We start from the raw sequence: 120,762 nt of genomic DNA on the forward strand, positions 1-120,762 counted from the left end.
TTAATGTGGAACCAAGTACTAGTTCAGGTGACGACTAGCCCATTGTTTTTTATATAACTGTAGTTGCATATGAAAATATTTTACTTGCAAAACGAAAGCTTGGCCATAGGTGGGAGTACCAAATCAACAATTATAATTTATTAGAAAAAAAAATTTAACTTCTTGCCAACCCCCCAGTTTTCTTCAATTATCTCTCTCTTACACACATACACAACACAATATTGACACCAACCATATATATTAACATAACATTTAAATTTAAAGTTGACTACTCTTTCATGTAGATTAAATCATTTTCAATTGTAAAGTAGAAATTCCACTCTAAAAATTAAATTTAAATTAATATTGTAAGTACTTCTTGCACACCCAGCTGATAGTTAAAGAACTTAGGTCTAAAAAAAGAAAGGTTTTTGAAACAATGTACAATAAGGCCTGGAACAATAACATTTTGTGTAAAAAATCTCTGTAGTAATAGCTTTCATCCTTACCTATCATCACCCTGATGTTACCACTTCATTTTTAAAAGATTAGAAGACCTTATAAACAAAGAGATCTAATGAAAATACAGATATTTACTGAAAAAAAAGGGAAAGGCTTTCCCTACTTGCACCACACATTACATTACAATAATTTGCTAAATTCATTTACTATAGCATTTTCCAAAATTAAGTTGATGCCCAGCAATGCATCCATACAATCCATAGTCTAATTTTGAATGAACTAGACTAAAGTAGATTTGACAAATATCTACTGAAAAAACTTATAATATTTTTAATGCATGTAAAAAATCTCTTCAAAACTGTACAGGTATATGCAAATTCCTTGATAATATACAATCTACCTTCAACCTTAAGTATTTAATAGAATTCATCCAAGATATGTTTGAAAAGTGGCATTGTAGTTTAATATGAGTACAATCAACACTAGGGTATATAAATGGAGCTAACAACCTGGAGGCAGATAATAAGGAAAAAAATAGATAATTTGATTTTTAAAGCAGTCCAGATCAGCCTGCTACCTATTGATATTCTTAGATGAATGTACTAGAGCAACTTCTACCATAGTAGCTTCCTCTTGCCATAAAATTTATGTGAAATAAGTCGTTAATAAAAATTGTAAATAGAATTGGTCCTAACTAACCGGCCCCTGGGGATTAAACAATTCACCTGAAGGTTATTGCTCACTCAGTCGCCCATAATTATGCACTTATGATATGCCTTCCAGATAATACGCAAACCATTTTAAAGCTAGACCTCTAATTTCAGTATGTACATTTTAAATTAAAGGGAATTTTGCTGATTAACTATATCAAACATTTAATATTTAATCAAGAAATAATACAGAAAGGTGCATTGAAAATTCAGTATTCACCCTCCTGAAAACCAAATTGACATGAGTAAAAAAATTATTTTTGGATAGAAAACTAACCAACTTTTTTTAATTGCTTTTTCTAGCAATTTAAAAACGAAAGTAATGAAATGTAGTAGAAATAATGAAGATGGACCACTGAATGTTGAAATAGGGTGAGAAAAGTTTACAGAGGTAGAAGAATTTTATTATTTTGGAATAGAACTACTAAAGATGAACGAAGCAGGAGCGATATAAAATGCCGAATAGCACAGGTGAAACTAGCTCTCAGTCAGAAATATAATCTGTTTACATCAATAATTAATTTAAATGTCAAGAAACTATTTTTGAGTATCTGTTTGGAGCATCGCTTTATATGGAAGTAAAGCTTGGACGATCGGAGTACCTGAGAAGAAAAGATTAGAAGCTTTTAAAATGTGGTGCTGTAGGATAATGTTAAAAATCAGATGGGTGGATAAAGTGACCAATGAAGAGGTGTTGCTACAAATCAATGAAGAAAGAAGCATTTCAAAAATATAGTTAAAAGAAGAGACAGACTTATAGGCCACATATTAAGGCATCACAGAATAGTCCCTTTAATATTAGATGGTCAGGTAGAAGGAAAAAATTGTGCAGGCAGGCCACGTTTGGAATATGTAAAACAAATTTTAGGGATCTAGGATGTAGGGGGTATACCGAAATGAAACTACTAGCACTAGATGGGGAATCTTGGAGAGCTGCGTCAAACCAGTCAAATAACTGAAAAAAAAAAAAAAAAATTACATATCAGATCAGAACACATGTAATGGTTTATAATTCTCCACTGTCATTTGGCAGGTAATTCCCTCATTTTTAGAATATTGTTTTTTAACTGCCATAATCCACACATTTATTTTTTCTTAGGCCAATCCCCAGCAGTGCAATCTATAATTGAATTTTGAATGAACTAAAAACAAAGTAGATCTGGCAAAGAACATCTAGTTGAAAAAACTTCCTTATATGATAAAATTGTTTTAATTCATATAAATAAATATTTCTTTAAACTCTGTATATGCAAATCCCATAAATTTGTCATTACCATCAAGCCAAGTATTTAATAAAATTCATCTGGTATATGACTTAACATTTGCCCTGTATACAACCACAGTCACCATTCTAATATATTAATGAAACTAATACGCTGGAAGCAGATGCTAAAATAAAAATTATATATTTGATTTTTAAAGCATTATGAGCTAATTTATTGACAAAACTATAAGCCAAAATTATCCAAATCACTGTGCATTATGGTTTGCAAACTATCAAGATAGGTTAAGTAGAGCAGTATCATCTGAAAAAGATGTAGCTTTACTATAAAATTTATGCAAAAGTAGGACATTAATAGAAATTATAGAGTAGATCCAAGAACCATATTCATTAAAAATATTAGCAATTTTACCATATCAGAAACAACATTTATGTATATTTTATATTTAATAGTAGGCATAGAAGTACAATGGTACAGTGATTCTTTGCAGGTAATTCCCTCGTATTTTTAAAATGTTGTTTTTTAGCTTCCATAATCCATACATCTATCTTGTTCTTAAACTTAATGATTCAGTCTTAATTTTGTGGTTGTGAGAATTTTTATGCCATATTTTATACTATCCATCTCTCTCTCTGAGAAATTGTAGTGCACAGCCTGATTTTATCCATGGCTTAAAATAAATAAACAGGTTTATTTTAAAATAACAGATTTTGATTGATTAATATACCCTAATATAATATGTAAAAAGTTATTAAACTGAAATTAGCATCGTCATCAAGAATTTCCCTCCAGTCATGTTCATATAAATATGATCTTAATTTACCTTAATCCTAACCTCTTTAAAATCCTTTATGAATTACTTTGAGCTCCATCCTTAGAAATAACTATAGCAAAAGCCCTATTATCCTTAAAATGTACCAGAATGACAGCACTAGAAACGTTGTGTTTATATAAAATTGATTTATAGAAAACGTGATCAATACAGGATGGCCTATCATCATCAGTACCTCTATTACCAATATTAACTAAGGAGTTGTACTCATTCATACCAAATATTTTTAGATAATGCTTACAAATACTGTTTATTCTTTAATTAATATTTATGTCTCCTACTAAAAAAAAAAGATATTTTGGAATCATAGGAAGGTATTCAAGGCCTTTCAAATCGTTTGCTTATTCCAGCTACAGACATCCAAGAACATAAAATGCTGTTTTAACCAATTTTTTTTTCTTTCAGAATGTATCCCAGCCAGTTAGCTTTCTTATTTTTTTTCTGATTAAGCTTCTATTCTTGTAAAATCTTATTATTATCTCTTCATTTTTCAGTACAATTATAATTTTCAGTAATTGAGATAAAAAGTTGGATGTAGTGGGTGAGAAAGTCAAAGTTGGCTGATGTGAGATTTAGAATAGGCTTTATGAATGTGAAGGTAGAAGGAAAATCTTGGTTAAATATTTAATTTAAGAAAATTTTAATATCTGGAAAACCATGAAAAATATAATTTACCAACAAACATAATAAACATTGCTAAAGAGAAATATAAATCTCAAGTCATTCACCCAGGAAATTTGACCAATAGGTTAAGAGTAAATAAAGGTGTCAGATTGCACTGAGTACTATCATTTTAAATATTTCTGATGGTAATTGATAATTTGTCGAGGTAGGGAATTGAAGATAAAAAAAGTGGTAGGATTCATTCAAGAAAATTTAGGATCCTGACTTTGCTCATGAGATATGTACACTGCCACCTCATAATTTTGTTAATATGACACAGACAAAATAAATCAATTTAGAATAGGATTCCAGCTAGTACAGCTACCATATCATTAATTGAAGATAAATCAAAATCTTTGTGTATAAATTATGCACCAAGAGATTCTGTCATAGTTACCTGATTGAAAATAATACATCACAGTAAATTATTACTCCATTGTTTTTATTAATTGCAAATAATTGTCATCAGTTATCAAAAATTAAGGTTTTTAATGTTTGTGAATGATATACACATTTTTGAACTGAATGACTACATTATGTTTTGAGAACATGCAGATTGTGTATTTAATTGGTGAATTTAAAGTGATCTAGATATGAATAAGGGAAAATGTAATAATTATATTTTTTTTTTTGAAGAAGAGAATTATTCTCTTCTTCAATCATTAAAAGGAATCCTCCTTACCATAGCTGTACGACTAATAACAATGATCTAACCCATGTTGATAATGCAAGAGATTTTGGATTTATTTTGAAATTTATTTCATTATTCATTTACAGATGTCTAGGCTTCAATAGAAGGAGGGGTCAATTTTTAAAAGGGAATATACATTTAGTATCCTTTTATAACAGCCCCTCTGTATATAAATTGTGATTGTATATAGCTCTGAGATTTAGAATCCATGTCATGATCAAGGCACTGCCTTACAATGTGTCCAACATTGGTCTCAAATTTGCTTCAAACATTGACTCCAATGTTTATCATTGTACACTCTGCTCACCATGTGTGAAAAATTCAGAAAAAAAAATTTTGGTATGAACTAATGTGATAAAACGTAAAAACAGTAGATTTATCAAAGTTGTACAAACGTTTTGCTTTTTCTCAAATAAGAAGTAAACTGAGAGATTCTGTTTTTTATGTTTGAATCTTTGATCCATAAATTCAAAGCTTTTTTTGTTTTTTCAATGTTTGTGTCATGACATACAAAAACAATCGTAGCCAATTGAGAAAACCTACCGTTAAACTTGTCCTTACTTTTTCTTTGTGTAGTGAACAATTGATTCATTAATGTTACATAGTTTTGCTACTGAAGCTATGCTTTCACTAGTTTTTAGTTTATCAAGAAAGTCAACCTCCCTAATTACAGGCTTAATATTTTTTGCCTTCTTTTCGTTGATAAAATGAAAAGAAAAGACCAGACTTATTAAAAAAAAAAAAAAAAACCCATGATGTGTGTCTCAAATCTTACTAAAACCACACACAAACTGAATGTATCTGCTCAATACACAACTGCAACTTGCCGGTTGGTTCTATTAATATACATACTGAGCTGGAGAAAATGACAAAATGAGATAAGTAGCCTGCATACCAACTGCTGCGATTTGCAAATGTCAGCATTGACACCAAGTTTGTTGATAGCGACAAAGCAGTTGCTGGCAATGCTTGTATTTTCTTTATCATCATAATTAGGTTCAGTTAAAATAAACATTTTCACAAAAATATACATATCATGTAGGCTTTGTGTAAATTTATTATCTTGTACTATTATTAAATAAATATTATGTTTATTATTTAATATATTATCCTGTAATGCTGATAACCTCTTCCCAAATACGGGTGAGAATATTGTTTTCAAATGGTAAAAGATAGTACAGTAATAACAAAGCATTTGTTAACTGCTGTACTAAATGTTAATTTATTAATTTATTTGCAGTTATACTAGTAAAATTCACCCAAAAAAATTGGATGAGGCAACTGCCAATAAGTAAAACTGCAAACAGTTAGGGATTATTTTACAGCAAATTTATTTAAACAATTAAAATATTTTGAAAATGTTGTATTACTTAGTTTAAAAAAAATTGTGTTACCTGTTTAAAAATTATTTTGACTGAAGAAAATTGTATTGTACTTCATAATGTTCCTTCCTGCGGCATTATTAAGATATCTTTTGTTTAACATCTCTTTTGAAGATATAAAGTAGTTTTTTGTAGGTAAAAAGCAGCAAGCAAGACTTTCTTAGTACAAAAATATAATATTGATTTTATTATTAATTGTAAGTAAATTTTAAAATTATCTAGTTTAATAATAACTACTTTAAATATATTTTGTTTAGCTGCAAGAGATGAAGAGATCACTTTGAAGTCGTGATCAGCGTGCTGCTGAATTGCAAGTGGAAACTGAACAGCTTAAAGAACAAGCTGTTTGACAAAATGCAATTATTGCTTCATTAAGCAAGAGAATAAAGGTGGGCTTACAGTGTAGATTATTTTTAATTCATATAGAGATTGGTTAGGTAGAGTATTAGTTAAGAAATATTGATGGCTGAACAGAGTGGAGTTCTTTTATCTGTTTGGTAATTAATTGGTTGGGGTGTATAAGTTGGCCAGTTTTATTTCCACAGTTTCATAGCTGTTATTAATGAATGATAATGTAAAAAATATAGTTTTTTATGTTTATCATTTGGATTATTTTTTTAGTTTATTGTTTGTAAAAATGGATGTGCTCAGTCACCAAAAATAAAAGGCATAATGTTTTAGGGTGTATTGGAAAATCAGGATAATCGATAACATTGGATAATCTTAAATTATTATTGTTATTTTTATGTCTCTAGTTGGAAAATATTTACTCTAAAACCGGGAAAATTGGACACAATATTTGCATCACAGCTGATATTAGATTGGAAACTTTGTTAATTGGATTTTTATTTTCTGTTGTATTATGAATGTAAGGAGGTAAAAATGTATACCCTGAAAGAGAAAGTGTTGTGTAAGATTCATTCATACTTTTGAAAGAAATATAGTTATTAGTGAATTCAGAATGAGCAAAGTTTGTTGAAATAAACAGTGGTACTGCTTTATAGAAAGTAATCTATATAAAATCAATTTGTGCCTCTTGTAAGGTTAATGTAAATATATTTATCTTATAATAGGAAAAAGTTCTGATAGAGTCCTATCTTGAACGGTTAAAAAGAGTTATTTACTTACACTCACATAAATCAGGATTATATTTTAGGTGTTGATTTTACTATCAGAGAATCATAGAGAATTAGAAGTAAGCAGAGGAAGTGAGGAGTTGGTTAATGTGTGGAGAAGAGTGAGATCAAACAAGAGATAATATAAAAATTTTAAAAACACGATTGCCAAGAAAAAAACATTGCTCTTTAATAAAGGATAATTAAAGAGAATGTCGGTGACAATTTTTTATATAATATAATTTATGTAAATATATATGTAATATATACATATTATTATACCCTATGACACTTTGCTGGGAAGCATGGAGCTTCATAAATCTTGGTTTATTATATGAAGGTCCATGTTAATTTTAGTTCCAGATAATTAATTTTAATTTTATTGTACTTACTACTTTTTTAAATTTTAGATATGACTAATTAATTAATTTTGGTAAGGTGTTGAACGAATATTGCATTACATGTTGTAAATGGTATGTTGATTTGCATTAAGTACTACAACATCATTTTTGGTTAAGTATAATGATGGATTGATTTGTTATTTTCTAATGGGAAAGAAACTGATGGGAGGATTTACCTATGGTGTGAAAAGAGATTGACTGTCAAAGAATTTTGAGGTTCAGTGTGATGCTGAACATTTTTTTGCCTTTTTTTCAGAGTGTGCTTATTACAGTATGACATGATTAGGGGCAAAGAAATTTTTAATATGAATAATTCAAGGAAAATAATAAAAAAAATCTTTTTGCTATTTAAAAAAATATTTTTTATTTTGTTACTTAACTCTATTTCTTATGTTTAGAATCGGATTTCACATTCATCACTACAGCATTTATTTTCCTCCTGACATTATAATAATTCAATATTAAAGTTTTACGTTTATAAAATAAATTATTTTCAAATTTTTATAAAAACAATAAACTGCCACAATTTTAACAAAAAATATATGAAAATGACTTAAGACACTTTTTTACAATAGCTATCTGTAAAAATAACTAATAATACAGTGCTAGCAGCAGTACATTCCAATATATGTTATAATAGTAATGTATTGTAAGGAGCCAATAAAAACTACTCTGATCAGCGTGAATTATTCTGTTCCCATTATATGTTTAACCTTGTGAATTGTATGTACTGTACTGACAATAGGTGACATTTGATTTGGGAGTTCTCTCCAGAATCAAAATTTTTCAGTCCTAATTTTTGTTCAGGTAACAAATAGGTGACAGAAAGTGACAAAGGTCGCTTTGGAATGACCTTTTGCGACTTAATTTATGTTATTCAACTTTAAAGAACTTGTTCAGGTATATGCATTTTGTAATTACTTATTGTAATTTGTTTTCATTTTCCTTTGACAAATATACTTTTCAAGGCAAATTATATCTTTTTCTAATACAACATCATGTAGCTAAATGTTTACATTTATTTATCAGTCGTGCTTATTGTTCGTTAGATACTTAACCAGAAGTAGGTTATTATACAGCTTTCTTAGCTCTCGTACTTCTTAAGGTTGATATTATCCTTAACATGCTTCTATCAGAAATTGATGGATAGGTAGTTATTATTTTTCATGGTATACACAAATTGAAAATGATTGAAAATTTTAGATAGAACTAGGTACTTACGTATTAACACCACCGCAGCTACAGCTTTATTTAAAAACAAAGTAGTCAATTTGATTTCAGTGGAAAATGGGCCGATATAGAGTTTAACATAAATTAATAAATATTTATTTTACAAATATAATTTAACCAAACTTAACCTACGCTCGCTAACCTTGACTAATTAACACTGTAATTTTTTGAGTATTTATTTAATAATTTCAGTAATTATTGCAATTTGATTATTTAAATAATAAATTAAATAAATACTCAAAAAATTACAGTGTTAATTAGTCAAGGTTAGCGAGCGTAGGTTAAGTTTGGTTAAATTATATTTATAAAATAAATAAATATAAATGACCATTTATATTCTGTTTTGAATCTGTTTCGGCCCATTTTCCACCGAAATCCAATTGACTACTTTGTTTTTAAATAAAGCTGTAGCTGCGGTGCCTTTAATACGTAAGTACCCAGAACTAATATTGTTCATTATCTTATAATCATCAGTTTGAAACTGAAATGAAGTTTACTTATTTAACACATTGAAGCCCAGCAATTGTATCCATGTTCAGACCTGGTGGCCTGGGGGTTTTTAGGTAGATTTTTAAAATTTGTTTTAAAATAAATACGGATTGAATATAAGTACATTATATACCATTTTACAGAGCAAATCATGAAGTTTATTTTAGTGTATAAATTAAAAAAATTATACCACTCACCGTTTGTGTGAAAAAATAAAAATAAAAAAGTGAAAAAATTAAATTGTGACTGTGATAAGTTCGCTTTGCTGCTTGCTTTTTCACTAATTTTACAAGATTGAAAACTAAAATAAAGTCACTACCCTGTCTCTAATTTATTTCAAATTAAAAAACCTATAGTATTCACTTAATTATAACAGTAAATATGTACAAAAAGCAAATGTGAAATTACTTTATATGTACTTGGGGTTGGTACGGCATAGTTTGAAACAGTCTGGAAGACACAGCACTATATCACATTCGGAACACCACCGACCAATTTCTTGTCTTCCTGCTTTCCCAGTAGATGTTTTACTCTTTTCCGAACACACTTTACAAACCTGTGTTGGCTGAGCATTTTTTTCTGTGGGAGAAATCCTGTCTGGAAAGTGACGTCCAGTGAGTATTTGAAGCAACAGACATAGGAATTGTTTTTTGAACAAGAGGTCCACCTTTATTGCCCAATTCTACTCCAAGTGACTCAATAAACTTTACTAAATGTATTTTTTTCTCAAGCTTGGAGGTCGGGATTCACAAAAAGGAGAAATGAATTTGAAGCAGCCATCTTAAAAAAAAAAAGAAAGAACAGTTTTTTCCACCATTTCATTTGTTTCCTCTTGAAAGGATAATTGGCAATGATTTGGTCATTTCTATCACTGGATTTATTTTTTTTACAGTCAATGATGACATCGGGTTTGGATTTTGTATCTTACCTTCTTTTGAACGAACTTGAACATCTGTTCGAGTCATTTTATGAGCTGATAACAACACTAAAACATCGCTTGTATCTTTCCACTTTAAGACATAGAAGCTAAAAATCCAAATAAAGCTGGTGAAGTGTAAAATCTGTCCAGGAATACAGTATGATCCTTGTCAAGATACTGAGACAATGGTCTCTGGAATAGTGATGTAACTGAATTATCATCCCTTTTGACAGTATAAACTTCAAGCTGAAGAGCATATCTGGTTGAAGAGTCGCACACAATCTACAGGCTTTATCCCATACTTGTCTGGTTTATTTTTATTATAAACCTGGAACCAAATTCTTCCTTGAAAACCACACGTTCCTTCATCTACTGTCAAATTTTCATAAGGGGAAAGGCAACTCCTTTCCCCTTATGAAACTGTGAAAGCAATTGATCTAAGAATGGCCTTTGTTTGTACATCGGATCATTTTGTATCGTTAAATACTGGCAGTGACAGCAGATTATCAATTATCAATAAATGACCACCCTAAGTCTGTTTCACTTTGTTTATTGACAACTTTCTTTCTTTTAGATGGCCAAACATTTTTCACACTACTGACTAATGGCATCGGCTATCAAGATTTTCATTATTTAGGGTATCATTAGCTTGATAATAATCATTATCATCATCATCATCAGAGGAACTAATAGGCCTACCAGTTGGGAGTAGATTCATTATAATCCGGATCACAATCAGAATCATCTAACTCCTCTTCAGGCGCAGAATCAAAAATAGGTTCATCTAATTTTTAAAAACCAATTTGAATATTTGAATTGTTTTCCTGGCCATAACTAAAAGAATTTTCTACATCATAATCAAATTATTCTGAATCAGATTCTATGAGGACTCTTCATTTATTAAGCTGACAGTTTTTTTATCATTCTTTATAATAATATGAAACTAACAAAATTATATGACATCTGTCAATTTACACTAAAACAAAATAATAACAGAAAAATTGGGTTTGTACAACAATAAAGTGTAAATGGAGTAGCAGGTACTAAACAAAAACATTTATAAAGTCAGTTGTCAGTAATAAAACACAAAAGAAAATAAATAAAATATCCATAATTACAAAACATATGTAATTACAAGTGTCTTTGTTATTACAAAACAAGAATTATTAATTTTACAACCTTACTAAAAAACACAGTAAACACTGACGCTAAATAAATAACACCAATATAAAGAAAAACCTTACTGTAGTAAACTGCCTGTAGTAAACACGCCTCACAAATTAAACTTGATCGTAAACAACACTTACAACCTCAGTGTGCAAATAGTTCGTTTTTCTTCTATAATTTCAAAAATCCTCGCCAGAGCACAGTGATGACAGAGTGACTTGAATTAAACTATTCAGTGAATCGTTTACAAAACCTTAAGCACGAAAATAAGCTGCGGAAGCTTTTATATAGAACTAAATTTGACGGCTCAAAAGTTTTTGGCCATCATCTGTTAGGGTATTTCAGTCATCCCAAATGTTTTCAGGTTTCAGCTTCAATGTGTTAATATGACAAAATATAAATAATAAAAACTAAAAGAATGTTTATTTTTATTTTTTTTAAATTTAAGTCAATGAAATTAGTATAAAAAAAAAAGTTTCACTCATATTCTTGACTTAGCAGGAATATTATTCATATAGGCGTAAAACCAGTATTTGATTGTGATCATATGTAGTGCTCAATAAGTTACTTTGTATTGTAAATTTGAATGCGATTGCAATTTGTATTGTATGAAATTAAAAAAAAAATTAATGTATGCACTTGAATTTACATTTTTCTTTGTGAATTAAAACTATCAGTCTATGAAGTGCTTTTACGGTAAAAGTGTATAATTATCTGTTTAGCCCGAGTTTTTTTTTTAAATTTGTGTTCTTTTTTCATTTTACTAACTGAAGTAAAATGATGGAAGTTACTCGTTGTATCATTCTAATTTATTTCATTTAGGAAACACCATTGCTACGAACAAGATCTACTACTATGTCTGATACATTAGCTACAGTTAAAGTTGAGTTACGTAGTTGTAGAGACGCATTAGAAAGAGTATTAGCTGATCGTGATAAACTTCAGAGGCAAGCTGCAGATCATATTTTAAAGATTGATCGACTGAGACAGGTTTGTGACTGTTTTCATCCGATTCAGAAATTTTATTTTTGTTTGAAAATGTGTGAATTTTTTATTTCTTAAAAAAATTAAAAAATTGTTTATGTCAAATCTTAATCATCATAATTTAAATTTTCATTTGTGGTTTTTAGAGAGGTTTTAGATTTATAAGAAGAAAAATGCATATTGTTTTTTTTTTTTTATATTGATGCATGCATACATTGATAATATTTTATGTTAAAATTAAAAACTTTTGATCGCTTAGGTTTTTTTTATTGTAGCTGTTGGTTGTACAGTTTCCCATCTAAAGGGAAGCGAATATTATTCAGTTTTTATTATTTAAAAGAACCTGTTATTTATCAGATTATTAACGTAGATCCATCGGGGTAGTCTTGTCATCGTAAATCAGCTGATTCCGAAGTCAAGAGTTCTAATGTTCAAATCCCAGGTCGTGAATACTGGGTCGTATTCTTTGATGGTTGGGTTTCAGTTAACCATACATCCTAGGAATGGTCGACCTGAGACTGTACAAGACTACACTTCATTCATACATATCATCTTCATTCATCCTCTGAAATAATACCTTACAATGATTCTGGAGGCTAAACAGAAAAAAGAGAGAGACAGATTATTAATGTAGGCATTTTCTATGTAATTCCTCGTTGAGATGTTTTTGATGTTTGAAACTCTAAAGCGATGCATGTTTTATCTTGGACTCATAAATTAATTATTAAATGATTACAAAAATGTACAAATGTTAAAAATGTACATATAATTACTTTTTAAGTCATTTTTGTCCAGTTTTTAAATGTTTGTAAGAACTGTCTGGAATATTTTGATTCTATGTTTATTTATATTCTTAATTTAATTATCCAAATTATGAATATCTTGGATTGAAATTTCTGTAACGGTTTAGGTTAAGATTCACAGAATATGTAACATTAATCTTTATTAATGTTACAAAAAAGTATACCTTGTAAATATTTCTAAAATCTATATTGTTATAATTTAGAAATATTAGTATTCTTTATTCAGGTGAAACAGTATATTTTCTAATTATTGAGTTGGTTTGTCGTATAGGAAAAGGAGACATTAGAAATACAGCAGCGTGCTGCAGAAAGAGAGTTACAGGAATTAAGGGATAAATTAACAGCATTAAATCGTAGTTTGGTTCAGCAACTGGAAATATTGCTGCTCAAGAAGCTACAATATCCACACTGAGAGGTATGCTTTACATTATTTAACTGTTTTTTTTTTTTTTTAATAATATATATTTAAAGATTAAATCAGATTAATTTTTGAATTGCTGATTTATTAAATAGGTTTACAGTACAGGTCTGTGCTGCCAAAGCAGGTGTGTTTTATTCACATGCTAATATCTGATAAGTTGTATAAAATTACATTTTGCTTTTGTTTTTTTAATTAGATGATTTGAAGCAGAGAGAGGAAAGAGGGAACAGGTTACAAAATGAATTGTGTCATATTCTTGAATCGTTAGCAATAATGCTCAGTACACCAATAAGATTTGTTGAATCACAGGAAGCAAGTGTTAAAGATAGAATAAGGGAAATCTTTAATGAAAACAAGGATATGTATAATTTATGTATGGAATTTATCAAGTGCCAAGAAAAAAATGTTGCTTCTCACAAAATATAAATATAAAGTGTGATATTAATCAAAAGTAAAGTAGAATAAAAATTTAATGATTACTGTAGGTTTAGGAGACTGTTCATTGTGTGATGGTTGTAGTAGTTAGTCTAGTTTCCCCTGTTATTATTACGTGATTGTAGTAAGCTGTAAATATATTTATATACAATCTTTGCAATAACCAAAATTTGATGTATGCAGTTGATCTCTCATTAATCATTCAAAAGCCCCCGTCAAAACTTCCAAGTTACAATGGTCATTTGGAAAGTTCTAGGCCTGTCATGGAGGTGGCTCATGTGTGACCAAATGACTAAATTTTTAACTTAACTTATCAATATTATTTTTATTTTACCTACATGAGGCAGAAATTAAAGTAGCTTTTAACAATCCATGTTCTTTTTTATTATATTTTTTAATTTTTCATTCACTATTATAAACAGTTTTGATGTTTTTATTTCTATTGGTGATTTATATATATACTTATACCCGCTGTTTGATCTTCCTGTACCACAAAACTGCAAAATACACTTTCTTGTTTCATAATCTTCTCTACCTGTTCACTACCCTAGTCACATTATCTTTATGTTTATTAGTTTCCTTATGCATTTGCATTAAAAGCAAATCTTTTCAGTTCATTCTTAGCCTGACAGCAGTTGATCCTGTGGATAAAAATGATCTTTTCTGTAACTTCAGCGATAATTTTTTATTTAGAATGATTGAATACTCAGTTACCCAGTCTTCCCGTCTTCCTTTTGTTTATTAATCGGTATAAATTAAAATAATCACTTGTTAATCTTAGATTTTTGTTTTCATTTCACTTCACTTGATCCAATTATGTGCATTCTGTTAATTTTATGAATTAGATCATTGCATGTTTACAAAGAGAATTCAATTTAGATTTAGTATAAATTGTTAAAGAATAAAATTCAGATGTTAATAAATAATTTATTTTTGAAAATTTTTGTTTAAGATAATCGGTGACTGATGTTTCTTAGCGTATAGAGTCATTGAAAGATAAAATAGCTGCACTAAACTCACAGTTAAATAGACAGTTGGAATTAACAGATTCAGCCAATAGTAGAATAAGTACTCTGGAAGATAATAAGGCTGTATTGAATCAAAGTTACATAAATTGGAGGTTGATTTGAGTTCATGTGAAATTACAAAAGAAAATTTGAGACGAGATTAATCAATTGTGAGTAAATAATAATTAATTTTTTGTTTAACTCTGTTAAAAAAAATAAATAAAAAATATTTTGTGGATTTGTTGTATGTATTTGATTTATGGCTAAAAGAATTTTAGTAATTTTTCTTTTGGTGAAAACATTTGTGTTTAAACAATTTTGTTCAGCTTTTATATATAAATATATATACATATATATATATTATATATATATATATATATATATATATATATATATACACACTAGCATTTCTCCGCCGTGGCTTTGCCCGTGATATCAGTGTGCTTTTTTTGATAGCAAACCTATTTATCTCACATATGAGTGCTAGCATCTGTCATGGCTTTGCCTAGGCTGTATGATTACTTGTGTTTCCTGTCACATTCAGGGGATATTTAGCCATCATGGCTTTCTTCACTTGCCCTTCCTATCTAGCTAGAGGGCTCTAACCATTGGACCCCGCTTTGTTCATTAAACTCATGCTTATGAGAATAATAATGATAAATAAAAATTAAAGCCTATTCAAATTATCAAATTATCATTGTATTGTAATTTCTTCAGAACAACAGTTTGGTCAGTATGGACCTGAAATTTTGAGTAATCTAAGATTGTGGGTTTCAAAACAGTTGGCCTCCATCTTAAAAATATTACTTATTGCTGGTTACCTGTAATTCATACAGGTAATACAGGTATAGGTATTTTGCTTGCTCAGTTCTTAGCATTACCTGACAAACACACTAGGAAATGACTATACTTTGTTTTTCAATTTAATCTTTTAATTACTTTTTAATGTTTTAATTATTTTTATTTTATGTTTTTTATTCAAGTAACTGAAGGCAGGTACAACTAGTCGCTATGCATGTACAGAAACAGCGGATGTGTTGGTTGAGCCACCATGCTGTACACTATCACACCCCTTAAAAAATTGAAAATAAAAAACCCAAAAATGGTATTTAAATATTTATCTGAAGAGTATTCACAAGCCCATTATTTTCACAAGATGTCATGAAAATAATGTAAGTAATTCATATAGAAACATATGTAAGAAACAGAATTTTTAGGCCGTAAATTAATAGAGCAGAATTAGCGGTTCATTTTGGTTTTTGATCTGAAAAATCTAATAAAATAGGTCCCAGAACCATATGTGCAGTAGTTTTTGAGAAATATAGGGTGAAAACCAATAAATTGGGGGTAAAAAAACCTGGTTTTTTATGTTTGTTGTGTAATAATTTTGTTAGTGTTAGTTAAGGGGTAATTGAAATTCATGCAAAATCTTTCTCTAGCTGTAATTTCCCAGCAAAAGATTTTAAGACATAGGTTTTTATAAATTATTTTATTGAGTAAATAGGTTGTGAAAGTCCTGGGAAAACTATGTGATACACTTGCATATATAACATATGTTAATTACTGTGTCTTTGTGTGTTATATATCATATAATATTAAATATATATATGTATACATCTTAACAGTAGAAAATTTTTCAGTAAATTAATTATTAATTATTGCAACTATAAAAATAAACATGTTAGTGTCCTGGCATGGTTCATAAAATTAATTGTTCAAGTTTACTATTTTACTCTTCCATAACTGTAGATACCATATACCCTTCTACTGCAGAGCTTACTTATTTATTTATTTTTTTTAATTTTACAGTAACGGATGATTTACAATTTTAAATTTACAAACTACATGAAGTACCGGTGAAGAATGAGCTTCAGTTAAAATTCTCCAGTAAACTGTCCAGTAAATTATAAAGAAAGAACTTAACCCTAGATAGTTCAAGGTGTTTCTGTAATGTGTAGGTCAAAGGGGAAGTCAAAAAATATTTACACTTATTCATATACTTTTTACCACATGTTTATTTTAATTAAGAAGTTTAATATTTACAGATCTGTTATAAAGTATGATTTTTTTTTTTGTAAAACAAAACAGTTTTCTAGATTACATCTTGAATACTAAATTTTCTTAAAAAATAAATGTTCTTTTATCATCAGTAGATTTCAAAATTTTTTACTAAACTACTCGCACTCTTCTGGTTCATTTTTACATTCAAAACAAGTGTTTGATTTTTCAGAATGTTTTTATGTATATGTATATACTGCACTTTCCACAAGTAATAGTTATTTTACTCGTTTTTCTTTCTTTGAAGAAGCTTCACTGCAGCAGGTATAGCATTGATCTTTCCATGACTCGGTTATTTGCTTTCTTGAAGAGTTTGTTGTTATCTTATAACTTAAAATGTTTTCTACTGCTGTGATTATTGGTTTTTGTACTTTATAAGCTAAAGTACTTATTAGGTTATTAGGTTTTATAAGCTGTAATCCATGTTTCTGTTAAAAGATTCTTCTTTTATTTTTGTTACTTTTATTCCATTCTGGATAGTTTTGAATGTATATTGAAAAAACATTTATACATATAATGTTAATTAGAGTATAAAAACATAAAGTGGCCACCTTCTAGTACTCCTTTTTTTCATGTACTCCATTACCATTTGATCGATTGAATCCATAGCGCCTTTTGTAGATTGTAAAATATCAGACGATTGTTTATATCAGACGTAATTTTTCCTTTGCAGATTAATATCATTATTTTAGTAGACAAGAAGATTAGGCTTTTTTTAGGCTTTTCGTTGGTTATGTACGATAGTGAGATCACAGGAGCCTATTAGATTCTAGATCTGTGAATGCAGAAATATTTAATTGCAGCGGTTGGTTTCCGGTTTCTTTTAATTCCTTTGGATTGAACTTGCCGTTTGACTACATGGTTCCTACCATCGCTTGATCATGTTCTTTGTAAAGCTGTTAACTTAAAAGAACAGATGTATAAAACCAATCAGTAGTTGCTTTCCTCCTTGACTTTGTGATACAAGTAACCAGATGTTTTACTACTGATATTGAATCTGCAGGTATACTCAGCCTCTTTCCACAAGTTATATCCATGTTCAGTACAAAGCTGTTCATAATCTGTTAATAGTCTATTTGATTAAAATACTGTTATTTCTATGTTTTTCTTTTAAAAATACTTTAAACAGACATCGACCTCCGAACAGGGACAAGATTTCATTGATAGCTGTATTTACTGATTGATGGTGTATAATGTTTGGGAAGCTTATTATTGATTAGTTCAAAGAGTTTCCTTATTGGAGCAAATTTGTCACTCTGTCGTTTTCATTTGTTTATCGTCAAATTGTATGATTGCGAGCAAACTATGAAATCTACAACGACTAATAGGAGCAATATATTATGCTGTTCAAAATCATTTGACCACAAGTAATGATAGTCTAAATTATTTTTATTATTATTTGCATCGACTAATATAAGTATTCCTAAAAATAATTGAATTTTTATCTTGAATGCTAGGTTCTCCTAAACCATCACCGTGAACGTTGTTGTAAGCAAAGTCTTCTGTTTCACTTGAATTGCACAACTCATCTTCATCAATATGCCATCTTAATGTAATATAATTTCTATATCCCGGGTAGAAATATATTCATTCAATTTCAAAAAGATAAAACAACCATTTCACAAAAACTCAAATAAAACTAGCCTAGTGTAGAAAGTATTATCAACTACAAACACACTGACCTACTACTGATTGAATATAAGCAGGCATGCCAACTTACCGTAACAAAATAATCTCATTTAAAAAACTGAAACATTTCAAGGAAAATACTTTCTGTTTAAAAAAATATTTTTTTTAATAATATAAGAAGGGTCATTTTTGTTGGTCCAGGAGGGGTTAAAAAGTAATCCGTTATCTAATTTCTGTTATGAAAATAAAAAGCTGTTACAAATCTGAACGTGAGTTTTCAGAAAAAAATGTTACCTTTAATGACACAAATTAATTTTTTCAGATTTTTTTACTGTATGGCATTTCTTAGCACAATATTTTTCTAAACTGTGACCATTTTTGACCTCCCTTGGTCCATCTAGGGTTAATGTACTTGAAATTCATGTTTTGTGCGGGATCACAAAAAGAGTGTTAGAAACTTTATTTGTTCAATGGAAATATAAAAGGGGATTCATCTCTTCAGATGTTATGAGATTTTGTTATTGCCGAGCTATTGAACAACTCCGTGTTAAGTATTACCTATTCGTATGTTAGGCAGCAAAATCAGGCATGTACTTAGAGACTATTGCAGTTAAAATTTTCCCAAACTAATAAGATGTTGATGAAAATTGAATGATCATGTCATTAATGCGGTGGTTTGATGCCTTATGATTTTTTTGTTATGGAGAATAATCAGAGATATGGTACTTTCCTTAAATGCAAATGTCCTGAATTACCTGAAGCTTTTTTAGTTAAAAATTTAGTAGATTTTATAAATTGAGATAAAACTTTGTTGTAAAAATATATAATTTACCAGTTAAAAATGCTGACACGAATAATAGCGCATTAGCATAGAAGGAGATTTTGAACAGTTCCTCTGATATGTATTAAAATTTACTGCAAAGTGTATTTTATTACTAATAATAGGAGAAACCAATTTTTAGTCCACCCACTACTTAGTAACAAGTATTAAAAATGTATAAATTTTATTTTACAGTAATTGTTTTTAAATGGATTTTATAATATTTTGTGTCTATCAAAATACAGACCTGTAATATTTAACTGTAGGTTTCTTCTTATAGTTTGTAACATTTTTGGAACGCTTAGCAAATGTGATGAGTGTGGATGAAATTACAAAAGATATTGGGGATGATCTTCATACAGAATCACTTTTATTAAGAGTTAAACTACCAAGACTAGAATGTGATAAACTTGCTGATAAGGTATTTAAAAATTTTATTTTTTTTACACTAAGTATTATATGTCATAATTTTTTTGCCATAAAGGAAATTGTCAAATTGATTCAGTTTCATAAATAATGTTTCTTAAAATATTTTGGTTCATAAAGTGTTTAATGTATTTAAAATTCTTTAAATTACATTAAACATTGTTTGTTTACAGAAAAGAAAGATTATGTAATTAAAGGGGTAAAATGTTTTTTATTGTACTCTTTTATCTTTACTTTCACTTGCTTTGTATATTGGCTATCTCCAAAAGAAATTTTTTAAATGCGCAAAAATGGTAAAAACCCACTTTTTATTTAGATTTTTAACATATTTATCCAATAATGTTTCTGAAGACATTGAATCTTTTTGTTTCTTCCTACAGACTTGAATATTTTATTTTTGATGTCATGTTTGCAACCATATTCTGTTGCTACAATTAATTTAAATAGTAAATTTTTCAGTATTATTAATGTTTGTTTTTGAAGGTCGTTAAGAAAGAAATGATGTAAAGGATTTTTTTTTAAACCAAGAATTAGGAACTGCTTTCAATCGGCTTATTTTAAAGTTGGTCATTGAATGTGTAGCATTAAAAAAAAATAAAAAACATTGTAGACATTGTATCAAATAATACACTACTCTCTTTTCTCTGTATGTGTTTGGTTTTGTTAAAATTTGGGTATATTTAAGCAGTATTGAATATTCCATGTATATTGGAAGAGTACTGAAAAAGGATGTGTTATTTGATTATAATTTGTTTATTTGCCCTTTTTAGGAAGATAATAATTATACATGATCCATCATACTATGACTATACAAATACTATACTTCCACAGTTGTAAATCTTTCGCTGCTGCACATGGTGTCACTCACTGACAGCTGCTAACCTGCACTATCAGTTAATATGTAGTATACTCGCCTAGTACTTAGTGTGAATTGCCATCGTGATCCTTGTTCTTCTGTGCGTGATTTACTTATTGTTTTAATTCTCATTTTAGTGAGTGTATTGTTTGTACGCATGTAAAATCTGTGAATGTGTGTATCTAAAAACTGTGTATGTCTGTTTTGGGCTTGAAAATGGGTGGATAATTTTACAAATTCAAAATGGTGTGTGCTGTTTTGGGTGGAATAACAATAATAATATTAATTATAAAAAACTCAAATATAATATTATAAACTTGATAAGAAGGATATGTTTCACTCATTCCCAAAAGATAGCGCACAAAGTAAAATCTAGGTAAACAAATGTAGCTGACAAGACAGTTTTAATATTGTCAACACAACAATTTGAATCCTACATTTTAGACCTGATCGCTATGAGCCAGCCTTATTAAGTCAACTTTTAAGTTATAAACCGTATAGAAAAAAAAATTAAAAAAGATGCTTCTCCTACTGAGCACTTACCTAAAACAGGAACTGACAGTAGTAACTGGTTCAAAGAACATACATAGTGAAATTAGAGAAAGAAACAAGTAAATGAGGTGCTATCAAGTAAAAAAGTAATCCTTCATCACCAGAAAATTCATCAGTGAATGGTGAAGAGGAAAATCTCTCCGTGACAGGATCTCAGAGAGCCTGAAAACATTGTAGTAAGTACATTTACAGAAGGTGAAAAACTCAAGCTGCTTAGTGAACTGTATTATATCAAGTTAGAAAGCAAACATTTACAGGAGGAATTGTCAAAATTAAAATCAAAAAATTATTCACTGAAGCGGCAAGATAAATACGTGAAAAAAATATTCACTCCAGGCCAAATTCAAAAAATAAGAAAGAGCGTTGAATTCAATCAAACTAAACGCATAAAGTGGCCTTTAAAGGTATTTCTAAAGCATTTTCTTTACACTTGGCTGAGCCACATGCTTATAGATACCATTTGAAACAGAAATATTCACTACCGGCAGTTTTGACTTTAAAAAAATGAGTGAGCAAAGTTACAATCATTCCGGGTGTGGTAAGTGTTGTCATAAATATTTTGAAGAACTGCTATTTGTATCTATTTGAAAAGGTTTGTGCCTCATGGCTTATGAAATGAAGGCGAAAGAACAATACGAATTCGATGAAAAAACCATACGCTTCTACAACTTGGTAAATATGTCCAAGTGCTCAAAATTCATGGTTATTAAAAAAATTGGAAGCAGCCTGTTTTTTATGATTATGACTGCAAACTTACAAAACCCACATAATTTTTAACATAATAACTCAGAGACTATTCGATTCAACTTTGTGGTCATGACTTATGACTCAGGAGGTGGGAATGTAAATTAGCGTTTTATTTATATATTTTTTAACATTTCAGTTATGCTGCTGAACTCTTGAAAGAAATTGTGATTAGTGACAATGAAAACATAATCGCAGCAGATAATGGAAAGATATTACTTAGAAAATAGCAGACGTATTATAGGCCTAATCATAACTTGAACATGAGGTGGCATTTTATTTGTTTTCCCATGGATATTTTTGATAATAGTCATTCATCATCATTTTTGTAAGTAGTCAACTTCATATAATATAAATAATCCAACGCTACTAAACGTCATTTATATGTGTGCATCCCCCTTAGCTTAGCACTAGAATGTACTGATCACTAGTGGAAAATCCTGGTGTATACTAGTTACACATCGGTGTATACTTGTAATATTAAATATTGATATACCATATACATATATATATATATATATATATATATCAAATATAAACAGGATTTTATTTTTAAAAAAATTTGTTTATTGAAAAATAAAAGGAAAATTAATTTATTTTTCTACATAGTTTCCTGATTAAGAAATACATTTTTCCCAGCAAGAAGGAAGGTTTTTTATCGCAGCATTGTAGAATGAAGCTGGTTGCGTCAGGAGCCAATTGCGCACGGATCCCTCCTTGCCCTCATTGTCTTCAAATTGTTGCCCTCTTAGAGCTTCTTTAAGTGGCCCAAACAAATGAAAATCACAGGGTGGTAGGATTAGGCTGTAGAGGAGGATAATCAAGTTGAGTCCAGTGCATTTCTTCTAGTTTTGAGACTGTTAGAGCTGCCTTGAGCAGCTTGAGCCAGTCGAGTCTTGGCTTTCACTGGGGCTGTCTTCCCTTTCCTCGGCCACTCCATACTGGCTTGTTTCAACTAGGGAATGTAGCAGTGGACTCACGTTTTGTAGCAGTTGACAATCCGACTCACAAAAAATGTTGACAAAAAATGCATCACCTTCTTTCACAAACCTTGCTGTAAGACTCTGAGAGACCTCCAAACTTTTCAACTTCTGATCTGCAGTCAAACGGTGAAGGACCTATCCGGCACACACTTTACGAAACTGTAGGTCATTTGTGATGATCGCTTTACAGCTTCCATAAATTGTTCCCACTTCTTCTGCAATTCGGATACTCTCACCTGTCGATCGTCTTCAAGATTGTCTCGAACCGTGCAAATGTTTTCCTTTGTAATGCTGGTTTGAGGATGGCGATCGTGTTCCTGATTTTCCACTCATTATCGCCTTATTTGAACTTTTTATGCCAGGCTATCACACAAGTCCTCGACAATGTTTGGTCCCTGAACTGTGGAGTCAATCTCCGGAAAATTTCCATCGCTTGAACTCCTTCAAGAGTAAGAAATTTATAATTATGTTTTGCGCAGTGGAGGGTGCACCTGTTGCTCCAACATCATGAGTATTATTGATGAATTGGTTGGGAGTGTGGAACGGCTGACTCTCCACACTCCTAAGCATACTAGAAGCGCGGGCCCAGTCCTACCAACCGTAGATGCTTGTGAACAGAAATCCTGTTTATATTTGATTTACCTTCGTATTACAGTTGTTGCTGTTATTATTAAACAGATTTTTTCATAACTAAAAAAACAATTTATCTACGTGGCCTTCAAAAGGACTAATCTGCATGAGAGTTAACAATATCGTACTAAATTTGTAATTTTGATTACATAATAATTACAAAGTACATGCGGTAGGTAATCTTGAAAAGCGCTAATAATATTGTGTATATAGTTTAAGTGCTCTGTAAATAATGTAATCATCAGCGCTTGTGTGATTTACCTTAAGATAAATTAATTATTTTTTAAATAGTTCTCTTATTTTGTCTGTGCATTTACATTAACAATTTGCTTAAATTAGTGATGGCAACGGGGAAATTTTCAGAAAATTAATAAAAATTAGTTTAACTGTTTTTTTTTTATCATTTTACGGTATTGAAAATGCAGTAATAAGTTCAGCTGTTTTGCTTAGTAATATCAGAGAAGATGTTAAAAAAGAATCTAGTGGATTTAAGATAATGGGAAATATAAATTCAAGGGAAAAGATAAATTCAAGTAGACACAAGACTTTTATAAAGTTTGTAAATAAACTTTTGAGAAAATTAGGAGCCTTAGAGAAGTAATTAGTTAAAAATTTACTAGTTTAGTTTTTAAATAAATTAAGGCCTCTCCAACTTTGTTACTGTTGAGATCAAATTGGTGGAAAATTTGATGTAAAAAATAAAAATATTTATTAAAAATAATTTCAGTTAAAATAATTATCAAAATGTAGCTTGGGTGAATTAGGATGTTTTTTATACTTTCTTTTACTTTTTTTATATTTTTTAGTGAACTTAAAACATAATACAGATTCATAAATTTAACTTGTATGTATTACTGTTTTAAATTTTACTCCCCCGTATGTTATCAGAGAGTGTTGTAATCTATGTGACCTAATTCAGTAGTATGAAAAAAAGAAAATTCTATGTAGAACAGTTATAGTATATATAAATTTGATAATGTAAATTCACAGTTAACCTCTTCCTAAAAATGATCGATCAGATTTTACCAGTGAAAATCTTAATGTAATTTCCACTTGATTTCATTAAGCTTGTTTAATGATCTTTTGCTAAATAGTATTCTTTTTCTCTTCTGTTTTGAGGTTCCGTTTTGTTTAGCCATTCTGTGGTCAGAGCTAATTCTGTGGTCATTCAGCTAAGAGTTTATTGTTTTCAGCAACATTAGAAGTAACATAACTTTAATTTCACTTGTTTTTATAGCGCTATAACCAAAAGCATATTTTCATGCGATGTAATTAATTTAACTTAACCCGTTTCTTATTTTGCATGTATGAAACTCTGAGTATGTTTAACACTAATAAAATTTGGTCTGGTGAATGTACTCTTGTTTTGTGATGTCATAACATCACAAAACAAGAGAGCAATGAGTAGAAGGCATGTTGTAGTAAACCCCGGGTTGCCAGTCTGCAAGTTATGTCCAAGAATCAATGGACAAAAAATCATGCCAGTGTAGTTAAGTTCAAGATCATATCTGTGCAAGTCTCCTCCTCTGTACTTAATATTAGTTCAAGAGTTAAGGATATTTTTTGTTTGTATCAGATCTTCACTTCAACTGGTATTCTATGAGGTTTATTTATATTATTGTGGATAGTGTTAAAGAAATAATAAAATTCACTTTTAGCAAAAGCAAAAGCAAATGTAGATTTTTATTTTTTTTCCATGTTTTTAATTTTGTTTTTCGTAAATGACATTTTGCTTCCTTTAGTTGTTTTATTTTACATTAATTTACTTTTCTTGTTAAGATGTAGTTAAAAATGCAATACCTAAGTAAAAATTTATTATTTTATAATAAATTGATAACCGTGCAATTTTTGTTAAATAAACACATTAATTGTCGCAAAGCCACAGACAGAGTTTCTGTTTTACAGTGATTCTTGAGTACCTGAGATAATGATAACTATTGAGGCTCGCATTCTGTATGTTTGAAAAAAATGATTAAAACCTGATTAGGTTTGGGATCAAGATGAGATATGAATCATAACATAAACAAATAACCATAAAATAAATATTGAATACATTAAAAGTATTAAACCATAGTGTATCAAAAACTGGACAAAAGATTATGAGACCTTGACAATAGAGACAAACATTCATAGAACAGTGATTGTGCTTTAAGAATGACCGTAACAATTACACTGGTAAACATGATTTTTGACTCATGATTATCAATATGTGTAGTTAATGCAGTTTTCAAATATTATTTGAAATTTCTCCATCACCCACAGTTTTTTATTTTAATTTTTTTAAATATTTTAAAACGTGTTTTTCGTCAATTTGTCGATTGCCAAGTAAAAGCTCATAGAGCATTGTAAATATGATGGATCCAATTGAGCTAACTCAACGGTAGTACTGCTATTGTTGTGCAGGTTCAGATGTGTATAGGCATGTACAAACACGATCTAGTGTACCATATATTCATAAAAACGATGCCAGTTGTGAGATAATAGTGAACCAGTAAACACATCATTGTGAATGCTTTGTGTGTCTGAGTTATTGTGTATTGCATATTTACAACTTTATTTCTTTTAATTACTTGTTAATTACAAAATTCCTAGAGTCTGTTTAAATCATCCTACAAATTTTTGTTATGTATCTGGTGAAGTGATGCTAAAGTCCCAAAGGCAAAACCTTACTCCATTAGTAAAAAGTGTAATGAACTTCATTTTGGGTGTAGAGTCAGGGACCAAACAAGGGCTTGGGCCCCACGTATCTGTTATTTTTCGTGTTCTAGGTTCCTCACTGCATGAAAAAATGGCATACGTCACATGCCATTTGCTGTCCTTATGATTTGGAGGGAACCCAAAATCATTTTTGTGACTGTTATTTCTGCTTAACAAACATTAAAGGGATTACATCAAAATCAAAACATACAGTGCTGTACCCTAACTTGCAATCTGCAGTAAGAGTGGTTCCACACTGCAAAGAATTGCCCGTACCAAAGCTTCCAGAACATGTGACATTAGAGGAAGAGAGCTTAAAGTCTGATGGAAGTAAGGAAGAAAAAGAAACAGATTCCCGGCTAAAAGGATGGAATCTTTTTTAAAAGAATACAAAGATATGTACGTATTGTAATCGTCATTCTGAATTTAAAGACTATTTTTCTGAAGAAAATGGCTTAGTGTTTTGTAATGACATTTCTTCTCTTATGGAGACACTTTGTAATGAACATAATCCAACAGAATAGCACTTGTTCATTGATTCCTCTAAAGTTAGTTTAAAAGCTGTGCTTCTGCATAATGGCAATAAATTCCCATCTGTACCTGTAGCTCACCCTACTAATATGAAAGAAACATATGGAAACTCAATTTATATTGAAAAAGCTTCAATATGCAGTGTATGAATGGAATATCTGTGGTGATTTGAAGGTAATTGCACTTGGTCTGCAGCTTGATTACACAAAGTAATGTTTTCTGTGTGAATAGGATAGTAGGGACAGAAACAACCATTTCATTAGAAAAGAATGGTCTAAACAAACGCTAATCACTCATTCCTGAATAGAAAAATGAAAAATCTACTTCTGTTATATATCAAATAAGGATTAAAAAAGAATCTTGTCAAGGCCATGGAAAATACTTCTGGTTTCATGTATTTAAAACAGAGTTTCCTAAAATTAGTGATGCAAAAATTTATAGAAGGAATATTTGTGTGTGCATAAATACGATTACTAATGCATGATGAAAATTTGAGGAACTATTGAATCCACTGGAGAAAGCAGTTTGGCAAGCATTTAAAAATGTTACTCAGAGTTTTTTGGAAAATCGAAAGGTGGAAAATTACTGTGATATTGTCAGTGATCTTATAAATCTTATATATCTTTGGGTTGTAGTATGTATCTAAAAGTACACTTTCTGCACCACACTTAAAGTTCTTCCCAGAAAATCTTTGTGCAGTGAGTGATGAGCACAGGGAACACTTTTATCAGGAATTTCAGCTATGGAAAAGAGGTACCAAGGCAAATGGAATCCTGATATACTGACTGATTATTGTTGGTTGGACCATCATAGGGATGCTCCACAGGCGAAGTATAGCAGAAAATCATAATTTCTTACTTTGTAGGTGAGTCTCATGTCTGAATAGAGAAAGTATTAAAATATTTGAAATTATAAATGCCTATTTCTCAGAAACCTTGCTTGATGGGGAAAACTGATATCATATTTGAATTCAGGTGAAAAAATATTATCAGAATCATATATTTTTCTTACAGAGACAAAAAAAATTATTTTTTGTTCTCCAGTGTTATAAGCAGTTGGAAATAAGCCAAGATGTTGATTTCATTAAAATTTTAGAATAATTCTTTGATACAGATATTATAATTATCTTACTGTGTTTGTTATTTAGTTTGCACTTATTGTTGTAATCTTCAAATCATACTTAAGAGCTGTATTCTCCCCTGTTTGGCTCATTTCTTAAAATTTGCTTATTGCTTTGTCACTTCTTCACTTTTTGTGGAGGAAGTTTAATGCGAGTTTTTTGTACTTAATTATTATAATTGATTTTAATGTTTTTGACTATTAGTTAATGTAACGTGATGAAATTTATTCAAGATGAATTACTTTTTATAAATTGGAGGTTCTTGGATCTTTGTATGTTTTAAAGGCTGAAAATATACTAACATAGACAGCTATAGACGAAATGATTCCGGAACCGATTTAAACTTTCTCCATACTTAAAATCTCAATTAAAAAAATCGGTTTGCGCCTACACGTTGGTTCGTCTGGATAACCAGTTAGAAACGTGGAGATTTCTACTGGTGAACTAAATCGGAATCACCTCTCTGGATCACATCCAGAGTTGTAACTCGGGAATTTATTCCCACCCAAGGCTGACTTGCCTTTGAAAGTCAAATATGGAAGGTCTTTTAAGAAAAAATCCACCGTCTGGTAAATACCAGAGAAGGCTGCACTCGGATCCGGTGGGCAGCTGCTTAAAAGATAACAATGAATCGGAGCGTTTGGAAACACCCAAAAACAACACAACTTCAAAATTGAGGATAAGACACAAGCAAATAAACTACATTGCCACTCACAACATTAATTCTCTAACTCAACCCGGCAAACTAAAAACTCTAACAGACATAATGGACAAACAAAATAACCTAATCGCAGGACTTCAAGAAATGAGAAACACCGATCGAGAGCCGTTTGAATCTCAGGGTTACAGAATTTACAAAGGAATCCCCGGGAAACGTGTGATGAAGAATTGCCCACAGTTCGGAACAGGATTTGCAATCAATCTTAAAATAATTGACTCAGTCGTAGAATTTAAGTCTTACTCCCCCAGGATTTCAACCTTAACCCTAAAATCAGCCAATAAATTCTACACCATAATAAATGTCCATGCTCCCACCAATGACAAAAACAATCTTAAAAAAGATAGAGAAGAGATGGACAAATTCTGGGAACTTCTTGACCAAACTGCAAACAACATAAATAAGACCCACACGAAGATTTTAATAGGGGACTTTAATGCCCAACTTGGTAAAGAACGAAGATATCGTGATATTATCGGAAAATGGCCTGCCCAAAAGAAAACTAACAAGAACGGCCAAAGACTTGTCGAATTTTGCAGAAACCATAATATGATCTCAAAATCCACCTATTTTATGAGAAAACCAAACAAATTGAAGACTTGGAAACACCCGGATTGGAAAAAAGGAGAATGGCAACTGGATCATGTTTGCATGGACCGGAATTATCACAAGGAGATTTATAATGTAAAAGTCTTGAGAGGAACAGATACTGGATCGGACCATTACTTAATTAAAGTTAAAATAAAATTCACCCCGCATAAAAAGAAAAAATCCCAACCTAAAAACAAAAGAGCTTATGATCCACATAAATTAATAAACAATGCCATCTTTGAAGAAACAACAAAAAAAATCAAATTAACTAATAATTTAAAAGAACTGACATCCCAACTGAAAGAAATAGCTGAAGAACTAGCCCCTATAAACCCAAGAAAAAAACACCAATGGTGGAATGAAGAATGTGACAAAGCAGTCAAAGACCGACACCGGGCTTGGATCAACCACCAAACCCAGAAAACTGAAGAATCTAACCATGAATTCACCAAACAAAGGAAAATAACTCAGAAAATTATAAGAGGAACCAAACGACAAGCCCAAAAAAACTTGATTCAGCAAATAGAAGAAAGTTCCAAGAAAACTAATTTCCGAGACTATTATAAAATTTTTGGTCAGGCTCTTCAAAGATATGAACCACCCACCCTTATGCTGAGAGGAAAAAAAGGAAATATGGCCCACACCAATAAAGAAAATGCTGAAATTTTGGCAGAAACCTTCAATAGACTCCTCAACTGTGACGACCCCCCAGAGGTTTTTGAGATTGACACTGAAACTCCAGTTAAAACTTCACCAGTAAATATCAACCCGCCAACAATTCAAGAAGTTCTCGCAGCCTTAAATTAAATAAAAAACTACAAAGCAAGCGGAGAAGACCAGCTTTTCGCAGAACTCTGGAAACACTCATCAGTTTATTCAGTCAAAACTTCCCTACATCTATGCCTCGTGAAAATATGGAATGAAGAAAAACTTCCAGAACACTGGACCACAGCCCTCATCCATCCATTACATAAAAAAGGGGATAAAACTAATCCTGAAAACTACAGAGGCATATCTCTCCTGGATTGCACATACAAAATCCTGTCGAGAATCGTATACAACCGATGCAAAGACCAACTTGAACTGGAACTTGGGGAATACCAAGGGAGATTTAGGCCATGGAGAGGTTGCCCGGAGCAAATAATATCCCTAAAACTTATGATGGACTTATATAAAAGACGGAAAAAACAACTAATAATCACCTTCGTCAACTTTAAAAGGGCCTATGATTGTATACACCAACCATCCATGCTGAATATTCTGAGAAACCTGGGCCTTCACCCTAAACTCGTAAACATGATAAAATTAACTTTAACCAATACCCAGTCCAGAGTGAAATTCAGAGGTGAACTCTCTCAACCCTTCTACATAAAAACTGGATTGAGGCAAGGAGACGGCCTCTCACCACTCCTTTTTAACTGCGCCCTTGAATTTGTCATGAGAAAATGGTATGAAATAAATCCCAAAAATATAAAAATGGGTACTAAGAAAAACTCCATCACACTAAATTGCCTAGGATTTGCAGATGACCTCGCTCTTTTAGCAAATAATATTCAAGAAGCCAAAACACAAATCATGAGCCTTCAAAACCTAGCACAAAAGATAGGGCTTCATATCTCTTTCGAAAAAACTGAACTAATGGCCATAGATCCTCTGGTAATAGAGCACATTACGGTAAACAATCAGAAAATTAAAATAGTAAAACAATTTAAATATCTAGGGGAAATAATAACTTATAATTTAAATGAAAAAGTGACATGGCAAAACAGGACAAATAAAATGATTAAATCCCAAAAATTAACTTGGTCAACATATAACAAAAATGCCTTTCTGCTAAAACAAAACTTAAACATTATAAAACTGTAGTACAGCCAGAAGTCACCTACGGAAGCGAGACCCTTTTCAAAATCACTCAGAAAAACCGAATTGAAAAAATTCTGAAAATAGAGAGGAGAATTGTCAGAACGTGTATCAATAAAAAACACCAAAAAGAAGGCCAATGGTGGATTGTGCCAAATGAGGTGGTGTATCGAGAAATAGAGCCTGTTACTGATACTATGCGGAAAAAAATAATCTCTTTCTTCGGTCATCTCATAAGGACACCGCAAACAAGACTGTCAAGAAATATCATTGAAAAGCTCTGGTTCCAAAAACTAGAAGTAGGATGGATCAAAGAAATTAGAGAAGATATGAAAGAATTGGGAATTTCCCTGACTGACCTACAGAATAAAACTGGAAAAATTACAAAGCTAAAAGATAAAAGCATTAGATTTAAACAAAAGACAGACAAACGACAAAATACAACGAAGAGGGTGTTTACGGATGAAGAAAAGAAAGCAAGATCTGAACGGATGAAGAAATACTGGGCAGCTCGAAAGAGTAAAATAACACGCTTTTCTCAGAAAAGATCCAACTAAAATTGACTTAAGTGGTCCCATGTTGGCCGTAAAAGCATAATAAAATAATAATAATAATAATAATAATAGACAGCTATGCTGTAATTTAGATTTATTTGTAATTTTTATTTAGTCTTTAATTTTATTTTATTAGATGCTTGTGCTTTAGTTTATTTTCCATCTTATAATTTCTGTATGTTATATTCTTTATTTTCCAAGTTTATTTCATTACTAACTTTTACTTGCATAGTTAATATTCTCTTCTTTTATTATAATGGGTTAAATAAGTAATTTTTTGTGAATTTATAGTCTACTGTGGTTTACAATCTTCAAAGACGTGTTAGAAATCTAAGAGATCAATTACAGAGAAGAGATCTTCATTTAGATTTGCTAAGAAGAAAAGTTGCATTACATGAGGATTGCACTCGTATGTGATCACTTTTAGAAGCTGAATGTGATGATGCAAACCTCAGGTAATTTTAGTTATTTATTGAGAATAACGAGTTCTTTGGTTTCTGTTTTATAAAACAAGATAATATTCTAAAACATAATAATCTTAACAAAATAACTTAAATTCTCTTATGCTGTCTTTATATTTTATGATTGCAAGAGTTTTGCGGTTAAAAAAAAAGAAAAAAAATCCTTACAATAAACGTAAATAAATAAATAAAGAATAGTATTTAAGTTAAATAAACAATTTAATTGATCGCTTCATAATTTTAAAAATATTGAAAAAATCTTCATCTCATTTGAATAGTGTAAACTTTTTTTTAAAAGATTCAAAAAGTTGTAGAAAATAACAGCCTGGGTGTTGGGTACCACCTTGGACTAGTGCTTTGGACAATAGCATGTTTTTGCAACTCGTTGTCGGGGATGGCCAGCTGCAATGTCTAGGGATGTTGGTTACCCCTTAGAACATTTATTGACAACTCCAGCACTTTAAAAATCAAATATCCCTATTACAGAGGCCTGGTAGTCAGAAATGTTTGCCCCATTATATACCTCACATAGTTCTGCTTCCTGAGAAGGTAGCAGATTCTGCTTGCTGGGAATTGAAAACCAGCATGGTTTTTTTAAATTTCATGATTTAATAATCTGTACTGCAGTCAGAGTTGATCTGTCTTGAATGTGTTGTAAGGAGACCTCACAATACATTCAGCCCTTTAGTCAGTGGAATAAGAATTATCAGAACCTACTGAATCGAGGGTATAGCATGCAGAAAGGATATAACAAAGGATCATCTTGTTTATCGGTATTGTAGCAAACATGTTAACACATTTTTATGATGTACTTGTTTTTAGGATTAAATAACAAGAAATGACTTAACATTTTTTCCAGCCAACTTTTTATTAATGTTCTGATGATGTCTAAAAGTAGTCACTGAAAGTGCTATAAGTACCTTTATTTTATATAATAATAAAGCTTTTACATTTTTTTATCTGTTAATAATTATTTTGTTTAATTTTATAGTTGTATATTCAGACCTACAGATGCGGTTTGTTCAACCATTCCTTTATTAAATCTGATTATGATAATTTACTGGTGTGGTGGCTTCATTTGCTTAATTTGACAGTAATTATTTTTTAATGATTATAATTAACTTGGTTTACCTTTTTCCTTTATATTTAAAAAGAAACATTTTTTTAGACATAGGTTGGCTTAGAATATTGATGCACCACAAAACTGCTGGTTTATAATGATTCTAACCTCAACACCATTGGTGGATATAAGATTCCCTTGTGTTTTGATGTACTGCATTTTGAAATTTTCTAGAAATAGTGAAATCATTGTGTTTGGGGAAGGTACAGTAAGTTTAATTCATTTTTTGGTACTTTTTAGGAATTTGACAGCAAAAAAAATAAAATAAATATTTGTTTTTAATTAATGTAAAATAACAATAATTAAGATTATTGAATTTAGTTTACAAATTACTTTTGTTATTAATAAGCTATATGTAATTCGTGTATTTAGCTTAAATTAGATGAGGTTAGCGAGTGAAGCAAGCATAGGTTATGTTTTGTTAGCTTATGTTGATATTTGTTCATTAGATGTACCATTAGTCACTACACAAAATTATAACCAACATAACCTATGCTTACTTTTTCTTACTAGCCTCATCTAATTAATATTAAATATACAAATTATATACAACAGTTGTAAATAAAAAGGTGGCTGTAAATTCCAAAAATGTACCTACTTTTTCTGCAATTATTATTATTTTTTAAATAATTGTAAATGGCACTAATGATAATTTTCATCTCAAATTCTTTAATGTGAGATATGTGGGACACAGATTACCGAGTGTCTTAAGCCGGTCAATTTTATTGTATTCTTATATATTTATACCAATTCAAAAAGGGACTTCACAACTTTAAAAGCTTATAAAAATTTATTGAGAAACTTACAGAATCATTTGAGCTCTCATTTCAAAGAAAAACAAATCACATTTGTCACCCGACATTCAGTTTGGTTCGATATCGCTGCTATTTGTAATATGATATATATCCCACCTGATTTCATTCCTATTCGATTTCATTCCAGACTGTTACCAGCAAATTAGAAGTTAATTCGAAGTTCTAGCTTAACAAGATCACAGGCAAAGGTGTTACACAAATTCACTCTTTTATGAAAAGCCTGTCCAGATAAACTATACTATTTATGATTACCTTCTGGAAGAAGAACGGACTGTTGTCTTTGGAAGAGCTTTTCAACAAAGGTCTGGTGCCATGAGTAAATTATATGCCTACTAGCAGGCTCTACTGTTCTCTATGAAAATTATGCTGAACTGCAGTTGCTGAATGCAAATCATGAAACCAAAGCACACAGCGAGTACGTTCTGCACCAGTAAATGTATCCATTTTTAACAACACTTAACAGCACTGGTGGGTGAATTTAGTACTAATAAACTACGTGAGTCAAAACTTGATGTGTTTTGCTCTGAAATGAGACTTCAACCAAATCTGTAAATTCTCAGTAAATTTTTATACGCTTTTAAAGTTGTCAATTCCTTTTTGATCCTGGTATTTTTTCGGTACGGTAACTTGTAAGGCCATAAGACTTATCTTATTGCTTAGGCCCATAGGAAAGAAGAAAAGCTTGTTATTTAAAGCTATTACTTAGGTTATTAATTATATTATAATGTAATAGCTAACGGTAATTAACTTTATGACAATAGATTTTTAATTTCATTTCTTGTATTATTTATCATTTTTCTTTCTTTATTGAATAGAGTAAAAAAGTTGAATAAACAGCTCGATAAACTTCAATTGCAACTTGCAGAATCCAGGTCATTAAGTAGAGATTTAAAAGTTCAACTTACTGAAGCCTGTGATTACAAGATAATAATAAAAAGTAAATACCTCATTGAATTTAATTAATAAGTATTAAAATTTTCAGCAATTGATTTATGTTATTAATACCGTAAAATGCATACAAGATGATATACAAGATAATGCATACAAGAACTTTTTTTTGGTTTGTTGAGATTAATTTTGGTAAATTACAACTGATAAATAAAAATGTAATAAATAAAAAAAGCAAAACTTGTTCAAAACTCTATTCTGAGGAATTTTACATAAAATGAAAAGAAAACATTTGATAATGGAAAAATTGAAACCTTGAAAAACGGTAGGATTATTCTTCAAGTGTTATCATGCCCTTCGACTTTATTGTTAAAATTAATAAATTAATTATGCTTGGAAAGTGAAGGTTTGAGTTCACTTTTTATTTATTTTCTTAATTCTGAATTTTTATGTATGAAGAAATTTATTCAAGGGTAGTAGTTGATTTGGGATGTTAATATATGGGAAATATTTCTGTAAACATAAGTTAGGAATTGCTTTGTTTTAGGAATGCAACTAGTGAAATATTTCACTCTGATCATTGCACCAAGAATAATATTAAGCTATACTAAACAGTTGGGATTCAAAATTAAGGGACAAATTAGATGGTTTTCATTTTTTTGACCTGAAAAATTGAATAAAACGGATTCCAGAACTACATCTCGTCATTTTCAAGAAAACTTTCACAGTCTAAAAAGTTTTATTTGAAAATAACTTTTTTTTGGTTTGTTGAGATTAATTTTGGTAAATTACAACTGATAAATAAAAATGTAATAAATAAAAAAAGCAAAACTTGTTCAAAACTCTATTCTGAGGAATTTTACATAAAATGAAAAGAAAACATTTGATAATGGAAAAATTGAAACCTTGAAAAACGGTAGGATTATTCTTCAAGTGTTATCATGCCCTTCGACTTTATTGTTAAAATTAATAAATTAATTATGCTTGGAAAGTGAAGGTTTGAGTTCACTTTTTATTTATTTTCTTAATTCTGAATTTTTATGTATGAAGAAATTTATTCAAGGGTAGTAGTTGATTTGGGATGTTAATATATGGGAAATATTTCTGTAAACATAAGTTAGGAATTGCTTTGTTTTAGGAATGCAACTAGTGAAATATTTCACTCTGATCATTGCACCAAGAATAATATTAAGCTATACTAAACAGTTGGGATTCAAAATTAAGGGACAAATTAGATGGTTTTCATTTTTTTGACCTGAAAAATTGAATAAAACGGATTCCAGAACTACATCTCGTCATTTTCAAGAAAACTTTCACAGTCTAAAAAGTTTTATTTGAAAATAACTTTTTTTTGGTTTGTTGAGATTAATTTTGGTAAATTACAACTGATAAATAAAAATGTAATAAATAAAAAAAGCAAAACTTGTTCAAAACTCTATTCTGAGGAATTTTACATAAAATGAAAAGAAAACATTTGATAATGGAAAAATTGAAACCTTGAAAAACGGTAGGATTATTCTTCTTTTGGAGAAATCTACTGATAAGAAGGTGGTTTTTTTTTGCTCACTCCTACACAAGTGAAATGAGGAGCAAACCTATTTTTATTATTTTTTTTTATACGAATATGTTCATTTGAGTCGAAAACAACACTAAAGTTTATTAGGAATACTTTTCCAAGAAGGTTAACAGAGTATTGAATTTACTGTCTCATCTTTTAAATCACTTATGATAGAAGATGTAAATTCAGCAAAAATGATAATTCGAACATTTTATACATAAAATATATGTTGGATTGTTTTTAACCATCTCTAAAAGGGGGAAACTGGAATTAGAGTATATTTGATATTTCCATTGATGTTGTGGTCTGATTGTCACCAAAGCTCGAATTCAGTTGTGAAAGTAATTTAGACTTTGGAAAGTAAATATTGAAATCTTGTAATAGGCAAAATAGGAAGGCACACTCTAATTTCCATGGTTTCAAGAATTCCCTTTTATATTTTCACTCAAGTGAGATAAATTAGTTAAAGGGGCATTATCAATTAATATTCTATAAGTGCTGGGAACATTTAAATTGATATTTTCCTACTAATTGTTGAGGTACTAATTCTATGTACATATGAAGAATAAGCCAACTAAAGTGCCCATTACAATTTTTTAGTTTCAGCCATTTGTTGAATAGCTTGATTGTAAGAGTTAAGTGAAATTATTTATGAAGAGTTATTTAGGAAAGGAAAGAAAAATTAGTTTGGTTAACCATTTCCAAAGGATTATAAAAGAGATTTAAATTAAGCATAACATTTGTTTATCCAAAGAAACAAATAATTCAGCTAGTTGTAAGTGCAACATATTGTTAATTTACACTTATAAAATTTTTGATGTAAAATGGTGCATCCTTATATTGTTCTGATGGATCGGTTTGAAAATTCCAAGTTTTCAAAATAAATGGTAAATAACCATTTATTTTGAATTTTAGAAAAGTAGTTCCTTAGAAATGCTTACTTCAATTGATGGTTGAAGTTTTTTGATAGAAATATTTAGTGTACTCTATAAACATTTATTTTAGTTCGGCTGTATTATAACGTTTGGATTTTGCAGCTGAACCTGTATCATAGTGAGGGTTATTACAAAACAGATTTTCATTACAATATAGATGATCAACCGATCAGAAGCTACTCTTTTCAATCAGTGACCTATTTATTAGAAGTGGGTATTATTTAATTTATCATCTGTTTTCTTACTTTGTTTTTAATCCAGTTTAGTAGTTAGCAAGCAGAGATTAATTTGAAATTACATCAGTAGGTAACTATGTTTCTGTGTTATACTGTTTGTACTTTTGTTAATTATCTTGGTTCTGAACAAAAACGTCTTTAATACTAATCGATATTAAAGAAAAGGCAGAAATTATGACAAATAACTTATTACCACAGAAATGTATATTTAATGTATTTTTTGAAAAATTAAAAATAAAATTCTGTAAACAATGTAATTGATTTAAAACAATAATCCTACCTATTCTACCAGCCTGTTATACTATGCTACCTATCCTACTACTCTACCTACTCAACTATTATGTGTACGTATGTATCAAAATAAATTTTGATGTGGTATGAAATATTTTTATTTTTTTTATATTGCACTGATAGACAAAATAATTTTTTTAATGTTTCTCTAAGTGTGATACCATTTCTTGAATTGCTTTTTTGAGTACATTACGATCTGTAAATACAATTTTTATATCACCCTTAGTTTTAAATAAATTATGCTTTGAAAAAAATTAAGGGAAAATGTAGTTAAAAATCTGTAAAATTTATAATTTTGCATGGCCAGACCTGTATTGGAATGATTTCACTGATTCTTTTCTATTAAACAGTTTTTCTAATTAATAGCCTCAGGCACATCCTGAATTAATGTTCTACAGTAATTAGCTAGCATGTTAGTATTCCATTTCTCTTTATAACGGCTTTCAATCACTGAAACATCTTGGTGGAAACGTTCACCGTGTTCGTCACATATGTCTTCGAGGTTGTCTGGGAAAAAATCCAGATGCAAGTGGAGGAAATGTGTTTTCGAAGACATTACATCCGATAGCTCTGTATGAAGTAAGAAGTTGATTAACATATCGTGGAAATTGTCGGATTTTTGTTTGCCATGAAAATTTTTTCAAACATCCTAAAATGAAGCCCAACTTGCACTTTCTACATTAATTAACATTGATTGAAATACATCACTTTGACCAAATCTTCTCTTAATTGAGGAAAAAAATATATTCCTTCTTTAATTTTTCCTTTACTTACATTCGGAAATTTATGCCTGAAGTACAAAAATCCGGGACTAGTCTTCTTCATTGCTTTTACAAAATTTTTCATTAGTCGTAGCTTGATATGGAAAGGGGGTAAAAATATTTTTTTGGGTTCAACTAAGGGATCGTGAATAATATTTTTTCTATTTGGAGTTAATTTCTTCCACTCTTTGGTAACATAATGTTTATCCCTAGCAGCTCGGCTGTCCCATTCACAAAGAAAACAAATGCACTTAGTATAGCCTAACTGCATGCATAACAAAGTAGCTATAACTTTCAAATCACCAGATATGTTCCAGCTATGTTTTTTATAATTTATTTTTTCATGAACGTCTTTCATCACATCGTATTATGTCTCTTCCAAATTAATGGAAGAGACATAAGCGATTGATATCGAAGGATATTTGTTACCATTGTGTAGTGGAACCACTTTTAAACTATACTTGGATGAATCTATGAAAAGGCGCCAGTCCTAAGGTTTATGAACTTGTCCTAAATACAACATAACCTTATCAATATTTGTGCAATAAACTAAATTATTTTCATCAATAAAGTACTGAGAACGTTCTTTTTGTCGGCTTTGAAAGCTCAAGATTTTTGTATTTTTTTGAAGTAAATTCCAACCTTGCAGTCTTGATCCTAACAGTTCAGCTTGATTTTTTGATAAATTTAAATCCCTAACCAAGTCATTTAATTCACCTTGTGATATAAGATGTGGCTTATTGGAAAATAATTCAAAATTGTAATCATTGTTGTCTTCTTCAGTATTACCTGATTCTTCATTTCTGCTTTCGAAACATACAATCACAGGTGGCTCAGGGATTGGAATAATTTCACTGTGAGGTACAGGCCTGATTGCAGATAGCAATGAAGGATATTTTAAAATATGTTTTAATTTTTTAGAAATTCCAGACACATGTTAAACAAAAGTAACAATCGGTTACATGACACTTCGGTTCACGGCAAACCATAGGTATTCCAAATGGTAAAGCCTTCCTTGTATCTTTCAGCCATCCTCTTAAATATACAGAACAATTAATGCATACTATATGAGGAGCCCACATCTTATTCTGATCACCAATTTTACACTGAAAGTACAAATGATGTGCTCTTTTAATTGAAAGTGTAACGTTTTTTCTGTTGGATTTTATGGTAAACTCCCGTAACAAAAGCATACAAAAGGCATCCACATCATTTCCACAATTTCAAGACATTATGACACTGCGCTGTTAACAAACTTAAGTCAGCAATAAGACGGAACAAAATTAATTCATTCCTAAATTCAGTGCTTAATACAAACAACACAGTTGTGTTTTCAGCTACATGTTTTGATCTGCACAGACATGATTATGAATCTTGTCCATGAAGGCTCACTCTTCAGTATTAGATATGATGTCATAATATGTGACTATGATATGATTTAATTCTTTGTCTGCACAAAGTTTACAAATTGTGTTAACAATGTTAAACAATAAAAAATGAGATAACAAAATACAGTATAGAAGCATAAAATGCTAACTATAATGCTAAGTTCATATTCATTTTCAGCATAAAAAACAGATTAAAATCATGTATCACTTTTTTTAGAAACAAAAATTATGTTTATCAGTGTGTTATTTAAAAATAAAAATAATTTTTTTCTTTTATTTCTCTAATAAAACATTATTTAACCTACTTAATACACTTGCTATCTCACATTTGGTTTGCTGTTTGGTTGCATAATTAAACTGTACTGCAGCTCAAAAAAAACAACTTTTCACATAATTTAATTGGAAATGAATGGATCACCTCATTACATTTGATTTTGTGGCAAGTAACTTTTATTTGTTATTACTCTTTTAAATTGTTCCAGCCACCATCTCAGGTTCGCAGGTTGCTATATGCTATGAAAACAAAAAAATTAATAATCTGTTGTAGTAAATACCTCTCAGTGCTGGAACTATACAGAAAAACTAATTATAAAATTTTTTGTTATATTTTTGTAGTTTGGTATATTTACTTGTCAAATATGTTTTGTAATATTGTACTTGGTAATTTTGTAATTCTATTTAATCCATATTTGTAGCTTAACATTTGAACAAAATTAGTTAACATTGTTAAGTTAGTATTATTAATTTATTTATTTTTAACAGGTTCGAACAACTAGTGAAACAGTTGAACATGAAAGATCAATGCGTGAAAATTCAATTCAGTTGCTTAGAGATGATTTAACTAATACCAAAGCAAGTTTAGCTGATTGCCGTCGTAAAGAAAACCAGTTATTCCTTTAGTTAGTAAATGATTTATGTGAAGAGTTATAGGACCACCGATGATTATAAAAGTAAAATAAAATATACAGAATATGATGTACCAATTATTTTTTAATATGTAATTACAGCAAATGTAATGGTATTTATTGGCGTAACTCCATTTTTTTGAATAACATATCAGACAAATGTTCTCTACTATATTCAATACACTGTTGTATGATATGTGGTTTGATTTCTTGTGGTGGATTTGAGTTTTCTTAATATTGTTAGGTCTACGACTGAACACTCTAGACTTTAGATACCTCCCTCCTAGAAAATAGTCACATAGTCGTAGGTCTGGAGAATGTGTTTACTTCTGTACAGATTTGGATATGGATACTAGATCGTGGATACCACTCTTTGTTGGTTGGGTATCAATTAACCACACATTTCAGGAATGGTTCACCTGAGACTTCACTTCATTATATATATATATATATATATATATATATACATTATGTATTACATATTTATTATATACTATATATATTGTGCATTATATTATTTATTTTATATATTCATACATATCATCCTTACACATTCTCTGAAATAATACCTTATGGTGGTTTCAGAGGCTAAACAGAAAAAGAAAGGTCTGGAGAACGTGCAAACTGGTAGCATCTCCTCCTTTAGAAACCATGCAGCCTGAAAATATTTCTTGAACCAACACTATGGATGCTCTGATAGTCTAGACTGTTGCTCCATCCTGATGAAACCACACCATATTCAAATCGATCCTACAATGAACCAGTTCAGGAGCAAGAAAATCTTGTAACATTGTTATGTACCGGTCAGAATTGGCTGTCACAAAGTGTCCTTCTTTTCAAAGAAATAGGGCCTATGATTCCAAAACTTGCCAGACAGTTACTGTTGGGGAAAGTTACAAAAATAAAATTACAAATACCTCGATTTTGCCAAAAGAATATTGGACTTTATTTTCAACAGAGTGAAAAACAGAATTATATAACCATGTTCATAAAAACAAAAAAAAAATGCATAAAAACACTAATATATATTATCATTTTGTTAAGACAAATGCCTTGCACAAAATCTCCTTGTGCGATATTTATATACAACAATCCTTGAGTAAAGTATAGGTAAACTTATTACATTAAATATTTCTTTTACATAAACACAGTGTGTAATAACAATACAGAGTATAATAATAGTATCTTATTGTTTAACAGAGGATTACCTTAATATTTGGTAGACGATTACTGTTTTCTGTTAATGAAAAACAAATATCTTGACACTCACCGGCACAGGATGCAATCTGGATTATAACGACAAAGAGTTCAACGGACGAAAAACACCAATATGTTGATATTCAGTCGCACAAAATATAATCTCATAATCGTGGACCTTATATACGTCTACATAAGTTCCTTCAAGTTAATATTTTATAATGCAGTTATAGAGAAGAAAAAGCACAAACACAACGTTTAAAGGATCCTTAACACACAATAAAAAGATTCATTGTTGCAGAACATGTGCAGTCCACTTGTCAACCGCACAAAGTGTGAAGCTTGACCAAACAATGCCAGAGTTGCAAGACGCACCAATGATCACTCGAATGATGGTCGGAGACCGTGATCAGAGAGAGACGATGGTCGGAGAGACGACACACAAGAAGAGAAGAGAGTGACCACAACGAGAGACTGCAGAAGTGATGTGACGAAGCAGAAGTGATGTGAAACAAGTGACCTGACTCTAGTGGTGAGCCGGCTTATATAGGGTAGGTGGAGCCGAGTGCATCCGAAAGGAGTTGTGTGAACCGTGAAGAGCCGCTAAATCGTCAGGCGCCGAGTGCATCCGAAAGGAGCCGATGAATTGTATCATGTTTAGGTTTAGTTCTTTTTTTTATTTATTTATTTTTTTAAACATTATACACATGAAATAGTATAGAATTAAATCTTAATAAATAATAATCAATACAAAAGTCATAAATAAAAATCAACTGAGCATGTATTTATATGTATGTTGAATGGAATGCATTAATTTCGGTGTATGAAAAAATTGTTTATTTATAATTAAAATATTTATCGAAATACTGTTAAATTTTAGATGAAAATAAGTCAAATACCAAACCAGTTGAATTAACTTAAAAACTTACTAAGGATTATGAAGAGTATATATATAATGCTGCTTAGGATTTGTATTAAACCGTAACAGAAAGTTTTTTTTTATTGACAGTGCCTGATAAATGAAAATATGCTTTGTAACTCATCAGCAGGACCATTTCATCTGCAAACAAATAGAATTTGCACAAAATGTCACCCGATTTGCTTTGTCATACTTACATAGATTTTGTGCCATCATTATATTGATGAAAGTTGAAATCCTTGTGAAGAATTCTTCTGACACTACTGTGGGATAAACAAAGAGTGCAGCATGCTTTTTGGTTGAGAGCTGAGGACTTCTCATTATTGTCTGCCTAACTCTTTCAATGTTTGGAGAACTCATATAGTGCACGGCTGGTTTGATTTTTTGTTGTAAAAACATTAATTCAGAAATCTTATCCACAACTTCATTGTATTGCGAATAAGATTGGTACGGTGATATGAAGTTTTAAATTGCTAATGGAATAATTTCTGTGTAATTACGACCAAATTATTATTTTAAAATTCATTTCCAATATGAATGAGCGGTGTACAGCAGTCCACTGCTCCATTAATATTACAATGATGTCTGGTATGGAAGTTCACGACCAATTCAATTTCTATCTACATATCATAATTACCAACTTATTTTGCTTTAAAAATCGTTTAGTTTCTGTGACTCACTTTTATTTTAATGTTCTTTATTTTTTCTTTAAGAATCATTTCTTTAACCTTAATTGAAACATGGAGATCTAATGTCGGCTTGATATTTTTGGGTTGGCATTAGATCTCTCTGTTAATTGGTGAAACCAGACTGAACGGGTCATAGTGAAGAACTTCATAGATTACTTGGCAAAAGAAAGGATTGCTGGGAGGGTCTAGAGTGCCACTTGGGCTATCTGTTTCTGTTTTTGTTGTATTACGTTTTTTCTGTTGTTTTGTATTCATGTTTTTTTTTTGTTCTTTTGTTATTGCGTGTTGAACTTAACTCTACCTTTTGGGTAGGTAGTAGATTTCAGTTCCTTATTATTGTTATTCAGTCTTTTTTGTTACATAGATTAGACGTGTTTTGTTTTCTTCTCTTGAGATTTCTTAATGTTAGTAGTATACTGATGGGAATGTCACATATGGCATTCGCATCAGTGGCATCCTGACTGAGGCTGGGAGATGCCTTTGCCGAGGTTTTGAAGATGATCAAGCCCATAAGGGCTAGGTACGGAGAGGATGGCATGCTGATTGAAACTGCCACATGGAGGTTGTCTTCCCCTATGGGGTCAGGATGTGCCAACATTAGTCGACATTTCTCAGCAATTTGTTGAACTGTAAGTCGCTGGTCTTACAATACTGAATCTAATACTGAGGGTAACACTGTTAACAGATGTCCAGGGCGGTGCTAGTCACTCATGCTTTTGCAGCTACTTTTAAACTTTTCCACCCATGTGTAAAAACTCATGTGGTTCTTACAATTGACTGCCGTATTGTTTTTCATTCGAGAGAATACCTGACGTTTGTACACTTTTTGAAAGTAAAAATCGGATCACAGAACACTGTTCTTCAAAAGTACTCCCTTTGAGCGGACATGCCATTGTAAGTATATCTTTAGAGGTTATATTTACGTTAATATCAATAGAATAACTGACTAACACTCTTTACAAGGTTGCCGACTAACAGTTACAAAAGTTTCAGTTGCCTGCATTAAGCGTTTCCTTCACTAAAAATGTTTGTTTAATTATTGAATTAAAACGGCAGCAACAATCAGTAGTAACATATACATCCACTAGTCGCGCTAGTTGTATGAGTCTTTCATAAATAGTGTTGGGTAGTGGTTTCAATATGGGTTCGGTTTTATGTTCCTCACCCTGTAGAATAGAATATTCTAATGATACAGAATACTGTATTCTAGATTCTAGAATACAGAATATTTTAATGTAATTTAAGTATATTTAATAGTACAGAGGAATAATATAAATCTTAAAAACATTAATTTCAGTAATATACGAAGGTATATTACCCCTAAGATGAAAATAATTATAAGTTGTACCTCATATAATATAATATACGAGGGTAAGTCTATTATCCGCAATGTAGTTATAAATTTTATTGCAATGCAAATAGGAAACTTACATTTACACCATTTTTTAACATAATCCCCTTGCATTTCAACGCACTTGGTCCATCTTAGCACAGATTTCCTGATGCCCTCATAAAATAAGTTTTTCGATTGAGCTGCGAGCTAGAAATGCACCGCTTCTTTCACTGTTTCGTCCGAGAGACAGTACTACCATCATAAAGAAAAATATAACTAAATTGTGGATAATAATTCACTTAACCTCGTATATATATAGTCAGTATACATACACATAGACATTTTTATAATTATTTTTAAAAGAATACAAAACAATTTTTTACAAAAAATTTGATTAAAAAAAAATATATACAATAATTTTTATGATGAAATTATATTACTATTTTTATCACTTGAAGAAATATGCATACGTTGAATTTTGATGTTGTAGATAGATTTTCATTATACTTGTAAATTTAGTAATTTTGATATCTTGTAGATTTTAATTAAACTTGTAAATTTAGTAATTTTGATAACCATAAATTTAGATAACGTTTAAAATTATTTTAATTAATTATTCTTGGCGTCATTAAAACTAATGTCTTTAAGATAAGTGCACAGATTACATACTTCAAAAATGGAGCATTAAAAATGATGTATAGTCCAGTAGAGATTGCGAATGAGATCAAATTTACAATAAATAGTAGCAGTAAATAAAGAAGATAGCTGATCATATCTAATATCTTATTACTTTATCGACGTCTATTAATATCTCTTATTTCTTCTCTGTTCTTACTATTTTGGTTGTCTTAAGAAGAATGATTTTCTGATTTTGAAGTAAAAGGATTAGTCTATTTTTTCCTTAACGATTATCTTTAATTCATAACTTCACCCACCTTGGGGGCGAAGTTAAGTTATCTTAACTTACAACGGAGTTAGGGCCTCGGGTGATGGTTTAAAAGCTTCTCTGGGATAAGATGAATGTATCCTGCAAATTTGAAAGTAATTGGTCAGTTGGTTCTTGCATGATACATTAACAACAGACAAACAACATGTGTGTATGTATGTGTATATATATATATATATATATATATAAAAACTTAGAAAAATCAGTTTTTTTTTTTGTTATTGTATTTGTCTATATTTCCCCTCTGTACTGATTATGTCAAAGACAAAAGTATAAAAAGTTTACCACCAAGAGTACAGAATTCAATAATGCCTCACTTAAGCATGTTGTTATTATATAAAAGCGCTTTCGAGGGTTTCCCTCATCATCAGTTAATAAAACATATTCTTTTTAAAAATTGCTCATTAAAATTTAAAAGTTATAGTTGTAAATATATAAAAACATGTAGTCATAATAATTAAAATGAATAAAAATTTTTATTACATGTGACTAGTCACACATACAACTCTGTACTAAAATATGTTAAATTTTTATTTAAATGATATAAATGTGCGGTTATCCAAGGCAGTTTTGATAAGAAACTTATTATCAAATTCTGTCTGTACATTAATCAAACCATTTATTAATTAAGATTAATATTGATTAGCAAGATTGGAGAAACCTAACTTGTTTTTTTTTATAAGAACTAAAATGTTCTGCAAACCTTTCCCTAAAGGATCTACTAGTTTTTCCAATATAAATTTTGTTACAATCATTGCATGTTATTTTATAGATACCACACAAGCTATTGAGATCATTATCATGGATTTTTAAATCATTTATTATGCGATTGTACGGTCTATAAGCTATTTTATTTTTTTATCATTTTAGACATTAACCAAATTTTGAATATTGTTGTTAGTGTAGCAATATTTTATACAAATATTTTCATCAACACTTTTATTATTTTTATAGGTGTCAACATTGTTTTATTAGATTTTAAATTTTTCTTTTTATAACTATTATCAATTAATGACATGTTATATCCATTTTTTATTGTAATAACTTTAATCTAGTTTTTTTTAAATTATTATGTGGGTAATGTATTGCTCTATTTATCATGTTTGTAAATTTATTATTAATTTTGTGCGCCCAAGGATGATTTGAATTTGTGTTAATAGTTATTTTATTAGTTGTTGGTTTCCTATATACATGTGTTATAATTTTATTACTTTTACTAATTTCTATGTCAACATCTAAAAAAAAATATTTCTCTATATTTGTCAGTTTCGAATGTAAATTTTAAATTATTATGATAAGAATAAAGTTTTTAAAAATTATTAATTGTTTATTATTTATAATAGGTTCATAGAGTACCAAAATATAAATACCATCTACATATCAAACACGTGATCAAATTTTATAAATGTGGGTAATACCATATACTATTTTACTCTCAAATTCTGTAAATAAATTTTGGCCATAACGGCCAACGATGGAAATCCCATGGGTAAAGTATTATTGTGTATGTAAAAATTTGTTGTTAAACCCAAAATAATTTTGTTTACATATATTTCTAATGTTGTTTATAATATCATCTATAAATTTCAGGGTCTTTATTAATTTTCAGTATATTTCTTATTATACATATATTTTGATCTATACGGATACTAGGGTACATGTTAGTTATGTCTTGTACTTTCATTTACTATTAAAACTATTTAATTTGTATAATATACATTTTTTATAATATACTTATTAGGTAAATTGATTTTTCATCCGAATATTTTATCTATTATTTTAGTAATAAAATAACAAGGAGCGGATTTGAAATTAATTAATGGACACATAGGATTATCTACATACATTTCATGAAATGTATATTCTTTAAATTTCTTTGATATATACGTGGCAGTACAAAAAATAAATAAATACTATTTACAATCAAACTCTCATTTAGTAAATGCTGAATGTTACAAAATTAATATTTTTATATCTGGTAAGAATTTATGAGTTATAAGATTAGAATTCAAAATTGTAGGTAACGTTATCTCTAAGGTAAATGATGTTTATTATGATAAATAATTTCACCATAAGCAATGTTAACGCCAATGTCTGTAAGATTAGAAAAAACAAAATCATGAGAATTACCGCAAGAGTTTTAATAAATTATTTGATTGTTAATTTGTAGAAATATGTGAAAGGTGAATAGCAGCATTTTTTGATAACATTTAGCAAAACCTGGCATATTAAAGTCGCCTAATAATATTAGTAATAGTTTAACTGTGACTGCACTATTCATGTGTGTTAAGCGAATTAAGAGATACAATTGTTTTTATTTTATAAATTATACAAAAAAATCACATTTACTTTGTAGCATTCATATTTGCTTTTTATTACAGCAAGCAGATTTACTGCAACTGGAAGAGGAACTGCTTGATATGGTGATATAGAAAAAGAGCTCTTAGCGATTGAAGATACCGACTTAGTTAAATCAGAAAATTTAAAAGTTGAAAATGAAATGGTAAGAGTGTTAGATTTTGCGTGCAGTGGTACACCAATTATCCAAATGGACCTTTGCAAGACCAAATCTGGATAATTGAAAAGGACAATTTAAAAAAGTTTTATCATAGATACACTGCACATATCATTCTGTTTAATAGGTAAGATACTAAGTAAATAAAAAATACATAAAATAAAAATTAAATGTATTTTAGTAAAATTAAAAAGAAATTTGGAATATATGATAAGAAATTTGAAAACAACACAAAACATTAAAGGCACTCACATATATTAAAGACACTAAGAACACTTTCAGGGTGTAAAGATTGCTGATATTAAAATGCAAAAGTAAATAAAATACAAAATAAAAATGAAAAAATATGTCTTCACCATACCAATCTAAATTCTTTTTTCTTTATAAGCACTCCTGGGCTAACTGGAACTGCCATTAAGCATTACATGAGTTGCTGCAGGATGCCGTGGGGGTTGATTGTCCCCCTATAAATTGTCCCCCGTGCCATCTTTGGATATGTCCTGACTCCCGACTCCTCCACTAATGCATGCAGGCGAGCCTGAGTGTCCTAGGCAAGAGGACCCTATACATGCCACACTTCAGAACACCCTTTTTTTATCTATAGAATAAAACTACTTCACTTAGAGATTCCTCAACACAGCTTAAATCTACTTATTTGACTTGTTAATAGTCCACTGGCGTGCAGATACGCAACTATTTTTTCTTCTCTTCATTTCATCTTTCAAATCAGCAGCAAAATTATTTCTTAAACTGAACCCTTTACTGAGGTCCTCATATATGGTATACATTTAGATGCTTGACTATAAGTGCTTTATTACAAACACTGCACATTGGTCTTTCTTCGCCCGTTAACAAATATAAATTTCTTATTCGTGTTTGACCAATTGTAAGTCTGGTCACCACCTCTTGTTCTCGGCGAGTTTTACTTCACGTCACTCTTCCATTTATATGAAAAGGTTTTAACTGCATTTAGTTTTGTATTTAATCTTCTCCATTTATTATTCTACCTGTTTCTTATAGTATTAGACAATTTTTAACATCGGCCACTTGTACAGGAAATATATCAAAGTTATCACAGACTGTTGCTGTTCTGGCACTGCTCTTTCATTTCCTGCAATGCCAACATTTCCTGACGTCCATACAAATACACATCGCTGTCCTCATCGATTTAAAATATGTAAAATGGACAGGATGTTTGCAATAGGGATATCCTTAATGTTGTTGTTCCTGCTTAGCCTCCAGTAATTACCATTCAGATAATACTTCAGAGGATGAATGAGGATGATATGTACGAGTGTAAATGAAGAGTAGTCTTGTACAGTCTCAGTTCGGCCATTCTTGAGGTCTGTGGTTAATTGAAATCCAACCACCAAAGAACACTGGTATTCACGTACTAATATACAAGTCTGTGTAAAAATAACAGTTGACAACAGTAGATTAGATTAATAACATACACGACAGATAATGTATGCAAATATATAAATATATATATATATATATATCTATGTTTACATATTAGCACTTTTGCAGTGCATGCCATTTCATCAGATGTATTATAAACCTTTTAAAAAGAAATAAAATTTAATAAAGGAAAGATGTTCTGATTCTTAAAAATCTGAGTTTCATAATCTTTAACGATCTGGCTAAGGAGGAACACAGCCTTCTTTTTTCAACATGTCTTTTTTAAAAGGTTTTTAATACATCGATGAAGAAGTGCCCGTGACAAAAGTGCTAATTTTAAGAATTTAAAAAAAAACAAGCAGTAAGTGGTAGTTTTATTTTATTTATTATAAATATATATTATTATTCTCTAATACAGTGATTCCCAAACTGTGGCCCCTGGGGAGCTTGTATCCTGCAGGAATCTGAGGAACAGCAAAGTTTTCAGACATGTCGAGGTACGTGTGCCTTGTAACAGCGAGCTCCATGAAAAAACATGTTGATGATTCCATTATTGTTCCATCATAATCAGACATTGACTTTTGGTTTGACCCTTTGATTTGCGATTGTAATTATTAATTATTTTTAATTTTACAGGTTACTATCAAGGGAAGTACCAAGCGTTGCAAGAGATCCATAAATAATTCTATGCATGATGGAATTATAAAAAAAAAATTTCAGTGAATGTAAGTGTGCATATGGTGATGTAACAACAGAAGTCGAAAATATAAGTAGTAAAAACAAGTTACCTATTCAGAAAGGAAAGAAATCGGTTTGTGAATGTTGCGATGAAAGATTCAGATGTAAATTTTATTTAAAGAAACACATTAACTTCACGGTAAAAAGAGAAAATAAAGAACTTTTCTCAAAAGTCTCATTCATGATAACGATTTAAAAACCCACCTTATTACTCATAATGAAGAAAAAAATTATATTTGTAAATTTTGTCAGAAAAGTTTTAATCAAAGTTCTATTTTAAAATTACATTTAAATATTCATATAAAAATACAGATATTCTTGTAACTTTTGTCAAAAGTTATTTAATCTCATAGAAAAAATATGTTTGTAATTCTGCCAAAAGGGTTTCATTCATCTTTGTAATTTAAAGAGGCATATTAATTTACACAACAAGAGAAATAACATTTGTCAAAAATGTTTAACTAGAGTTACACTTTAAAAGAAATTTGATTAAGGAGAAAACAAAATTTTTATAATTTAAAATTACATTTTTCTAGTTTTTGTACTACCATTCTCATTGATGTAATACACCATTAGATACTGCATCAGAGGATGAGATTAAATAGCAATTTTTACACTGTGAAAAATACCATACCTCACCTGAATTTGAACCCAAGACATCGGGATTAAAGAACGAGACACTCCCTCTCACCACAGAGGCCAGCCTCTGGTTTATAATATTACTCTGGTTTATAATATGTGAATAACATTTATGAACATCTTAAGCCCAGAACCATGCCGATCAGATATTTTGGTAGATGCTTAGGAATTCCACCGATTCAGCAAAAGCGGTGTAGATATCTAAAGTTCACAAATGAGAGTGGTTTTTCTCAAATGCTTTTTCACAAAACACTGATCTTGAATGAATCTAAAGCTTTGCTCTGATTTTTATTAAAGTTTACTTCACATCACTTATCTTAGATTTTAGTATTGTTTTCAGATATTAAAACCAAACAAGAAGCATATCAATATTGATCTCAAAATCTTTAAACGATTGCTTCTTTCACATATATCACCTTCTTTAAAAGCGTCTTCTTTTATTGTTATCTCCTGTTTATGAATTATTTTCCCTTTTTCTTTCGCACTAACAAACGTGATTAAAAATAAATTTTATCAGACATGGCACATTGGTGTAAATAATTAATAATTAAAGAACCCGCTTACCAACAATTACTTCATATCCTGTCATTATGAATGTCTCCATCGTTATGTTTTATAGTATATTAATGACAGGTAACGTTACATAAACAAATTTACATAAAGAAGAAGTTTTCGTTTTATTAAGATTATAACTTAAATTTTTAAGTTTCTGATGATGGAATTTTATTCTGAATGTGCTTGAACATGTATGTAAAAGAATTGTTGGTAAGAGGGTTCTTTAATTATTAATTATGATTAAAAATATTTAATAATCTTGAAAATAAAAAAAAATTAACATTTTCAAATATATGTCCCAAATCAAATCATGATAGTCTTATTACATTCTCAAATATATTCTGTTCACAGTATAAAAAGTGTTTAGAACGGATAAGAACTGCAAACCTAAACAATAGAGGGTAGAGATTTGATGTCAGGTCACTTGCTGTGCTCTGAAATTCTATCTGCATTTCTACTAATTTAAGTTATAACTTTGCAAATATGAATTGATGCTTGAAAATAGAAATATTTTTGAAAGTATATACTGTCAGAAAATGTAAAAAAATATGTTTTATTTTTTTTACTCGACAAGGTAAAAACCTCCCAAAAAAAATTAGAAATTTAAAAAAAAATTCTTTGTTACATTTCTTTAAGAAATTTTTTATTGTATATTTATGAGATTTATATTTCAGAATTTTCTTTTTTTTGACTGATGAATTAATTCATTTAATTCTATTATGATAGTTTTTAGAGATTTTGGTTTATTTTTAATACTTGTGAAACATTTGTTTTTCATAGGAAATATACAATCCTGTTTTTTCTGCGATAAGTTTTAACATTTCTATTTGAATTTTTGCTACTTCAAAATTGTTTTCAATTACCGCCTGATTTTCCATAAAAACAATACAATCTATTCCTAGATTGTCCTCTTTGTAACCTAAACTTTTTGTTTCTACTGCATTAAGTTTCAATGTTTTCCTCCATTCTTTTACGACTACCTTGAACACAATTAAAAGCGATCAGAGTCAACAGTCTTGTTATCTTGTTACCCCCTTTTATGATTTTAATTGTTCCGACAATTCCGAATAAATTTAACTTTAGAAAAGGCATTGGAAATTGTTTATTTTTCCCAGCAGAATAATATACCTTTTTAAAATGTAAAAAAGTAATTGTATAATTATTATACACCATCATTCTAACTAAGATTGATAATTTTACACAAGCTACAAATAAACAATTCTCCAAATTGTTTATTGATGTCTTCTTCTCTTCTATTCTATTTTCTACCGCTTTTATAAGATTTAAAAGGTTACTGAAAGCAGAGAACTTCCTCTACAATTATTAACTTCTATTTTGTCTTCGTTTTTATGTAAAGTATGAATTTTTTTTTTTTGTCTTCAGTCATTTGACTGGTTTGATGCAGCTCTCCAAGATTCCCTATCTAGTGCTAGTCGTTTCATTTCAGTATACCCTCTACATCCTACATCCCTAACAATTTGTTTTACATATTCCAAACGTGGCCTGCCTACACAATTTTTCCCTTCTACCTTTCCTTCCAATATTAAAGCGACTATTCCAGGATGCCTTAGTATGTGGCCTATAAGTCTGTCTCTTCTTTTAACTATATTTTTCCAAACGCTTCTTTCTTCATCTATTTGCCACAATACCTCTTCATTTGTCGCTTTATCCACCCGTCTGATTTTTAACATTCTCCTATAGCACCGAATTTCAAAAGCTTCTAATCTTTTCTTCTCAGATACTCCGATCGTCCAAGCAAGTTTCACTTCCATATAAAGCGACTCTCCAACCATACACTTGCAAAAATCTTTTCCAGACATTTAAATTAATTTTTGATGTAAACAAATTATATTTCTTACTGAAGGCTCGTTTCGCTTGTGCTATTCGGCATTTTATATCGCTCCTCCTTCATCCATCTTTAGTAATTCTACTTCCCAAATAACAAAATTCTTCTACCTCCATAATCTTTTCTCCTCCTATTTTCACATTCAGTGGTCCATCTTTGTTATTTCTACTACATTTCATTATTACTTTTGTTTTGTTCTTGTGTTTATTTTCACGCGATAGTTCTTGCATAGGACTTCATCTATGCCGTTCATTGTTTCTTCTAAATCCTTTTTACTCTCTGCTAGAATTACTATATCATCAGCAAATCGTAGCATCTTTATCTTTTCACCTTGTACTGTTACTCCAAATCTAAATTGTTCTTTAACATCGTTAACTGCTAGTTCCATGTAAAGATTAAAAAGTAATGAAGATAGGGAACATCCTTGTCGGACTCCCTTTCTTTACTGCTTATTTCTTATGTTCTTCAAAACAATTTAATTTATGTTCACTAAATTATACCTCATGCAAAACTCTATAAGTCGGTCCCCTCTTTCATTCCTTTTGCCCAGCCCGTATTCACCCATTATATTTCCTTCCTTGCCTTTTCCAATGCTTGCATTCCAATCTCCAACTATTATTAAATTTTCATCTCCTTTTATGTGTTTAATTGCTTCATCAATCTCTTTGTATACACATTCTACCTCATCATCATCATGGGCGCTTGTAGGCATATAGACGTTAACAATCGTTGTCGGTTTAGGTTTTGATTTTATCCTTATTACAATGACTCTATCGCTATGCGTTTTGAAATACTCCACTCTCCTCCCTATCTTCTTGTTCATCACGAAACCTACTCCTGCCTGCCCATTATTTGACGCTGAGTTAATTACTCTAAAGTCACCCGACCAAAAGTCACCTTCCTCTTCCCACCGAACCGTATGAATAGCCACAGGAATGGCAAGTAGACTGCCATTCCTGTGGGATTCTTTCGAAAAGAACAAACAAGAAAGGTTCTAACAGTACAGCTTTTCTTTGGGTGTTTGCAATTTTAATAGTTCTCAAAAAATAATTTGCTAAAACTTTACTATCGCAAGTTTATATAATTGTTATATTTAAAAATATTTTTTCTTAATTTTTTAGAAAATAATTTTCTTGGTGAAATAGAATATGTTCTTGTAATAATAAAAAGTGCAAACGATTCAGTTTTAGAAATATGTTTATAATATTTCAGAATGATGTAGTTTAATTTTATAATGTGTTTGTTAAAATTCATTTATTTTCTTTATCCTCTTACTTAATGTAAGCAAACTACTGTTATGTTCTTATTATATACTGATCCAGCTGATATTAAATATTGTTAAGACTTTATTTGTAATTTAACGTATTATAATTCAGTGTAGCGATTAAATTATTGTAAATTAAAGGTGAATAAAAGAAGTGTTCAATAAATATTTGTGTATTGGCAATTACTTAATGTATACAGTTACATAACCAAGGTATTACACAGAGGCTGGAATTGTTGTATGGTGTCTGTGAAGTCAAAACTTTAATATCCACTTAAAAATTAATATTGTCAATTAATTTTCAGGTATACATTGTAAATTATTTATTTTGTAATCTAATAAACAATGTTCCACGGAAAATGGGTTGATTTTTATTTAAAACATCCACTATTCTTTTGTGTAAAAACTAATGCGATCAGATGCAAGTACCCTACATTGTGACTAGTGGTAGGTGTGTACATTCAGTTTTTAGGTTTGAATCTTTTAACGCGTAACATAAATAAAAGATAAAATGTGATTTATCTCTTGTATTTTAAAATGATGTGTAATCTTACCCTTTCAGTTTAACATTTTTAGTGTCCCAACCAATGGGGGTTTGAGTGTGGTGGCCTTATTACTGTTTGTGTCTATACACTGCCTATACTACTTATTCTTTTATGTCATTATGTAATCTTACTTTATTTTTTTGTTTATGGACAATGTTAAATATAATTTGTTGGCAGCATTTTTTTTATGCTTTGACTAATTTTCTTTGTCTTTTCTTCAGTCCATTTATTTCCACAACCATCTTGTTTTTCTATTTCCCTCAAGTCATAATTGAAAATTAATTTTCTAAATACAACGTGAAGTCAAAGAATCTTTTCCTAAGGAAAAGTCAAGAATATTTAGAAAAAATCAGGAAGACTTGCAAAAAACTTCAGACTTGCATTTTTGTTACCAAATAAGATATTATTTTTTAGTATTTTTTAAGTAGTGGTGACCCATTGCTCACCGCATTGCAAACTACATGTGCTTTAAGCAGCCTTTAATATGTCCTTTTCTTATTTATATTTCCCAATTACTTTTTTGTATTAAAGGAAGAATATTCCAAATTGGAGTTAATTTTTCCACTGGAGAATTTTTAACAAAAAGTTTCCATTGAAAAATGTAAACGTTAACTGTTATTGGAATTTATTTCAAACCACCACAACTTTTTTTTTTTTGGTTTATTTTTAGGTAATTAATTGCTTTTAAATGGCATCTAAAAAGACTGTTTACTGGTGAGTGGTTAGATTAATCCCAGAATTCAGTCGGTTGAGAACAGGTAGAGATGTTTTCTGTGATGTGTGTAAGAAACATTTGGATGAACCATACTTTTTTAACATTTATTTTGAATAATAAATTATGGATTTTTACTTACTACATATTACTCAGAAATTTACAAACTAGTACCATACTAATAATTGTTATACTTAATATAATTAATTATTATGTTTGTTTGTAATGATAATTTTTTAAAACTCAAGAAATTCTGAGTCACTCTAAATGATTTCTTTGTCACTGTTGAGTGAACTTTGAGAAATGTTTTAGGTGTAAATTAACAGTAACTCCATTAGCGGGTGAGCAATAAGACTTAATTGATAGCATGTAATTTTTCATGCAATAATGTTTTGAATTTCTTATCGAGTCATGTTCTGTAAGAGATAGATGTGTGGTAAATGCAGAAGGAATATACAAGACATATTTTTAAACTAAGTACTGTTTTGAAATTAAAAAAAAAAAACAAGTACACTATTCTTAACAATTTTACAATTTTTACATGAAGCATGTACTTTAATCTGCTTTTCTACATAATTGCCACCAATATTAAGGCACTTGTCATATCGTGCAACCAGCTTTTGAACACCGTCATTGTAGAAGTCTGCCGCCTGACTTAATAACCACTACAACACGTCGCTTTGACACCATCATCATCGATAATTTAAGCATTCTGTCACAATTTCATAGACAACAATACTTCTTGAAACTTGAGGAAACTCTTCAGATAGCGAAGAAATCGTATATTGTCTGTTCTCTCTCACTTTTTCGTCAACTTTTTGCACCAAATCTTCATAATGACAGGTCATCCATTCTGTTCCTCATCATGAATATTCTGGCAGCCATCTTTAAAAGCTCTAACCCATTTTCATACCATGCCATCGCTCATATTGTTCTGTCCATACATTTCACTGATCTGATGATGAATTTCAGCCGCTTTCATATTTTTAACACTAAGAAAATGAATCTCACCATGTATTTCACAGTCGGCGGGATTCTCGATCATCGGAGGCATTTTAAATACTCGCAAACAAATGTAAACACAGTTGAATATTTCCATAATGGCATCTGTGGCTTGCCAACAGATGCAGCTATACAGTGCGCATATGTGGAATGCCGACCGCAGCATAGCAGCGACGGAATTTCAAAACGGTACTTACTTTAAAAACATGTCTCATATAATTGTGAATTTCCTTCTTGTTTTTCATTGTTTCAACTTCTTATAGATAGACAAGTGAAATAATTTCTGTAGTCACTGCTGCCTCCATATTGGAGTAAAGTTTGTCTGTATATTGCTAAGAATTAATTTGGGTAAGTCAGTGAATTATATCGGTTAATCCAATCAGAAATAGTCCCTCTATGGGTTTTCTTCCTTCTCCTTATCTTATCCTTCTTAGTGAACCCTTTCCTATTCCTAGGACAAGCGCCAGAGTTGGTAGTTGGCTCAGTCAACCCGGTTCTATTTCTGACATAGTGCTAGCAACTGGCAGGGAAGTTCTTTACTGGGCTTTAGTAGGTATCGACACATTTTCCTGTGAAATTATCCAGGGCTGGAAAAAACTTACTTGTGACAGGTTTAGCCAGGTTTCTCATTCATATCCCTAATTATCTATTTAAATTGCTAATAATTCATTTAATACAAAACTGATGCAAAAGCCCATTATTCCAATTTATATCTATTGTTATTTCAGCTAATATCTCAAATTGTGTCTGCATGGGATTATGTATGAATGAAACTTAATGAATTAGTATATTTCACTAAAACGCAATTTATAATTTTGAATTATAAAATTTTATCTAAATCTGCTGTGTTCACTTGAAATCTTATTACAGGGCAATCTCCTATTAATGAAAATTATATCTTTCGCTTTTGCTTATTGAAAGATAGTTTTTATTTATTTGTTATCAAACACCTCCTAGCACTACATTGCTTTAGCGTAATGTCATCTCACTTAGCTCACACTTTGTAACAGTCTCTAGATTGGACTTAGTGCTGACTGTAGTGTTCCTTTTTACTTCCTTGTACAAAGTATTGGTTTTCAGGTTTCAACAGAAGTATCCATTTTGACCATCCCTGAATCCATTTTGACTAGTTTCAGCATGATCTCTGTACATACATACATGTGTATGTATCTCACATAACTCAAAAATGATTAGTCATAGGATGTTAAAATTGGATATTGAAAATTAAGAACTGTTGTAACATCTAATTATGCACTTCCCCTTTTGATTGCAATTGACTGGACCAAAAGTGTTCAAGAAAGCCCAAAATCCAAAAAATTTGTATTTTGGACTTTTCTTAACTGCAGTAGTGCTCTATGAGAGCTTTTCAACGATTATCATAAGTGTTACTTATTTTTGATTGGTTCCAGAGTTATAGCCAAATAAAACTTTAATAAATGAAATATTTGAATCTTACAAGGGGGGAAGGCATATCGGTTCAAATCAACTTCATCATCTTCTTTTTAACTTTTTTTTTTAATTTAAATGTATTGATTTATTAATAATTGTTAATCTCTGATTGTAAAAAAACATATTTTATAATAAATAATTCAATAATAACAATAAAAATTAAAAAAAATATCTGAAGTTTTTAATGAAATAAAATTTTATATACTTTTCATTTAAAGAAAATGTGTATATGTAATTTAATAGGCGTACAAGTAAATCATATGCCGTCCACATCAGATTTTTTTTACTTTTATGAAGCGGAAATGTTTTTGACCATATGTTTTCTTCTGAATATGTTTTATTTTCAGTGACTTCAGATAGCTGAAATTTAAAAATAATGGGAAATATAATTTTAGCGATTCTAATTTTTTATATTTTGTAAAGTTGATTTTATTGTATTTTAATTTTGTTTCATAAAATGTACACATTACTTAAACCTACCTCCAGAATTCCACAAATTGTTAACATCTCTTCAGTTGAAAAATCATCTTGAAGATTATAAAACCTGTGTAAAAAATCAGCAAGAGATTTTTTGTCGGCAATGAGTGTTATTAATTTATTCCATAACTGAGGATTTGCATTTCTCTGGTAGCAGATACGCAATGGTGTAATGGACTCGTAGCTTGGATGTGGTGAAATAAATTGTGTTATTCTTACCTAAAAGAAAAAGAAAAATGCAGTTACTCTTATAGTTTAAAAAATGGTGTTAGGTTATTGCTTAATATCTTAACATTCATGAAGGTAGACAATAATTTTAGTAAGATTAATTTAATATGAAAAACAATTTAATATAGCATTTCAAAATAAATAATATATAGTAAAATTTGATTATACTATTGACTAGTATTAATACTATTTGACATTAGTTGCAGGTCCACTCAACCAAACAAACTTAGCATAAGCTGCTGCTATAGTTGCTTATTAACTCCCCATTGGAATAGTAATATCTATTTCTCAAAAATTACAATAAAATGTTTTTAAAATTATAAATATTTTTAATGCGAATAGGAAGCTTGTATAAAAAGTATATAATTCTGTAACAAGGTAATTTCTGAAACGTAGAAGTTTCATGTTTAATACTTACTTTCTGTTATAATTGTGAATTTTTAAAATAGGACTGAATTTGGATGGGGTTTTTCCATAAAATAAAAAAAAAAAATGCAATTGTCAGGTACAAATACATACAAGGGAGGGTTAAAATATTTACATCTTCAACACTTGAGGTTTTGTCCACATGTCTCTAATCTGTAATTGATTGATTACACAACCATCAACACTGAAGGTCTATGCAGCGCTATTATTGTACTGTTGTATTTTTATTGATAATGCTGCAACAATAAAATGAACTCGATATTGAATTTATCAAAAGTTTTTAATTCCTTCACCAGCTATATTGAATTCTCAACATTATTTCTTACTTTGCAAGAATAGTTAGCAACCAGCCCTTTACTTTGTGCAGTATAAATAAACTTTCTTATTTAATCTAGTATCTGTAATTCAAATTATACTAAACAGTTTAACCGAGTTAGTAAAGAAGACATTAGATACATCAGTTCTGTCAGCCTTACTCAGACCCTGAACATTGAAATTCATGATTTTCAAACCAATATCATCCTATAAAAGTATAGGATTGCTGCCAGGGTAGGAAATTTTACTTATTAAATGCTGTAGCGACAGGAACAAATCAGGTTTAAAAAATTCAGTACCATCCAGCTGTTGTTCAGCTGAAATTTTTATAATTTTTTATTTATAAAATTATTTCTGTATTTATCTAATACAGTAAAACTTAGGAAAGAAGACTCAGCAGTAATTAAAGCCTACAATGGGTAATTCCAGAGTGGGGCATGAAATGATCCAACATTTGTTTTGGCAATAATTGTTTAGGTTAATAATTAATTATGAATGTGTTTTGTGTTGGCAGAAGTGACAGCAGTTCATGAATATTAATTTCTTTTTCCGAGTACAGTGTTCTGTATTGTTCCAAGATGGCTGACAAAGGAAGACCGACTGTTGAACAGCACGTAAAGACTATTGTTTTTTAATGAAATGAAAAGTGTGGTGCTTATACATGGACAGTTTTGTGCACATTTTCAAACTCGGTGGTCACCCTCAATTAAAACAATATATAGACTTTATGAAAAATTTAGTAGTGTCGGTTCAGTATTTGAGAGTAAGCGCAAACAGCATGCCGATGTTCATTCTCCACAGAATGTCGAATTTGTCAGAGCAGCATTGCTGAGGAGCCTGGGCAAATCAACAAGAAAAGCAGCAGCACAACGTAGGATTTCTAGACGATCTGTGCAGCAAATTTTAAAAACCAATTTGCATATGTATCCATATAAAATAACAGTGTTGCTTAAATTAATGGTTGACAACAAACATAGGCGGAATAAAAGGTTAGAAATTTTTGAAATGTGGTGCTATAGGAGAATGTTAAAAATCAGATGGGTGGATAAAGTGACAAATGAGGAGGTATTGCGGCAAATAGATGAAGAAAGAAGCATTTGGAAAAATATAGTTAAAAGAAGAGACAGACTTATAGGCCACATACTAAGGCATCCTGGAATAGTCGCTTTAATATTGGAAGGACAGGTAGAAGGGAATAATTGTGTAGGCAGGCCACGTTTGGAATATGTAAAACAAATTGTTAGGGATGTAGGATGTAGAGGGTATACTGAAATGAAACTACTAGCACTAGATAGGGAATCTTGGAGAGCTGCATCAAACCAGTCAAATGACTGAAGACAAAAAAAAAATGCTTAAAACCTTTGCAATCAACTATGGGGAACAGAAATGCTATTATTATCGATAATAGTAACAATTTCCACACAACTGGCAATGGTTTATCAACCTGACCAAATTGAAAAGAATTTTATCTATAATTAAGACAAGGTAGTTACAATCCATCCAACAAATGACTTTCCATATCCTTTTATTAATAAAACAATCATTTAGTCAGCCTTTAATATTAGAATTTATAATTTTTTATGTAGTAGTTTTCAATTGCAAAAAACAGGATGTTTTAACACATTTGAACATTACTTACAAGACTTTGTAAGTAATAAATGTAAATAATTTTTTTATATATTCTTCCTGTTAAATAAGATCTTAAAAATAAAAACTTAACAAAGTTCTAATAGGGTTCAGTTTTTGTTACAGTATGCTTTGAATGATCACGGGTGGTGGGTGGGGGCTTTTGACTGTCATCTTGAGGTACTGTTTGTTTCACAAAAAAGAAATGTAAAGTTTACCATCCAAAACTCAACCTTACACTATAGTTATTTAATCTGTGGGTCATGAAATTAAGACAGTTATATGGAAAAAGTGGAAAGTGAATTTTATTATAAAAAATTATATATATATATTCTAATTTCTATTACTATTATGTATAATTAAATATTCTAATCTTGCAATAGTAAATTTACATTTAAAACACAGTTCCTTATAATTTTATTGTTAATAAATCTACTATTGAAAATGAAATTTTGCTTGGTTCAAGGTTAATTTTTTCTTTGAGCTAAACTTTTTTTTTAATTTTAATTAATAATCATTGATAGATTGTTTCTATTCTAAATTAAAAATTTTTTTAAGACTTTTCCTCCTGTAAAATATTTTTTAGTTACATAAAATAGTATTAGATATATTAAACAATCGTGTTATTTTTTATAAACTGATAACTGCTGGTCACGTGTGATCAAAGTTTTTACTTTTGTGTGACGGAAGATTACTTTAATCTAAAAACTCCCTCTAATGAGACCTTGCCATTGGTGAGGGCCCTTCAGTGCTCAGTGATACAGAGTAGCTGGTCCGAAGGTGGAACCATATCGGAGAGGTATCTGTTGAGAGCCAGACTAATGAATGAATGATTCCTGAGAGAGGGCAGTAGCTCTTTCAGTAGTTGTTAAGGGTGTAGGTCAGGAGGACTTAAATGGCCATATCAAAAGTAATGGAAAAATACAGCTTTTTTTTTCAAAGAAAATGTAGCTCCCGCCATTTTCATGTAACAAAGTTGGAGGCACCTTCCTTGGTAAAATATTTCAGAGATAAACTAGTCTCCCACTTGGATCACCGAGTGGAGGATACTAAGGAAGGGGTCACCAGAAAATTAAAATAAAACATTCTATGAGTCAAAACATGGAATGTTAGAAGTCTTAAAACAGATTGGTAGGTTAGAAAATTTAAAGAGGAAAATGGATAGGTTAAATGTAGATGATAATAATAGTTGGAGATTGGAATGCAAGCATTGGAAAAGGCAAGGAAGGAAATATAGTGGGTGAATACGGGCTGGGCAAAAGGAATGAAAGAGGGGACCGACTTACAGAGTTTTGCACGAAGTATAATTTAGTAATTGCCAACACCCAATTTAAAAATCATAATAGAAGAATATACACTTGGAAAAAGCCAGGCGATACTGCAAGGTATCAGATAGATTATATCATGAAGAAAAGGTGTCAGCAGATGAATCGGTGGAATTTAGAGAAGCTTGAGGAAGAGGAGATAAAGAAGATTTTTGAGGAGGACATCGCAAGAGGTATGAGTAAAAAATATTAATTATATAAAAAATTAATAAATTATAATTTAATAGCTCATATAGAACAAACTGAAGCCCAAGTATGTAAACATATCAAAAGAGCACAGATGTTCATGCTCACTGCTATTGTGATTTCAGTATTCTTCAGGCTGATAATAATATTAAAAATAATCTTTCCATAATATTAAAAATCATTATCAATGATACAGGAAAAACAGTACAAAATTTAATCTATAAATACTATCACATTTGTGAATCTACTATAATAATTCCTATTGTATTGCATTTGCTACCTTTTGCCACTCAAAGCGGCACAAAAGATCATTAAAAACTGCTTGACCCAAGATCCCCAAAAGTTAAAACCAAACATATTTAATGAGTACATTTATTAATATTTAGACATTACAAATAAATATTTTAAATTATAAAATATACAATAGAAGTCTTATTTTAAGAATAAAAAAATGAAAATTGTAAAAATGAAGTAAAATGTCAGTCTAGTAATTCTATTTGCTCTGATTAATTAAAAAATTAGTTTAAAATAAAAATATTTCTTTAAAATGCCATTAATTTAAACTATACAAATTATATAATTAAATACAGAAGTAAACCTTATTTTACTAATAATAATAATAAAAAATATCTACAAATAATGTTCAAACTATAATCCTCAGGAAATTGAAATTTCGTGGAACATTTTCAAAATTGAATTGAAACTTCTTTTATGTTGTTGGTTACCTGAAATACAGAAAGAAAAAATAATAAATTCAGTATTGAAGGATAATACTTCATAATTGGTAATATTCCTTATACTCAATCCAAGTTTGACTCCTGCAACCAATTGGAAGCTGGACTGCCATGATAGCAGATTTAAAAAATGTTAGTTTAGACTAATTCACAGCACTAATTTTCCCAGCTTACTGCAATATTTTTGAGACTGTCGTACACTGAACCCCTATGACAAAAGTAAATGTTAACAGTGTACAAATCTGGTAAAAAAAAATATACGAAACATTACAGAAAAGTTGGTAAACAATGTACACTTGTCTCACAGACAGGTTAAATTTTATGATAAAAAGGACTTCTTTTTTCATTAAAAACCATATTGCGCATTCTTATTATGGTAAACACTGTTTTGTATCAATACATAACTTCAAAAATAATTTTGTTTTTTTAATACAAAATTATGTACAAGGTTTGATAAAAAAATATGCGAATTTTTTTAATTTCCCAGGCAGTACAAGTGTAATTGTCACAATTGTTTTTTTGTGTTTTTACACTTGTCCCTAACATATATTTATATTGGTAGCAATAATGGATGCTTAGTTTATTGTTGGTCATCAGAAATGTTACATGTCTTTTGGTATTGTTGGCGAGTTTTTAATGTGAAAAAATGGGACAAAGAATTTGGATTCAGAATGCAATAAAGTGCAGCACTACATTAGAAGTGTTGAATGTTACTATTGGTGATTCTTGTATGAAAAAAAACAAACGTTTCCAAGAGGGCTGTGAAGACGTTGAGAATGAAGAGTACCCTGGACATCCCAGCACAATAACAATCGATGACATGTCAAAAAAGTGAAGAAAATGATTATGGATAATCACTGAATCACTATCAGAGAGACTGCTGATATCGTCACATCACTTGGCTAATTTGTGCCATTTTTTTTTTTCTCATTTGTTCAAGCAATTTTTTCAGATGTTTTGGGCTTGAAACATGTGGCAGCAAAATTTGTTCCAAAATTGTTGAATTTCGACCAAAAGCAGTGCCAAATGAACAGTATTCAGAAGCTGCTGAATGAAGTGAACAACATTCCAAAACTGCTCAAACAGGTCATAACTGGAGATGAAATTTGGGTGTATGGGTATGATCTCAAAACTAAGGCCCAATCATCCCAATGAAAGCTTCCTGAAAAGCCAAGACTGAAAAAAGCTTATCAAGTTCGATCAAAGTGAAGTTCTGATCACTGTGTTGTTTAATTTCAGTGGCTTAGTGTATCATGAGTTCTTGCCAGCAGGTTGAACAGTCAATAAGGAGTACTACCTGTAAGTTCTACTCTGTTTACACAGAACAATCCAAAGAAAACGCTTCGATTTTAGCGAAATAATTCATGGCAATTGCACCACAATTATGTACCTTCTCATATTTCACTGATTGTTTGTTAAGTTTTGACCAAAAACAAGACCGTTATGATGCTTCAGCCTCCGTATTCACCAGACATGGTCCTCTGTTACTTCTTCCTATTCCCAAATCTGAAAGAACCATGGAAGGATGACGTTTTGCAAACATTGAAGAGATAAAGACAGAATCGCTGAAAGAGCTAAATGCCATGCAGAATTGTATTCGAGGGTTGGTTCAAAGATTGGAAAAAGCACTGGACAATATTTGAAGGAGAGTACATTGAAGATGACAAAAACAATATTGATGATTTTTTGAGAAAAACTAAAATTCTGCTTATTTTTTTACCAAACTTCATTTCATGATATGAATAAATTACTATTCATACATAACACTAATCATTATATAACATAGATAATCATATTTAAACTATTGAAATAAACCACCTAGTACAGAATATTGAGATAATTCCATTATTGGAATTATTCAAATCATGACTGAGAATTTGGGATCCTGCCAAAGTACTTTCATGGAAAAATTAGGTAATATATATCTCATCTCAATATTCTGTGCTATTTAGTTTATTTTAATAAAATTTAAATATAACTTAACACTACAGAAGTGTAATATGGTGTAATATACAATTAATCTTAATTATTACTCATACAGTACTTGAATACATTATGTATTCATAATTATATAGCATAATTTATACTACTTATATACAAAAACTGTACAGTATAGATGGTGCTACTTTAGTGGCTTCACTGTTTCTATTTCATTTCAACTGTCAAATTATTTTAATTTTAACATTATAATTCACAGTTTACTGATCAGAGTTATTGAATACATATTTAATTTCCACTATTAACTTACGTATTTCATTTATTCATTGCCAACTGACTTTTTCTAAGATTAATATAGTATTTTATTTACTCCACTTTAAACTGAAATCAAAAAGAAAAACTTTCTCTTCAGTTAAGAATTTGTTCACGTTGGTCCAACAAAAAATCCTTCAGTAAACACTAATTTGAGCTAATTAATTTAAAAACTTCAGTGTACAAATAAGAAAAACTAACACAAGCTTTGTGGTATATATTTAATCAAATTAGAACAAGTTCCTGAAAAATTCTTAACAGCCCTTTTAGTGCAGAAAAATCTGTTGTGTATAGCAGTACTTAAAGTGTACTTTGACCACTTCTTTAAACAATACTTTTTCTTTAGTACAGATCAAGATATGTCACTAAGAATACCATGATTTATACCATCCATATAAATGTTTTAATTTATATTCAAATAAATAAAACTAAATGTCATCAAATGATACAGAATCACATTTCCAATATTATTAATAAAAGTAAGGCTATCTTTAAATAGCATCAGAGCTATTGTATAAGTAGAAGTAACTATTTTTATATACATCGTTACTAAAATAGCATTTTAAGCTCATGAAAGAAATTTCAACTCATCATATAAAGTCCAAAACCCTTACCGTAAATTAAAAAAAAACCCTGTGATTTATCACTAACATTAATGATATACACCAAAAAGATTCAACAGTAACTTACACTGAACATTCTAAATGATATGCAGTGTTAAAATTTTATTTCTTTCAAGCACATTATAAACTTAACCTATTCTTTATGCAAACTGACAGTAATGAAAATGGCTTTACTTTAGTTTAAAAAATAGTTATATTTTCTTAAAACAAACATTAATTTTTACTGTTTTATTAAAATTATTTATGTAAAACTCAAGCATAACAAATAATTACTGACCAATGTGTTTAAAATATTTCATATTTATGCAAAGTACTCTTGTATGAAATAAGAAAAATTATTCTGGCTTCAAATAACATCATAAAATTATTATGCTGAAATTTTAGAAAATACCATTTGTGATTCTTCAAAAATCTGCAACACATATATATTTTTTATCAATTTTCTGAAATACGTAAGCAATTAGAATAAAACAAATTTTTAAACAGATTATTAAAATAAAAATAGACGAGTACATTTAAAAATAATCTAAACACAGCATTCACTTCATGTTATTGATTATTAATATTAATAAATGAACCACCTAATAAAACAAATTTTACAAATAATTTTGATCCTATTCAATTTCCACAAATAGTAAATTATGTTTAAATCATAACTTTCATGTTTTAGAAATTATTTGTGAGCAAGTTTATTTTTTTCATGTTATTTCAAATTGAGAACTGAATATAATAAGTAAATTATTTCAAAATATATATTTTTTATCACTTTCATTAGAAAAAAAATTCTAAATATGTGTTTTTATTCCTCTATATTAATTAGTATTAAGAAAAACTTTGAAAAAGGAAAAAACACAGACTGTATATCATAAACATAGAAATGTAATACGTCACCAAATAATGAAATTCAAATTACGGTTCACAAACATTATATATAGAACATCAATGTTGTAAATGTACAAGAACTGAGATGACTGTTTGCATCAATGGTCAGGATAACATGAAAATTACTATGTTCATTAATAGCAATGGCAAATGACAACTTATTCATTCACAGTTAAGAGCAGATAATACCTTGATGATAAATAAAATCTTTCAAATCATATAAACAGACTAAATATTTATTTTGTCTATCTATTTACAGATTCTAATTTAAGTTATCTGAAAGAAACTTACTAATGGACCACTAAAGGAACATCAACTACAAAAGAAAATTGAGAATCTTTTACTTTGCGAGCATATGGAAGGACTATTTTCATATCTGAGGGTTCAACAATAAACTGATTTAGTATCTGTAGTGAAAATATATTACACCACTTTAAATTAAATAAAACTAGAATTTGTTTAACTGGGCATTAATGTAAGAGATCATGAAAAGTAATAATTAGTTTAAGCTGAGTTTACAAAAAGTTAGAGCGTTAAAAAATTTCCTCCCTGAATAAAATCAATGTACCTAGCAAAATTAACACCAGTATCTTTGAAAAGTAAATTATTCTAGATTTGTGGTTCAGGGGTTATTAGTATTTAACCCCCCCCACAAAAAAATATGTGAGCTATCTAAATACTGAATAACAGAATTTGCATATTCATCCATAATAAATTTCAAAATTTTCAAAAAACAGTTTCCACAAATCATAAATAAATGTTTTAATTATAGAATTCAAGAACTGAAGATGTAGGATCCTATGAAAATTGATTCTTGGAATTAATATAGTAAGTTTAACTTTATTTATTGTATTTTGGTGATTTATATTTTATTTAATATTAAATTTTATTAGCACAGTGTGGTAAATACACACGTGAGTGTGCGCGTGCATGCACACACAGATGTCCATACATAGAATACATAAAAATAAATAATAATAAATAAATAAAAAACTGGTTTTCATAAAAAAATATTTTGTTATACATGGAAATTTATGAGATACCTGTATACACTAGTCGGTTAGGATTCACTTTGTTTGCCCTTCCCTTCTAGTTGGCCAACTTTGTTCATTATTCTCAACCCCAAAGAAGCTGGGGCCTCAATGTATGTATGGCTTTAATGTAGTATGAAAACATGAATGTGCTCTACAAATTTTAAAGCAATCAGTCTGTTGGTTCTCGCACTATACTGTTGCAAACGATTAGAACTGCCATAAACTTTTGCACCTATATATTAGGTAAATATATATAAACTAAAACTAAATACATTTGTCTACAAACATTAAAGACATATACTTTGTGATCCAAAAACTTCAAATTACCTTCATCAGGTACTTTTTCTATCAACCATTGCTTGATCACTCATAAATCACTTGCTATGGAAAATTTTTCAAGAGATAGAAGTTTTTTATGTTTAGCCTCTAGAACCATCGTAAAGTATTCAGAGGATGAATGAGGATGGCGTGTATGAATGTAAATGAAGTATAATTGTACAGTCTCAGGTTGACCATTCCTGAGATGTGTGGTTAATTGAAACCCAACCACCAAAGAATACCAGTATCCATAAAAAACTGCCTCTACTAGGATTTGAACCTTAAAATTTTCAACTCAAAATCAGCTGTTATGCAATGACAAGTTTACCACTAGACCAACCAGTGGGTTTCTTAAACGCATCTCGTAAGTTACCCGTTGCATCTAAAATGTAAAAATCTTAATTTTTTTTATAGCCCTTACTCATCAGTGTTTGTTGAAAATAAGAAATGCACATTCATTCTGCTGTTCCAAAACATATTAGACTGTTCACACCAACCTGTTTACTTTCAACTGGTATTATAATTTAAATCAAAAAAAAATATCACTGCCTAAATTTCAGTCAGCAGTGACACCAATTGTTACTTATTTTAAAATTTGCTCATGTATATGTGACCTCCTTTTCTAAATAAATTAATGAAAGGTAATCATATTTTAGAAAAGTGGCAAAATAATAAATTAGTATATTCTTATTAAAAAAGTAATGAAAATACATAATAGTATAAGTGCATAAGTGAATAAATCCACCGGGGTGGTCTAGTGGTGAACATGTCTTCCCAAATCATTTGATTTAGAAGTCGAGTGTTCCAGCGTTCAAGTCCTAGTAAGGTCAGTTATTTTTACACAGATTTGAATACTAGATCGTGGATATTGGTGTTCTTTTGTGGTTGTGTTTCAATTAACACACATCTCAGGAATGGTCGAACTGAAACAAGACTACACAAGGCTACACTTCATTTACACTCATACATATCATCCTCTGAAGTATTATCTGAACGGTAATTACCAGAGGCTAAACAGAAAATATAAGTGAATTATACATTATTAGTAGAGACTAGTAATCAAAGCAGTTAGCGTGACTTAAAAATTATTTAAAAATAAATAAACAAGACGAATAATAACAGTCCCTTAATTAACAAATTAAAGAAATACAAAAGTAAGTTAAAAAGTTGGGAAGAGTCTCAAATTCTAACTAATCACTTATGTACTAAATAACAGCACTAGTGTTGTAAATCTTAATAAGTTATAATTTATTAACTTACACCAGCAATTTTCTCCCAATGTGATGGCAAAATGAATTTTATTTCAACAACCTCATTGATTATTCTGTCTATACCATCCAATCTAACTAATAACTGCAAAAGATAAACATTTTTTTGGGTTCTGAAAACAAGTAAATCTTGGTTTACATTGTCATAAAAACAATACAATTGCAAAAGTGAAGCAAATATATTACTTTTTTTTTTTTGTCTTCAGTCATTTGACTGGTTTGATGCAGCTCTCCAAGATTCCCTATCTAGTGCTAGTCGTTTCATTTCAGTATACCCTCTACATCCTATATCCCTAACAATTTGTTTTACATATTCCAAACGTGGCCTGCCTACACAATTTTTTCCTTCTACCTGTCCTTCCAATATTAAAGCGACTATTCCAGGATGCCTTAGTATGTGGCCTATAAGTCTGTCTCTTCTTTTAACTATATTTTTCCAAATGCTTCTTTCTTCATCTATTTGCCGCAATACCTCTTCATTTGTCACTTTATCCACCCGTCTGATTTTTAACATTCTCCTATAGCACCGCATTTCAAAACCTTCTAATCTTTTCTTCTCAGATACTCCGATTGTCCAAGTTTCACTTCCATATAAAGCGACACTCCAAACATATACTTTCAAAAGTATATATTTAGTTTCAAGTATATATTACTTGAAACTGAAATTATGCTGCTCTATTCATGGTCAGCGAGACTGATGACTAATCAGTCTTTGTTAATGAATTGTTAAAATGATGTAGTGGTTAGCATGCTAGCTCCTAAATCATTTAATCTTGAGTTCAATTATAGACATGAGTGTGGTATTTTTTCACCTATAATTTCATCTTTGAAATTAAAATACATGCAAAGCATGTTCAAGGTCATGTAGTATAAAAAATGTGTACATTTAAATATAATTAAAACAATTTTAGATTAATTTCAATTTCAAATGGATTGTGATATTTAGTTAATCATTTAGTAAGTACTAATCAACATCAATACTCCCAACATACTTCAACATAAAAATACATGAACTATAGGAATATTAAACACAAACAGTTGGAAAATGGAGTTGCAAATAAACTTGTGGAAAAAGTAAGAGAAACATAGCTACCACTACCACACTGGCAGCCACACTTCACTTATATACACAAAGTATTCTTTGATCACTGGTGCTATGGGTGTGGTAACAGTTAATTCTCTGAAGTAAATTTACCCTCAGAATAAATAGAAAATATTGAAAAGTAAATTAGTTATACTATACAATGTACATTTGTAAAAAATACAAATACAGTTATTTTCCCAGTAAATATGCCCAGAAAACATACAAATGACTTCAACAAAGTTATTAAAATCTGATAAATGTTATAATATTTATAACAAAAGATAAAAAGTTTTTCTATTACATAGTTATATCATATAATCTACTCAATAGAAAAAAACTGAATTTTACAACACTAAAAAACATGATATTCTCTACATTATTCTTATTCATTACAATTTATTTGATGATAACCAATAGAAATTATGGTAAATTGTTTTCCCACTAGTGTTATTTCAAAGTTCCATAATTTCATCTACAGATTTTATTAAAAAAATCTAATGTTTAGGTATATTTCATAACTTTTTACCTTTTGTCAAAGGATAAAAAAAAAATCTTTTCTGATGGTCGGTTCAATATTACAGCCATTAAAAAAAGGTGCCACCAACTCTTGCTGAAGACAGGATTTTTTTTCACTGAATTGTATATTTTATCAACATTATAAAAGTTTTATACATTACATAGTTTCACGATTTTAATTAACAAATTGCTGGTAAAATGGCTCTTCAGGAAAGAATTTTCAATTAAACTATTGAAAATCTTGGTCATTTGTTTATTTAAAGAGCACTGTTGCTTCAATTAAGTGTGCAATACATTACAAAAAGCTTAGCTTGTCTGAACAATTGCTACATCATGCAGAATTTATCATGCGACTATTTGTTAGATCTTCATGACAGATCCAGCGGATTAGAAATGATAACACCAGTGTCCTGGCACGGTTATGTGGTTATGCACATACAGAGTGAGCAACTTAATACTATACTTAACACTAGAGAATAAACACAAATGAGACATGTAACATTTTATGAATGAAATGAATATGTAAATTTAATTAAATTCTGTATTTACATTAGAAATATTTTACATATTTACAATATATTAAAAAAAGATGTTTGAAGTGAACATCCTATGCAGCAATGCACTTATGTGATTTAGTGACCAAATTGATAATCACCTGATGCAAAATGATGTTGACAATGCTGTCAGTTTCTTTCTGAATTTTCACCTTCAGTTCATTGATAGTTTGGGCATTTGATTCATAAACTTCATCCTTCAAAGAGCCCAAAGGAAAGAATTGCAACTAACCATATCTCTTCTTTTTTTTTCCTGTTTAGCCTCGGTAACTACCGTTTAGATAATTCTTCAGAGGATGAATGAGGATGATATGTATGAGTGTAAATGAATTGTAGTCTTTTACATTCTCAGTTCGACCGTTCCTGAGATGTCTGGTTAATTGAAACCCAACCACCAAAGAACACCGGTATCCACGATCCAGTATTCAAATCCGTGTAAAAATAACTGGCTTTTTACTAGGACTTGAACGCTGTAATTTTCGACTTTCCAAATCAGATGGTATGTTCACGCAGTATATGAACATTTTATACTACTGAACAAAGTAGAAAAATCACAGTCCACACACTACGACAGCTTGATGCGTACTGAGTGTAGAAATGTTTTGATGCCAAGATGGCATGAAACACTAGGCACAAACGTAAGTTACTTTCTGGACTACCATATATATATATATATTAAATAAATTAACTCAATCCACCCAAGTACAGAAATAAGAAAACTCTTACCTAATTTTTTATTTATTATTTTTCTTTTCTTAATAATTTTATGATAGTACTTTTACAGGATCCTGCATCTAAATTTCTAAATCAGTATTAACATCAGAAATAGAGTGTTTATTATTTATAAGGTGATCCGAAAGGATTTTATTTATAATTTTGGAAATAATATAAGATAGAGCAGATATAAGATCAAGAAGCGACCTTTGATTGATTTTACATCTGCTCCATCTTATATTATTCCAAAATTATAGATAAAATACTTAGGATAAAATTGAATTTACATTACAGTTACAACATAAAAAATGGGTACAAATTTGTAAATAAATTAAAAAACTTAACAATTGGCAGGAACACTAGGGTGGCGAGTTATGATATATAAGTAACATTTATCCTAGTGTACTTTTTGATAAAACAATTCATATAAAAAAAATTAAATTAATAAATAATCCTGAAGACCCTGAATTTATTGATAACAGCATCACTATTATGAGGAACATATGTCAACAAAATTACTTTGAATTTAATAACAAATTTTAATAAACAGGAAAATACCTTATCTATGAGATTTCCTTTATTTGCTATTATGTCAGAGATGTACTTACAATATTTTGAGATTAAAGTTGCCTATGGCATTATTCACACTCATAAGGTTTTATTATGGACTTGTTATGTTGATGTTTTTGTCATTTAGATCCGGTTATAAATAATGAACACCTCATAATTTTGAATAAACTTAATTCATATTATTATAATTAAAAATTTACTTGAAGGTATAAACAAAACAATCATTTTTCTAGATGTTTGTATTGAAATTAACAAATATAATCCAACTGAAGTTTCAAAATACAGGAATCCTATAGCCAATAAAACCTCAATTTATACAAAATCAAATTATCCTTGTTCTCATAAAATTTACATATATACAAATATGATTAATAGAGCTTCCTATTATACGCAAAATAATAAAGAGAAATTAAACAAAGAAATAAATACTATAAAACAAACTGCAATTCAAAGTGGATCCAGTGCTTTGTTAATCGATAATATATATAAAAAACAAATATAAAAACTTGATAATACTATAATTTTGAAACCGATACATAACACAGAAGGTTGATAATGTTTACTTAAAATATTCATACACCAATAGTATTGTTGAAAATATAATCAAAGTTTATGACAAGGATAAATTTAAACCTGCATAAAAAACTAACAACAACAAGCTAACAATATTATTATTGTGTATTTAAAAAAACAATAATAATACTGATTTATACAATTTATGTGGGGTTTATAAGACAAAATGGTAGTGATTGTGAGGATATTTATATTGGTAAAACCAATAGTGTTTAAAACCAGATTTTATGAACATTTTAGGTATTATAAAAATAAAAAATTGGGCTTTCCTAATATGGCAGATCACCTTATAAATAATAAACACTATTTCTTCTGATGTTAATACCGATTTAAGAATATTTGAAATTAAAAAAGGAAATATAAATAAAAATTTAGATATTTTGGAAAAACATTTTGTTTATATAAATATAAGCAAAGATTCAACTTGATCAACCTACGTACAGATTATTAAAAGAGATATATTCATAAAAGCTGTAGTAGATAGCAGCACTTTCATAGATAATACATGAAATTTTCATGTATTCAAATAGCACAGTATTCATATTTGGCTAGCCACGTACAGGTTATTATATGTTTTTATTTTATTTTATTTTACTTAATGACTTCATATGTCTTTGCAAATGTATATGTAATTTTAATCTTTTGTGTTTAATATGTAATGGTAAACACATTTTATATACGACTGATGTTGCAAGATCCTATGAAAGTACTATCGTAAAATTATAAAGAAAATAAGGTAAGTTTTCTTATTTCTGAACTCGGGTGGATTGAGTTGATTTATATTATATATTTAGATTATTAGTGCAGAGGTGATGTGGGTCTTGAAAGGATTGATTTTAGAAAAATAATATATATATATGCTGACTTCCATGAGAGTGTCTCTGCCTTTCATCTGGAGGTCCTGGGTTCAAATTCCGGTCAGACATGGCATTTACAAAATTGTCATTTCATTTCATCCACTAGCAATACCTAATAGTTATCTTGGAGGCTAAAAAAGGTGAATCGTGAAGTTCTCCCTATATTTTCATAATCTATACTTCTTATGAAAATAATGGAAAGAGTTGACATAAACATATATCCTAATATGTTTTGTTTGTGAGTTACAGCTAGTGAAAGATTTTAGCTACCCTGGTTAAATGAAGTGCGTTTGTGGTTGCCAACAGAAAATACATGCTTGGCCTCCCCAGCATTTTTATTGCAGAGTTGTTTGCTATTAAGGTCTTAAATATAATTAGGCCAACACTTCGATATGTACTTGTTTGCTCAGATTCTATGAATGCGTTACAGGTGATTAGTGATGTGTACTCCAGACACCCTGTAATCTATGAGATTCATTGTCTTATTTCACAAATGAATAGATGTAATACAAATGTGAGCTTCTGCTGGATTCCGAGTCATATTGGAATTTCAGGCAATGAGTGCCCTGGCAATGTGGCAAAAGAGGCTTGTTTCCGGTCTCCTTTGACCAATTGCATTGTTTCTAACGATCTTGTCTGTACTCTGAAGAGGGTGGTTCATGATGAATGACAGAGTGAATGGGATGCTACTATTAACAATAAACTTGATTGAATTAAGAACATTTTATCACCTTGGAGCTCCTCATGCAGAAAAAACAGTCAAGAAGAAGTTACTTGTCATTTGCGAACAGGGCACACTAGGTCGATCATGGGTAACTGATGACACAAACAGATGCACCCCTTTGTACTCGCTGCAGCTAACAGTGCACCACAACCTTGTGGAGTGTATGTGTTATGCGACATTACGTTACAAGTTTAAACTAGGGAGTAACATGCAAACTATCCTAGGGGATAATTAAATTATGTTATACTTTTTGATTTCTTAGGGCCATTCATTTATATTCAAATATTTGAAATTACTGTGGTGTGTTTCAGCCATTTATGTCATTTTTTGTAAAGTAGATGGTAATTTTATTATTTTAATTGAGATGTATAATGTGATATATCTTTGTGATTTTATTTTGCATTAGCGTACATTACAGGCTTTTTCTTTTTAGATGTATTTTTATTATGTCTGGGTGATAACACGAAAGTGTTTTTTGCCTAGGAAAAAAATGTAAGTCATACTAAAATTTTTAGAATGTTAATTGAGGGGCAGAATTAGTCACTTTTTATAGTTTTTGACCTGAAAAATCGAATAAAATAAGCCCCAGAACTGTGTCTGCAGTAGATTTTGAGAAATCTGGGGTGAAAACTAATAAACTGGGGTAAAAACTCCAATTTTTTATATTTGACATACAATAACTTTGTAAATGGGTTTTTTTTTTTTTGTCTTCAGTCATTTGACTGGTTTGATGCAGCTCTCCAAGATTCCCTATCTAGTGCTAGTCGTTTCATTTCAGTATACCCTCTACATCCTACATCCCCAACAATTTGTTTTACATACTCCAAACGTGGCCTGCCTACACAATTTTTCCCTTCTACCTGTCCTTCCAATATTAAAGCGACTATTCCAGGATGCCTTAGTATGTGGCCTTTTAAGTCTGTCTCTTCTTTTAATTATATTTTTCCAAATGCTACTTTCTTCATCTATTTGCCGCAATACCTCTTCATTTGTCACTTTATCCACCCATCTGATTTTTAACATTCTCCTATAGCACTACATTTCAAAAGCTTCTAATCTTTTCTTCTCAGATACTCTGATTGTCCAAGTTTCACTTCCATATAAAGCGACACTCCAAACATACACTTTCAAAAATCTTTTCCTGACATTTAAATTAATTTTTGATGTAAACAAATTATATTTCTTACTGAAGGCTCGTTTAGCTTGTGCTATTCGGCATTTTATATCGCTCCTGCTTCGTCCATCTTTAGTAATTTTACTTCCCAAATAACAAAATTCTTCTACCTCCATAATCTTTTCTCCTCCTATTTTCACATTCAGTGGTCCATCTTTGTTATTTCTACTACATTTCATTACTTTTGTTTTGTTCTTGTTTATTTTCATGCGATAGTTTTTGCGTAGGACTTCATCTATGCCGTTCATTGTTTCTTCTAAATCCTTTTTACTCCAAATTGAGAATTTAAGAATTTCTTTTTTAACATTCTCCCATTCTTCTTCTACATTTTCTACCTTATCTTTTTTACTCAGACCTCTTGCGATGTCCTTCTCAAAAATCTTCTTTACCTCCTCTTCCTCAAGCTTCTCTAAATTCCACCGATTCATCTGACACCTTTTCTTCAGGTTTTTAAACCCCAATCTACATTTCATTATCACCAAATTATGGTCGCTATCAATGTCTGCTCCAGGGTAAGTTTTGCAGTCAACGAGTTGATTTGGGTAATGGGTAATAAACAAAAACCAAATTCTTTTTGGTAATGAGAAAAATTTGTGAAAACAAATTATGCTGTTAAAAAATTTAAATAGACTGGAAATAAAACTGCAATCATAATTACTCAGATAATTTTTTTATAAATGATAGAAATGCAATAAATTATTTGAAAAATTATTTCAAAATTGGTAATAGAATAACAGCTGATCAACAATGCACAATACAATATTGTATTTGTGTTAAAATCATTTTGTTAGGTACATTAAGAATATCAGGTACTGTGAACTGAGCTGTCATTAGCAAAGGTTTACTATGAATTTTAGTTTTAAGTAATCAGGTTGCCATTGAAGTAATGCCGTACTTATGTACAACAGAGAAATATGCTGATAAGGTATTAATTTTGGGTGTGTGTAATAATGGTAATGCTACAGCTGCTGCAGTAATGTATGAAATACATTAAATTCCAAATCATATGATTCCAGATCCCAAAATAATTAATTAAATTTTTCGCAATCTTCGGGAAACAGTTCACTACCTCATATTCATACCAACTACAAACAATCTGTCCAACATAATACTGTTATGAGGAAATCATTACTGATATAGTCCAGGCATCAGTACATGATGTCTGGAGGATACTTAAAACAAGTTTTATCTTTATCAAAAAACACTCAGGAGTTGGTCTGCTTTGCTTGGAGTTCTGTAGCTGGTGGAATACAAATTGTCAATTCTACAATTGTTTTTTTCTTTACAAACGAGACAAATTTCACTTGAAATGGCATCAACAACTTTCACATGCAGAAGTAAATTCTTATGAAATGGCAGAAAGAAGGTTTCAACACTGATTTAGCATCAGTGTATGGTTTGGTCTTCTTCGCAATCAGCTGTTTGGACCGTTCATTTTACCTAGCCACTTAAATGCTTAGGTCTGCTTGCACTTTCTTCAAGAATTGCCACAGCTGCTTGAAGATTCCAGAACAATGGTGCGTCTCCCCACTTCTCTTGCACTGTTTCCACTCACTTAAATCATCATTTCCCTGAGAAATGAATGGTTGTGGAGGTCCACATTCATGATCATCCACCATGATCATCTGATCTAAAACCTTTAGATTTTTGCATGTGGAATGAATGGAAAATATTGTAAACAAAACAAATAAAATACATTGTCATGGGAAATTAATTAATTGCCTGCATTGTGGATGTGGCTGAGCAACTTAAGGACAACCCTGAAGAACTAAAAAGAGCAACAGAAGCGTGACAAGAAATGTGTTGAAAATAGCGGGCTCATTTTTTAACTTTTATTATAAACTGGTACATACAATGTACTTTGGTCTAGTGTACCGTTTCTAAATAAAATTTGAATTTTTCTAACATTTCTTTGTTTTATTCAACCTATCTTGCACAATTTTGTCCAGAATTAAATTCTATATAAGTTTTGTATTTATTATCCATTTAACAAAGTTATTGTATGTTAAAACATAAAAAAAACAGGGTATTTTTACCTAATTTATTGGTTTTCACCACAGATTTCTCAAAAAATAGTGCAGAGACAGTTCTGGAACCTATTTAATTCAATTTTTCAGGTCAAAAACCATAAGAAATCATTAATTGTCTCTTAATTATTAATTAAGGACTTTGTACTAAAAATTTCAGTACAATCTCATTTCACTGTGGTAGTTGAAATCCGAGTGAAATCTTTCACTAGCCGTAACTCATAAATGGAGCATTTTAGGACTATGTTTACATGAACCCATTATTTTCACAAGTACAATAGGTTATGAAAGTCCCGGAAGGACTTTGTGGTACACCTCTATATACAATTGTTTATAAAAATCGTTTCAAGAATTCAGGAAATGATCCCCCAAATTAAAATAAAGAAAACTTCTAAGTCAACATAAATCGCAAATGCTTAGTTTACCAGCTATCCACCATTTTGTATTTTTAACATAAATTTATTTTTCAGGAATGGTTAATTGTATGGAGGTGAAATTTCATATGCTGCTAGGGTACCTAGAAATTTAATTGCATAAAAACAGAACACCATGTAAACCTTTTAATTATTATCTTTATTCAGTGCAATAGCCATCATAAAGATTCAACGCTATCACATCAAACACTCATTGTGGTGAAAAATCAAGCCCTATATATTTCAATGTGTCGATACGGAACAATTTAAGGATGGCCGAACAGTTTGGAGGAAGCATTTTGAATTATAATAGCTGAGATGCTTCGCGACATTTTGAGGATAATGTGGAGATGCATAGCTCTTATGTTCAGCATGATGATATCCTAGCATAGATCCAGTGAATAATTAATTCATAACTACAAATGTACAAAAATATTCAAAATATATATGAAGTTCATTTGCACGTTTGTCTAGCAGTATGGGGACTTCTCAGACATACTCTACAGTATGCCGTTACTAATCTTGCAGCTGTAATCAGAAAGATATTTTCTGAATATATTTACAAGAAGTCCTTTTGTCCATAAAAATCACAAATTTCCAGACAGAAGAATTTAACAAGAGTCTGGATTTTCACAATGAAATACTTTGAGGTTTCCTCAGCAGTAAAAACCATATGCTGAAAAAAATATGTACTGTTTGTTTAAAATAATTTATTTTTAATGATGTATTTAGTACATTTATAATATTTATTTTTTTATTAACAATATATATAACTCATTATCTAGTTGGTATTCACATTATTAATCATATTTTGACACACTTAAAATTATATTTTACATAATAAAGAATTTTATTTATAATCATAAGCTAATAAAATAATTTATTACTTTTCGTAAATGTATAACTAACGGACAGGAATTGCAATTATTAAAGGTACACAGAGATAAATTAGATTGGTAAGTAAACGGGTACGCATAGTTATTGTAAGTACTTCAAATATATAGTTAAAAAAATTTTGAAAACTACAATGCAATTATAAAATAAAAATTATTATAAAATTATGGTTAACAATTTTCATAAAATCATTTAAATACTTTAAAGTAAATGCATTATTATTTTCTTAATTTATATATTTTAAAATTTTATAATTGTAACAACAAAATAAATTATAACTGTTAAATACTGCTCAGGTTTTTCTGTAAGTTTTAAACTTTTTTCTATTCTTTAACGAGGTATAAATGTGAAATTAGTAAAATTAGTTAATTCATATTACAGTCAGCATTATATTTGATAATTTCTTAATGGTTTCAATTTTTTAATGGTTTGTGAACGTTAATAATTGATAAAAAACTGAAAACTTGAAAAAAAAACTACATAATCCTTCACATTTCATTGAATTATAGAAATTTATATCAACTATGATTATAAAATGGTAGAAAATCCTCTATATAATTGTATATTTCACTTTTTAGTAGTGTAGTACAAACAGCTACGTATTTGTAAAGTTAATTTTTTTAGCAGTACATAAGTTCCTCCGGTCTTAGTAACAAAAAGACTAATAATATGAAATTATAAAACAGCAGAATGCAAAACTAATTTCATGTAACAATTACAAGAGTAATTTATAACTGATCTTGGGAAAGCTTATATAAAAATGTATAAATAAATTTAATTATTTAATTCATAACTAAATTATAATTTACTCTTTAAATAGTATACTTTATTTTCAATTTAAATTAATAGATAATTTATTTGGTTTTTAGAAATTTGTAATATTTCAATCGATTTTAAAATTTTCTAAGCCCATGGATCAAGTTACAAATTCATTAATATTAAAGTCGCTGCTAAATATTTTTGAATGAACCCTGCAGTACGGTTTGCTGTTGATTAGAATTGGACTGTGGCTAAAGAAAAATTTTTAATTTTTTTCTCGCTTAATGTAAAAATTTTGACATGTTCATTGCCTGTAATTAATTCAGTAAAAAAATTTACAAGAAAAATCATGAAGCACATATACCTTTCAAAGTTTTTCTAAATTGTTAATATTTCTTTGCTTTTATTATGTTTTAAAAATAAATAATGCATTATCCTGTCTGCTATGAAAAACACAAAAATCACAGGTCACTAAGAATATACATCCGTTCCATCGTAAAAGTTATGTAAAACTCAGTTCATAAAGTGAATCTTAATTTATTAACATTATTTATCTATTCTAACAAACCAAAATAATATTCTTTATTTACTATTTCTATATCTTCCTCTTGTATACAAAGATATTTTTAACATTTTTTTTCAAAGCGATTTTGATTTGTCTTTTTTTATGTTTTTCTATGCGATTCTACAAAACAACATTTTTTAATATGACAAAAGTTAAAACATTCCATATAAAAAAAATATGGATATTTAATTTACTTGCAATATATTTGAATCTGTGCAAAATTGAGGAGCACTATACTAATTTTGCGAAAAATAAATAAATTAATAACTTAATTCCTTACTAAATATTATTATAATTCATTCTTAAATAATATAAAATTTCATTTTAAATTAAAATAAAGTTTAATCTATTTGGTTTTTAGAAATTTGTTATAAGATTTTCCTGTAACTAATTATAGGGAAATTGTAAAAACTGGAGGTTTATTTAGCGTTATTAGTAACGTACTTCAGTACAAAACAGTATAAGTAGACTAATCGATGAAAACACATGTCTATCAAAAATCATCTCTTTTCACGTAATGTCCATTAAAAGGAAATTTCAATCTATCTGAGCTGTATTTGAACCTGAAATAAAACAACAGCGTAACTAGTGTTAACAATGTAATAAATATTTTGAAAAAAATTTTAGACAAAAAGAAAACTGAAAGTAGAAACAATTTATAAATACAGAATAAAGTGATTATAATGGGTAGATGAGGCCGCAAGGAAAAAGATAATGTAAATAAATAAGAAAGTAAATACAACTTATTTATGACAATCTAGCATCTACTATTATGATATTTATTATGTTTTCTTGATCGGGTAAATAGTATTAGTTTTAATTTTATACATGGGAATATCTCATTACGTAAGCTAAGTGCTTGTGTTTGGGAATAAGTTGTGGAAATCTTACTTAATCTTATGGTAAACATGACCCAAAACTTTTAATTGGAGTAAGTCATTAAAAAGACATTTATTGGTTTTTTTTCGAAAGTAAAACTTCACAATGACAATATTATTTTATATTTCTGGGTTAATAGGCTACTCTTTTTTGTAGTAATGGGAAAGAAATTGTAAGTTTTTTAAGTCATATAACACAATTCAATCTCCATCCATTCCAAATACAAGATTTGTTTAAGTGAACAATTGTTGTTGTATGTTTCTTGTAAAATAAACAATCCAGAATAATATTTTGTAGCTTATCAAAAATTCCAAGCATAACCAGGATCTTCTGAATGAAAAGCTGAGATGGAATGCTACACCGGGAAGGTAAAACAATTTACAGTTTCTTTGCCAGTTGTGAGAACCTTCTTTTGGCATTATTTATGATTTCTTATTTAATAAACCCTATTAGTTCATTATTAAGTCGATGTATTTGTTTTTTCCATCTGCATTTGTAAAACGAGTAAAAAATGATAAAATTAATCTTATAATATATTTAAATGTAAATTTGTCAAAATATGCAGGGCTGATTAGTTTCAGTTTTTAGAATTTTTTTTTGTTCTAGTTTGTCTTTGTATGAATTACCTTTTGTAATTTTTTTCAACAGGTATGGGTACTGGGAGCATTTATTTTTTAAGGACTGCCACTCCTCAAACTTTGAAATGTATATCTTAGTACATGAAGGTAAATAAATTTGTATCAAGTGACATTAATTATCTATGACTAGCATTAAGGTAGTTAATTTACTTTAGTAACTAACTAAATATATATATATATGTAATATAAAATTCTGAAAATAGAGAGGAGAATTGTCAGAACGTGTATCAATAAAAAACACCAAAAAGAAAGCCAATGGTGGATTGTGCCAAATGAGGTGGTGTATCGAGAAATAGAGCCTGTTACTGATACTATGCGGAAAAAAAGAATCTCTTTCTTCGGTCATCTCATAAGGACACCGCAAACAAGTCTGTCAAGAAATATCATTGAAAAGCTCTGGTTCCAAAAGCTAGAAGTAGGATGGATCAAAGAAATTAGAGAAGATATGAAAGAATTGGGAATTTCCCTGACTGACCTACAGAATAAAACTGGAAAAATTACAAAGCTAAAAGATAAAAGCATTAGATTTAAACAAAAGACAGACAAACGACAAAATACAACGAAGAGGGTGTTTACGGATGAAGAAAAGAAAGCAAGATCTGAACGGATGAAGAAATACTGGGCAGCTCGAAAGAGTAAAATAACACGCTTTTCTCAGAAAAGATCCAACTAAAATTGACTTAAGTGGTCCCATGTTGGCCGTAAAAGCATAATAATAATAATAATATGTTTTTTTTTAAATTTTTATTTTATTTATTTATATTAATAACTTTGTGAATGCTATCAAAATTTAGGTATTTGCAGTTAGAAAATAAGTAATTTATTCACTTTAATTTGAAATGTAGAGATTCCATACTAAACTATTTAGTATAGAAGAAGCTATTTATGATAAAACCAGTTTTTAATATAAATTATTAATATCATGAAGAAGTGCATTTAAACTTTCATTTTATTCATGAAGATAAGTAACTCATAAAATAAATAAGAAAAAAGTAGCAAGATGTTCTGTAAACAAAAGCATCATCAATGTTAATATTGAATATGTCACATTTATGAGTCATATTCAACTGGATCATGTGATTCGATAAGTCATGTCACTCGCTATTTATTTTCATGTTAAATTTCAGTATATATAATTTTTTCAAAAGCAATTATCTTGGGGAAAAATTGAGTTTATTTAGCCTGTTGTTTTATCTATGCATGGTCTTTTAAAATTAATAAATTAATGTAATAAAAAAATACATCATTTCACGAGTAATTCCTGTTAACTTTTACATACTTATTTTTTTATTCATTTTAATTATTTAATATTACAATAGTTGATGTTAAAATTTTCAAAAATTAAAGATAATTGTTTTCCCTTAGAAGAGAATTTAAATTAGATTTTTATATTTTATTTTAGTATTTCACATCAAATTATAAAAAAATTATTTTTATATAAAATTTAATTAATTGTGCAACAAAGAAATTCCTCCAGGTCATGGGACATAGCAATGGGGTAATATAATCTTAAAAAGGGCTCTTTTTAAGACTTCAAAAAGTTGAAATTTAATCAAAATAATTTTTTTTAAAAACAAAATAGGAAAAAAAGATTTTTTTCAGCGTTAACATTTAGTATGCTGGACAAAACTCATCATCAAAATTGTACTCGTCAGACTGGATATTCATAAACTTTGAAAAAATCTCATTCTTTTTTTAAAATAAGCATTAATCACACTTCCAACACAAAGGTATACATTTTATAACCAGTTAATATTTATCCCTAGTTTTCAAAGCTCTAAATCATGTAGAAATGTTTTTTAATACATTATCCATTGAATAACGAAAAAAATCCTTGGATTTTAATATCATATAATTGTAATAGTATATTTTTTCAACATTTTCCCAGAACCAATAATTAATTAGTGATTAATTTATATATTTATTAGTGCTTTTTTATTAAAATGAATTATTACAGTTCATACACTTTATACAATACACACAATGTATATATAATAATAATAATAAATATTATATCTTATAACAGTATTTATTAATATTCTAAGACGATTATACTTATTATTGTAAGTTGCATTTTTTTTTATTAACAATTGACACAACATGAAGTATTATTTTATAATTTATAACATTATTCGTCTTCATCAACATAATCAATTTATTTATTAGGCAATTAGCATAAATATTAATTTTAAACATAATATATTATGCATATTATAATTATATAAAGAGTACAAGGAAATAACAAAGGGAGGTACAGGGCATACAGGTAAGTAGAATATGGGATATGAAATGCAAACAGTAAACACTATTAAGTTTATCTTCTAATAAAATTATATTATACACACATAGATATATATTATCTATGAATTTAAAAAAAATTTATTTGAACATTTACACAATTGTTTTTAGAACGCTATATAACAATGGATATTGATATATATTTTATTATAAATATTGATATATATTAACAGCAAAGCCTGGTAATATTGTCATCCTATGATTAATAAAGTGATCAACAAAACGGTGAGATTTTATTTTATTTCTAAAAAAAGTCAAAGTTTTGTGATTTGAAAATGTGCACAACACTTGAAGATCAGTTTATACTTTTTATCAAGTATTTTTTAAGATTTTCTTTCATTATGTGTAAGCAGTGCGACTATGAAGTGACTGAGCTAAATAAAACCACATATCAACAGTTAGCAAGACCGATTAATATACAGGTAAAAAATATGTCCCAGGACAGTGAATTTACTTCAATAGAATAATTTAAAAATAATTAAGAGTAAATCTACAGTTTACTCTAAGAGGCAGTAAGGGCAAATTGATGAATAGAAAAAGTAAAAAATTACAGATATGGTGATAGAAGACTGAAGAGTACAACTCAGATAAAAGGATAGCGATGGCAAAGGAAGCCTCCAGTAATCCAGAGGAAATTACTACGTAGTAAAAGTATGAACTTAAGAGTTCAGCAAGAGTTTAGCCAAATGCTATGTATGGAAGCGAAGCATGTTTTGCTTCCGAGAGAGAAACTGGATTAAGGCTATTTGAGATGTGGATATGGAGAAAGGAAGAAGAACAGATAAAGTAAGGAATGAGGAAATAATGAACAGGATTAAAGAAGAAAGGGAACTTATGCAGGAAGTACACAAAAGAAAAGAAAACCGGTTAGGAAATGTGGTTAGAGGAAGTGGAATCTTGACAACTGTTCAGAAAGGTCAGTAAAAGGAGGAAGAAGAGAATGCAAACAGGGATGAATGAAGATAGCAGTGGTGTAAGAAACCAGTCACCAGGCAGGACATAATATGATAAAATCTATCATAAGTTTTTTGAATCTAGAAGAAACTTGGATAATCAACAAGCTTTGTATAGTACAAGTGATGGGGTACACTGTAGGCTTATTCTTCTTGCACTTCTTATATTTTTCACTGTAGGCTTATTTGGTGATATAAGCATAATTATCACCACCTAAAGGGCTCATATAAGAGGCCTGCAATTAATTAAAGTTCATTATTTTGGGTAATTGTACTTAAAAAAAATGAGATTTGACTATAAAATCTTAGGATGACTGCATTACACAGATTTTCTGAGAATACACACCTATACATATATAATATAAAAATTTCACATACATATAATTTTAAATTGTAATTTTATGTAATAAAACACCAGAAAATATTTTTATAAAAAATTATTTTTATCATTAAATTCATTTTATAAGCACACACATATAAATGTAAATATTTTATTTTAAATATTACATATTATATAAATTATTAATTATATTACAAAATATAAATGACACTAATTAATTATTTTATTACATTCAATAAAATAAAAAAAAGGCCAGTAAATATTTATTGCCAATATTTATTATAATAACTGGGTTTTAAAGTATCCTTTATTATAGCCATAAATAATTTATTTTCCCTTGTAAGTCTTTTCAGATTTACTTAGCATGTACTGTATTACGGTCATTCACGGCCATACTTATAATTTAAAAAATCCTAGGCTCAGAACTGAAGAGGAACAAATATAAAAAAATTTATGAAATAATTCTCAGTTTATTAAAATTATTTTAAGAAAAAATCCTCTTACTGGGGATATAAATATAAACTTGACTTTGATTTGCAATATGAATTACAATAACTTTCTACTGTTCTTTACCTTTTCATTTACCAAAAATCTATACTTTCTTTTTTTTCTAAATTAAGGAATAAACTACCATATAAATTTTTCTGATCTGGTGACTTTTTCAGTATATAAAATTTAAAAATTAAATTTGGAAATCACAAATGAAATTAATCTATAATAGATCTAAATAGAACCATTGCAAATTCTATGTTGTTTTTTGCTAAAGCTTTTAAGTTTAAATAGGAAAGAAAAGATATAATTGTCACTTTGGTGGATGACTTCAAATTCAACTAAATATTTTATTCAGATGCCATATTTTATATTCTTCTACTGTATACGTACTATCAGTTATTAGGCTTAAATCATATCTATATATAGATGAAGGATTCTTTCAAGGAAATGTATTATTTAATAAACAACTGTACAATTAATGCATTACTTGAATGCGGCCTACTAACAGCCTTCTTCTCTTTACGGCTTATGTATCCTTTCGTAAATATTCCATCCGCTTATTACGGTATTCAACCTTGCAGTCAGAATATAGATATTTGATTTTTTAGTTTTATCATTGTTCTGTAACTAATCTAAGCTGAACAGACCTTTAACCTTCATTAAAATTTCACATGTTTCCTGAATCTATCTTTAATTTTAGAGCAACCATTATCTTATAAAATTAATTTTTGTGAATTTTTTTTAATATGTTACCAAGCATTCAACTAATAAAGCGATGCCATCCCAAGCGGTTGATACTTGTTTCAGTATTAAGTTACTCCGATAGAATCTATGAATGCATACCATATTTAAATCTGCATAATGTAATTTTTTATATTCTGACAGAAATCCTGAAATTATAGTTTTTATAAAAATAATTTAAATCGTGCAGTCGTTTTTGAGATTCAAATTTAATTTTTTTATAAAACTAAAACAGCATAACATATTATCATAATTTTCATACCTTACACTAATATTAGCACTAAAATTGCATTTTATTTATATTTTTATTCAATAGAAAAATAAAATCACTTTTTGCCTAAATTTGTTTTTTCAGAGTAAGTATTTTAAAAAGCATAAGAAAAATATAATACATAAAATTATTACAATGCAATATTTAAATATAATATTAAAAATGTTTTTGTATAAAAACTTTGTTATAAAATAATATTAATAACAAATTAAAAAGAAAAAAATGTATTACTATTATTTGTATTTATATTACATAACTCTCATTATTAACAATTAATCTTTAAAGTAATATCTTGAAATTTATTAAGTACCTTTAAAATTATAGACTAAATAAAACAATTTCATGACAAAAGTTGTTTATTTATTTAATTATTAATGTTTATTAAAATATAAAACTACAAAAAAGTAGATGTCTATTTAAAAAAAAAGATTAAATATTCACCAATTTGAAAATTAATAATACATTTTATTTCTCTCTCAGAATTAAGAAATTTTACTTTAAAATATTACATATTTACTATTAAGGTAGAAATATACAAAAGACAAATATTATCTTGACTGAATGCAAATTTTATGGGATGGAGAAGGGCTGTATTTTTTAGGCCAATTTTCTAATTCATAATAGAAAATTCTAAGTTCATTAAGTTATGTGCTGAAATAAATAATGGAACAGAGATTAATGTGCAGAAACATACTGCACTTAATATACAGAAAAAGCTTCATTTCAAGTGAGAGCCCTGAAATAATACACTTTCTCTTTAAACTTTATTTCTCATACTTTTTTTATTATTTTAAATGGATGTTAAGTTTTCTCTTTTTTATATTAGTTATCTGATATTCATTAAATACCTTAGCGAATAGGAGCATTTAGGTGGTTAAATTAACTATTTATTTTCATTTCCATTTAAATATATATGCCAGACACCTTATTTTTTGACATAATGTATTTCTTTTATTATTTCAACTACTAATATCAATGAAAATACTATTTTTCATATGCGATATCAATAATGAACATTTTCACAGGCTATAATGCTTACTCACAAATAGAGAATTATATTTTTACTGTATGAACATTAAAATCCAATGAAATTAAATGTGCAAAGAGGTCTGTCTATTTACCACTACTAATAATAAAAAAAAAACAAAATATAATGAATTCAAGCAATTTTAAATAACACAATTTAAAACAAAATAAAAAGTGAAATTAAAATTAAAAAATGGGAATATATTTATAACTTTGATACACTGAATTAAAATCATTAAAACTGTACTAGTGTATAAATTGCAGGATACTGGTAAATGCATGATATCAATTCAGTTTATTATTATTATAATTTACAATTATTTATTGTTCACCTAATATATATTATAAAACTAATAATAAATACCATTTTATTATATATATATATATATATATATAATTCATTTACATGTATATGTTCAAAAACACTTATTTTACATCTATATGTCTTAACCACTGTTAATAAAAATTTTAACAAACATTTATTTAACAACTTACATTAAAATTAATACAAAAAAAGGGAAATAAAAATAAATTATAAACAAGTAATAGTATTATTACATTATTCTACTGTTACAGAAAAACTCAAGAAATTTTACATATTATTCATTAGTGCCAAATTTTGTGACAGTAAATTTTGTTCAAATATTAATATAGTATGACTGAAATTTACTACACAGAGACAAACATGCAAACAGCAAAGATAAACTATCAACTTAATGGATAATTACTCTTTGTATAATAATAATACTAATAATGATTTTGATATTTCAAAACATAAATAACAGATAAATATACAGTTACAAACTATTTAAATCTGGAAACATGTTTTAAATTTATCCTTGAATGAGCGATGACAAGCTTTAAAAGAATAACATGAACAGCATATGTCTGTACTGTGAGTTTTATAAATCGATGAGAATACTCCATTATTAATTTATTTGTTATCAAACCCGGTTTACAAATAAATAAAAGAAAATCAATAATTAATTATACTAATATTTTGTATAGTACTACTTGCAAAATCTATCTGCAGTTTTTTTGTCAATGTTAAAAAATTAATTTTGTAGTGTATGAAAAATATTAAGAATGACTAATGCAACAGAATCTTCTAAATGAAAGGTACTACTGCTCCACAGCAGAGGTTATATTATGTAGATTAGGTTGGAGATAGATAGATACTCTAAGTTTGAATAAACATTTAAATAGTTTTTTCTATTGTATTATGCGATTATTTGTCAAATTGTTACATATTACTATTATTTATGAATTACCAACTGTAATATTTGGTAATAAATCATCCATAATGTATACATCCCTTTATTAATGCCATAAAATGATTTAAAAAGGTTAACCATTTACTAATAATTTAACATGGATGACAAAAAAACAGATACAATGGACAATAAGGATATAATATCAGACAGGTGCTGGAATTAATGTATTAATGTACTAATTATACATTATATTACCTTCATTAACATGTCGGTTGCCAATTTTACGATCGCTTCGCTATGATTTTGAATGCTGGTCTGCTCTTTACGATGCATCTAGAGTAAAATTTGCCACTAAATGTGTTAATCTAGAAGTGAAAATGATTGTAATATTTTACTAAATGCATCAGGGCAGGTCTGGTAGACTTGCCCAAAGATTATTCATCAACACTCTCTGCTTTTGTGGCAGGACAAAACATACCACCACCTATACTTTATTCTTATTGTAACTTTACCGACCCTTATTCTACCAATATACCCCTTTTTTTTATAAGTACTTTTAACTTTCTACTTTAGTTAAAATGCGTAAACAATAATCTAATTATATATAAAACAGTAAATTAAAGTCATATCAATCAATTTCCATCATAATATATAACAACCTTAAAAAATAAAATATTAACAAATCCATCCATTCTTTCTCATTAGAAAAAAAACTAATAAAAAAAAAAAACTAAGCATACCATGAAATTAACAACAGCTATTACCAACATCTATGGTTACTTTTAGTATAAGAAATTAACCGTAATTCAAAGCGTGGAACGGGTGAAAAAGTAGAGAATGAAAATTAATTGTATAAATAATTAATTCTACTCGATTATAATTTCAACTGTAAAGATTTTGAGTAATACCTCTGAATCTGTAAATAAATATTAATTGAATATTCTACATAAAGAAATAGAATAGGATCGTTGTAATTTAACAGATTGTCTGTAATCAGGTTATAGCAGAAATTTAATTTAAATGAGATGCATGTAATTTTTATTTTAAATCATAAGTGATATTTACATGAAACAGAAGATGATTAATTCATTTCATAATGCAAATAGTCAGTAAATCTACACCTAAGAGATGAATACATTCTTTTAAACCAGTAGCAATAAAAAGTAAAATCACATGTATTAAGAATATTAATTTCATAATTAATTAAAGGCATACGCAATTTTAAAAGCATTTAATTACTTCATGTTCTGCATTTTTTGGTTTTATTTAGTATACATAAGTAACAAAAATTAAAAAAAAAATTCTATGTTATAGAAGCAATCCTACAACGACCAAATTATTTATGTATTTTATAGGTAGGGGTTACTTAAATGCGGGTTACTATAATTTGATAACCGGTTCATATTACCTGATACATAAAACGGACATTCAGTAATCGGTTAAAAGGTCTGTAACATACTATGAATAAACAATATGGATAACGGGCAAATCTAACTACTGCAAGAATATGTATAAAAAAAAATTAAAATTAATAAAAACAAACAATAATCAATAATACATCTGTTAATAATTAATATGATTTAAAAAATATATATTATTTATGTAGCATTAATGCAGTACAATATAATTAATAATAATAACAAATGCAACCGATAACTTTGAAAATCATTATCTACATGTAAATTAAAAAATAAAATAAAACAACATTAATGATTATGTATATTAGAACCTTATCAAATACACACGTTTGATTTTATTTTTATCTACATGGATATTTTTTTCAGTTTAGTAATTAAATAAAATTTTTCAATCTTTTACTTTGTTTACGAGTAGAAATACATAATATAAAATTAAAATATAATGAAAAAATATATATTAATTCAAATTTTTGTTTGTTTTACTCATAATTACCTAAAATTTATTTTTTTATAATTAAAATTATGCTTATTTTCTTCGTTAACAATCCAGTCATAATAGAATCTACAGTAGTAAAGAAAAAATATATAATTTTCTTTTTGTAATAAATCTTTTATTGCGTGTTTTTCAGTTTCAATTTAAAACAATAGTTCTTTCTGCACCTTTTCATTTTCAGACAGCTTTAAAAGGGGTAATACAATTTAAAATTACTAGCAAAGTAATTTTAAAAAAAACTTTAATCGAGGAAAAATAGTGGTTAAAAGAAAAAAGGGGGTTCTTTCCATAGAAAATGATTGAATTTGGTCATTTTGTATTTGCAATTTCTATTTTTAGCTTATAACACGGTCATGAATTTCCTAAATTTGATGTATGTGAAGAACAAATCCTTACAAAAAGCAATTAAAAAAAAAAAAATTCATAATAAATCACTTTTGATAATCAACAGTAGAGCAGAATATATGACGCTATAAACAGCCAGTAGACTGTGGAAAAGAACATTAAAAATATATTTTATGAAAAATTATTTCCTACACGTTCCGCTTATTACTTTTTGGGGTTTACTTAAAGAAAAAGTTATCACAAGAGTATCTATTTCTCATTTTTTTAATACTCTTCATTCTGTTTCAATATATCTGGCGAAAAAACTGAAATAAATTTTATCTATTTGATTTTTTCTGTTCACAAGAAAAATACTATTATAGAAGCTATAGTTAAAAGAAAATTTTCTCAGTAAAAAATGATACAGTTTTTACTTCTAACTTAAGAATTTATTATCATATTAAAAAAAAACAGGCACGCTTGGAACCATTCAACTAATACATATGTTGAGAAAGAAAATGAGCTGCCTTTAAAATTAATGAAAAATCATAAATGCCCGATTCTATGACATAGGATGAAAAAAGAAGCATATTTTAATTTTAAACTACTTCAATTGTTTTTATAATTTGTTCAGTAAATTTTATCATGAATAGAAAAGTGAATTAAAAAAAAGTGTGTAGAAAATAAAATGATTTTATTAATGATAAGAAACATTTGATATGAATTTAGCTAGTCTAAATTTTGTGACTGTTATGCACATTTACAAACACAAATATAATTATAAACAAACACATTTACATTGATTCTGTTTAACTGCCTTTAAAAAAATAATATTTCAAATAAAGCATATAATATGAAAAAAAAAAAAAAAAAAAAAAACATTCAACCTGGTTACGTATTTATTTACTATTTAACAACATCCTACAAAAAAAAAAAAAAACATCAAATTACTTACTTCGCTAATAATTTTATAAAAAGACAAAAATTAAAAAACAGTTTATATTTAAAAAACAGGCGTTATATCAATTATTATATTTGTTTTAAATATTGATAATGGATTCTTTTAAATACATAAAATAGTATGGTTTCCAAAGAGGGAACACATTTCTTGGGGAAGATACACGCTTCTTGAACAACTGTAAGTATGTTTTTTTTTGATATTAATGAAAAAAATCAATTTTTTTTGTAAATTTTCTGGTATCAGAGAGTGAGAGCATTATATTACATTATTATTTGTCAAAATCAACTTATAAGATTTTATTAGTATTGTAAACCTACTAGCTTTTTAGCCGATAAGAATAACTGATAAAATATAACAAATTGCCAACAAAAGTAGTCATTTTTCATTGCCTATTCCTCAAGCAGTTAAGGGAATGAATTAATAAACTTCAGAATAACAGTTTGATCATAATTCATTTGCTGCTTATGACTACTTAACATCTTCTACAATTATATTATCATATACAATCATATTACAATATATATTACAATCAATTACAATATCATATACTTATTATATTATCATTCTACAATTATATGCCTGTTTTAAATTATGGATGTGGTCCAATTCACATGCCACCTAATGATACTACTTTGTTTATGAACAAAAACAAAATTACCAATACTGTATAGGTGAGGGACATTATTTTTTGGTTTTTAAAGTTTATATTTATATTATTGTTAAAAAATATTTTTATCATATTCTGAGGACAAAAGATCAGTTTAGACATTTTAAAATTAGTAACAGTTTATTTTACTACAATGTACAACAATTTGTGTGTCATATATAAAAACAGAACTTCACACTACAAACTACTACAAATATTTGAAACTAATTTTCATAGCGAGTTCAGCACATAATATTGAGCATACTTGGAATTCCAGTTTGATAAATATTCAAACTGGAAAAGATCACACTAATTAAATTTATATGAAGAATAATAATATCAAATAAAGGATATAAAAAACGTTATTGAAAGATACTGGAAAATAAGCTTGCAGCTATAATCCAATAAATATACATTAAGACATGAGAATAAAAACAATATGTTCATCGTTTTAATTTCTAAAAATGAATTATGGGTTGTTGACTGAAAATTTATTCCTGTTTGTGAAGTTGCGAATTTTATTACAAATGGTTTGAGGTATCTTTCAAAGCGCATAAAGCACTCACAAATGAAATCTGCTTTTGCATATGACTTATTCATATTTTCCTGAAATGGTGACAGCTTTTGGCAAATATGTGCAGGCTTTCTTATAAGTTATATATTTATCAGCTTACTCAATCAGTAATTTTGAACCATAAATATAATTTAAGCAAAAAGCAATTCTATTATCTTTCTATGGAAGAAATTCAGAACACAAATTGGTTTTGATGGGCTTTCAGAAAGTATTTCTAAAAGGAATTTAAGACAAAGTAGATGTAATTGTACATTTATCAAATTATCAACTGTCAAAAAAAATAAATAAATAAATAAAAAAAATTAAAATACAGTTAAGCCTAAATTCTTTATGATTACATTTTCTTTAGCCAAAATTAATTATAGTTTGCTAACTAATCTTTTATAAAGATTATGTACAGTACAGACCAAGATACGTTGATTTTTACATAAGAAACTACTGTTTATATTATCACCAAGCAGCCAACTATAATAGCCACCAGATAAACAAACAGCACTATTCAAAATGTACTATAATTATCTTAAAATTTATATTAACTAATTAAAAAAGTTAATTTATTTACTCAACAGTATTAAAATATAAATAACTAAATAAATTATTTTTTTTATTATGGAGTTAAAATATTAATTTTATTCCTAAACTGTATTGATATAAAGATTACTGATGTCACATAATAAACAGACAGCAGCTAGGCAAAGGGTAACTTTGCTGCAACTTGCATTCAGAACACTCAATCGATGTAAGTAGTGTGTAGTCTATACTAGTGTGAATATTATTTATCTTATTCCAGCGGCAACTTTTCCAATCCTTTTTTCAATTCTCCTCTCAAGTACTCGTCTGGCAAGAACAAAGTCCTCAGAAGCCAGAGTGCACAAAGTTTTTTTCTGATTGCAGGGAAAGTTACAGACTCAGTTGACTTTTTTAAAAAAAAACATTTTAATTATGAAATTTTTGTTTAAAACTGAATAGCTCAGAAATACATCGCAAAAAACAGATAAAATAACATTAAATAGTAGAATAATTATAGCAATAACTATGTTAATTGCTTTCAACTAATTAAATATTATTATACTGAATGACTTTTTAAATATTTAAAATAGATAATCACAATAAGGAAACATTTTTTATAACTATGTTTTTAATGATGACTGTGTGACAAATTAAAGAAAGATATTCATAATACTGGTGTAAACATAAACTTCACTGGAACTATTATCATTATAACTAATTAATCAATCAAGATATAAATACAATCAGTTGATATATATAACGTTTAATGAAGTAGATGTTAACTGGTTACTTAAAACTTTATTCAGTAAAAATACGTAGACTGTAATTATCATCAACATTATAAAAAATAAGATGAAATTTAAGATAAATTTGACATGGAATACGAAATAAAGGTATAATCTGAATATTCTTTCATTACTCTGTGACATGATGATGTGAGGTATATTAAACACATACACTCTGCTTCTTAATTTTATAGCTAATAGTAAGGAAAAAAAAATTATAGCTAATATTAGACCCGACAATGATTACTTGACTTCTTACTTGTTTACTTAACTACCAAACTGTGAATGAAAAAATGAGTCACCACCACTGCATAGTAAGCATTTCTTGTTTCATAGTAACGATTTCTTCTCTACCTTGAAAATTTTTAATTATATGGAATCTGAGCTGAACGATAAACAAGAATAATATTAAATAAAAATCAAGCAGTCTTTATACTGCAATCTTTATTCCTCTTATAAAAGCACTGAACCAACAAGCTAAAACAACTGATAAAACGGATGTGGAAAAGATGGAATTTATATATATATATGTAGTATAAGAAATTATAATGTAGAAATGACTGTGTTTCAGAAACACAAGACTACTAGAGTCATTCAGAAACTTCTCGGCCTGACAAAGAGATAGCGCAAGTTTGACCAAATAGTATGATCCTTAAAAGATGATGATTATCCTCCAGTGTGATCCTTAAGGTGGCATGTAGCAAAGTTGCAGATGCATGTACATAGTTGCTTGTTTGTGGCGATTGAGTAAAACAAACAAGTTTTGACATTTTCTGAAAAATGGATAAGTTGAAGTTTGAGCTGTTACGAAGTACTTTGTTTTAAAAGGTTTAACCTTAATGTGCACATAAAAAAATAAGATAATTTAATTTTAAAGGATTCTTCCCTTCTGTTTTTGATGGAAAAAAGGGGGCTTCTAAATCTAACCGTGTTTGTATATCTATTCAAGATGATCAATAGTTGGGACATCAAAAAAACAGCTACAACCAATGAAATTATAAAAACCCACAATGCCATATTAAATGATGGCTGACAGAAGTTATGCGGCTTACTGATGTAAACATCTCAATAGTGCACTACATTTTATATGATTTTTTTGGGTATGAAAAAGCTTTCTGCTCAATGGGTGGTGTGTTTGTCGACTGAAAACGAATGAGACTGAACACTTCTTAATTGTATTTAGATCTATTTAAATGCAATTCTGTTGAATCTCTTTTCAAATTTTACGACCAGTAGATGAAACATGGATTCATCCATATTACATGCCAGAGATCAAACAACAGTTCAAACAGCGGGTGGGAACAGATGGAAAAGCGCCGCTAAAGAAAGCGAAAATTGTTCAATCTGTAGGAAAAGTCACAGCTATGGTTTTTTGAATTCCTTCAGTGTGAAGCTTATAGACTATCTGGAAAAACACAAGATCATGCCTTGTTGATGAATAGTCTACTAATGGACCAAGTGACGGGTGCTATTCAGGTTAAACGTCCACATCTGGCCAAAAAGAAAGTGTTCTTTCAAGACAATAATGTGTTGTTGCTGCAAAATTCTATTACCTACGCTTTGAAGTGCTTCCACATGCACTGCATTCGATTCATAGTAATCACTTCCTCTTCCTAAATCAGCAGATATGGTTTGTGGATGAAGATTCACTTCAAATGATGAGGTTAAACTGAGACAACTGCTTCTTTTGCAGTTACACAAATCGCATTATACTGAGAGTATTGAAAGTGTTTGAAAAATAAAATAAATTTCTGAAACATATGGTGTTTTCTTTGTCAGGCCAAGAACTATCTAATCAGCTCTTGTATAATGTTACCCAAATAGAGAGCATTGCTGTTATTCTGGATGGATGAGATAGTTGAAGTTCAAAAACATGTACACTTGTAACGATGAGAAAATCAGAAAATAAAATTATAGTGTTGATTTTATACTTCCCTTTAGATGAACTATTTTGTGCCTCTAGTAGAAAGTGTATAGTCTCCCTGAAGTAATTTAAATAATATTATGTAAGCTATTATGTAATATAAGATCTGTTTATTTTACATGTGGTGTAGACCATTTCTTTTTTTTTAGTTTCCTGAACAAAGCTTGAATTAAGTTATGATTCAGTCAATAAAAAAACTCAAGTAATCAACAATTTATATAAATAATGAAATATAAAGTTAAATTAATATAAAATTTATATTAAATGTTACTTCATTAAACAAAATTCAATAATTGAATTTAAAAAGTGACATACATGTAAATGCACACTGAATATAAGAGGAGAACAAAATGTTTCACAAAGCAACAGGTACATTTTCCTACTAACACCCCAAAACTCGTTGACCAATGCTTTCTCATATTCTGTCAGTCGCCTTAGTTATGGACTCAAGTATGCCTGCTATTTAAAAGCTAAAAAAGTGAACATCATGAGATTTGTTGTTTAAAAGCTGTTTATGGTTATGAAACTGTTGAATGAAGTATTATGAGTAGGCGAGTAATAAAATTTGTCCATCAGAGGCTGGTAAGGGAATTTTGAGGATAAATCTCACACTGGTCGACCGGTTTCTATGATTAATGAGAAACATTTGATTTGGTGTACTGCACTTTTCACTTCTTTCTGTGCAATGAAAGAGTAATATTAAGGGTATTCATTTCACCAAAGATGATGAACTGAACAATGCAGTGAGGTCGTGGATCAAAAAAAAAAAACTATCAGCATTCTTCACTGATGGAATGACTGAACTGGTTCACGGTCGGGAGAAATTGGCAGCTGTAAATGGTGACTAAAGGGAAAAATAAATATAAATTTTTTTAGCAAATAAAATGTAATTTTATGCCACATTTGTTTCGTTTCACTATCCCTTTTCAGTTGAAAATTATGGGCAACTGCAATACATTTCAGCCAAGACATAACATTATGACATGTAGATAACAGAAAAAAACATTAGCCAAACCAGGATCATGAAAATAACAGGAAGCATTTATTTATATGTACACAAATACAAGATTCTGACATAAAATTTAACACATTCAGGTCAATACATTGAAAAACTATGAGTATTACACAATTATAAAAAATCAAAATTTATATTACATGGGAAATTTCAAATTATATTTTTCCTATTGTTAAATGTATTTTATCAGCAAACTCTGTCAATCTCATATATTTTTAAATATTTTCAAGCACTAAAAAACTTCATGAGATTAACATAAAGAGAATTTTATTTTAATTCTAATTTTGGTTATCGTGATTATTACAGTAATGCAATTTTTGGGGGGAAGATTTTTATATTATTTTCTTGATTGTAGATTGTATATTATTAATTGTTAATCGTAACATAAATATATTTATTGGATTATTTTTGAAAATTTTTATTTTTTAAATCATATTTAAAGAATGTAAGTTTAAAATCTTTTCTTCTCTTATAATTGGAAGAAGACCTAGAGAAAACCAAGAAAGAGATCTTAGATCTTAATTATTTAAAAAAATAACCAAAAAAGAGAACAGAGTTGAAGAAAGTTTTTGAGGAGTAATAGTGGGGAACAAAAACCTAAGTCCATGATCTGCTGCCTGACTCATTAATAATCGGATAAAGGATGACGATTTAAAGATTTAAATTCCCTCTTGAAAAATGACAGTATGACACATCATACCGCATAACCTATCAGAGTTGCTTTATACCACCTATCCAATTTTTTATATAGCTGTGACACTGTAATAAATCTTAAGTAAAAGCAGCACCAGTTGAATATTTTTTTCTCTGAGAGAATTACATTCACTACGCTGCTAGTCCGTGCGGTGAACAAATTGAGGGTGCCACTTACAGGACTGAATATCACTTGAATTTCAATAGGCTAACTAGTATATTGGCAAGCAACAGTATATACAGTTCCATGAAAAAGGCAGCAGGAAACTTCTTAATCTTCATAATTCCAAGAACTCCATCAGGGATGCTTGTTATTTTTGAAAGTCACTATGGTACATTATGGTCAAAATCTCTTCTACTAATTAAATTAAAAGAGTACTAAGTACAAATTAAATTAAAAAACACACGATCTCATGAGAGTTTTTAAAGATGTACATTCTGAATACATTAAATAAATAAATAACAATCAATACAGTGTAAGTAATAAATACTTTAAATTATATAATTTGAAGCCAGCATGCATTTTTTGGTGGTAAAATATAGATGAAACGAAAGCAGTAATAATGAAGAACAATGATTTTAATGTGAATGCAATATTGTTACAGGAAAGTGTTAAAAACACGATGAATTCATAAAGTTTTAAGAGACCATACTTTAAGATACACTGAAAAAGAGAACTCTGAGGCAGATCGTGTAAAAAAGAATTGAGCTCAACCTGTCATATGTTAAGCGCTCAGATTTTATCAATTTTGATAATTTAATGAGATTTATAAGATGAAAATTAAAGGGAAAGATGGTTTTAAAGTATAAACAGATAAATCATGATTTAAAATAATAGAAATTCTGAGGTTAAACTGTCATCGTGAAAAAAAATTTTAAAGAAATCACTAACAATAAAAAACTAAAAGTATTATTAACTAATAAAAGAATAAGAAAATTATTATTATTAAAGAATGAATATCTTCTGCATGTACTACATTTATAGCATCCATAATTTTACAGAATAATACACATGAAACAAAATAATATATTTAAAATAAACAGATAAAAATCAATAAAAAAAAACATAAGAGTAAACTTTTACAATTCTACAGAAAGAAATGTTCATTACAAATAACCACAACAAATAAAAACAGAATGTCTTAAAAAAAAGCATTTGATAATAAACAACACAATATATCAATAACAAACAAATTCTGTTTGTTAACTTAAAGTAAATAATCATTTTAATAAAGAATAAATGAGAGATACAAACGTATAACAAACAATAACATGCAACACAGCTAAATCTAATAAATTGTACAGATAATAACAAATTAATTAACATAAAGGAAGAATTAATTAATTTATAACACATAAAAAGTAACATAAGCTGCGCTATTTTTTTTTTTTTTTTTAATATAAATATGTAGTTTTACTGCATCCTGCTGGCATTAAATAGTGTGTAAAAAAATCCTCAAACGATATGAAAGTGAAAAAGTATTGAAAAGATACTTGCAAATTGATTAAACATTTAAAATTTTATATGTAGTATGTTTAACTGAATGTAATAACATCAATGCCGTTGGAGTAACTGTAGAAAAGCAATTTCTAAAGTACGAAAAGTTTTACTGGTAAGTCAAACACAAATAAACTTTTAAAAATCAAAAATCTCTTCTTAGTAGAAATAACTAATTATGCAAAAAGAGAAGATTATCAATTTTTCCAATTTTTTTATGCTATGCAGTAAAGCAGATGACAGATTTTAAGCAAAACCTAAAATATTAATTTTTTTAGAAAAATACTTTAATTTTAGATGCCATAAGAAAAAAGACTGACCCGACACTAGGTACAAGTGACTCTTGAAACCGAGAATGAAGTATTCTGAACTGAACTTCCTAAGGAAAGTGAAAACGATGAAGCAGGTTCCTGTTGCCTTTTCACAAAACTGAACATACAATCTCATACTAGTATGTTAAGGTTATTGAAGTGCAAGATATGTTCAGCTCTACGAGTGACAATTCACTCTGTTCACAATAGGGTCTGGCTGTGAAGCGATGAAAATTACTACTATAATAAAATTCAACTTCGACTAGTGTTGCTTAGGTGGTCTTGATGCGCATAAAGTCATAAGAAAGCCGGGTGCAGGTAGCGACAAATTAATCTAACCCTTTTGTCAAGAAAGGATGCATTACATATATATATAAAGAAAAGAAAAATAATAAATATACAGAAATGCAACACAATTGTAATATGATTCTAAGTTACGCAACAGTAAAACAATATAGTATTCTTTTCTTAAAAAAAATTTAACTAACTGCTAACTAAATTAATAATAATAGTCATAATAGGTGCTATATACAGTACCTGATTGATGAGCTGAAAGGGTCTAATACAATACATATACTGTGATCTTTCTCAAAATTTATCTGTATTACAATATTTTGTACAATTACTTATTTTGATTAGAAAAAATTGCTAACAGAAGTCAAATATTAATAATCACCACAGGGTCATCCAGTACTTTCATACTCTACCAAAATGAAACATGTTGCATTATTTCTCTCTACTACAAGAAAGATGTCTGGTACGATTTAGCTGAACATAATGTAATTATTTATACTCATAATAAAATATGCCAATTTTGGTAACACATTAAGGTGGTTAGTTATTTCACGTTTAAATAGACAATAGAAGTTCTTGAAATATATACTAATATACTACTCACATCACTTTAAAATAGCTATTTCAATACTCATACATTATATATATATATATATTTTAAATATATAATATGAATACTGTACATGTGTAAGTATATCAACACTTGCATTTCCACACACACGCGCACGCACACAAAAGTGCAAAATAATAATAAACCATTCTGATAAGGGGAAAAAATTAATGGCAGTAAACTTTCAATCATATGAAGATCCTTAAGATGCATTTTGTTTTCTCTGGAGAAAACGTGAATCCAATTGTTTTACACCAAAATTCTTAGCGGGTTATTATTTTGGAGCGGCCTCTCATTAGTAGCTAAAGTTCTAGATGCCATGTAAACTGAAAAATCATCTACAAATAAAGAACACATACCGGGTTTTCACACATAACTTGTTATACTATTTATGACAAATAAGGTAACACTTAGAATACTTCCTTGTGGAGAACAAAACACTGAGGAAATGGACAGTATGAACATTTATAACAACAGAAGAAAAAGAAAGAATGAAGAATAATACTGAACAAAATAATTCATGACTGGGAAAATAGAATTATCTAAGGACATAAAAATGAGAATATTCAAATATAAAAGTAACTCAAAAAGTAAACTATTTAAAAAAAAACTATTACTTTTATTTGTACATATATAAATGAAATACGCTTATATTTCAACTAATCTTCCATTATTTCTTTACCATTTAGCACATCTCTTAATAAGTCTTTGAAATCCTGCCTGAAAAAATATTTCAATCTGGTGCGTAGCCAATTTTATACTGCTTCTATGAGCTCTTCCTCAGAACAGAAATTATTCTGTCGTAGATCTTCTTTTAGTGGATCAAAAAAAATCAAAATTGCTTGAAGCCAGGTGAGATTTAACGGTAGGTGGTCTAACAACGTAAAGCAGAGAATATGAAGATAAAGGATTGTTTTGTTGTGATCAAGCACTATACTGAAGCCAAATTGCACCTTTTGGACTTTAATTTTATCTTCAATGATCACAGTATCTTATAGTAGCTTTCACTATTCACAGTTTCACCTTTAGCTGTGAAGCGAATAAAAACTGGATCTTCTATAAATCAGAATATTATCATAATCAACCTACCCGCAGACATGTGAATTTTGAATTTTTGCTGTAGGAGATGAAGGGTGTTCAGAAACTAAACTTTGTTGCTTACTTTCAGGTCCGAGCTTTAAGCCCATATCTTACCAAAGGTTAATTCACATCAGTCTAACCATCTTCATAATATTTCAATAGCTTCTGGGAAATTTTCAGATAATTGTTTTTGTAGAAGTCCTGTTAATTGACGTGGAAACCAAAGAAGGCAAACTTCTCAAAAGTTTAAAGAACAATGGATTAAAAATGCCAGGCCACAGCCTAACATTTAACTAGCTTACAACTTATCAACTTTACTCATTGTTAATTGTGAATCATTTGGATAATTGCATTGATATAGACACTATTCTTTGACCGCAAGCATAAATTTCTGTTGTTCATCGCAGAGAGAAATCCTACCTTCTTTAAAGTGATCTATCCTTATGTAGATTTTTATTCCACTCAAACTCTATAAATTGCTGTATAAATTCCACTCTATAAATTGCTGTAGCATTCTATAAATAACCTCAGCTAGTTTCACTCCCATATTGAGATAATATATCGCTGTCAGTATTTTTTCCTTAGTGATATTGGACAAGGGGAGCATTCATTTTAAATTGAAATTTATCACAACCACAAACAGCTCTATGAGGTAATGATTTACAATAGAAGTTGGTGTTGCAAGATAAGAGATTGGATTAGAAATATAAATCTCTTTACTTCTGACTTTCCCTTATGTTATACTGCTTAACATTACTATACAGTAATAAAACTGGATAATCGGTAAGAATATACCAATAAAGCAATGTAGCAAAAGAGATGAGATGACTAAAGATTCCAATTGTATGGGCAAAAGAGCTAGATCCAGAAATTAATGAATTAGATGCAGCAGGAAGATAAACATAATGAAAGAAATAGAAGAAAAATAACTCAAAATGATTTGTTTATGTACTAAAAAGAGAAAGAAAAAGAAAGAGAAAACCAAAAATATGACAGAAAAATGACATTTCAGATAGATTAAGAAAAGAACAGTGACCATGATGAAAATAAAGAAGTTACTCCAGAATGGAAAGAAAGTGAAGCCTTTGATACACCAATGCTGAACTGCGATGATATAATGATAAAAACAGACAGTAAAAAGTAAAAGATATCATAAAATAAAATAACCTATAAATACAAACAATAGCGATGTTTATTACAATGATAGTACTTCTTCAAAAAAAGAAATTCACTATACCTTCACTTAAATAAAAAAAATTTACATTACACTGAAAATTAAAATAAAATTAATCAAAATGAACAAACGATTATAAAGAGATAAACTGGAAGTTAGTTCAAACATAATGTATTTTAAACCAGGATAAAACCAAATATATAAAGTTTTCTACAAATGCTGCTGGCCAGTATGAATATTAGATAACAGTTAGATCAGAATTTACACATCTTGTGAGGTGGTTCATGATACTATTAGTAATTGCAGTTCTGAATTAATAATAAAGGCTACAACAGTGAAATATCTGGATGCCATGTCTGAAATAGCAAACTCGTGTCAAATTTTTAAGTAACAAAAAAGACACTTATTTTATCAGTTTTGAACAATAAAATCAGATCTTTTTGTATCATTAAATCAATGTACTACATATAAATGGGGTAAAACACAGAAGCCCCTTTGTGAGTGTGGTGAAAATCAAACTGTCAGACACATCACAGAAGTTTGCCTTAGGACAGCGTATAAAGGGAATCCTGAAGATTTCCTGATGGCGACTCCAGAATCAGTAGCATATAAATATGTTTGTTAAATCTTTGTTTGTAATTTTGACTGTAATTAGTGTTATGTTTTAGTGCCATATGCTAAATAAATAAATGTACTATGCATATGCTCATTCTTTGCTAAATTATTCCATAGAAATTTGGAATGGGGCATTTGATACTCGCTAAATAAACTTTTTACTATACAAAAATATATTCTTAAAGCAGCCTTGGTTAAGTGTAATCAATAGTCTAGCAAGTAAATTTTTAAGGAAATGGGTGCCCTAATAATAAGACTAACTTATGTAAAGAATTTAACTAACTATATTAATCTAAACAAAAAAGAATTTTATACAAAAATTTAACATATTATTTATGATGTGATGTGTATTTCAATGTTTTGAGGGTTTACATGATTACATGTAGGAGACCAGTTTCATTGTGCATGTCACAAACTAGTACACCGGATACAAATTGAATTTACATTTTTGAGGTTAAGTAACTTTAAACTTAGGAAAATAACTGAATAGATATTGGATAAAATTTATTTCAAAATAAATTTTGTAAATTTGCCTTGATAGCGCTGCAGTTATTCAATCTATATCTATTTTGAACTCATGATTTTATTGTTGTGTGAAAATTTTTATGTTGTCTAAATTTACAATCAATATGTTTAATTGATTATGAATATGTTTAATTGCAATTATGAATATGTTTAATTGCAATGTTTAATATAATTGAATATGTTTAATTGCAATCAATTATGTTTAATTTACAATTGTTTTACTGTGAGTGGTAACTATAAAATGATTGTAATTATATTCACTCAATAGCACCATCACTAGCATTCAAGTTCTCTTCTGCTAGTGATCCCTAATTGAAATTATTATACTTGCATAATTCAGTTTGTAAAGCGATTGATATGTATACTTTAAATATATTTATGTACTACCACTGTAAATATATTATTTTGAGGGAGTAAATATTGACTGATCGATTCATTCATTGAAATAAAAACAATACTGCAAAAGGATTTAAATACAAAGTGTAGCCTGCGCTATACTTGGACTTCGCTAATTTTTCTTAGTATTGCAAATTGTTAAGATAAAGTAAATGGATATTTACGACCTGTAAAATAGTTAATATGTTCAGAGGAAAACTTAAAATGATACTTAAAAATGATTTTTCAGTAAATAAATGACTGAAAATAAATAAATTAAAAAAAATATAAAAAAAGTTAACCGTATACAAACCATTTTTAGCTGATCTTGATTGAGCATCATCAGTTATTCCAAGTTTCTTCATACTCTGTTCAACTTCAAATAAATCTTGTTTACTTGCCGTAAAAGTATCAGAAATAAATTCATGTAAAGGGCTATCAGGCACTTTACCATCACTAATATTAGTTACACTGCTATTAACGATATCATTACTGATAATATTAGATGTACCAGATGTTTTATTAGAGGTCGATTCAGAATGACTAGTGCCAGTCGCTTCTGTACTTGATCTGGAAGCAGCCGCATTCAAATTTTCCTTATTCTGTACTGATGCTTGGGTCACTACATAACACATACACAAGACGTACATACATGAAAAATCAGTACCGAGCAAGCAGTGCATAAAATAAAAACACTAAAGAAAAAGTAACAAATAAAAGTAATAAATTAAAATATGAACCGATGAGAATAAATGATAAAATCTAATAAACAAATATAACCTAAAAAATGTACCAGGTCATGCAAAATTACAATACAAAATATATTACATTTTCTAAATCTGATTACATACTATATGATGAAAGACTATAAATGTGGTATCTAAAATTTATAATGCATTAACAAAATTAGAGATAAGAACTAACATTTTGCTCCACCCATAAAACAACAGTTATGCTGAGTATTATGACACAAAAATAAGGAAGTTTTTTTGATGCTGCTTTTTATCTGAAGGTAATATTTCACTGAAAATGCCCACTTAAAATGTGGAATGTGTAACAAAAACGTGTATCTGGCTATTCATTTTTTTGCCTCTACATTTCAAAATGAACAAAAAAAGTTCTATAAAAAAATGGTAATTTCCCCTTCGTTTTTCTTCTGCCATCCATTTTGTGTTTGCTAAAAAAAAATTTTATCTAAAGATTGGATTGAGGAATCATTTTAATATTTATCTAATTTTCAATCTTTATTTTCATCATGGCCACTATGCTCTTTTCTGACTCTACCTTGAAATGTCTCTTTTCCATTCTGACCTTGGTTTATTCTTTCTCTTTCTGTCTCTTTTTAGTCATAACCAAACCATTTGTATTATTTTTCTTCTATTTCTTTCATAATGGTCATCTTTCTGCTGTATCTAATTCATTAATTTCTGGATCTACCACTTTTTGTCCATCCCATCTCTTCTTTGGACAAAAATATGTAAACATTTGTACAGGGTAGATATGTTTAAGCAACTTTCTCTAATTAATAAATAAAAAATTATCATCTATTTTGTAATCATATTTACTAATTCTAAAATGGTGGTGATGTCAATTTTTTAATCTTCAATATCTTGATAATCATAGCTTTATAAAAGTATGTTTTATTAGCAAACATGATAAGCCTTTCATTGTATTGAGAATAAAATCTGATCTTGATATAAGTATTTCTGTAGAAAAACACAAAATAGGGGACAGAAGGAAAACAAAAGGGAAATTGTCATTTTCGTTTTATTTGAACATGTAGTCAAAAATGAATATTTTTTTGTTTAGATACATGCAAACTCTGTACATAGCTGGGTGTCATCTTCCTATTGATATCATTTCAAATGAGGGGTGAATTTCTTTATAAACTGCTGAGCCATCTAAGGATGTGATACCGTAATGATTACTGTGGTTGAACTGTAATATCTTATCTCAACTCTCAGGCTGGCAAAGGTACAAGAAGTAGGATGATACTTGTATTACTGTTTTCAGTTTGTTCAGAAATTATTTTTTGTTAAAAAAAAAACAACACTAGTTATACAAAAATTAAAAATCAATCTAAGATCAGTAATTATCATAACTACATGATGAGATGTTTGTATCAAATATTATGAAACATACTTCTTCAATCTTTAAAAATAGCTTACATAAATGAAGTTGAAGTTAGATTTGAGAAAACTTATTTGAATTCAACCATCATATGGTGCTAGTCCCACAGAAGGAGAAATGAAATGGCAATCAGAACCTGTGGCACGTTTATGTACCCCAGCCAAGTACATGCTGTGTTGGATGTGTAGAAGAGTCTCCAAGGTCTCAAAATGAGACCATGCTATAGAGGAGTAAACCCTGATAGAAAATCCCCCAAAAGACATCGGGAAACCAGTGGAGTATTGTCAACAGTCAACATGGCATGAGTTATTGTAAAATCATCAGCTGGAAGTAAAACAGCCCCCAATCGGATTTCCAGATGGGGCTGCACCGACTCCTTGACAAATGAAAGCTGCAGTAACAATAGGAACGTAAAATTAGCCACATGGAACATTCACAGTCTGTTCCAAGCTGGTAAACTGCATAACACTGATGTAGAGAGGAAGCAATTATATAACAGACATTCTTGGACTTAGTGAGGGCGTTGGCTGCGGAAGTGTGAAGCTGGACAAAGCAGGGATTTTCTATTCCAGTTTGAATGATCCTAGTCACAGAGTGAGTGCTCCTGTTTTGATGGTTGAACACATTGGCAATGGGGTTTTGGATTACGTTCTGTTTTTGGAAAGAATCAAGTTAACTAATTTGACTTCTGAATATTATTCAAGTTTATGCACTTACTGCAGACAAGGATGGCAAGGAAATCGAGTGGTTCTATGAACAGATTGCAACATTATTAAAACTCACTAAGAGGTGAAATCACCATAGTCTTGGGTGGGCGATTGGAATGCAAAATTCAGTAGAGGTCAGCATGAAGAAATATGTTAAATGTGAGCAGACATATCCTAGCGCTGATGTGAATTCTGATTACAACCTAGTTGTTATTATGTTAAAATAACATTTTCCACAGATGGGCAAATCACCGTCACCACAACTGATCAATGATCGCAAGCTGCTAGAATCAGATATTCATATGCATGCTACGAAAGAAATGAAAGATTTAATGGTGGAATTGCAGTCTGTAGCAGACCCAAATGTCATCTGGGAAAAGTAGAAGGAAGGGCAGTCTAGAATTCAGAATGAGGCACCTTGCCTTGCAGTGTAGTAGAAGGAATGCATAGATGACCACTGAAATATTAGAATTTACGAGTGATAAAGAATGACGAAAGGTAATGGAAATGAGTGCATGAGACTGGGCAGAATTATTTGCAGAAAGATCCATAAGATGAATAGCTGAAGATGAAGTGTCAAAAAATCAAAGAGGTGTAGACTAAACACGATTTTTTCAATGTCCATAAGAAAATGAAAGTATTCACTGGTTTGTACTGTAAAGTGGTACTAAATAACTTGAAAGACAAACATGATAATATGATACTAGAGGAGAATGACAAAAATGCTAAATGGAAAAAAATACATCAAAGAATTATTTGGTGATGCAAGGCCTGCACAGCGTATGCTGGATAATGTCAATTCTGGTCAAGAAGAAAGTCTAGATGAAGATGAAATGAAAGAAGACATGATATAAGCAATTAAAAATATGAAAAATAGTAAAGCTGTCGGACCTGAAAAAATGCACGGCACACTATTAAAACTACTGAAGGACGATCAATTGTCTATTGTGTTTTGGCCAGTTTTTCAACTCATATTATGCTCAGGGGAAATTCCAACACATTGGCTGAAATCAATGCTTATTGCATTGTCAAAAAAGAATAATGCTGTGGAGTGTGGTGACTATAGAACCATTCATCACACCTTTTTATGAAAAAAAAGTGAACCATTATCTATAAGATGCAGAATACAAAAGACAACTTTTCACACAAAATTAATAGGGTTTGTATTTACCGTCAATCTTTATGTATTCAAAAAGTAACCTCCACTCAAATGCAAATATGTTCTATCCGTATAAGTATGTTAGTTGAGATTGAAAATAAAAACGAATGTGAAAAGTCATCTTCTATTGGTGTTTTAGAATTTCTAAAAATAATGGTGTGTTAAAATCAGGACTTCATGGTGGTCATGATAATGGAGCTGGTGACACTGGAATACCGCAGCCAATCCAACATCCTGGAACACGTGGACTGATTTAGCAACATGTGCAGGTATTCCATCCTGCTGCAACTGTACTTGTTCCATGAGATCCTTCTCTTGAAGTTGTGGTATTAATCGTGCCTTCAACATCTTAAGTTTGTGCATTCATTGGCCCATCAAAAAAATATGAACCAAGCAAATGACGAGTTGTCATTCCAGCTCATATCATGACATGCGGTGGATTTCTTTCCATCTCTGTTGCATAATAGGATTTTCTTTCGCCCAAAATAACACATTTCTGGCATATGAACTGCAATAAATTGCAAATTTGTCTGTAAAAAGCACCTTTCCACGGTGCACTGCAGCAGGGAATTTTTCTAATAAAGCTCAACAGGATGCAGCACGACGTTCCATGTTTGCAGTCTGACAGTCCAGTGATGAACATTGGACGAAATGGCCTAACTTTCAAGTCCTTTTTCATATGATCTTGCGTTGTTGTCTGTGGTATATGAAGTTTAGCTGACCGTTTACAAGTTGATTTCATTAGGAATTGTTCAATGGAAACTGCAACAGCAATGCGTGTTTCCAACTGCATTAACTTTTATCCACTCTGTGGTCTATCTTTAACACTGCCTATTTCAAATGCACATTTGCCAATATCAAATGCACCCAAGCCAACATTGTTGTTTTGTGATGGCGGCTTATTACCGAAACATATCGCTAATTAGCTTCATTGTTTGATTCATATGTTGTTCATGAACCTCATACACTTATCATTAACTACTCCTCGATGCTGTAACTACTCATGTCAACCATTTTTGCACAACTGTCTTTTGCTCAGAGTGTGTGACGTAAAAAACTGTTGCCAACTGATCCCAATGAAAATACCATATGTTCTAAACAAATCTCCTAACTCATACTTTTCATTAACTTTAAGGGTACGGTGACTTCCTGACCACCTGTACATAGTTATAAATAAAGTTTTTTTTTTTTAAATACCTCATACCATGAAAACTCCTATGTTACCATGGGATATAGGAAATTTTTACTAATGATTCTAAAATTTTAACTATTTTTTTTTTTTAAATAACTATATTCTATTTATAATTGTGAATTTTACAAAAAATTGGTCTGCAGATGATTGAGTTAAAGCTCTGAAATCACTATAGATAGATGAGTGTTCGTACCTTTTATTCAGTGACGGCTTGCATATAGGCACTTAGGAACTGCAGCACTCCTATTTCCACTAGATATTAATTCCTTTTTTCTTTAATTCTTTTTATGTACTTGTACAATATATAATCCCTGAGCTTAATGTTAGTAGCCATTTCACAACTTATGAAAAAGATACAAAAATCTTTGTATGAAACTGTGCTTTTCACAGTTCCAGCAGTGTGGTGTTTGGTTGTTCTGCATGTGCACACATAGGAAGTTGCACACAAGGCTATAAGGGAGAGAGAGCACTGTCGCTCCCGCAGTGCTGACCCTTGCATGCTGGTGGAAGGTATTTTTTTTTCTGCATCTGTTGTGCTTAAAACCATGTACCTTATTCTTGAATGTGATATAGTGTAGAATTAAATTATTATCCTGCTTCTAGTTACTCTGATCGATTCTTTTTTTTATAGAAAACTTTAACATTTTATAGATGTTTGTTTCCTCTTACAAAATTATGAAACAAAAGCTAAAAATTTTCTGGAGCAACATCGCCACTAATTTTAGCTATGAGCTGCCACTGCTTTTATTGTACCTAGTGGATTTAAGTATTTATTTTTTAATAATTATTTGATAAGAGGTATGTAATGTTTGAAAAAGTAAAAATATAATACAATATTATTTTTATAGCCTCCGCAAAGTACAGAATTAGAGAACACTCCTACCTTTACTTTTTTATGTTCATCAAAACGTTTTCAAGCCAAAGCCCATCTTCGATGATATTTCTTATTTTAATAAATTCTTCTTTGTTTACATTTACGCATTAATTTTAGCTTTTTACATTTTATTTTGTAAAAATTGCTTGTTAATAAAATTTAAAACATTTAAAAAATTTCAAAACAATTGTTCTGAAATTTTTAAAATGTAAAAAGCTAAAATTAATGTCTAAATGAAAACAAAGAAGAATTTATTAAAATAAAAAATATCATCGAAGAAGGGCTTGGGCCTGAAAACATTTTGATGAATTTAAAAAAGTAGTTCTGTAATTCTGTACTTTGTGGAGGTTGAAAAAATATTATATTATATATAGTTATGTACAGAGAAAAAGAAATGGACTATAAAATATTTAATGTAAATAAATTAATGTATATAAAAACATATTTGTCTATGTATATATATATATATATATATATAGACAAATATGTTTAAGACAAGAATGTTTTAAATTATGTACCAACAGAGGTATTTAGTGACGTGTGGCTGGCAGCATTGTGTTCCGCATGACCTCCCCTGTAACGACATGTTCTTGGATTGTTGATATCGCATTTAGTTTTCATGTTATTGTTATTATTATTAGAGTGCAACATGTTTAAATGTTAGTAGTGATTTTTGTAATGTGCGTTTTTCAGGAGGAACTATACAACGTAAAATTTTGCGTGAAACTGGACAAAACTCACAGAAACCCTTTAAGTTTTGAAAGAAGCTTACAGAGATGATGCTTTGGGTCATATGCAATGCTACGAATGATTTTCGTAATTTAAAACTGGTTGTCAGTCAATTGAAGATAACCCTCGACCAAGAAGATCTTCAACTGATGACACATGTTCAAGAAATTAATGGTCTCTTGTGTACAAATTGCCGATTGACTGTCAGAGAACTTCAGAAAGGGTTAGCATCTCAATTGGATCATGCCATGACATTTTGACTGAAAAATTGAACATGCATAGAGTTACAAAAGTTTGTTCCTTGTTTGATGACCTAACAGCAGAAAGAACATTGAGTGAACAAATGCTGGCAACTCCTTGAACAAGCCGATGATGAAACATTCATGCAAAGGATCGTAATGGGAGACGAAAGCTGGGGTTACGGCTATGACATTGAGACAAAAGTTCAATCATCAATAAATTGCACGTTAGAAAAATCACTATTAACACTTAAACATATTGCACCCAAATAACAATAACATGAACACTAAACGAGATATCAACAATCCAAAAACAGGTGGTTACAGAGGAGATTATGTAGAAGACATTGCTGTCAACTAAATGTTACTAAATTAAATATCTTTGTTGGTGCGTAAATAAAAAAGATTGGTCTATTTTTAAACAAACCTCGTGTTTATATATATATATATCTATACACACACACACACACACACACACACACACACACACACACACACACACACACACACACACACACACACACACACACATACACACACACACACACGCACACACGCACACACGCGCACACACACACACACACACACACACACACACACACACACACACACACACACACACACACACACACACACACACACACACACACACACACACACACACACACATACAAACACTCACAAAACTGTAAATTTTTATAAAAGATTTTATTTTATTTGTCAGGGCCTTGTAATAGCTGGTCTTGGTGACATTCAACGTCCAGCTGAAAAATTGAGTGTTTCACAGTCATCTGCATTAGCTGCAACTGGTGTTGTATGGTCAAGATACTCTCTTGTCATTATACCAAAGAACTGGAGTTTGTTCAGTGTGAATGTTTTTGTTGCTATTACTAATTTTTATCAACTTACAAGAGCCGTAAGGTAATAATTACTAATTAAGACAAATTTTATGTAAAATTAATTTTAGATTTTAGTCCATATATTTTTGGAAAACAATTGTGGATGTTTTTTAGGTATGCAAGTATGAATCTTCTTTTATTGCTTTTAGTAGATATAAGTTGCAGTCGATTCCACCTTTTAATACATTTTCTCAAAACGTGCGACTATTAGGCTGTTCTTTTGAACAGAGTGGAGCAAATGGAACTATTTTAAGTGCTACTGTTTTCTCCTGTTCATTATTTTGCTACATCTGTATAAACGTTCTTAAAAAAAATTCATAAAATAAAAATGTAGTTCTAAATTATTTTGGGAAAAATATTATCATCATGGTTTGTACAGTGTCAGTAAAATAATGGTGAAGTTGCAGCCAGTTACAGTTTTGGAACAAGCATGACTTGAATTGTATGCCAAAGTAAAGAGAAATGGCAAAGTTTTCGATTCGTAAACAAGTTCTATACCAGCACATATGTGCTTTGTTACGAGCTCAGTAGCTGTATGCAGCTTGTTAGTCACCATGATTACGATTCAGAATATTTGGTGTGTTTTGTGATTTGTTAAGTTTAAGTTAGCTACACTTAGATATAAACAATATTTGCATAGCCTGAAAAAAATCAGCGCATAAGTGTTCTGTAGAGTTGAGTGTTCCAAAAACAACTATTCACTTACATTTAAAAAACAACTATGTTTAATTGATTATAAAATTTAGATGTTATGAAAGGTTGGTTATCCAAAGGACAAAAATTTAAACGATTTGAATTTTCTACTGACAGGATAGGTTTTATCATGATAGGGAATTTTTAAACGAGTTTTTATTTTCAGAAATTAAGCTACATTTCATGATGAGTACATCAACAAAACTTTATTTTGTTCTACCTTATAAAACCCCCTCTCTGATCTCTGAATGTCTTTAGGTATAACTCTTAAACCTTCCCTTTTAGTCTAAGGTAGGCGTCTCCAAACTACAGCCTGTGAGCACCACCAATCCAGCCCATCGACATGCCCAATAACCGGCTACAGTTTATTTTGATTACATTGTAAAATTATTTAAAAAGTATGTAAATCATACAAAATAATCAGATGTTTTTATTTAACGACCGATTAAGAAATACAATAACTAACATACATAATGAAATTGGATATTTTAAGTAATTAATGATATGAAATTTATCTCCAAAACAACAGTAAGTGACGTACATAGGTAATTCCCATAATGAAATTAAACATTACAATTATGATTATTGAGATTTAAGTAGCTGTAACTTTCCACTGACAATTGTTTGCAGTTGTGGAGTTTATTCATGGAAATTGTCAACGGTGACTTCAAATGATAATCGGTTAATTTGGGTCTATAAATATTTTTTATATATTTCATTTTGGAGAATATTTTTTCACGTATATGAGTAGTGCCGAAAGCAGAAAAAAAGACACGAGCAAATTTATGCACCTGATCAAACGGTGTGAGTGGAAGACGCTTATAAAATTCCAGCAATGATGATTTAAATATTTTTCTTTAAAAATATCGCTGCACTGCAAATCAGTCATTTCCAATTGAAGTTCTGAAAAATCTTAGTACTGTTTAAATTAAGTTTTAATTTTTTTTTGACTCTTGGGTCACTTCAAATGGATTGACCAAGTTGCTGCTTTTGGTTCAGCATTTACTTTCTTAAACAACAATTACTGAGATTTCAACTTGCATTTCAAAGATTCATATTTTTCTAACCGTAGGCTTCCTGTAAATCTGGAGTAATTCTGAGAATGTTTAGTCTCATAATGACATTTTATATTGTATTCTTTGAGAACTGATATTGTTTTTTTGCAAATTATACACATTGCCTTATTACTTGACTCGATCACAAATATTGATATCCCCATTGCTCTTTAAATGTTCTGCACTCACTCTCTATCTTTCGTTTCTTTTCCATATTTATGCAAATCCACACAAAAGAGACGTAACTTCAAATCAAAATAATGCCAATTAATACTATTAAATTACACTTTTAATTAATTAATTAAATTAAACTCCCACAATTAAACACACTGTATTTTCACTGAAAAACCATAGTCACAAAACACACTAGTCGCACTACGTATAACTTTTCAGATCGCTGCACTACTGTAGTTTTTCGACATCCTGCACTTATTTCTCTACTCCACAAAATTTCACTACTATACATTTAGCATGGTCGTAAGTAGTCGTAACAATACGTAATGCACAGCACACTCATCGGCTACCTCTGCTGCAATGAAATGTCCTTGCTCATAAGTACCAATTGAAATTATGAACGGAGTGGAGTCCACCCTCGGTCCCTGTGCCATAGATATCTCACTCGCCAGCTAGTCCTGAAATGAAAATTTGCACGTATTTCTAAACTACGGTAGGATGGTATCATGAGCTAGTTAGCTCTAGGCTCTCAAGGTTCCAAGGTTCCTCAAGGTTGTGGACGAGTCAGTATGGCCCTTAGGCTAGAATATTTTGAGACCCCTGGTCTAAGGACTAGAATGACCACCTCTCTTGTACCTCTATACTGTTCCTGAGATTGAACTGGCCTCAACTAATACACCTTCACATGATTTATAAGCACATTAAAGTGATTGTGTGATAGTTCTCACCTGTATTTGCTCCTGTTTTTTATTTTGCTATTGCATTCTTATTAAAATCTATAAATTCCAGTTTTACTTCTTCATATACCAACAGGTAATTCAGATGTATTTCATCAATTCCTATGATATAATTCTTGCTTAATTCTTTATAACTATTTTCATACTGTATATCATGATAGTATTTTTAAACGTATCCTGCAACAAAAGTAATTACTTTAATGAGAGCTGAAATAGCATTAAGCAGATAGTTCTCATGTTGAAATTGATCATAGATTGTTTTATTATAATAATTTTTGTTTTTTTTATAATAATTTTAATTCTGAAGTGTTACTTCTTGTATTAAAACCTCTAAAGAAAGTTATAAAACATTTCAATTATAATAATGAAGAAAAGCAAGGTACCCTTTTGTATAATTTCTGCATTTTGTGGAGATTTTCTTCAGTAAATTTTAATACTTAATAACAATAACAGTAGGAACAACTTTCATTTCGGTATGAAATATATAGAATTCATAATGTTTTACAGATGTAACCTTCAGAGAAAAACATTTGCTTAGTGATTAGTATTGTGTTGAAAAATACTTAGATAAAACTATTTATTTATTTTTTTATAAAATTAATATAATTTTTTATTACAGATATCAAAGGTCATTAAAAATTAAAGAAGAAAACAAATTATGAAATGTAATACTTATTAGTTATTAATAAATACAAAAAAATAAATAAAATTTGTGATGCAAAAAGTTTAAAAAAATAGTGATTTAAAAAAATTTTGTGGGCAGAAGTTATTTTGTTGAAAGGTGTAGTGCAGTAGTGTAATTAAAATAATTTAAGTCAACCACAGAATGCCGTATAACTTATTTATTTTATTACTATTTGTTTTATATTTTATGGTTAATGCATTATGTTATGGATGGATAGATACATTTTATCTAAAATATTGTAATATTAAATAAATATTTTTATCTATATAATTGTTTTTTTTCAATTCCATTTTATTAATTTGATTTAAATTTTGTCTAATGCTTAATAAAATAGTTTTTCCTCTCGCTCTCTGTCTGTCTGTCTCTCTCTCACTCTGTGTGTGTGTGTGTGTGTGTGTGCACTCACACACACACACACACACACACACACACAGATATATATATAATTTTTATAAAGTCAATACTTACAAGACCCATATTCCTCTGTACCAATATATTGTATTTTTTATAACCAAAAACCAATTTGAACAACCCAAGTACAAAATTACAAAGTAAACAAAATGACATTTACCTTATTTTTCTTTTCCTTATTCCAATAGCACTTTTGTGGGATCCTGCAACATCAGTTGTATTTATAAATTATATAAAATTACATATCAAAACATAACAATTTTTTTAGAAAAAATTAAAATTGAAATTACTATCATATATAGAAAACATGAAGTCAATAGAATAATTACAAGATTTATACCATGTAACCTGACCAGCCAATGTTACCTTATGTAGTCTTAGGTTACATGGTATGAATCTTATAATTATTTTATTTTTAAAGTTAATTTTAAATGTTTATTCTTAATTAATGTCATATTTAAATGTATGTAATATTTATTTTATTGACTTAATGTTTTCTGTATATGATAATAATTTTAATTTTGATTTTTTCTAAAAAAATTGTTGTTTTGATTATAATTTTATATAATTTATATACAACTGATATGCAGGATCCTGTGAAAGAGCTATTGAAATAAAGAAAAGAAAAATAAGGTAAGTGTCATTTAATTTACTTTGTAATTCTGTACTTGACTTGTTCAAGTTGGTTTTTGATTATAAAAAATACAATATATATATCCTTTTTTTATCTTCCAAGGCAGTTTTTGGTTATTATTTATGAGAAATTATTGTCAGTGGATTACATGCTTGTAGAAATAGGAACTTGTACTATACTACCACTATTTTGGCAGGTGGTAGATATTATATATATATATGAGGGCTGTCCAGAAAGTAACTTATGTTTTGAAAAGCACAAGCTTTTCAATTCCTTCTCTGTAGAAATCTGCCGCCTTAGATTTTTGGCACCCACCTTGCACGTAACTTGTGATAACCAAGCTTCCCTGATACAATTTCATGCAAGTCTGGGGGAAATGCAGCAAGAGTTCTGTAACTGTAATGCGGCGATTTTCACAAATTTTATCGTTGATTTTCATCGTCAGTTCATGAGTCACAAGGCTAGGCCGACCACTGTAGTAGTATAAAATTGTTTACTGGTTTATGTTATTTATTATAACCTGCACACACTGACATAAACCTGATTAAATACTACTGACATTGTTTAACAAACCAATGAAATTACTGTTACTGTATTTTTTTGGCTCACATTTAATATATTAATGTTTGCGATTACTGATGGTAATATAATTTTATAAACCAAACATATAAGGTGAATACATTTTCCAAACTGTAAACTTAAGTATGCAAGTACAGGGATGAAAGGTTTTGTGTAAAAGATGTTAAAAAAATATTTTATTCAAATTCACAATTATACATTATATTAATCACTTCTGGAAAGGATAAGTATGCTAATTCATTGATAATAAAAATAACTATTCTAATTTACCTAGAATGATGGAGAAAAGTCATGGAAAAACCTTGATCAGAATATTATCACAAAATACAAAATTTTTTGTAAAAAGTGGGTAAAATTTTTATTAATCTGTAAAACTAATAAATGTATGAAATAATTTTTAAGTAAATATGTGAAGATAAAAAGTAAAAGCAGTACAAAATGAAATCTAGGAGGAATTAATTAGTTCAGTCTGTACTACTTGCAAGTTTTAAAATAAGGATACTGAAAATTCAGTTTTTTGTAGTATTATTTAAAACACACCAAAAAAATAAAGTTAATTTTGTAAAAGAAGATTCTTTAATTTAGTTTTAAATGATTCTGCGAAAGATCATTTTGATGGGTTAGTAATTTAATAAAGATTAAAAGTGAAGCACCTAACAGGTTGAAGCAATGTGCTGCATAAAAATAATTTTGTAATCTGGTTTGACACAAATGTTTTTGTGGCAAAGAAGCATTTTCATAAAATTTGTAATTAAAATATAATTATGTGAGAAAATTAAAATTTCCTAAATTCAGTCTTCCTGATTCTTAGGTGCCTCAGAGTGATTAGAAATCCAGTATTTTGTATTCCAAAAACTGTCACATTTTTAACGAGTCCCAAGATATATTTTGGATGGGAATGTATGTAGATAATAAATATCTTATAATTATATCTTAGCACTTCATTTAAGATTTTGTTACAAATAAAAAGTCCTAGCAGAATTTATCATGTTAAAACATGCAACAAAATTTCATATTATTGTAAATGAAATAACTGCTATTATTATAAGTACGCCATAAATGCTGTATGTATATATATATATATAAATTATAACTGCCAGCTTAGAATTTTCTAATCTTTTCAGATATAGTTTCAGTATTATGATACATAAAGAATGATAAAATATTTTAAGAATAACCCTTCTAAAAAAGATATTTAGTCTGAAAAAGTGTTTCATAGAATTGTTATAGAGAAATGAAATTTCAACTGTTTGTTTACAAACTTTTAATGGTATACTAATTT

At 29.3% G+C, this 120,762-nt stretch overlaps 1 long non-coding RNA gene and 1 pseudogene across 1 annotated transcript; one reads left to right on the plus strand and one right to left on the minus strand.

The window, feature by feature from the left end:
• Positions 1 to 2,152: 2,152 nt before the first annotated feature.
• LOC142330929 (coiled-coil domain-containing protein 170-like) lies at positions 2,153 to 35,057 on the plus strand (annotated as a pseudogene).
• Positions 35,058 to 59,344: 24,287 nt separating this feature from the next.
• LOC142331582 (uncharacterized) lies at positions 59,345 to 117,295 on the minus strand. Its single transcript, XR_012758049.1, has 3 exons — positions 117,163 to 117,295; positions 106,897 to 107,205; positions 59,345 to 59,486 (listed from the first exon to the last, which is right to left on the minus strand). It is a non-coding gene; the product is annotated as an uncharacterized LOC142331582 (long non-coding RNA).
• Positions 117,296 to 120,762: the final 3,467 nt, after the last annotated feature.

This window comes from Lycorma delicatula, chromosome 10 (assembly GCF_047948215.1).
Source record: "Lycorma delicatula isolate Av1 chromosome 10, ASM4794821v1, whole genome shotgun sequence".
NCBI classification, from domain to species: Eukaryota; Metazoa; Arthropoda; class Insecta; order Hemiptera; family Fulgoridae; genus Lycorma; species Lycorma delicatula.